This window comes from Haliotis asinina, chromosome 3 (genome assembly GCF_037392515.1).
Source record: "Haliotis asinina isolate JCU_RB_2024 chromosome 3, JCU_Hal_asi_v2, whole genome shotgun sequence".
Taxonomy (NCBI): Eukaryota; Metazoa; Mollusca; class Gastropoda; order Lepetellida; family Haliotidae; genus Haliotis; species Haliotis asinina.
The window spans coordinates 56,363,141-56,507,319 of NC_090282.1; the positions used below are offsets into that span (position 1 = coordinate 56,363,141).

The 144,179-nt window shown below is 40.1% G+C and overlaps 4 protein-coding genes across 6 annotated transcripts; 1 reads left to right on the plus strand and 3 right to left on the minus strand.

Moving 5' to 3' along the window:
* Positions 1-3,398: 3,398 nt before the first annotated feature.
* Positions 3,399-45,371, minus strand: LOC137278216 (TP53-binding protein 1-like). Of its 2 annotated transcripts, none has more exons than XM_067810431.1 (37): positions 45,108-45,371; positions 42,930-43,102; positions 41,562-41,637; positions 41,172-41,262; positions 40,648-40,709; positions 37,942-38,005; positions 36,112-36,179; positions 32,991-33,081; positions 31,671-31,756; positions 30,304-30,356; positions 29,129-29,263; positions 28,735-28,902; positions 27,997-28,033; positions 26,893-26,964; positions 26,359-26,457; positions 25,505-25,604; positions 24,931-25,043; positions 23,502-23,619; positions 22,524-22,692; positions 19,796-20,470; positions 19,457-19,679; positions 18,665-18,846; positions 17,587-17,733; positions 16,064-16,853; positions 13,229-13,280; positions 13,016-13,098; positions 12,596-12,671; positions 11,994-12,194; positions 11,220-11,344; positions 10,568-10,879; positions 8,322-8,402; positions 7,919-8,089; positions 7,723-7,814; positions 7,465-7,590; positions 6,984-7,057; positions 6,274-6,413; positions 3,399-4,418 (listed from the first exon to the last, which is right to left on the minus strand). In XM_067810431.1, the coding sequence occupies exons 2-37, from the start codon at positions 43,074-43,076 to the stop codon at positions 4,243-4,245; spliced, it is 5,475 nt and encodes a 1,824-aa protein (XP_067666532.1). In that variant the 5' UTR covers positions 43,077-43,102; positions 45,108-45,371; the 3' UTR covers positions 3,399-4,242. The 2 variants fall into 2 exon arrangements, with proteins under 2 accessions (XP_067666532.1, XP_067666531.1); XM_067810430.1 differs by having other exon boundaries at positions 3,403-4,421.
* Positions 45,372-45,548: 177 nt separating this feature from the next.
* LOC137278215 (small ribosomal subunit protein eS6-like) lies at positions 45,549-51,392 on the plus strand. Its single transcript, XM_067810429.1, has 5 exons — positions 45,549-45,624; positions 49,086-49,217; positions 49,435-49,645; positions 50,448-50,597; positions 51,125-51,392. Exons 1-5 carry the CDS (start codon positions 45,619-45,621, stop codon positions 51,379-51,381), a joined length of 756 nt encoding a protein of 251 aa, XP_067666530.1. The 5' UTR covers positions 45,549-45,618; the 3' UTR covers positions 51,382-51,392.
* A 9,647-nt stretch (positions 51,393-61,039) lies between these two features.
* LOC137278217 (tumor necrosis factor alpha-induced protein 8-like) lies at positions 61,040-100,467 on the minus strand. Of its 2 annotated transcripts, none has more exons than XM_067810432.1 (3): positions 100,356-100,467; positions 67,110-67,284; positions 61,040-65,461 (listed from the first exon to the last, which is right to left on the minus strand). In XM_067810432.1, coding segments are annotated over exons 2-3 (573 nt in total). In that variant the 5' UTR covers positions 67,111-67,284; positions 100,356-100,467; the 3' UTR covers positions 61,040-64,889. The 2 variants fall into 2 exon arrangements, with proteins under 2 accessions (XP_067666533.1, XP_067666534.1); XM_067810433.1 differs by lacking the exon at positions 100,356-100,467 and adding an exon at positions 91,559-91,641.
* A 24,266-nt stretch (positions 100,468-124,733) lies between these two features.
* On the minus strand, positions 124,734-135,798 carry LOC137278219 (isocitrate dehydrogenase [NAD] subunit alpha, mitochondrial-like). Its single transcript, XM_067810434.1, has 11 exons — positions 135,708-135,798; positions 134,002-134,046; positions 133,251-133,334; positions 132,172-132,344; positions 131,309-131,438; positions 130,527-130,660; positions 130,013-130,115; positions 128,251-128,315; positions 128,050-128,131; positions 126,702-126,854; positions 124,734-125,938 (listed from the first exon to the last, which is right to left on the minus strand). The coding sequence occupies exons 1-11, from the start codon at positions 135,753-135,755 to the stop codon at positions 125,855-125,857; spliced, it is 1,101 nt and encodes a 366-aa protein (XP_067666535.1). The 5' UTR covers positions 135,756-135,798; the 3' UTR covers positions 124,734-125,854.
* Between the last annotated feature and the right edge of the window lie 8,381 nt (positions 135,799-144,179).

The following is a 144,179-nucleotide window of genomic DNA, read 5'->3' on the forward strand; positions in this document are numbered from 1 at the left end:
GAGATAAAAAACCCCAACCTTTTTAAAGAAAAAAAACCCCTCTGGAACCGTGTTCCCTCAACGTATGCAACGCTACCTGTTCTGCTGGAGGGCTTACAGTAGTTGACAGGCATAGTACATTGTCACAAAATGTGGGAACAGTAAAACATCCACATCCGTGGCAGTCGTCCTCCTCCAGGAGAATCCTTGATCTATGGAACCTCTTCCTGGGAGTCATCCTCCCTCTGGGAGACTTCAGGACGATGCCATCCAAGCTCCTGATAGTAAAGACAAACATATTTCACATCATTGGTACTGTGTGTATTAATGCAAAATATATGCCTCCACGAGAAAAAGCTCATACATGAAACAACAAACATTGGCTTCACACATCGTACTCATAGGGGAAATCTAATTAGGGTTGTTTGGAGCGTCACGAGCGAACGCTTTAACCATTCGGTCATTCGACGATCCCCATAGATTTAAATGCAAAACATATATCGGGTCGTGAAAAACAAAATGTAATCTAAATATTAAACTGAAATATTGAAATACTTTACCAGCAGGTGACCGCGCGGTCGACCAGTACACTGACCCTCAAAGTGACCATCCGGGACTTGCTTTGTCTCGAAACTACCTACTGAAGGACGGAATGGAAGGTTAACACTAAGTTATGCCGTCTATAGATAGCATCATGCAGGGCATGCACGAAGGGGTCCCTATCTACACTACCACCTAAATCTACCAGTCAAGAGCATTCAGCATTGGGCCTACTGGGGATGCTGAAAAGATTGGGGCCACAGAATGTGCCAACCCTAAACTAGCTGGGTTGAGGTAACAACCATCCTGACTGTACAATAGGGCCCTAGCACCGAACCTGCTCCATGTACAGTCGGCAGGGGGCTACGCGGAGAGCGGATGTACTATGGAGCCACCATATTTATCTATACAGACTGAGGTTCTCATACATGCGCTTATAAACAATAAAATGTAATGCAAATGTATCATGTCACTGCTCATTTGAAAAGAAGTATGAATGATACGTCATCAAGTGTTCGCTGTTACAAATACAGTCTCTCTACTCAGTTATACCACCAAGAAAGGAATCCAGTAATATGGAAAACCAAATCAAGCAAGCAAAGCAAATTAACATACATGTGGGGAATATGTTAGACGACGGAGCTGATTCCTTGCAAACATCGAAAACCTGAAACATTTACCATAAATTACCCGATCTTGGACCAGGGCGAAACTGTAAACGTTAATAAAACCATACCATTTTACAAAACACTAAACGATGTGTCTGAGAAAGCACTTTTGAAATGTGCGTCATAGTCTTAGATGAATGCAGGAAATTTGTTTTACTTAAAATGAATAAAGACCATAGGTATTCCAATGAAGGCACTGAGGAATTAATCTCCGCGAGGATACCCATGTCAAATCTGGGGACGGAACGCATGGACGAGTTGGTATCCACATGGGTAGGAAACTATGCCACAAATTCAACTGATCTGAATCTGTGTAGCATTAGGGCTGTTTACTCCATGTGTTAACAAGTCAACAAGCCAGAACACCAGTCTACTTCACCTCGGAAATATAGAAACAAGGGCAGGTGTTGTGATGTGAAATGTTTCCAATCGCAAATATCCCACTCATGTCGAGAATGTGCATCAACTCCATGGCGGGGCGTCAATATCTCTGACATGGTTAGGTACATGCACATGTTCATGGGAAAATAATTATATTGTATACGGTTTCACTAAGCAGGGCTACGTCACTGCATAAATTATACATGCACATGGTGATACTATATACGACACCTTGCTAATGAACATGTTGCTTAAAGCTATACTGTATCGTGTCATTTTCACATTGTGTCGATACGGAAATACTTAGTTTGACTGTTAATCCTATACTTTGTTTCCCTGATGCTGTTGGAGAGATAACAATCTGTTACTGTATGACGGAAAATTATACAGAGAAAGCAATATTACTTCTATATCATGAAAATCTTGAAATGATCAAAAGTGTACGAGATAGAACAGTGGTTGATGTTATGACAACAGTAGAGTACATCACCTAAAAAGGACCCTTGTCACACGATCCTTACAGCTGTTACGTCAGACAGTGGTTACTTGGTGCTTGTTTAATAGCAGATTCCGACCGAGTTTCCACATTCTGAGTGAGGATTGTGTTGGTGGTCCTATAACGCTATATAAAGCTAGGTATACAGTGGAGTGATGTTGTGAGTTAGAGGACCTCTTGAGATTTGATTGTTGGCGCTTTCCACATCAGTACAACACACCTCAGAATTTACTCTTCTTTACGGTGGCCAGTATTCTATATGTTCTGTCTTCGTCCCAAAATCAAAACATGCTGTATTTGTACTATTTACTGTGACGTCATTCGCAGGTAAAACACTAGGCGACTGTTGATGAATCTGTACGTCAGGGCATCGGAGAGACGTAAATCTAAACCTCTTCCCGCGGTTCAGTATTCTAAACATTCATGTGCAAAATTTCCACACTCTGTTGTAAACTGTCTTTCAATACTGCGACGGTTAGTTAGTATCTATTCTGTATGTACATACACGGGCTTCGTGTCTTTGCGAGGATTAAAGATTTTTAAAATATTTTTAAATGTTTTGAGATGCTCGAAATGTTTCACAAGTAAAATACAATATGCAATCGGTTACTAGTGAAACCTAATGTAATCATAACCATGAGTGACTGGACAATCGGGCACCAGTCATCATAACACCTACCAGTTCTTTATTGTGGTGTATCTTACTGGGGACATCCAACTGTACAGCCTTCTCATGATGTGTAGCACTGTGAGGCATTTCGAGTCGTGGGGTCACCTCAGTCACATTTTTTTATAGAAAATGTTTAATCCGTGCAAAGACATGTGTAACATCGCATAGATCTGGACAGATTGCACCAAAGTAGCATGATTCATTTCTGACTGAAACATGAACAAAATGCCATAGGAGAAGTTGTAAGCCAACCTTTCAGGGGTAATACAGGCTGTCGGGGTAAAATGTGTCGATGGTTCGACAAAGCCAGGGTAAAACAGGGCTCGATGGTTCGACAGTGCTGGGGTAAAACGTGTGTGTGGTTCTGTGGTGACTCCACTGTCCTACCCTATCTGCAAACGCAGGGATGTGATAGGTGTTGCAACAAACTCTTTGAGCCCCACAACATTCCCCAGCTGACATGAGCCTCTGTTTCTCGCGAGCTCTCCTCCATGTAACGTGTGGGATTCGATGGATGGATGGCTACGTCAGGACCAAAACTATCCTGTAATGCTACCATAGCTGAGATACACACTCCAAAGTATGACCTCATTCGTGTGTCGCATCTGTCCTTACTGTGTAAACCTAAACGGTGAAACACTGTACTGGCAGCAGAACAAGATAGGACATATTAATCATTCTCACTTTATTTATGGATGCATAAAAATGATGATGCCCACTCAAGGCATGACCTTTCATGAAATACAGAACACAAATAAAAAAAAATAATTAAAAAAATCTTACGTTTCAAGACGAAAACCAAAATTACAGAAATGGCAGCAACGTATGGGGGAAACATTTTGATTTCCTGCATATCACTGACCATGTTCGTTAACTATACCTTAACATATTTACACATAAACATACAAAAATTCTGTAAATTCTATACACCATTCTACGGCATGAACAATATATGCTTGATCAGGCCTATCTGCAACTCCAATACAGACTCACAAATGTAGATGTAGAAGCAGTAGTCACAGAAAGCAAAACTGGATACAGAAGTACATGTACATCAAGTCAGCACTGTGCATAATTTATTCTATTGATATGAATATATGTTCCAAACAACAGTCCACATCAGGGCATTAAACTGGCTGTCATCTTCGGACATGAACATCCACACCAAAACATACCCATGTATTCTATTTGTCACTGTCAGGTGCTTCATGGTGCCATGCACTGCACATTCAATTCATTGCTTTCATCTGTGAAAGTAGTTTCAAATCTTAACATGCACAACTAAACCATATTTCAACCCAGCAAATTTAACACAAATCTTTCAAATTACTATCAATCAGTCATCATCTGTGTTAAAACATATTATCAACCCATGAGATTACCATTTACAGGTTGTATGTACTGAATTATAACAGTCTGTGGTCAGAATGGTCAGCCCATTCTCTAACAACATTGACATGTGGCATTCAACCACTGCACATCCTTTAGGTGGTGTGACCCCAGGTGAGTCAGCCTTCCTGGTAGTCATGCCTATACTGGGGGTGTGTTGTGTAGCCCAACAAGTGACCATTTATGAGGCACTGAATCACCCACTCCGTGGACACCAAGGGTATTTTGAGCTGCTTGGCTTGGTGGAGTACTGACGATGGGCAGTCTGCATCAGTGACAATAATATTCACCGAATCTTCTGAAACAAATGAACATATTACAACATGGCCTGAGACAAATACATTACAGCGTGGTTTGAGACAGAGACATCACAGCATGGCTAGAGATCGACACATTACTGTATGGCTGGAGATCAACACATCACAGCATGGCTACAGATCGACACATTACAGCATGGCTAGAGATCGACACATTACAGCATAGCTAGGGATTGACACATTACAGCATGGCTAGGGATCGACACAGAGTATGGCTAGAGATCGACATTACTATATGCTATATTACTGTATGGCTAGAGATCGACACATCACAGCATGGCTAGAGATTGATACATTACAACATGGCTAGAGATTGACACATTACTGTATGGCTAGAGATCAACACATTACAGCATGGCTAGAGACTGACACATTAGGGTATGGCTAGGGACCAACACACTACACTATGGCAAGAGATCAAGACATTACAGCACAACTAGAAATTGACATATTACAGCATCAACACACTACAGCATTGCTAGAGATGGACACATTACTGTGTGGCTAGAGATCAACTCATCACTGTATGTCTAGAGATCGACACATTACAGCATGGTTAGGGACAGACACATTACAGCATGGCTAGAAACAGACACATTACAGCATGACTAGAGACAGACACATTACAGCATGGCTAGAGATGGACACATTACTGCATGGCTAGAGATCGACACGTTACAGGATGGCTAGAGACGGACACATTACTGAATAACTTGATACCTACTGATCCCTAATGTTTGTATTCATTGGGATGTATGGGTGAATTGGAATGTGTAAGTTACCCACTGTTATCCCACTCCATCCATTTAATCACCTCAAATTTTAAAAGAAACTCTAAATTTCAAACATTCAGTTCAACCAGATTCAAATTCTCCATATCAAAATTACAATAGATACTCTTTTCCACCCTACGGATGTCAGTTTCCTTCCTTCTACAGAAATAAAATGCCCAATCTGTGTCCGTCATGTTCACCACAATGCACAATTAAAACACATTTCCTTGTCTGCAACAAATCATTCAGGTCAACCTAAATGATGTCTACTTTGGTCAGAATCAAGTCCTAGTGACGCATCATTTATCGAACTAATTCTGACATTGGCTGGCAAATAAGAAAATGAGCTGCAAGAAAATGGGACACACTATCTCATATAACAAAAAAGTAGTAAAAACAACAGCATTACTTATCATGAATTCAATAAAAGGAGGTCCATATAAATAAAATCCCCACATTTAGTTTCACTGACTTTCAGCAGTTCAATTCAAGAACTTCTCAACTTTGTATCAGTCCTAGAGTATGTGTGTCATTACTTGCTGAGATAGAATATCAACTTAAGTTACTTGTAAAGGTAATCGATTCATCAAGTAATAAATAACGACACTATTGTATTTATTATAAAGATGCTGATAGGCTGGTTAAATTTGACTCAAATGTTATGAAGTAAAGCGGTGTTTTCAATGATATAGGGGAGGTAACTCATTTAAAAAATCTCTTTCCGAACCTTTCATTATTCAGAAAGTTGAAATTATCTGAGTGAAAGAAAAACAATCATAACCATTATCAGGGTCTGTTACAGCTTTTTGAGAAAGGGGGTATGCACAGTTTATTTTCACTCATTTTCACGAGACTGGCAATAGTCATTTAATATACTTTCAGGACAACAGAGGAAGTGAGGGTTGTGTGCATCCCTCCACTTCCCTCTGGATCCACTTCTGTGTATAAATTTCTAATATTAAACAGATTTACTAACACTTCATCATGTAAAAACTGTTGAGAACACTTGTGCCATTTCAATCCAATTCAACAATTCTGCTATCAGTAACTCAATCCCCACCTGTTTTGTTCTTGATGGGCAATCTGTTGACCAGGTGGCACCTGGAGATCGTCAGTATTGACCGCCAAGTGTCTTGGAACTTGACATTAGTAGATGCCACCATGACCTGAAGACCTCCAAGACAGCTGCCACCAGGGTTCCTGCAGTCAGCGTCAATGGTACTTACTGCTAGGTCTCTTTCCATTTAATTGACATGTAAAAAAACTGTTAAACTGTATTCCAAGCATACAAACAATGTAAATAGTCAAGCATGGTCAAAAGATTTACTAGGTCAAGCTATACTTGGGGTTTTCACAGAAAACAATGTTTGTAGAACAACTTTACCAAGGATCAATGCCTGTTTATAATAAGTGCAGTCATCCTACTCCTGCTATGCAAACGTGCTGTCCTCCTAAGTCAGACCCTCATGCAGTTGGTTGTCAGACTGGAATAGATTTGAATTGGATCAAGCTGAACATTCAATGGGTACTGGACAATATCCTCTCTAAGTAAACGCAACACATGTACAGGACTAACAGACTGTCTTGACAATATTAGTATCTATCCCTACCAAAGGGCCTACACATACTGTCTTTACCATAGCCAACCCTACCACACTGCCTACATGTAGGGTTTTCACCAAATGTCCTGACAGTGCACATTCCTATATAAGGGCCAAGACAACATATGCAGAATGAGTCAAAAGGACACAGGGGAAGAGCATCACTCACCATTCCATCAGTTTCCGTCTCTCCAGACTGATGCCAGCCGGTAGAATGTACGCCTTGTGATCCAGCAGCCTACCCTGGTGAAACATAGCACACTTTGAAGACATGACACATTCACAGATGCTTCTGTCATCTCTGCCTACCTCTGTACATTAGTATATGATCCACTAATGGGACACAATGGATGCCTATGTCTGTACTGGGGTGTATGATCCACTGATGGGACACAAGGGATGCCTATGTCTGTACTGGAGTATGATCCACTGATGGGACACAAGGGATGCCTATGTCTGTACTGGGGTGTATGATCCACTGATGGGACACAAGGGATGCCTATGTCTGTACTGGGGTGTATGATCCACTGATGGGACACAAGGGATGCCTATGTCTGTACTGGGGTGTATGATCCACTGATGGGACACAAGGGATGCCTATGTCTGTACTGGAGTGTATGATCCACTAATGGGACACAAGGGACACCTACCTCTGTACAGGAGTGTATGATCCACTGATGGGACACGCAAGGAATGCCCGCTGCTAGACACTGAAAGTACTTGACTGTCCTCTGGAACGTGCTTGCCACAAGGTAGGCCTGGGATGCTGCTTCAATCTTCACAAAACACACAAACCACATTGTTATTATATTTTATACATTGCGCTAGGTATGTTCAAGTAAATCCTGAATAGTTCAGTGTGCTCCATCTCCATTCTATAAAACCATTCCTCAAGAGCTTGCTGTTACCTGTGCATGGTTGTACTTCTCCAGGACAATGCCACCTGCTGCCTCAATGTTTGTTCTCAGATTCTCCTTGTCAAAAGCAATGCTTGGTTCTTCTAAAACAGAAATTTGCCACACATTTCAAAAGAATTATTTATTTCAATTCCATATTTCTAACGGAATAAGCAACAGTCTTACAGACACCCAGTTGAACACCTACCATCAGTGCCACTCTCTTCAGTAGAAGTTTCCAGACTGGAGTCTTGAAGGAGTTTCTTCTCTTGCAGTTTCTGTTCTGCGCTCTTGTCCACATGAGTGAGAAGGAATACCATGCCCTGGAACAGGTAGGGAGAGCACGCCCGACCGCCCCTCTTGCTTTTGTCAAAGAGACCTGGCAGACAGTCATACATCAAGATGTTTTCAAACTTCAGTGTGGTGTCAATGTGTCACAAAGTGGAGAATCTATTTTCACACCAATATGAGCTGTTTTGTCAAATGACATTTTTATAAGATCAGTGGATAAGCCAAAGATTTTGTAACTGCGATTCTTCGTAAATTCCAGTGCATGCCAAGACTGTATGTCTTTCCCACAGAAAAAATGCACATGAACAAATACAACTCACCAACTCGGACTCTGCGGGCTCGCCCCCTACTCTCTGACGGTGAGTCTACAGCTCCTCCCATACCCGACGTGGTCGGTGTCACTACAACATCCACCAATACAGTGTCAAACATGAAAACATCCTCATCCAAACATTCCTGGTCAAATTCCAGCAGGACATGACATGCATGTGTCAATATACAGTCTGAATATTTCACTGTTTACAACCACAAATGGCACCATCCCAACTACAGGACGAAGTCTGAAAGCCGTAACCCAGTTTCAGGCTCATTCATAAGCATCAAAGTCACCTAGTCACATTGGTCCAGCACAGGTTGCAACCTAGCGTCAGGATCCCACTTCACTTCTTACAAAAAGCACTTGATTACAGTCTAGCCTATCTTCCACTATTTTGAAAGTATCACTGGAAGAAACATGCAAATTACAATATTCAGTGTTTTCTTGACGAGTATTCTCACCAGATTTTATTGGAACACTTTCTCCTGTTGGAAACCAGAATCACCATCCATCATTTGTCATAACCAGACCTGCCAGTCTCAGTAAACTTATCCTTAGTACTTTTTGCTACACTCCACTACTGAGTCTAACAAAACCTTATGGGAGGTAACCTTTGAGGTACCAAACAGCGAAAGTGCCTATTCGGCACCTTACCTTTTGAACTTTTTATCTCTTTATCTTCTTTTAACAAACGATTCAGAATGGTATGTAGCGTACGCTCGCTTCCGGGTGATGCACACGGCATACATACAACCATGACAACGGTGAGCAAACAGTCGCTATAAATAGTGTTCGGCAATATTCAATGATGTTATCTTGCAGAAACATTAGCTAATGGTAACCATGTCAACAGAAACCCCAAGGCGTATATCCGTGAAAGAATAGAATTCAAACTGCTCACCCTCGTGTACCAGTCTATCAACAATTCCAGTACAGCTTATCTCCAAGATTTGATCAACCACTATCGTCCAGAAAGACCTCTTCGTTCTAACCAACAATTCATGTTAAATGTTCCTCTCTACAATCTCAAGACTTTCGGTGCCAATTCCTTCTCTTATGCGGCAGCAACTCTCTGGAACTCCTTACCGTCTGATCTCAAAACTGCTCCATCACTAACTGTATTCAAATCAAAACTAAAAACTCACCTTTTCAAGAGATATGCATTGAATCACTAACTGCGAATATATGTATTGAACTGTTTATGTAAACTGTATATATGTTATGTGCACTGTGATGCGCTTAGAGCATGTCCCTCAGTGATGTGGATGAAGCGCAATACAAAGACCCTTATTATTATTATTTATTATCATATACTGCAGATCAAATAACTGTGTTATATGCGGATTTATGTTTGTGGAGAGATTTGTGTCAGTGACCTGAATATTTTGAAAGACCCTCCAATCAATAAATAGTAGCCGTTGTCTGATTGGTTAAATCTATTTAACCATCTCGCATTTGATTGGACTGTCACTGGTCGCTCAAAGGTTACCTGATGTGACCTTCTACTAGGTTTTGTTAGACTAAGTTTACTTAGACTGCCACACCTGCCTGTCCAACTTGCTTTCAAAATGTGGATGCTAAAAAGTGTATTTTGAGGTGTAAAAGTGTACAATCTCACAAGGAACATAATCTGGTTCCTCCTAGCATGTCTCCCAAATGTGCAGTATTAATGTCTGTAATATGTATGATACACACACTTGGCTTCTTTAATCGACCTGCTTATTCTGGGGATGGAAGTGTATTTCTTAATGAAAGTCTTATCGAAGAATAATTTTTGGATTTTCAAATCTGGGTGTATGTCAGTGGTTTGGTCATCCATGCTGTTTCCATTCGTAATCAATCAGAATATATCAGTAGGACTTGGCATTGATAAACAATAATGGAAGAGAGGACAAAGACATTTTCAATGATGGTTATTACTAAAAGTTGAACTACAGTGTGGAATGAAAGTACTTTTGAAGAATACATGGTCCCTAAACACACACAAAAAACGGACATTTTTTTGTATCAGAATACACCATGCATTCACAAAACCATCTCAAAGATAAATCCACATGAATTGATCTCAGGCAGTTTTACCACTGACTTTATTTAGGTAGAATCCACAATTAACTGGGTGGTGTTGTACAAATCGATCTGAGCATTACAGCAGTTGTAAGTCTATATCAACATACACATGAGGGAGTTACAATCACCCAGGCACTAAGATCACTTTATACCACTGCACTGTTATCACTAGAATGTCATTACCTGACCCTGCACTGTCTGGAGGTTTCTTGGCTTTGGGTGTTGGTGTGCTGGTGGCCATAGGTCCCTCCTGCAGTTTTCGCTTCTTTCCCCGGGAGGGAGGGTCTTTCTCCTTGCTGTGACTTGTAGGATCTGGAGGTGGCACCTTCTTCTCTTTCTGGGCACTTCTGCTGGCAGATCTGCCCCTCAAGGCGCTTTTAGCCACATCTGGGGCTGGACTGCCTTTGCTTTCCGTTGTCTGCACTGGTGTCTCACCCTGTGCCTCTTCCTGTGCTCCTCTCTTCCGTCTCCGTCGCTCCCCCACAATTAGGTTGTCTGAGATATAAAACAGCTCCTGGTGTCATGAGTTACCAGATCAGCATGAGTTCAGCAGTAGTGCACAGACTGAGTTATAATGCTTTTGTATCATTTCATATCCATAACTGCTAGTTTTACAAGCAGCAAAGAAGGCTTCTGGTTTAACCAAGAACAGTGGTGTAGTAAGCTCACAAATCAATAATGTTTGTTCAAGTTTAGTAACTGGTAGATACATAAACAACTGATCTACATAAAACTATCACAAACTCAATGAACACTGCATACACATTTAAAAGATCTGTATTTAAGTATGGCAGGAGATCTCTTCTGATAATCATCAAAGACAAGTGAATATTACCTAGTGACACATCCCCCAGTTTGGGATCCGTTGTTGTCCCTGGGACAGCCGGCACCCTCATCTCCTCATCACTCATCAGACAGCTGGCCTGACCCTCACTCAGGATTATCTGACTCCAGGAACACCTGAACACAAAAACCTCTACCTGGTCACAGTCATCAGACAGCTGGCCTGAACCTCACTCAGGAATATCTGACTCCAGGAACACCTGAACACAAAAACCTCTACCTGGTCACAGTCATCAGACAGCTGGCCTGACCCTCACTCAGGATTATCTGACTTCAGGAACACCTAAACACAATGATCTCTCCCAGGTCACCACATCAAACAGGGTGCAATTGTTACATTCAAGACATGCCTACATGAACTAATACATTGATTTACAATGACATGGATCCATGATGAGATTGTAATGGACTAACTTGTTCAAAAATGAACCTCTAAAGTTGGTTATAAACTGGAAACCATTACCACAAGTGTATCACAAAACACAGAAAACGGAACTCAATATCCAAGTAGTGCACGGAAATACATGTACTAATGTGGTAATTGTCAGGAACAACTTTAATGGTGACATCGAAAGTCTTGTACCAATGGTTCGTCAAGTGATGGCCATTAGAGATCAGACTGTCAATGTAGTAACACCAAACGAATGATGACATGCACAGATTGCACATGTTGAATATATAACAAGTTTAATAACCATAAGATTCATCACGAATAATAAATCCTGTCAGCAATAATTGCCATTAACACAAGTCATGTAAGCCTTACTGCTGAGTGTCGCCTCCATCCCGTGACACTTTATACTTGACTGTGTCACCTTGCTGCACATACTCCACCACCATCCCGTACTCGAAGTAGCCATCTGGTGACATCACCATCACACTCTGGCCAATCGGAATCACCTTCACCAGCAAAATGTCTTTAGCCTTTACATACATCTGGTCTCCATCATCAAAACGGATGTAGAATCTGGAGGTATGCAGTTAACTTATTATATGCTGAATCTTCAGTCCTGATTGAAATGAAGTATTACCACACAACTTTGTATGCCATTTCAAATACAACCACAAACATCTTGTATCATCTTTCTTACCTTAAAGTTCACCCATAACAGTAATCTGATTGAATGATATGCATAACAAAATCACTCAGACTTGGGCAGCATCTTTAATGTTGATCTAAGATGACCATGTGATCAGAAGATACAATTTGATTGGTTAATTTCATGTCAATAAGAGGACTTATGTTTATGTTAAGAGATGAAAGCATGTTGGCAACAGTTTCCAGAGTATAAATAGACTAGAAACATGCAGGCTTGGCTCATCACTAAAAACACAATGTTAAAATGGGGACATTATTATGGGACGCACCTTCCAGTTGTGTCAATTTTTAAAATCTTCCCGGGGTAGAAGTAATCATCCTTCCATTTAGCCATCACTGTGGATCCTGAAACAATGTCACAAAGACAACATCTTTCTTGTGCCTATTTTGCCAACATGTGAAACTTGTTCTAAAATAACACTTATATAGCTACGAGATAATGTGTAGTGGCAAATTCAAGTGGAATGTTTGGTACGAGTATACTCGTGAGAGATAGTCAATGTGTTAATGAGCAGAATGTTTGAATTTTAGCATATTGCATATGTTCGAAAAACATTTTTGTGATGTGGTACATTTGCCAAACTCTGCATCTATGATTGTGCTTCGTATGTACGTGACACAAGAGTCACACAAAACATCTGTGTAGACTTTGCTACTGTACACAGCAGACAAAACAGTGTAGAACATACCAATCTGTGCACTACTGGCATGTTCAACTGGCATTGCCTGCTCCTGCTCGACATCCGTGGTTGTCTGGAAGGGAATCTGTGGACTGGAAGAAGAGACACATAACGTCAACTGTATTTACTGTCCAAAGGGTAAAAATGAATCAAAAAAAAATTCAAAAGTAAAATGTCGAACTTATTTTCCTTTCATTGGTGCTATGCACATTTTTCACTGACCTTATATGACTGTCTCCAGAACTGCTGTTGCCTGTAGTTTTGCTCTTCTCTCCTGAAAACCAAGCATTTAGATGAGAGAATATTGTCTCACCACACATTCAGCAATGCCATGACAGGCCTAGCACTACAGTTCAGACAAACAGACAGACATACAGACAGACAGACATACTTACAAACATTTGGCATACTGAAGAAGAACGTTTTGAGTTCAAATTTGAACATGGACAATGTTTGCTCCGATTCAATGTCAAGTGGGAGACTGTTCCAGAGAAGAGTGCCTATACATCCAATGGTCACCAAGTGTTTTGTACGAGAAGAAGGTACCACTAGGTCAGACTTGTCACATGACAGCACTGTCCTAGATGGGTGATATCTGGTCAGCAGATTGATGAGGTGATCTGGTGCTTGGTTACAGAGCACTGGACAGTGAAGGTCCTGCAGGACTGACTGAATGTGGTCAAATTTCCTCTCCCTGCTGACATCTCTGGCTGTGGTGTTCTGCACTTGTAGCAGTTTCTTGATCAGGGAATAGCAGCAGTCCAAGTGGGAAATTACATGAGCCTGGATGAGTGAGATAGCCGCATGTTGGTCAAGATACCGCCTTATTAGCCCAATATTTCTGATGTGGAAATGGGCTTGTCTGCAGATGGAATACACATGAGACTCAAGACTGAGACTGCTGCCATTACCATGCCCAAGTTGGAAGCTTCTTTGCTGATTGCTACAATATGAAAAGATGGCAAATGGTGCTGTAGATGTAGATATTTTGGACTGCTGATTATCCGTACAGTCTCAATAACAATTAGTTTAAAGAAATGTGATGTCAACCATGCCTTGAAGTCTTGGATTTGTTGAAAAGTGTTGATTGCTGAAGGTTGTTCCATAGGCTTGAAGGTGAAAATACAGCTTTGTGTCATCCGCATATAGGTGCGAGCAAAGCTTGTACTGTCTCACTATGTCACCAAGTGGGGAGATGTATATTGTGAACAATACAAGACATGTATCATTATGACTTGTCATCATATTTGCATATATTTCAGTTAAGTCTACAGAGATCTCGACACGAACACATTCCAAATAAGTGTATGGTTATTACATGACAGTTTTCCCTCTGCCAGTCATATCATTCTTAGGGCTAAAAGTCCTGAGTACTGATACAGTTGTCTTGAGCTAAAAAGACTGTCATAACCCTTTAATCATATCCCACATAAAGGGACATTAACTCTAAAATAACAAAACCAAGAGTCATCAGAAGATGACTTATCCCCCCGGCCCCCACTTGATTGAAAGGACAAATCATCTCACAGTTACTCACTGTTTTTTTAAGACTAAGTTTGAATTGTTTCCATGGAATTCATGAAAATTATAAATACCATATATTTGTAATCAGCAAAGTCACAATTTCAAGATCTGTCTCATACATCTGCCAAGATCTGTTGAAAGACATGAAATGATTTTCAAGTTGTGCTCTGGGAACGAAGCCCATCCCTCCATTTTGAGATTAAGTCCGAACCGTTTCCATGGAAACCATGAAAATAATACATCACAAAAACCTTTAAAAACCAAAAGGCACCACTTTGGGGTCTGCCACACATATCTGCCAAGTTTTACTAACAAATATTAAGAAGTTTTTGAGTTCTGCTCTGGAAATGAAACACACCTCTCACTTTTGAGACTAAGTCCAAAACGTTTCCATGGAAACCAAGAAAATAATAAATCACAAGATCCTGTACATAGCAAAAGGCACCACTATAGGTTCTGATTGATATATCTACCAAGTTTTGCAGAAAAATATTGAATGGGATTTGAGTTCTGCTCCGGAAACGAAGCCCATCCCTCCATTTTGAGACTAAGTTTGAAACGTTTCCATGAAAACTGAGAAAATGATAAATCACTAAAACCTAGAAATAGCAAAAGGAACCACTTTAGGTTCCAATTGATACATCTACCAAGTTTTACAGAAAAATATTGAATGGTTTTTGAGTTCCGCTCCAGAAATGAAGCCTCTACCTGTATTTTGAGACTAAGTCCAAAACATTTCCATGGAAACCAAGAAAATGATAAATCACAAAAAACTGTAAATAGCAAAAGGCACCACTCTGGGGTCTGCCTCAGATATCTACCTGGTTTTACTGAGAGATATTTAGGAGTTTTTGAGTTCTGCTCTGGAAATGAAACACACCTCTCACTTTTGAGACTAAGTCCAAAATGTTTCCATGGAAACCAAGAAAATAATAAATCACAAGATCCTGTACATAGCAAAAGGCACCACTTAAGGTTCTGATTGATATATCTACCAAGTTTTGCAGAAAAATATTGAACGGCTTTTGGAAAAAGAAAAAAAAATATAAATGCAAAAAATATTTAAATAGCAAAAGGCACAACCATAGGCTGAGATTACTATATCTATCAAGTTTGGTCTCAAAATATTGAGCTGTTTCTGAGTTATCCGGATGGACGGATGGGGGACGGACGGATGAGGGGGGGGGGGATAATAAACTAGGCTCTGTCTATTGAAGTTTGAGCATTGGTCTGTATTCATCCCGTACCATTTTAATACGGCTGATATGGATTTTTTGCTCTGAGGCTGATATTGTTGAGATGCATTGTTTCCTGGGTGATCAATATGACCACATGGAGACAGCCAGTATTTCACTGTCTACTGCATCACACTGAGAGTAGCATATTGTGATTTATCAACATATCCACCACATTTCAGAAAAGCATATCATAATGTCATTTATATGGATATCACAACTGGGTGTCTCATGCTGTGACATGTCCAGATATGTATTTTATTGGATCATTAAAACCAGAGTGACAATCAATACATACCCCGAGCAGACCTTCTAACTCGCTGGTTCTGTGAAGGTGGTATATCAGAGTCTGTTGTCTGGAGCAAATGTAGTGGCGACTCTACCTGCTTGCGCTGCCCAACAGACCCATGGATTGAAAACCCACCACTCTCCTGTGTCCGGGGTCGCTGAGCGGAGGTGATCTCTGTTGATGAATCTTGACTGGAATCAGCAGGCCGTTTCTTCAGTGGTGGACTTGGGTGGCTACTGACCTCTGTCCGCTGCTGTCCTTGATGAAATGCCTCTCCAGCATCTTCTCTGTGGACATCAGGACTTGTGAATAGAGAGTCTGATGTACGCAGACTACCAGCACTGCTGACAACTGCACCTATGTGACTGTCTGTTTTCTCAATAACGGACGCATCTGGAGTCTTCACAGCTCTTCCTTCATCCACAACATCTGACACAGGGGTTCTGTTGGACTCTCTGGCAACAGTCAGTTTAGGAGCATCTTCGTTTCTGGAGATAGAAGGAGAGGTGATGCTAGAGAAAGTGCTGTGAGGTAATGACAGTCTGGTGGAGCTAGAAGTCAGCAGTCTCTGCAAGGAGTCTTCCCTCCTTGATAGGGGTGCCAGATCAAGACTTGTCATCCCTTTCTCAAGACTGCTGCCCTTAGAGCCTGTGCTGTTGGATCTTGAAAAGCCAGAACTGACGTCTGCAAGGTCACCTGGAGTGAGGGAGCCTGGAGTCCGAGATGGGGATACTAATGGCAACACATTTGTCTCCTCACTGTGGAACGTTGTTGTGAACGAGGGCTCACCACACTCCTCCTAAAATATCAAAGACAAAGAGATGACAAAATCATCTGAATTGTATTATACAGAAGATTATCAATGTAGAATACCAGTTACATCTGTTTGGTTCCTGTCTAGAGTCAGGTCTCAAGCATATTGCTGAGGGGCAATTAAATCAAGGCGTGGCAGGTTTGCTGGCTGGCTGGCTGTCATCATACCTGATGGCACAGACTGATGCAGGTGTAGAATCAGTGGGTTATAGGTTCCCACGACAAACAACCAAGAATGTAAGCAGAGATGACTTTTACCTCCAACCTTAACTACGAAATCAGCAGAACTGTTTTCAGGATTGAAATTGTAATAATTTTGAGCTCATGCATTTCCAATAAATATACCAAATGTTACACTACTTTGAAAATAAACTGAAAAGAAATGGCCATAAGTTGGTAGTCAATCACACTTTTAAGGGGGCAAAACAAACATCAGTAACCTGGAGTGACATCAGTGGACGACACAAGAAAGTGAAGTTTCAGCATCGTTGGTTGAGAGGTTGACATGGAGAAATCCGTTACAAATTAGGGAATGCACAGTATACGCTCAACAAACACACCATGACATAAGCTCAATTGAATTTTGTGGTCTTACACATGCTTCCAGCATTAACTCATCTTAGTCCAAAGGGGTTGTGTGAAGATACAACATAACTGTAGCAGCTTTCTTGATCTCTGCATATTCCGAACCATTCTGCAAGAAGGCCAACTTCACCCACCTCTTTCTTGACACGCCCCACCACCTTCCCTTCTCTGTTGGTGACTATACGAATGATTGTCTCAATCTCAACAGTCTTCTTCTTCCTTGTGATGATTACTGTCTCCGTCAGCTGGTCAGACATCTGGGAGTCAGACAGATCTGAAGACTGAAACAAGGACGAAAGTGATAATGAGTAATGTTACCTAACATATGAATATGGGGAAAAAAAAGATAAATACAAGAAGACAAAGTCATCAATATCCTCCACAACGGCAAATATCCTTCCTGAATATGTCTACTAATTATGATTATGTGAAATGGTTTGGTGTGTATATTGAAAAGTGGAAGGAGAGCAATGAAAGGTTTTAACGGTTCTCCTCCTGATGGGAGCAGAACCACAAATTTCATTCTATGTCAAACTTGTTGCCATGAAAAGGCCAAAATATTTTAGTCAGAATTCATAAATAACCAAAAGGCACCAGTACACCACTAGACCAAGCTAAGTGTCAAGCTTGGTGAAGAAACATAGAACGGTTTTAGAGTTCTCCTTCGGAAAAGAGCACTACCACCAATTTCAGTCAAAGTCAAACTTGTAGCCATGGAAACACCATGGGATGTTACTCGGAATTCAAAAACTATAAAAAAGCACCAGTACACCACCAGATCTATCTATGTGCCAAGTTTACTGAAGAAGTAGGGAACAGTTTTAGAGTTCTACTCCAGAAACACCAAAATTTTTTATTCAGAATTCCAAAACTACCAAAAGGCACCAGTACACCTCTAAGTAAATCTATGTATCAAGCTTGGTGAAGAAACATTGAACAGTATTAAAGTTCAGGGGCCCGTTTCACAAAACTCTCGTAAACCTGAGTTCTCGTAACTTTTCTCGTAGCATTTGTACCTGGCATACTCTGCATAGGAGGTGCAACTGCTATGAGAAACATTACGAGATTTTAGGCTTACGAGAGCTTTGTGAAACGGGGTCCTGCTCCAGAAAAGATAAACGTGCATGGATGGGCACGGGTCAGATGTGAGTAGTCCTTCAATGACTGATTACAGATTGCAAACAGCCTTTGATGATGCAGAGATAGTCTTACTGCAGCTGGTGCGGAGGAGGCTGTTGCTATTGCTGTTGCTGCTGCTGTCACTGCTGCTGTCGCTGCTGCAGCTACTGATGTCTTGCCAGGGATGTTCTGGAAAGCTACATGTCTCTCTGTTGACCTCTGACTGGGAAGGGAGTGACTCACATCAGCATCAAAACCTGTGCCTGGACTGTCTCCTATCAATATAGAACAACGTCTATCACAAAATATTTTCTTTAACTAATGGCAACAATGCTGTAAATCTACCAATGACTAATCTTCACTAAAGTATACTTACTTGAAGGTTGGTTCCACAGCTGCTGGATAGTTCCAGAAACTTGCCAGAGGATGTGTTCGGGAAAACTGATGCACAGCTACCTTCACTGAACTGAATGCACCAATTGCAAACTGATGGGTATCTGATACAAAATCTTCAGCATTCCTGGTATGTTTGCTGAATTAGCTTAAGTTACCCTTCCTAGACCTTGCAGGCAACACAACATACACTAAACCTGTTCTACATCAACCTTCAATGAACCTCCTCTACACCGACCTTCACTGAACATGCTCTAGATCTACCTTCACTGAACGTGCTCTACACCAACCTTTACTGATCCTGCTCGACATTGACCTTCACTGAACCTGGTCTACCTTCACGGAATGTGCTCTACACAAAATTCAATGAACCAGTTCTATCTTCACTAAACCTGTTCTACACTGACCTTCACTGAACTGGCTTTACACGTACCTTCACAGAGGCTGTTTCACACCTACCTGTATTGCCATGAGATTTTTAAGTGCTCTTACCTGGAGCATTTTCCTGGTTATCCGCAAGAGGAGTTTTTCTGCTCGGCAACTTCTGCATCCTGGTGACAGGTCTGCGCAACTTTTTAGGTTTTGGCTTGCTGGCAGATGCCTTAAAGTCTGAAGACACGGTACTGTCATCTTTCACAATCTTCTTAGCAGTGACTCTTTTCAAACTTCTTCCAGTTTTTTTTCTTGATGATAATGGAGTTGTTGGCAATGGGTTCTGTAAGTATAGTGTGATATGCAAGTCACTTTTAACTTTAAACAGTAATCCTCAATCCATCAGTATTTATACACACATATGATATTACAAGCTACTAACTAGCATCAGTTACCCACCCTGGTGGTGGTGGTCTGTTCCGTGGCTAGCTGCTGAGACTGAGATCCATGGAAGGTGTAGGGATCAGAGGATTTCCTCTGCAGAGAAACACTGTGGGCAGCATGAAGTGATGTCTCCATCACAGACGTCACATTAAGAGGATCACCGATACCAGAGTCCTTCAACAAGCTCACACTGGTAAGATTACCTCCCTTAGGGTCAGCCACTGAGCCTGAAGTTGAGTCCACCAGTGCTGTTTTCCAAGCCGTCTGCTTCTTGTTATCCTTGGATCTGGAACTCCTTGTGTTTGCCAAATTTGTAAATGAAACTTCTTTTGCAGACAAATCATCTTTTGAGGTGCTGGGTCTTGGAGTAGAAGCAACACAAATTTTGCTTTGGGATTGCATAGAGGCTGTAAGACCACTACTTGCAGCTGGTTGAACTATCATTGTTTTATCAGTTTGTGTAGCTTCTTTCGTCTGCACCTGATGGAGAAGTGTCCCCTGAGCATTGGTCTCCTGCCTTATGGATGCTGTAACATCACCATGATGAGTTCCATGCAGCTGTAACAAGCTTTGTTCCTGTAGTGAGCTTGACACATTATCTTCCATCATTTCTACATCCACATTCTTAGGCACTTCATAAGTCTCTGTGTTTTCATCAAATGGGTCAGGAGCAATATCTTTTCCCTGAGTCTACAAATGACAAGAGTTTAAGTTGATATATAAATGCACCATGACACTTGCAGTCATGACAGTAACATCATGATGTATTTTAGTGTACTGGCATATCTAGTATTGAAATTACTCTCAATTACTATATACGCATGACAATTGGCAGTGCAAGCAACAAACAAATATGTAATTTTCTGAATATAATTGATATTTTATACTTATCCTGTCTCATGCTTATTACGCTTATCTCCTCCCTCTATTCAAAGATAGGGGAACACTTGAAATCCCTTGAAGTTGCCTTCTAATTGAAGCCAAAGTACAATAAAACCACCCACCAGAAGTCTCCCTTTCGAGCCAATATGGTCACATGACCAGCCATGCTTGTCCCTCTCTCATAAGCCTCACACGAGAATTACTGTGAATTCAGCGTGACTGAGAGGGGCAGTTGGGAGGGCTTGATGGGTAAGTGTAAAATATCAATTTTATTCAGAAAATTACATATTTTTCCATATCCTGACTCATGTTTATTATGCTTTCAGAATCCAACGTCAACAGCAGCGGGTCAGGCGTCACTGGATTCTGTTGACTGCCATATAAGTACGTCCAGTACTCCCACTCTTCAGGAACTATTATGGAGTAGTTAGTTTGCTTTGCAGGTCCTCAGTGTAACGGCTCTCATCCATACTGAGATAGTAGCGGGAAAGGGAGGCTTCAGGTGGGTGAGTGAATTGTACATCCGCTTCAATTAGAAGGGAACTTCAAAGGATTTCAACTGTTCCACTATCTTCACAGAGAGGGAGGAGATAAGCATAATAAGCATGAGTCAGGATAAGGAAATACTACAGCTACTCTAAATGATCTAGGCTAGACAAATGATTGGGCACATACAGCATCGTTCACCATATTTATCCAATCTCTATTGCAGTCTGCCATGAAGAATACTATATGTACCAAAGACCTTGTGACTACCATCTACTACTGAAGACCTTATGACTACCATGGACTATTGAAGACCTACTGACTACCATGGACTACTGAAAACCGTTTGACTACCATGGACTACTGAAGACCTTATGACTACCCTGGACAACTGAAGGCCTAGTGACTACCATGGGCTACTGAAGACGTAGTGACTACCCTAGACTACTGAAGATGCAGTGATTAACCTTATACTGAAGACCTAATGACTACCATGGACTACTGAAAACCGTATGACTACCATGGACTACTGAAGACCTAGTGACTACCACTGACTACTGAAGACCTTATGACTACCATGGACTACTGAAGACCTAGTGACTACAATAGACCACTGAAGACCTAGTGTTTAACCTTGAATACTGAAGATCTTATGACTACCATGGACTATTGAAGATCTACTGACTACCATGGACTACTGAAAACTGTATGTCTACCATGGACTACTGAAGACCTAGTGATTAACCATGAATACTGAAGATCTTATGACTACCATGGCCTACTGAAGACCTAGTGACTACAATGGAGTACTGAAAACTATTGACTACCATGAACTACTGAAGACCTAGTGACTACCATGGACTACTGAAGACCTAGTGACTACCATGGACTACTGAAAACCATATGACTACCATGGCCTACTGAAGACCTAGTGACTACAATGGAGTACTGAAAACTATTGACTACCATGAACTACTGAAGACCTAGTGACTACCATGGAATACTGAGGACCTTATGACTACCATGGCCTATTGAAGACCTCATGACCTCAACAGACTACTAAGGATTTCCTCTGCTTCATGTTGAGTTTGTAACAAATGACTGACAGGAAACACCACGACAAGGATTCACATTTAGATTGTGACATCATCTAATACACAAGTTGTTCATTTTTAAGGTTTGTCCTTACCTGACTCTCCAACATCAAAATATGTCACTCAAAGAAGTATTCACATTGTTCACTGAAGCTCAACACTGACGGTACATCTTTAGCCACAGAAAACATCAACGTTACTCATTTTCACTTATTTCTCCACATCTTTTTTCCATCTCATTAAATGTTCATTTTAGCATCTTACACTAACAAATAGCTCACCTGTTCAAGCTTTTCCACACTGACATGCTGATCAGGCTGGGTCTCTGCATCTTCATCAATATGAGTTATCTCCCCTGTACGAGATCTCTTCTCACCTATCAGTGACTTGGTCTCACCAGGTGGTGCTGCTTTCCTCTTCCCTCTAATTTCTATGTTGAAGAAATCCTCACTGCATAATGTAAAATAAGCCGAGATAAGCATCTGCAGCTACCAAGCAGGGGTCAAATACTTACTACTCTACGAAACGTAAAGATTCACTGTAAGAGTGGTTCTCTGCTGTTTTTAGCAATATTCTGGCAATATCACTCCAGGTTACACCAGAAATGGGCTTCACACATTGTACCCATGTGGGGAATCAAACCTGTGTCTTCAGCGATGAGTGGACGCTTCAAACATCTGGCTACCCCACCACCCCAGTCAGGACCACACAATCCAGTGATTGCTTTGTACAAAAACCATAAGTTGCATGGCATCAGTTCTTACCCAGAATACCCACTGTATGTTTATACACTACTCAACATTTTCAAGGGACAATGCCTTAAATCATACTATTCTTGTCCAAGTCTGGGCAAGTCAGGCAGCTGCATGCATACAGAAAGACAGGTCAAGTGACCTGATGGAAAGCTTATATAATATGTTGTATGACATAGAACCTCAACAGCTAATTGCACAAGCATTCACATGACTTTGTATGCATAAAAGAGTTCAAGTAACGGTCTCCCAATTTCATCTCCATGTCAAATTGCTATGGAGTCGAATGTGACGTGTGTCATAGCTGTCCACCACTTCAGTGAAACTTACATGCATCAGAACACTGCAGACAAGGATCATAATCTCGGAGATACAAACTCAGGGCATTTGTCATTATAATTATTTGAAAAACATTAAACACCACCTGTATTATGTACGATCACCGGCTGAACTTGGAAAATATTTTTGTTACATACAATTTGTGTGACTACAAAATTCAGTTCCTACCTCTCCTCTGATTGATGGAGTTGTTGATCATCTCGTCTCCGCACACCAGATCGCGTCTTCTTGAACACATTCACCTCGCTCCCTTCCTCTCCTTCCTCTGACATCCGAAGGTCAGGCTCTACAGGCAATGAGTCAGTAAGATAGGCCATGAAGCAGACCAGTTTCAAGTGGGTTGTATCTTGTGTTCGGAATTGATATAAAATCTCTATACTGTGAAACACGAATACACCCGAAGATGGGTACGTGTGCACACAAGTGATTGAGTCAGTTGGGGTTTAGACTGCTTTTAGCAACATTCCAGCAATAATCATGGTGGGTGGGGGGACACTAGAAATGGGCTTTCCCAAATGTACCCATTTGGGAAATCAAACCCAGACCATTGGCATGACATGCAAACATTCTAACCACTAGGCTACCCAACAGTCCAAGTGAACTGAGAGGTAGTTCAAAAGTATTCAAGACAAGTATACTGCATTGAATTGGAAAACTACAGGCTTTAGTCACATGTTTCATTCAAATTTTATTTTCTTCACTTAGAGTCCTGTTAAGAGTATCATGTTTAGTTGATTATGAATTATTCATAGTTTTCTCACTTGTAATCACGTTAATTCCTTATTTAAGTCAAAGGTAAGTGTTAGAAATTAAGTGGAAAAGTTTTCAACTTAGTTTTATGCTGCAGTGTTTGTGTAAGTAGATCCAACCAGTTGGCTTGTGTTGTGTCAGATGGGAGTCATGAAGACAATTCCTCTTCAGTGAAACAAACACAAAGGTGTCAGTGTCAAGCGAGTTTTACACTGCCTCAAGCAATATTCCAGCAATATCATGGCAGGGAACATCAGAAATGGGTTTCACACATTGTACCAATGTGATGAATCGAACCCCAGTCTTCATCGTGATGAATGAATGCTTTAACTACTAAGTTACCCTGCAACCCCCCTATCAGTGAAAGTACTTGGACAACCACTACGTCCACAGCATAATGCTAGTACATGTAAACTGGAATAAATTTTTCAGAATGTTCAGGCTTGTCACTGTCACACATTTCTGCAATATTCATAAACATCCAAATGCTTAATTAATAACAAAATAACCAATAGTCACTACTTTGTAATGAAAACCTGTCTAATCAAATAACAAACGACTGTTGTAATTGATAGGGTTGCCTATCATTAACTAAATATCGATCGATTGTCGACACATATTGGAGACATAACTAATGGGAATGAAACGAGATATGATTTGAATGAATTATTATCAAAATGGCATCCTGATCCTGATCTAGAATCAGACAATAAATAAAGCCCTAAAACTGTATAATGTGTGACAAAATTATAACTGTTTTCGATCACATTTCTGATTATCAATTATCCTACCCATCCCTAGCAACTGGGAACAGTTACACCATGAGTGTTGTAGTGCTTCTCCTTACTCTGTATCCTGAATGTCGTCTCTTCTGTGCTCTGACTCTGTGAAGCCAGCGTCGCTATAGACAGGGAAGGGACAGGAGGTGCAGCAGCAGTAACAGCAGCAACTCCACCATCCCTGCAATACACAAACATGGTACTGTGCCCCTCAGCAAAAATGAGGCTTAAAGGGATGCAACTATATCAGTTTTTCTATTTAACAAGAACTGTTGCCATTAATTCTGCTACATATCTTGACCAGATATTACCACCACGGCTCCACATAATTTGCATCAGTCAGCTGAGGGAATGTTCATAATTGGCTTCAGGGATGGAGAATGGTGGATGGGGTGGGGGTGGTGACGATGATTTTAGGTAGTTGGGGTATCATCCATTCTCTTCTGGTGAGGTACAGTTTTACACATGTGGGTCATCATTGAGTTTGAACATGACATGCAGACTTTGTACATATATCATAAGGGGGGGCCCTTTCACATTATACATGCTTCCTCATAAAAATTATCATGAACCCCCTTCTACCCAGTCATTAATTAAGAATGGACCCAAAGTACACATTCCTCAACTTCTGAATCAACTTACGTTCGAGGTGAGCTTGACGCATATTCACCCTTATCACACTGCGGAACTTGGGTGGGATGTATCAAAGCACCATCTTTAGGCAATGTCAGATGAAAACCATCTGTGGAAAAACCACATCGCCTCTATATATTAGGAAAAAGCTTTAACAAATCACACATACAAACTTGAGAAAAGTTTCTGACATACCTCATACCCTTGATATCTCTTACATTCCTGATGTAAAAATATGCAACATGTAACAGCGGTCACGCCAAAGACTCAGCTGAAGTGAAAGGCCATTTTAGAGACACCATTGCTGATTTCACTAATGCCAGTTATACGATTTATAACTCTTATGGCTTCAAAGGAGATGAGGGAATATTAAATTTAGAATGCACAAGAACATAGCTAAGAAAATATGAAAATAAAAATCTTTCCAGAAACCTGTTGACTAATGCCTCAAACACCAGGACTACAAGAGGGCAAGACCAATTTTACCATGCTTCCAGCAATACTTCTAACTATCCTGGCAGAGAACCCACAAATTTGGGTTTCCAACGTTATTGGGAATACTTCAACCCACTAGGTTTCCCCAATGATCTTAACTTGCTGTGTTATGATGTGTTATGATGTGTTATGATATGTTATGATGTGTTACGATGTGTTATATGTTATGATATGTTATGTGTTATGATATGATGTGTTATGATGTGTTATGATATGTTATGATGTGTTATATGTTATATGTTATGATATGTTATGTGCTGTGATATGTTATGATGGGTTATGATATGTTATGATGTGTTATGAAGTGTTATGAGGTGTATTCGTCACACACAGTGCAAAAGAACAATTTATATATCCTGAATCCTCACTTGAATCAGACGATGCTGACTTCGGCATGCTGGCTCCGGTTCCATGTTTTTCTGCGATCTCGGGAGTGGAGGCAGCCTTTGCCTGACTGCTGACCTGGGCTGTAATGGACATATAAGATCATTACATCTGCTTTTAGAAATGTTTGTAAGAAATGTCTTTGAAATTGACACATCAAGTAAGATTTGTATCTAAAAACACAAGGTACAATAAAAACAACAACTTAATGACAGCATTGTTTGACACTAACCAAACAACTTTTCTAACTGACCATGTCTGTGTGCCTCATCCAAAGGCATCTACACCCATTTACATCAACATAAAGTTCAAAGTTTTAAGTAATGGAAGACAATGAATGTAGACATGTTGATATGTATCTCTTGTGTGTCAAATAATTAGAGGGTCTGTCATGAGTAGATAATATGCCTTGGGGTAGATGTAGTGTGCAGCTGCTCACAGCCTGACAGCCTGGACGTTTACACAGACCATACCCCTAGTGTATTACAGGATTATGTTTATGACTCTTCTGCAGCTACCTGTAGGTGTGTGTGAGCCTCCTTGTGACTGCGACAGATGCAATGCCAGATCTTGAGAATCAGGACAAAAGTCTGATAGACAGAACAAAACATATACTTACACAAAGCAATACCTGTCGGTAATTAAGCTGAATGAGTGAGTACGGTTTTACGCCACTTCTAGCAATATTACAGCAATTTTACTAAGTGACATAAAGTGTGTAAATTAGGAGATAAACAAAATGTGTTTGGCAATTTTTTCGGATGTTATTGAGTATTTGAAGCACAGGAATGCATTGGGAACTGACAGTGTCGGCCAACACATGTTTATCAACATTGTAAACAAAAAAGCAAACCAAAAGGTTTTACTGTCTGCACTCGTTTACATCGAGTATGGGTACAGCAGTGACGTGTCATCAGCTGGCCGTTTCATCAGCTGGTTCCTATGGTAGTATCTGGAGCCTCTCATTTGTGACGCCATTCTGATTTTACGCCACAATATGATTTAAATGACGTCACCACTGTGTACGATGCAACAAAACAATTGTTTGTGATATTTCTGTGAGTCAATACGCAACTAATACTCTTGCAGTTTCTGGGAATCAAATACCATTTGATCATGTTTTTCAACTACAGAACACAGTGACTTTTGCTTTACAATGAGAAATATCATGGTTAGGTTGTTGTTTAATAACACACTCAGCAATATTAGCTACATGGCAATGGACTAAAAATAATCGAGTCTGGACCAGACAATCCAGTGATCAACACCATGAACATTGAGTCATTGATCTATGCAATAGGTATACGATGTCAACCAAGTCAGTGAGTCCGATCACCCGATCCTGTAAGTTGCCTCTAAAGAAAAGCATGGGTTACCCCGATCATGTATCTGTATCATTAATCAACAAACAAATTGAAATTGAAAATAAGCTGGAGATAATTGTTTATGCTCATTTCAGCTTTTAACTTCAGAAACATTCCTCAAACCCATGTAAGACACAAAGGAATTTTGGACAACTACAAGGATTCCTGTGACAACTTTCAACATCTCAAGAGTCTAATACTGTCTGTACAAGTTGTTTTTGTTTGTTTGTTCACAGATTCATCTACACATTGTCATACCTCCTTGATCCTCGCTGCTCTGGCCTGCTTCTGCCACCTGCAGGGACAGTTCAAAGTAAGTGAAAGAATGACTTTATTTCTACATTGCACTTAACAATCTTCCAGCTAAATAGCAGCAGTCTGTAAATAATCGAGTCTGGACAAGATAATCCATTGATCAACATCATGAGTATCGATCTGTGTAATGAGGAACCAATGACATGTCAGCCAAGTCAGCGAGAATGAGCATCCGATCCATCCGTCACCCCTTAGGACAAGAATGGGTTACTGAAGTTATTCTGACCCATGAGACAGATTTACCCACGTACAGATGTACTCATAGTATTTTTACACCATATAAACTTAGTTCCATTTCAGGGTCTGTGTTTAACCAATATGAATGGTAAGTCGTTAGGACAGTTAAGTGTTGTTAAGTAATTGTTTAAGTGTCTTTAAAGAACTGAACCTGTTCCAAACGCCTACCATGACAAGTTCAATTTCAAATGATTGGCCAAGCTGAGCCTCTGACCTAACCCTTTGTCTCACTGAATACAGTCTCATTGCAACACACTTCAAGACAAGTTGACAACAAACCATTTAAATCAGGCGAGTTTTAATATGTTGCATGGTGTAGTATTAAAATGACACAGTGTCAGTACATAAAACCTGGGGGGCTACATACATCCCACCAAAACAGCATGTTTATTTAAAACAGATCATACTATTTTGCATCAATTTTCTAAATATATTGAAATGTACCTTCGACTGTGATGGGCCCCTGCTCTGAGTGTGCTGTGACGATCCCCTGCCATCTGATCCCCTGCCATCTGCTGGCTGTGACACTGTGTATACAAGGTGCAGTGATTCCCCTTGAGTTTCTTCGCCTGCCAGAGTCCTTATGTTAGTGTCCAGCAAAACCACCTCATCCTAAAACAGGAAATCCACAACAATCACTTACTAGAACTGTCTCCTAATCCTTCAAGAATCCATTTTGAGAAGTAATAACTTTTATAACAACTGCTACTATGTTATGCAAAGGCATATCAAGTATGAGCAAAAGTGGAAATGGTATTACAAATACATGGTCAACAGAATTTTCAGATAATACTGTGATTCTCTGATCCCTCATGGATGACAATTACGTCTAACAAACCTCTTCCTTTTCAGCTCCTGTGTCCTCCACAGTGACTATTAGGTCAGGATGTCTATCTTTTACTGTGATTGGGTCATCAGCATTGGACGGAGGTGGCAGTCTTTCACGATGTTCCCTGGAGTACCTCTTGGAATGCTGGAAAGGGAAATCAATGGTAATAGTTCTAGCTGATGAGTTTGACTCCAGTCTAAGTAAAGTTAGGCTCATTATTATTTGCTGCAGAGTACAACAAACCCTAGTAAAAGTTCACATCAGATAATCCTTGAGCGACCTATCACTGTCCAGTCAAATGCGATACGGCAGAACAGATTTAACCAATCAGACCATGACTCCTATTTACGGTTTGACAGGACTTCCACGGTCAATGGCACTGATCTCTCTGCAAACAAGACCCCACATAAAACAGATATTTGACCTACAATATATGCCTTTATGGCTTTCTGATGACATGGTTACCATTAGGTAATATTTCAGCAAGCTGACATCTTTGAATATTGACAAAAATGTTACTTTCAGCGATTGGTTACTCACTGTGGCATGCTACTAGTGCATCACCAGGAATCAATGGTACAGAAAATAGCATTCTGATCATTCGAGTACAAACCTTTTCATGAAAAAGTTCAAAACGTAAGTGAAAATGTCAGCTTTCACAATTTGGTCTTACTGGTCAAGGTTAGCTGATGTGACCTTCTAACTAGGGTTCGTTAGACACAGCATAGCAGCATAACAAATAATACTGAGCCAAAATTCACACATTTAGCAACATACAAGCAAAATCGCAGAAGGGCAGACCAGAAATGGGCTTCGCACATTGTACCAAGCTGAACGTAAGTCTTCAGCATGACGAGCAAATGACTAAGCTATCCTAACACCCCTTCTGATTAAGTACTATACATAACACACATTAATATTTACACTGACATGTCAATATTACTTGATGGCAGCAGGGAAACACTGGAGTTAGGGTCAGATAATCCAGTGACTGCTATCATAAGGATCAATGGGCTAAGGCATCAAGTCAAAACACACAAAGTGCTGCATGACAAACAGGTTGATGGGGATCCATTCTAAAACTGAATGAAATATTTTTTTAGATTTTTTTTTCAATTAGTTACACCACGTAACTGTGGACAATGTCATTGCACATCACTGTAAATTCCCATGAACAAATTTACCCTGTCTTCAGCTTCCAGTGTCCTGTCAATGTCTGGGTTGTAGGCACACTCATCTGGAGGACAAAAAGTGATGTAAGTGAGTGAGTTTAGTTTTCACACAACATTCAGCAACATTACAGGTATATGTGGTGGTCTGTAAATAGAGAGTGAGTGAGTTTCATTCTATGCCACTTTTAGCAATATTCCAGAAATATCATGGCGGGGGAGACCAGATATGGGCTTCACACATTATGAACATGTGGAGAATCAAACCCGAGATTTTGGCATGACTTGCATTTGGCCAAAAGGCTACCCCACCACTTCCGGTCTGAAAATAAATGAGTCTGGACCAGACAATCAAGTGATCAAGAGCATGAGCATTGACATACACAATTGGGATACAATGACGCGTCAAGCAAGTCAGCAAAACTGACCACCCAATCCCGTTTGTTGCCTCTTACAACAAGCATGGGCTACAGAAGTTCAATTCTAACCTGGATCTCCATGGGTGAAGTGTTGAAAGCATGACAGATGGAAACACTTGGCATCTAGTTTTGCTGATGCAGTCTTCACTTTATTCTAGTAAAATCTGTTCTGACAGTATCTACTCATCAAACATTGTTACACAAATACACCAAATTTAGATAAGTCTGAACATCACATTGGAGACAGAAGTCACTTCTTGTCAACTCAGCTACATGAGAAATAGCAAGGTTGGATCTAACAACAGTTTCAGACATCTTCTGATCACAAAATTGTTTGAAGTTCTTTTGGGGGGTATGTTTTAACTGAATCATTGGTAGATCAGGATATGGCATGTGTACAATGGATTGCTATTTCCAGCTTAGTTTACAAGGAATACACACAAAATTACTAATCTAAACTATCTGATTTCAGGTGCGGTGAAATGGGTGTTTAATGCCGTACATCAGGATATTTTGTTCATATGACGTGTATGTGCCATTGCGTGTGTATGTGTGTCTGCTTGTACTAGACCTGACTTTAGCTGTTCATATCATGCAAGGTCATTGACATACCATGCCATAGTTTAGCGGGAATACCCCACTCAGGCACATAAACAACCAGTCCTTGTTGCACCCATTAATGCCTAACGCCAGGCAGGAACCAACAAGTCCCATATGTTAAGGTATTTTGGTATCACGTCACCGGAGATTGAACCCATGATTGTCTGGACAGACGCTCTAACCAGTACACCACAGAGGCAGTCTTGGTATACAGAACAATGCTAACAGAATAGAGATAACATGTCTAGTATATTTATTGACAGAGCAGAGTTCATGATTTAATATCTGAATATTTAGTGATCATATGAGCTAGTGTCCTTGTAACAAACACTATCACAGAGTATGGGGGTGACCTTAGCTCACCTGGTTCGGCCTCCCCAGCAGTCGGTGAGCTTGGTATGATGACAGGAATGTCCCCATATGCCTCAGGTGAAGGGGCCAATACGTCTCTGGAGAGAGAAACACAGTACAGAGAAAAATTTATGTGCTGCATGAAAAGCTTGACATAGTGATGCCAGGTGCATCTCTACACATACAGAAGTTAAATCAGGACTGAAACGGTTATAATAACTCATGAATGACAAATGTTGACGTATTTCATGGATTTGTTTAATAGAGGTGTGACAATACAGAAAATTCATGATACAATACGTATCATGATATTTTGGAGCAATATGATACAGTTTGATACACACCATGATATGCTATCTTTAGCTATTTTCTTTAGAAACATGTATTTTGACATCAAGGAATAGCGTAGATTTTGGCATAACTGTCAAATTCTAGTGACAATTAACAATTTTGAGGTCAATGATACATATCATGATACGAAAAAAGAGCATTGAAATATTTATTGTCCAATAAAGTATCACAATTATCGATTCTACTATATATCATCACAGCTCCATTGTTCATGTACACAAGTACACCAAAACCAAGGCCAGTTAGGGTATGTCACAGCGTATCCAACAACTGTAAAGTCTGTATGCCATAAGTAGTAGGTCTCATTCCACATTTTCAGGATACAATTTCAGTTCTTTTTCTGCACCAGGAGCAACTAATTAAACTGCACCATCAAACAATATTGGCTGCACTGTCATGAACAATCCTATTGCTATCACTGACAGCAGACGATTGATACCCAATCATCAACTTGTTTAATAAAATAGTGTTACACAGAAGGTCATATACAGAGATGCCAACCCCAAATAGGGTTGTGTCAATGTTCAAAATTAGTAGTTTGACTATAAAATTTGTAGTCAACTAAATAAACAAAATCAAGATGGAATCTGAGAAAAATAATGAATGGTATTACGGCCACATGATTAAATTATTTCTGTCGAAACTAAATGTGTCAAATCACTAAAATTATGTTTGTTACTTGCAATCATTCCAGTTCAAATATGTCATTAAATATGTTAAATGGAAAGTACATGAAGTCCAAAAATGTATTTCATCATTGCAAATATATGTTTTTGTTTATATATCCAAATTTTAATGCATTATAATCAAATATTCATAGGATTCCTAGTGGAATCGTATTGGCGTAGTTTGAAGTTAAAATTCGTAGCGACTTTGATTAAATCGTAGAGGTTGGCATCTCTGCATATAGTATCCTCTATTTATGAGTCCTTATATTTGTCTTAAAGTAGCCAAGAATGAGTAATGGACTGAACTACTCACAGACTTTCATCCACAGTCTCCACCACTCTCACAGGTTCACAGGACAACTGCAGGCTGCTCAAATGTTCTGATGGAGTGGATACAATATGTTCTGCAATCCAACCAAGCAATTACTTTAATTATATTGTCAGGTATTATTTACATGAAATATCAACTACATTATCAGATAAAGGTGTAATGAGTGGTTTAAAATGACCGTTTCATCAATGAAACCACAAGGAAAATCCATCTCCAGTGTGCAAAATTTACACTAGTCCTATGGCTCCTTCCAGTAAAAGCTCATCAGGACCACTAGATAATAGTTTGCAGTGGTTCTAGTGACCAGTGAATTTCGTATTGATAGTTAAGTAAATCTACAAATGTTATTTTGGACCAGTGAAGTACAGACAAGACAACTAGTTATTGTCCACTCACTGGTCCTGTGGTCTAGTGGTAAATTTTGAAAGGTTTCTTTCCCTTGATCTCACAATGGACAGGTACTGACAATATCATGTCTGATATACGAGGGTATGTAAATAAGTTTTGAGCCTTGAGCATTTTTCATACCCATGTGTCACAGCCTATGGTACGACATTGAACCTTGGGGTGTAGCCGATGTCATATATAAGTTTTGGTATCCTACTCTCAGAAGTCATTGAACAGCTCACATTGACAGAAAGAGAACCACCTCACGGCAGTGAAAATGAGATAAAAACGAATATAGAGCAGTAATTAAGTTTTCAGTTCTTGAAGGAAACTCGGTGAAAAACATTGAAGAAAGGCTTTCAGCAGTTTGTGAGAAGTCTTCCCCTTCATCTGCTACCATCAAATGATCAATGAATTTGAGCATGGTAGAGAGAGTCTTGAAGATTACCCCCGTCCAGGTCGCCCAACAACAAGCACTAGTCAGGAAAACATTGACAGAGTGCATAGACTTGTGCTGGAAAATCGTCAAATCACACGCCATGAGTTAGAGGAAACCACAGGCATTTCACACAGATCCATCGAGACAAATCTTCATGAACATCTCGTCATGTCTAAGGTGTGCGTAAGATGGGTGCCAAGAATGCTTACAGATGAAATGAAGCAAACAAGGGTCACCATAAGCAACTCCATGCTAACCAGATACAACAAGAATCCAGAAGATTTTCACTTTAGGCTAGTAACCTGTGATGAAACCTGGATCCACCACTATGATCCTGAGAGCAAACAAGAATCCATAGAATGGAAACATGTCACTTCTCCCAGGACCGAAAAGTTCAAAGCCTCCAGATCAGTGCAGAAGGTAATGGCGACAGTCTTCTGGTATAGCAAAGGCATCATCCACATAGATTACTTACCAAAAGGAAGAACAATGAATGGGGAATATTACGCTAACTTGTTGAGGCAAGTGCGACAGTCAATCAAGGAGAAGCCCCGGGGCAAGATCAGACGTGGTATTCTTCTACATCAAGACAATGCTCCAGTACACACCTCTCGCGTTGCAGCCGCTGCTGTCCAGGAATGCGGGTACGAAATCTTGCCGCATCCCCCCTACTCTCCAGACCTGGCACCAAGTGATTACCATCTGTTCCCAAATCTCAAGAAACACTTGCATGGTCGTAGATTTCAGGATGACAATGCGCTTATTGCTGCTACTGAGGCTTGGTTTGAGGACCAAAATGGCGCCTTCTACAGAGATGGCATCAGCGACTGGCAGAAAAGATGGAACAAGTGTCTTGACTCACAAGGGGACTATGTGGAAAAATGAATGTGGTTCATACCAATATTTTGTGTTTTTCTATGCAAGCCTCAAAACTTATTGACATCCCCTCGTATTTCCAATATGATACATGATATGTGTTGCATCTCGCCACTAAAAGTACCAGCGCTGTACAGTTTATATGTTCAAAGGGAACCATGTGACCATTACTCTATTGTTTACACATGTATCACTGTGTATCACTTCTGAATTCATGACTAGGATCAAGATGTACAAATGATAAAGGGCAATAAAAAAAAATTGGACATATATTCCTGGCATTGACATTAATATTTGTTTATATTACAATTGTAAAAGTAACAGGTAGGTATAAAGGTGTTTGGAACATGTAAGACATTTGTGGTCAGTTGAAGCATGAGTCATTTATAAATGAATCTAATCAGGAAAATAGTTTTTCATATCCAGACTGAGGTCATCACTAAGGAGTTGCCAATCACAAACTTGGAAATCGATGTCACAGTTTCTCACATGGGTTTCAACTGGTGCCATTAAGCTGAAACACTGCTGATTGTGGCATTAAACATCAAACAACACCAATCACGTGGGTGAGTGAGTGAGTGAGTTTAGTTTTACGCCGCACTTAGCAATATTCCAGCTATATGGCAGCCATCTGTAAATAATCTGGTCTGGACAGACAGTCTAGTGATCAACAACATGAGCATCGATTTGCACATTTGGTAACTGATGACATGTGTCAACCAAGTCAGCGAGCCTGACCACCCGATCCCGTTAGTCGGCTCTTATGGCAAGCACAGGTTGCTGAAGGCCTATTCTACCCTGGGACCATCACAGGTCACCAATCACATGTATTTCTCATCAACAGTGCTGGTGTGTAAGAACCAAACTTACTTCACACATATCAAAACGGCAGAGTACTAGCCATATATACTATTTGCAAATTGACTGCCTCAGCAGCCATGGTGAAATGAGATATGAACCTCTGGCACAAATTGATATGTCATCAATGATGAGAACAAATATGTGAATTATGACATTCACCCTGATTTCCTGAAAAAGATGAATGACAGATTGTCTCATTTCCAATATGGCTGAAATAGGATGAGTAAGGGAGTTTAGTTTTACACCGTACTCAGCAATATTCTTGCTATATGGTGGCAGTCTGCAAATAATGGAACTTTGACCAGACAATCCAGTGATCAACAGCATGAGCACCAATCTGCGCAACGGGGAACCAATGACATGCATCAACCAGGTCAGTGAGTCTGAAAGCCTGATCCCATTAGTCGCCTCTTAGGACAAGCATGGTAGCCTTTTGTGGCAAGCATGGGTTGCTGAAAGCCTTTTCTATCTTCACAAGTGGCTGAAACAGAGGCACAGATCATTCATGTTTAGGTTCCAGAAATGTTCAAAACAACATACCTTGATGGTCAGTCTCCTCATCCTGAGACAGTGTCGGGGGGAACAGTTTCTGTAAGTTTTGACGACTGCTGCAACACAAGCAATATAAAGAAAATCACAATATGAAGACAGACAACACTCAGTCCCCATGACCTCACACACACACATAACAAACAATACTGTCATGCTTCTAAAAGAAACAGAACTGGCTTCATGGATAGGCTTCTGGGGTGAGTGAGTGAGTTTAGTTTTACAGCGCTTTTAGCATTATTCCAGCAATATCATGGCGGGGGACACTAGAAAATGGGCTTCACACAATGCACCCATGTGGGGACTCGAACCCGGGTCTTCGGCATAACGAGCGGACGCTTCAACCATTAGGCTACCCCACCACCCCAGAGGATTCTGGATAGGCATCAATGTATACAATATCAAGTCAAACTTTACAGTGTGACCTTTCAGATACATCTTCCAGAGTGACTGATGCTTCAATGTAGTTATGTCACGAGGCTGCCTAGTGCTCCCTAGACGGTGACAAACACAAGGACTGAGCAACTGTCCTAGTTGTCACTATTTCTGCGACCTAAACAATGGCACAATAAGAACAGTGGATGCCCATAAAAAGCCATTATCTGAAAAGAATGGTAGTTCTATTCATTCTAATAAAGTATCCCAGCAGAGTAAGCAAGCTTTTTCGGATTTTGTGACACATAGATCCAATTTCATTTTTTTTTACCAAATTCATTCTTTTTCTGTATTTCTTTCACCAAAACAAAACATGGTTATTCATGAGTGGCACAGCAGAGGTCATGAACCAGTCAAGAATTATGGGATACAATCTGGGTACTCATGTAAGAAAAACAGTAACAAGCATTGTCACATTGTGACATAATCCCCCGCCACAAATTATCAAAACAAACTTTGGGCTGAAACCTTCAAAGTGTTGCAGTGACCTTGAAAATAACTTGAAGGTCACCAAAATCGACTGGGCCCTACACCATCCATAGATGAAGCTTGGTGACAAATATGAAGAAAATCCAGTCACTGGTTCTTGAGATATCTCGCTGACAAGCTAAACATTTACCTGAACATGCTGAAATGTTCAAAGTGTCAACGTGACCTTGAAAATGATGTGAGGGTCCCCAAAATCATCTGGGCCCTATGCCAACCCTGGATAACGCTTGGTGCCAAATATGAAAAAAATCCAGCAATCAGTTGTTGAGATATCTCGCAGACAAGGGTAAAACATTTGTCCCCTTGTGACCTTGAAACGAGGTAACATCAAGGTCACCCAGGTCACCTGGTGTCTGCCTAATTCCCTAATGTAAGCTGTCACCAAATTTGAAGACAATGGGTACAACAGTCCATTAGATAATGTCGTAATAAGCGTTTAAAAAGTGGTCAAAGTGCCATAGCCCCAAATCAACTGGTGTCTGCATAATCCCCCAATGTGGGATATCACCAAATTTGATGACTTTTGGTGCAACAGTTCATGAGATATTGAGTTAACAAAATTGTGACATACCTACGGACACTGCTGAATACATACCAGTAGTCCCCGTTCCGCACTGATGCGAGGGACAAAAACATAATTCTGACAGGGCTTAGAATATTTTTATAAGTCACAGTCTGTAGTAATAAGCAACCATCATTTGGGGTTTCAACTATACAGCTGGTCTTCAAAAGATTAATGCTGGTCCATATTATTATCTACAAGCATATGCTTTACAACATTATCTGACCACCCACTCCATGCAGTCTACAGTCAACACAGGATGATGGGAATTATATGATAGAATACCAAAAGGCATAGAGGTCACAAAAATTTACTAGGGTAATCATTACTCTCACCTAGATGCCTTTCGAGCTGTAATATCTTCATCCTGGCTTTCATATATTGGGGAATCCGATCTCTCTGTAAGCAAAACATTCATCACATACAACTCAACTTCAACTGAAAGACAAAGATAACATTGCAGGGTCCTGCAATTCAGGACAGAGTTGGGCTGCTTCTCTTTAGCTTCATTAAAAATGCAAGGTTTAACTTCGATTCACAATCATGGGGGTCTCTGGGTCCCCTAATTATTAGTTTTAGGGTTGCAGGAAACACGAGTCTCCTATGAAGAAACAGTTTTGAGAACTGTATGTTTTCATAATTTCTTTACCAAATGGAATGAATCATTAAACATGTGGATTGATGGGTGAACTGATGCAGGTAACTGCTCCGGCAGTAGCCGGCACTTTCATGAGTTGGGTGAATACCCTTGGGGCTGTGGAGATGCCGAAGGGGAGCCCCATGAACTGGTAACACACTCTGTCGTAAGAGAACCGGAGGAACTGCTTAAACGACGAGTGTATCGGCACATGACGATACGCATCCTTGATGTCAATCGACATAAGCTAATCGCCAGGCTGAAGAGCAGAGATCACCAAGCGAAGTGTCTCCATCTTGAACGATGGAACTTCTATCATGCGGTTCAACCCCTTGAGGTTGAGAATGGGACCGAACCCGCGATCCTTCTTCGGAACGAGGAAGTACATGGAGTAAAATCTCGCCTGTACATGCTATATTGCGGATTTGACCAGCAAAGCCTGAACCTTGTCCCGCAGAATAACCGCCTTGGTCAGACAGGACGGCACCAAAGTGTGCCTTACGCCGACAAACTCTGATGGGTCTTTCTTCCACAGTGAAAGATGGCCAACGTGAACAGTGGCCAGCACCCAAGAATTTCGCGTTGCCTTCTCCCATTCCGGTAGGAAGAGGGAGAGGCGACCACCCACTGGGACCTGAGGCAAGAGGGCGTAAGTAGTCTCGTGCAGCACTGGAGGTGACTGAGACTGCCCCTCGGGAGCAGCCTGCAAGATTAGCAGGGCGTCGGGGGAGACCCCCTGCGCCCGCGAACAGGCTGCTGAGAGCGGGACGAAGAGGTCTGCTCCTTCCCCTTGCCCCTGGTGGGACAACGCCTCTTCCTACTCCTGCTCAGTGGCCGGACATAGGTTGCGTCCCAGAAGAAGAGCTCACTACGGGAGTGAGAAACCCGCGGTTGCTCCAGCAAGACTTTCGAGTCTTTAAAAGACGTTGCTGCCGCTGCAGCCTCCCGAATGACCTGCTGTGCCCCCGGAAACAAGCTCCCAGCCGAAAACGGAAGGTCTGCTGTGTCGCTGCCGAGTAACAAGACGTCGACAGCCACAGTTTGCACATCCCCATGACTGCGCTCATCACCGTAGATAAAGCTGATCTCAATGAGCCGGGCGTCAGGTGGGCCTGCACTTCAGACAGGTGATGTAAGTGAACTACATTCGGGGAAACGTCCCCAGAGTTCTCTCCCGCCTCCAGGGCCGACCTCTGTAATGGGAGGAGGTAAGCCGCATGGACCACTACCCTAACCTGCTGCATGGGTCTCCGACCCGGACCCCATGGACGATCTAACCACAGTGGGGAAGGAAGAGCCCAAGGCACCTTCCACTCCAGTCACCAAACGAGTACCACCCGAACCCCGATCCTGAGATGCAGGAGGAAGCTCGGACAGAACAGACTCCTCCGCTCTCATGGGGAGGGGTGGCGCAGTGACCGGAACCCCAGGAATCCTCGACGGACCCTACACCAGGACTGAGAGAGGGAACCCTCCCTCTCCAGGATTGCCGAGGCGTCCAGACCTGCGGCCAAATATCCCCAGACTTTCCATCCCCCGCCCAGGGTGACTGAGGAACTCCTGCCTGAGACCTCCAACCAACTCGTGGACCCGTGATACCCGCGACATGGACTAGTTGGTACTAGATGCAATATTTCAACACGCGGGGGCGCCGGCTTCCCACCATGGGAAAGCAACACGTGCCCACAGGAAAGTCAGGGCTAATACAAAGTCACAGACAAGTTAACTCTTGGTTTAAAAAAACATTTCGTTTTCTCTATTAACAAACAAATAAACCATACATAAAGTAGAGGAAGACTCAGACATCTTGATACAACTGTCACATGACATTTTCCGGCAGCAGAAAATGCATATATATGTACCCCAAGGACGATCTCTATGAAAAAGAATGTGTGTCCCTCTGGTTGGAGTAAAACAGATTTCTGCATCCATTCTCTTCAGTTGTTTGTACATTTGCACATAGCATAAAACCCTTCATTGGATAGCTTCAGTGAAGAGTGAGGGAGTCACACTGAGTGGGTATGATTTTACATTAGTGAGTTTTGCTTTTGGCAATATTCCAGCAATATCACATTGGGGGATTCCAGAAATGGGCTTTACACATTGTACCTATGTGGGAAATCGAACCCAGGTCCTTGACATGATGAGCGAACACTTTAACCTCTTCGCTACCCTGCCACCCTTCTTCAGTGAAGAAAATAGTGTTGTTCAGTATGTTTCAATACCAAGAATCATCAAAAGGTACCATTTCACCACAAGACAACTGTATAGCAAGTTTCTTGTTTCAATATGTAACAGGTCTGGAGCTCTGGTCTAGAAACTTAATGTAGAAATTGGCTGATTGCTCAGTGTTCTACATCCAGAGAAATAACAAAGGATCAGTTGAGCAGAATTTCTTTTTCACCTTCAACAACGTCTTCCACTTTCTTCACAGTCACATCCCCAGCACTGTCAGACTCCTCCTCACTGAAACAGTGGTGTACAATAACAGTGCATCAACATACTAATATTACAGCAAGGTATATAAGCAATTATACTGATTGTAAGTGCACCCCCTTTTAAGTTTTGCGGTGACTGTTTTCATGAAACAGACGTTAAGAGTTTATACTATCTTTAAATGAACCAGAGCTTATGTCAGTTTTGCATGAGCATTCAGTGTGGCTACAAGAACATTTTGGCGACCTTAGCTTGCCACACTGAACAACATTCCATTGGAAAAAAGGTCACAGACTAAACTATCAGTAGTTACAGAGTGGAATAGTAATGTAAGCAGCATCACCATGGCAACTGTTAGTTACCTAAGGACTCAAGTTCACTTCCAGTGCAGAAAGTAAATGTGTAAATCATGTTCTTACATATATCAAGCACATATTTCCTCTCACTATATACATGCAAAGTCCTGAGCTGATGAGACGAAATGAAACAAACCTGTGGCTGTCCTCCACTCTGTCGATGTCAGTGTGGTCAACGTCTTCATGCTGAGACATTTCACTCTCTGTAGCAGCTACCAGCACAGATGCTGCAGGTAGGCAGACAATAAACCATAATTTGTAACAGGATTTGTCAAACAGTCAAATTTCAAGGTAGTTTTAAGTAAGCAAGAGAATGAGGATTTAAGCCATCATCAACAAAACTGCAGTGACATGAAAGCATCCAGTTCTGGTCCTCTAACATGCAATAATCACCATGGTTTCTGAATCTAGAACTTGGTCGTGACACTTGGAGACATATCTACTTTAAGCAAAAAAATTCTTCGAGCTTCTAAAAAATTTAAGAATTTGGAGATCTAATTGTTGGATTCTTTGGTTAAATTTTTACCAGGCTGTTCCTGTTTTTCATCCTCAGATTTGGCAGCTTGTTCAAGTAAACTCTCTGTCTTTCTTTTGTCAGGTGTCTGCAAGTATAATGTCTACAGCTGTTAATATCATCCTTTATCAGACTAAATATAATTTGAATCAAAAATATTCAAAAACTTGCAGCAGATGACTGAATGTGTGACTGAGGATGTCACAAAACAATCAGTAAAACTACAGCTGCGTGCTGAGTTAATTGATCACTTGACCATGAGGACCAGTAAATAAACTATGGGTTGTCTGACCATTTGTGTCAAAATGAAATGTGCCTCCTCATTTTCTGAACCTCTGACAGAAATAATGGACTCACATGGAAAAGTTTGTGCAATATAAACATGTGATAACTTATGCTAATGCTTGGAGCCCTGTGGAACTAGGGCTGTGATGATATATCATAGTATCAATAATCATGAAACTTTATCGACAGATAAATATATCGATACTTTTTCGTATCATGATACGTTTCGTTGACCTCAAAATTGTTAACTGTCACTAGATATTGACAGTATGTCAATATTTACACTGTTACTTGAAATATACGTTTCTAAAGAAAAAAACTGAAGATAGCATATCATGATGTGTATCGAATTGCATCATATTGTTCCAAGATACCGCGATATGTATCACATCGTGAATTTTCTGTATTGTCACACCTCTATGTGGAACCCATGATTATTGTACAAGTTGTCTTGCTAATATATTCGTACTAGACAGTACTATGGAGACAGGTTTGGTTTGCAGTTCTGGCAATGTAACTATACTGACTAATATATAACTACCAGAGAAGTAAATCTGAGACAGAATACAAAAAAAATAATTTGAGAGAAATCATTTCGCATAAGTGGTTAGTGATGACAATTTCTGCATGGATTACAAACAACACAGAAAAAGTGAATTCATTCATAAGGATGATCAGTATATTACATTCCATTTGTTGGCACTTGCCTCTTTTGGTGAATTACAATTATATCTCATCACAATGGTTTATGAGTGATGTATTGAGGCAACTGTCAAAGTGAAAAATTCTTCTAAACAACATTATTTCCAATTCTTTGAGTGAGTGAGTAAATTTAGTTTTACGTCATACTCAAGAATATTCTAGCTATATGGTGGCAGTCTGTAAATAATGAAGTATGGATAAGATCAAAAGCATGAGCTTTTATCTACGCAACTGGGATAAATGACAAATGTCAATCAAATCAGCAAGCCCGACCAACCAATCACAGAAGTCGCCCGTCACGACAAGCATGGGTTACCGAAGACCAGTTCTAACCAAGATCTTCATAGGAAGGTAATTTTTAAATATTAAAGTCAGTTTGTGAGCCCTAGTTACTTGTGAAGTCCTGAGGGCAGGGAGAGACTGCAACATGTGCTGTTGGTCCCACTGTGAGTACTGGGTCTCTGACTGGGAAGCTAGCACTAAGAAGTTGGATGGCTGGTCCTCATTGCTGTGCTCAGAGTCTTCTATGTTCTGATCCATCTTCTCTTTACCTCAGTATATTACATCTGTAAAAATACAGTACTCATTTCATTCTGTGTGCTCTTTCATCCATCATTTCCATATAGTCTACTTCATTTTGTTCCTCAATGAATTTTGAAAGGGCTAATGCTAAATTCCATCTTTGGTTAAAACCAGTAACTAGAACTGGCTGCTAAATCATGAATTCTTCCGTTGATAGTAACAAAACATGTTGAACTTCTGCATCCTTTACCATTCTTCTTTTCAAGCCACATCTTGCTGAGTCTAAACATTAAGTAATACTTGGCATGGTCTACAATCAATCTCACACTGATGTCAATTAATTACACAGCTGCTTAATTGGGAAATGCACTAAGGAACAAGGCAGTTTTACCAAAATTACCTATTAAATTACAACATAGAGTTGTAAAATGGTTTCTGCAACATTTTTGAGAATAATATGATGTAACATACAACATATGTCATATTTGGGATTTCACATTCTTAGTAAAGTACAGATTCTGGTACTTTTTTGGTTGAGTCCCATCCGGGATTCGAACTCGCACCATCAGAGTCAGTCCCCTAATCGCCAGCACACAAAGTCAGCTGCCTAGCCCGCTCAGTCACTGTGACTTCCACAAAATGAAGTAACTTACAAGAAATGTGAAATTGTACCAACCTTTAACTGTTATAACCAAACAAACATTAAAATAATTTTTGTGGCAACATTCACAAAGCTACTAAGGATCTGCATGAAGATAGACATGTCACATATATCCATAACTGATAACCTCATGCAATCAATATTTGCACACCTACCACGTTTTGGCATGGTACCGTAAGCGGAATTAACAAGGCACATGAAAATCAACAATAAAAACCTTCATCAATCTAAAACGTTTACAAAAACAAAGGTTTCAAGCTAGGACATGTTGCTATTGTAGCAGGATGAAGCTACAGTCCACACAACAGTTTCAAGGCCAGTTTTGTGCCACGTCATCAATATTCATGGTAGTTAAAATCTGGACAAACAGTTGACACCAACAGATGATAATGGTGACAAGACAAGACAAGACAATCGTTTATTGTATTTTAGGCCACCGGCCCTTTTACAAGAGAGCTGCATACAGCGTTGTGATACATGTGTTAGGGATATACATTAGGACATGGCTAATTGTAAGTGCTCGTTATGACGAATAAATGCATACTTAACATAGAGAGCTAGGATACGTGGTGTAATATTGAAGTTCATGTCTCACAATGCTGATAAGGTTTTTGCTAGGAAATGTTCAGAATTTGTCCATTTTCATAAAAAGTTGCATTTAAACAAGTAAAGGTTCCAGTAATAATGAATGAAAACTTAAATAATATTCTACATCACGTTGGAGACTTTTACTGAATAGACACAAGTATATGTTCGTAATTCATTAATTAAAACTATTTGATTTGATCATACACAGTCATTATAACTGCTTTTACTAAGTAACTTTTCATGAAAACTTGTAAAGTTGTAAGGGTTTTTTTCTGAAATGGCTTTTTTCCATGATTAATTTTCTCAGATAACACCCCAACTTGAGGGGTCTTGACCTTTTAGCATAACAATTTACCAATGCAGACGCTAGGCAGATTGGGGCTGTCATAAATGAAAACTATTTTTCAGTGTTCAGTATCGTCTTGATGTTTCTTCTATTATTGCAGAAGCATCAAAATTAATTATGTTTGCTAGAAAATTTGGATAATAAAACTCAAGTTTGTGATTTCGAAATCGTGACAAAGGGAAAAAATGAAGACGACTTCTCATTCGCAAACACAAAATCTGACATCACAACTTTTTGTGTAGCGACCGCGAAAACCCGGAAATGATAGGTGTGCGCAAATTGATGCACGTGAATTTACGTAAGTCAAACTAACGGGACACACATTTGTGATATGGCGCAGAGATCAACTGCCTTGGTATGGTCGTTGCAAGATGTGAACCATGAGAATGTACAAGCATATGGTGTTGACAGTACTTAGATTTGACTTTTACCGTGCAGTTGATGTATTGTTTACCTTTTGGACGCTCTGTACCGTGCGTCAAGCCTCAAGCTCAAAAATTCCTGGCTACGCAAGCAGTGACGGGTGATATTTCATGAGTAAATCTATATAGCTGGACTATATATTGTGACAGAATAGTTGAGTAAAGTTTTCTTTTACGTTTGATTCGGGTTTCATGCTGTGACATGACCATTAGTCACATTGCGAAATACATATCGCTGACATGTCACTCTCACTGAAATCCTCCCCAAACTTCCCGCCACCATCATGAATAATCTCAATCTCAAGTTGCTTAGTGTTATACTTTTATCACATTTAACCGTACATTCCTAATGTTTCCCATTGTTTCTTCAGAATCAAGTATCAATGCCGTCTGCTTGAATTTAGCCTAGTTTTGGAACGTACAGCGACTGAAGATAAACAGAATTGTGAAAAATACAGAAAACGTGAGCAGAGATTATATAGATACTTCCGGTGCAACTTTCTTTTTCCGGTCGGCCATCGAGATTGGTCGTTACATCTGAGGATGAAGGTATACATACGTTGACAAAACGCTATGTCACTAGATCACAATGTTTAAAATAAACAGCACAATCGAATGACAAGGCATTATATTGTGGGGCTGAATTAAAAATAGCTCAATACTGTTAGATTTATACACTTGATGTCTGTAGATTTTACATAGCTTCTCGACTGACACATGCATGGGCCCATATTTACATCGACGTTGGTCCGTCTGTGTTATGCTCAAGAGTTTATATTTTACAAGAAGAGACTCTGAATAGTACCAGGGCCTAGTATTATGTAATTTAAGTTTATATGCATCTGCACATGTAGGTACGAATGACGGTGTTCCCTCAATCCTCTGCCTCAGCACAGTCTATGGTCATTCTCAGGATCAGTGCAGTGTTGAACGTTGCTTTCGGGGTAGAGGTGAATGGTCACTTTGTTCCCATCTGTTTTCGATGATTTCCTTAGGTTGGGAAACCAGATCTGTCTGTCCGCATTTCTCTCCCAAAATAGTTTAAATCAGTAAATCACTAAAATTTCGCTGCATGAAAAGTAAGATCAAATTAATAAGAGCACAATAAAGATTGTACTGGACATATTACTGGTTATTTCTTAATCAGAGTTTATCAAAACAGTGATAATGGGACATTTTTGTAAATAACAGAGCTACCTGTACCACTGGAGGTCTGCCATTGAATTGGTTTTCAGCAACAAATTTATTTGTACAAATTGTAGGAAGCGATTAATGGGATAGGATGGTCAAGCTTGCTCCCAATTGTGTAGATTGATCATCCTGATGTCAATATCTGAATTGTCTGCCCCAAACTCGATTATTTACTGATTACACTCATATACTGGAGTAATGCTAAGTGTGGCTTTAAGGTGTGAAAAACAACAGAAGTTTCATCATCAGTAAACAGCATGTAGTCTTGTACATGTTTAATTATTCAAGGTACTTGCTTTATGATCTATGTTGTCACTCACAAATATATTAATGTTATTTCTTGGTAATTAGTCATCAGAATTTGGTTGATTTGATAGTTTTTGTGAATATTGGTCTTCTAATATAGCTGGTCTACAAAAAGTATAGCTAGGGTTTCTAGGCATCTGTACACAAAGTTGTGGAAGATTTTTTTTCACAACATTTCTGTACAAATAGTATGTCGTGAATTTCAACTGTACCCATTTGACTACAGAAGTATGGGTAGCATAAAGCATAGTTAAAATTGACTAAGCTAAGGTTGCTCCTTGATATTTCCCAATCTGAATCTTGTTTAATATGGTTTGCTGAACTTCATTCAGTTTAAAAACATACGAAAAAACTTATGGTGGGTTGCAACGCCAATCTCTCTTCTTTCGTGTTATGTACATAATTCTGTTAATTGTTTATAAATATATAATCTAGTTGGGATTTCAACTATACTTGCATAAACAGTTTCATGAATATTGTTGCTAAAGACTACTGGCATTTGTCCCATTGAACATTCAGTTTTTGAAAATGTACAACACTGGCACATCTACTGGAGAATAGTAACCAGTTTCATATATCTTGTGAAAATACTAGGAAAAGTGAGTGAATGAATGAGTTGAGTTTTATGTCAGTGTTGGCATTATTCCAGCTGCATCAGTACATGGTGGTGGTTATTAAGTAATCGAGTGTGAACCAGACAATCCTGTCATAAACAGCATGAGTATCATTCTTTGAAATTGTGGCACAATGGCAGGTCAACCAAGCCCGCGAGCCTGGCAACCCTAATCTTTCAGACAATTCTTACAAGGGCAGTCTACTGAAGATGCTTTATTTTGAGAAGTCGATTTGTGTAGTTTGATTGATGAATTTGTGAAGGGCAATCGCTTTTTTCACTGGTAAGAGTGATTCTTTGAATAAATTTGTGAACATTAAGCCAAATCGCTTTTGACAGAGAAAATCACAGTACATATTACAATATAATACATGAAATGTTTGCCAAGGTTCATTTATGACATTACCAATTACCACATAAAGTATTTTTGACACATAGCATGCACATTTCGTGTAAACTGCACTTTACGGGTCCCCGGAAGTGTACGTCACAGGCACGCGCAGAAGCTATATTTACATGGAAGCGAGCACTAACGCTGACGCCGATTTTTTGTTTACGGGGGTGACTAACTACCGCTGTTATATGACCTTGTTTGACCTATTAAATTACCCTTAGATTATAATCGAGAATCAACTCAAGACCTTCATTCCTCAACATTATTTTAGGGTCAGTATTATGTTATGGTATTGTCAATTGCAGTGTTTATTAATTTTTTAAGATCACAATATACAATTTCCCAGTGCTAACAGAATGTATTATTATTTTTTTTTTTTGAAATCTTGTATTTCAACAGAATGGGGGGGTGGGGGGCAGGTGCCCCCCTACATTCTCTTCACATATTACGTATCATTTCTTTTCTATTCCTAATTAACAAAAAGAGGTAAGTTTTTCTGATTTCTAATATCAAAACGCTTCACTTACATTACAAGAACAAATCTCCGCTTGCATTAAATCCATCCAAATCCTGAACACCATTTTCTTTATTTTCAATTTCAATCATTTTAATGTATGCCTGTTTTTGGGGGGGTGAAACGCACAGCGGATAAACAAAAGAAATGTAACAAAAGGATCATCAGAACAACATCAATATTTTTACCTCACGATGAACTCCACAAAATAACTATCATGCAATCCTTTCGCTGTGCCATACCTGGGCAGGGACGCTTTCAACACTCTCCACATACTCTCAATTTTATTATTGCCCGCACCATTCTCTGCATTCACAAATTCCTTACTGATTTACCGTCACATGCTCATATCCCATCTCATTCAAGTTGTGGCATTCCTTGTAGCCCACTACCTTATTTGGAACATTCGACACGTGTGTCCACATTTGACCAATCAGAGTAAAAGAAACTTTGTGAGGATTTCCCTTTGATTACTAACGATTGGATTGATGTTTTGGAGCATTACTAAAATTTGTGTTTAAAACCTTCTTCTTTCAGACGAAGTGTTAGAATAAACTTTTGCCAGTAAACGCCAAAATGACCTCTAAATTTGTGTAAAATGCCTCCTAACAGAGATCAGCCGGCTCTCACGTACTTTTCTTTTATATAAGACGCACTGTGCGCGTCGCTTACTGCCAAAGGCGCGTGCACGTTACTAAAGAATACAGTTCTACTTCCGGGTGCCTGCCAAAGGCAGGGACCCTTAAACTGCAGGTGTCCCCACATTTCATGTCGTCATAAGAGGGTAATGAGTTACATTCCATCCTCACGACACTACAACATGCAAAGTTTATGTCTCAGGCTCAAGAAACACAGAGAGGCTGTATGCAGCAGGGGAATCCCAAGTAAAGCATTGTACACTGATTGTTCATAACTTATACCTTCACTGTTTCTAATGCTTGTAAACTATTTTTGTGTGTCATTTCTAACTTTCCTCCATTTCATCTTTTCAGCTGAACATAGCTTATCCAGCCACTGGCTGTCAAAAACTGATCGAAGTTGACGATGAAAAGAAACTTCGGCCCTTCTATGACAAGCGTATGTCAGCTGAAGTGTCAGCAGAAAACCTGGGTGATGAGTGGAAGGTAACCAGTGATGTGACGAAATCACTTTATTAGAATAGCAATGCTGGTCAGTCGATCTTTAGAACAGTTTTTATTGAAAATCTTCTATGTGTTCACGCAACATATTTTTGATGTTCCTAGACAATTTAAATTCATGTTGTATGTTTGCACAAAAGTAATGGAACAGGTTAAATGACATCTGAAGCTACACAGTATCTTACTGATCCGTTTGTTCCAGGGATACATTCTTCGCATCACAGGTGGCAATGACAAGCAGGGCTTCCCCATGAAACAGGGTGTCCTGACAAATGGTCGTGTGCGATTGCTGCTTTCCAAAGGCCATTCCTGCTTCCGGCCAAGGAGGGATGGTGAGCGCAAGAGGAAATCTGTCCGTGGATGTATCGTTGATGGACAGCTCTCTGTTCTCTCCATGATCATTATCAAGAAAGGTAAGAATAACTTTGCAATGTATTTGTGTAAAGGAGAAATGGTTGAAAAACTAAATTCCACTGTTGTATTAGAAGCTACCCTTTTAAAAAATATCAGTACTTATTCACTCACTGACCAATACAGGTACTCCAGTCTGGAATAGAAATGCATTTTATTGAAGATTGCCAATTGGCACCAGAGAGATAATTTTGGCCTGCCTTTGTGAAAATAAACAATTTTGAGATCTAATTGCACTTAAACCATCACTGCAATTGTCATGTCAACTTATTGTTTTAATGATCAGTAAATGTCATGCAAACCTGCAAATTGAGAGCTGGAGTCAATGATCACAATCATTGACTGCAAGAATAGTTTTGCTTCATTTGTCATGGACCCATAAGCTAACCCACAAACTGTCATCATCCAAAACACTTACTATCCAAAACAGGAATTCCAGTTACACACTCTGGGATTAAAAATTACCCTGTCCCTTGCAAGCTGTGAGTTTCATGAAATGCAAAAGTATGTTTGAAGTAATTTATTTTGGTCAGATTTGTCACACGGTGAAGTTATTTGTGATGAGTATTAGAACATAATTTTAGTATTGTGGCCAGGGTAAATTGAAACATTTTGTCTGTGTCATGTCAATATTTACCAGGCCATTTCAATATGTACCATGTAGTGGTATACACATTTAGCTCTATTTCAGTCTTTGCCAGGACACTCAACATTTCAGAAATCTGTGCCATCAGTGTTGACAGATGGTTTAGACTTATTAAGTAATCATTGTTTATGTTAAGACAAAAATTTTTTTGTGCAAAGGTGAAAAAGATATCCCTGGCCTTACTGACAAGACCATCCCCCGTCGTCTTGGACCCAAGAGAGCCAGCAAGATAAGGAAGCTGTTCAATCTGTCCAAGGAAGATGATGTGAGACAGTATGTCATTCGGAGACCTCTGCCAGAGAAAGAAGGTTGGTTCTTCTTGTTTAAATACACGTGTACATTTTTGTGAATGCATTCATGTCACAACTGCCATTGCTAGACAAAGCATTTGAAAGTGCTGTGATTGATGTGCAACTGAGAAGACAATCTACCCTTGCAATAATAGTAAAGTAGTTAAAATAGAGCATCTTGTACAAATAGCTGCGTTATGGGACTTGATGGTATTCAGATTTTCTTGGCATCTCTAATGGTAGAGTGCAACAGGGTTAAATATCTTGATTACAGTAGGTCATATCTTGTTCATATAACAGCTTATGCACAACCACTTTCCTTACTTGTTTCTACAGGCCTTTTAAACATCTGATACAGGTATTGGACTGAGCATCTACTAGTTTCAGAGGGCTAAGCTTGCTTGATACAAGTCTGTTTTGTGCTCATTGTGTATGATTTTTTACTTCATTGTGACCTGTAAGACTTTCAGAGATCAGTAGTGGTATTTTTTTGTTTCTGTGTTTAAAGACCTTTATCTGACTACCTGATATAATACTGTTACCAGGCAAGAAGGCCAAGACAAAAGCTCCTAAGATCCAGCGTTTGGTCACCCCCTTGGTGCTGCAGCACAAGAGACATCGCATGGCACTCAAGAAGAGGAGGAATGCCAAGAAACGCGAGGATGCCGCAGAGTATGCTAAACTTTTGGCTCAGAGAATGAAGGAGGCCAAGGAGCGCAAGAGGAGGAGATCCTCAAACTCAAAGAGCAGGAGTGAAAGCAAAAGCGAATCTACCAGCAAAGATGCTAAGGCCAAGAAGTAAATGACCTGTAAGATATGAAGGGGAAATAAAAAAAAATATGAAAAAACGATTGTCTGTTTACTGATCCACTTCCTCAAGTTCACTCGCAAAGTATCACTTACTCAAGTTCACTTTTAGGGGATCACATATTCAAGTTCATTTGTACAGGGTTTGTGTTTGCTGTGATTTGGACCATCATGATGTGTTTAGAAGCTGAGATGAGTTCTGATCATGGACCCTGGTACACTAAGCATAGTCATAAGGAAATTTTGTATGGCATGGGAGTTTGTGCTTTGTGGGACCTTGTTCTCATTTGTCATATTGGTACCTTCGTGGGAGCCTGTTGCAATGTTGCACCTAGAAGCATCTATTTGTGTATCTGGCACGTTTTTATTTTCATATGCAAGGGTACTAATTAATTTGCTGAGTATACACAGACTAAAAAATTACACAATTACCTATATACCCACCTATACATGTTAACCCATTCACCACCACAGGGTGACATCGGCCACATCGCAAGTCTCCGACACTGGATGCTGACAGGCAGCAGTCAGGATGAGATTGATTTTAGGAACCTACCTGACTATGAGTCTGGAAACATTAAATTGCAATTCATCACATATTATCAGCAAGCTATGATAAACTATTTTCCTCAGTGTTATTGAAAACACTATCATGCTTCGACAGCAGCTGCACAGTAAAATAGTTAAAGCACTAAGTAATGATGTTCGAGGAAATGAATAATTAAACTGAATAAACTAATACATAGTATCAAAACAAGCACTCATTAAACAGACTCGTGTTGATAAAACTAGAGGGGCCCACATTTGACAAATTTGACTTGGAGAAGGCTGTTTCTAAGTGGAAGACCAAGAAGGAGAGAAGAATTTTCTACTCGTCAAGTCAAGGATGTCCACTGCGTACATATTTCATAGATGTAGGGGTAGGTTTGCAGAAAATGCAACTATTTGCTTAAATATTTCTGAAAGTAACACAATATCAGTAATGTCACACTTCTTAGTTATTTCATTACACTGTAGTATGTGCATAATGGTATGTACACCCTGACATTGGTGTTTGGAGCAGAAGTTGAAAGGTAATGAGCATGGTGAGTCAACTGGCCCCAAAAGGCTGTTGGGTATTCTAGTGGTTAAGGCATTCACTCATCACACCGAAGACACGGGTTCGATTTCCCACATGGGTACAGTGTGTGAAGCCCATTTCTGGTGTCCACCACCGTGATATTGCTGTAACATTGCTTGAGGCGGTGTAAAACTCGCTTGACACTGACACCTTTGTGTTTGTTTCACTGAAGAGGAATTGTCTTCATGACTCCCATCTTACACAACACAAGCCAACTGGTTGGATCTACTTACACAAACACCGCAACTCGAGGTGGTGTAACCACATCACTGTTGGATTTGTCAACATAAGTCCTCGGGTATAGTGTAAATTGACTGACAACTATGTCGGACTTAGTGAAATCCAGGAAGAGTGAGGATGATGTTGCAATGGGTTAAGATCGGTTATTAACAAGGGAAATAACTCTTTAAGCCATATTTGCTTTCCTGTTACCCATGCTGATGGACTTGCACACTGTTTCTAAATTCAACAGATTAATACCTGGTGGGACAAGTGATAGGATGCAGAGCAGGATTTCATGTTTCATCACTTCCAAATGTGTGTTGATCCAAACTCAATAGGTTACATATCTGTTTCACGGTGATCGTACACCTAGAACACACCACTGCAGCATTCCAGTACATGATGGCGTTAAAGCCATTCCACGTATTGTGAAACTGAGGTATATCTGAAATTTTGAATTATAGACCTAGTGATAACATAGTCATAAACCTTCATATATTCATAATTTTATACTACCTTTAATGGTGATCGCACCTTTAATTGGTTTAAGTCCAATGTTATATTTAAGTTTCCGTGTCATGTCGTGTATAGGTAAAGAATATACATTTGTAAAGGCTATGGTAACATCTTAGATTAGTTTAAACTTGAAATAAACTGGTTTGCAGACAGTCACTCATACAGCTAAAATATTAAAATATATATTTGATGAGACATCGCAAACAAGTAAATGCAGTAAATACGTCAAGGCGGTCACCGACACCGTTCGCTGGTGTGATAACGTCATAAAATGATATTGCTGCAACATTGCTTGAGGCGGTGTAAAACTCACTTGACACAGACACCTTTGTGTTTGTTTCACTGAAGAGGAATTGTCTTCATGACTCCCATCTTACACAACACAAGCCAACTGGTTGGATCTACTTACACAAACATCGCAACTCGAGGTGGTGTAACCACATCACTGTTGGATTTGTCAACATAAGTCCTCGGGTATAGTGTAAATTGACTGACAACTATGTCGGACTTAGTGAAATCCAGGAAGAGTGAGGATGATGTTGCAATGGGTTAAGATCGGTTATTAACAAGGGAAATAACTCTTTAAGCCATATTTGCTTTCCTGTTACCCATGCTGATGGACTTGCACACTGTTTCTAAATTCAACAGATTAATACCTGGTGGGACAAGTGATAGGATGCAGAGCAGGATTTCATGTTTCATCACTTCCAAATGTGTGTTGATCCAAACTCAATAGGTTACATATCTGTTTCACGGTGATCGTACACCTAGAACACACCACTGCAGCATTCCAGTACATGATGGCGTTAAAGTCATTCCACGTATTGTGAAACTGAGGTATATCTGAAATTTTGAATTATAGACCTAGTGATAACATAGTCATAAACCTTCATATATTCATAATTTTATACTACCTTTAATGGTGATCGCACCTTTAATTGGTTTAAGTCCAATGTTATATTTAAGTTTCCGTGTCATGTCGTGTATAGGTAAAGAATATACATTTGTAAAGGCTATGGTAACATCTTAGATTAGTTTAAACTTGAAATAAACTGGTTTGCAGACAGTCACTCATACAGCTAAAATATTAAAATATATATTTGATGAGACATCGCAAACAAGTAAAAGCAGTAAATACGTCAAGGCGGTCACCGACACCGTTCGCTGGTGTGATAACGTCATAAAATGATATTGCTGCAACATTGCTTGAGGCGGTGTAAAACTCACTTGACACAGACACCTTTGTGTTTGTTTCACTGAAGAGGAATTGTCTTCATGACTCCCATCTTACACAACACAAGCCAACTGGTTGGATCTACTTACACAAACATCGCAACTCGAGGTGGTGTAACCACATCACTGTTGGATTTGTCAACATAAGTCCTCGGGTATAGTGTAAATTGACTGACAACTATGTCGGACTTAGTGAAATCCAGGAAGAGTGAGGATGATGTTGCAATGGGTTAAGATCGGTTATTAACAAGGGAAATAACTCTTTAAGCCATATTTGCTTTCCTGTTACCCATGCTGATGGACTTGCACACTGTTTCTAAATTCAACAGATTAATACCTGGTGGGACAAGTGATAGGATGCAGAGCAGGATTTCATGTTTCATCACTTCCAAATGTGTGTTGATCCAAACTCAATAGGTTACATATCTGTTTCACGGTGATCGTACACCTAGAACACACCACTGCAGCATTCCAGTACATGATGGCGTTAAAGTCATTCCACGTATTGTGAAACTGAGGTATATCTGAAATTTTGAATTATAGACCTAGTGATAACATAGTCATAAACCTTCATATATTCATAATTTTATACTACCTTTAATGGTGATCGCACCTTTAATTGGTTTAAGTCCAATGTTATATTTAAGTTTCCGTGTCATGTCGTGTATAGGTAAAGAATATACATTTGTAAAGGCTATGGTAACATCTTAGATTAGTTTAAACTTGAAATAAACTGGTTTGCAGACAGTCACTCATACAGCTAAAATATTAAAATATATATTTGATGAGACATCGCAAACAAGTAAAAGCAGTAAATACGTCAAGGCGGTCACCGACACCGTTCGCTGGTGTGATAACGTCATAAAATGCATTGAGGATCCTAGTAGTGAAGACATTCCTTGGTAATGAGAAAGATTGCTCTTGTAACTGAAAAGGTTCTGTCATTACTCATTAAAGAATCCGTCTGGCCACTGTCTTGTGTAACTCATGGAAATGGCCGATCGGTCACGTATACATCCCATTATGTTTGATGTGACGTCACTTGCTTATCCAAGTCTCAGTTGCCATTCTGATTAACTGTCATCGTCCTTTTGGGTTTCACACTCTTGAGACAGGGGGAGGGAGAGAGTGCACAGTTCATTTCGCGCGCGCGATCCGCAGCCAATATGTTTCTAAGGGATTTCGGATTCTGATTTCATTTTGAAGATCTAACGAGAAACTTCGTTTTTGCCGAAAACAATGAGGACGTTTAGGGGTTTAACTGCTGTTATTAAGATACAAGTCTGGCCATACCTTAATGTGGGCATTTCGTAAGTAAGTGTGAGGAAATAAACAACTGATCCGCGCAGCGTATGGGTGCGTGTAAATATGACACCCATTCCGATAGTGTTGCAACATCAAGACTGAAAAATACCTAGCTAAATCACTACCAATGTCATCGTTATTGTAAAAGGCCATCACTATGAAAACTCATTTTCTGATTCTCCCAGTGTTATGCCAAAGTCAACCCAACACTTAAGTATACTGGACAAAAAAAACCTGGGGATATTGGTATTTTTAGAATTGACATTCCATCAGTGTGTCAGTGAACAAATAGACCATTATTCAGAATTTCAAAATTCACATACATTCCTAACTACTTTTGTCCAGTATATTTTGTTTGTCTGGGCTCAGCGGAAAAAAGACGCAGGGATGGTACAACTATGAGCTGATGGTACTTGTCCTTGTTTATCCTTCTATTTGAACTGAGCTCAATACACCATGCTAACATATAGTAAAGGCGGACCGTTCTCTTCAAGAACATCGGGTGTTTCCTTTTCAAAAGTGTGAAATGGGACCTCATTCACACATTTTAGTTTACACAGTGTCTATATCCTTCACTTTGAAACGACTACACAAATATTTTGGTTGTTTCTTGAACATGTTCTCTGAGATCGTTCATGTAAATGCGTACTGATTTTCTAGAGATATACATCAGTGTTGATTACTCACCCGTTGAAAATATCAATGTTTGTAATTTCAAAAGGTTATTACATATTGTGTAGTAGCATCCCGTGATGCCGTACGTATGGCGTAAAATGTTTTACATTTGTGACGTAACAATGCCTCTGTCACAATAGTATTAGACCTTGCTTGACTCGCAGAAAGTGGAGTGTCACCACACTCGTTGAATTCTTGGGAAAGAAGTGCTTTGCTAATGTTGGGTGAGTAATAAATAAAATACTAAACTATGTCCCGCGTAACACCATATTTATGAATCTCTTGAGTGGTATCGGTATCTAATACGCCTTCGCTCATTAGATACCAAACCATTCACTCGTTTTATAAATATGGTATTACACGGGGCATATTATAGTTTAGTATTCTCTATTTATTCTAGGTTGTCAAATTCCAAAATGCACACATGATCTCATGAATAACGAAACCAAGCCGAAATCTCACGGACAGTGCAGGTGGAACTGGATATGATAAAGAATTCCTTTTCTTTAAGCTTGCACTCTGACACATATTTTGTGTGTTCCTGGTTATCGTGTTTCAGCTAACCATGCATGAAAACTTTGACACTACCCAATTCACACGACTCTAAGCTTTCCATATTCCACATCCCCCATTAAACCCAATGAAGCTAAAACTTTGCAGGATGATTCCATTTATTCAATTTTTCTTTTGTTTATTTTTGCTTGTGTGAGTTGTACTGGAAGCTGCCATGATATACTAGTAGCTTGCACGGGGTTGAGTGTATAGTGTTGAACAACATATTGTATTATGATTCTTATTTTACAGGTAAGAGAGACTTCAGCTGTATTCAGAGATTTGTGGCTACGTGTTAGTTATACGTTCATTTGGGGTTGTCTTGAAGTGTACTTCTGAGTACATTGTCAATATTAGATATACCATTCTGTACCTCGTTTCACAGTGTGTTTTCTTTATTGGCCACTTCATTATGAAACTGGAACATGTTGCCAGTGTCACTGAAAAATCACGAAAATATGAGATATTTTAGCTACTCATTGATAAAAATTTACGATTCATTCAATTTTGAAAAAAAGTTGATCATGACCCGTTAGACTGCCACTAATGGTGTCTGAATAAGTACAATTTGGATCGTAAGAAATAAAACGTTTGAATTGAAAAGGTGTCCCAGTGGGATGAGAGATTCGGAATCTGATGAAATCTAGACTTGTTTCATTTACCGCTTTAGCATCATTGCAGGAAGGGTTAGGCAATAAGACAATAATGTTGTTCAAGGACTGTGAGACAAATGACCCGTCTCGATCTTCAGCAGACTTATAAATGTGTAAGGACACCCATACTGACTCATTGTTCTCTGACATGCAGACAATAGCGTCTCTGGGTGGTGGATCCCGTTGGTGAAGTAAGTAAGTATACTTGTTGCAGACTGATAGAACATTCCAGTGAGGTCAGCTTCCGGTTTACAACGGGAAGCAGGAAGTGCTGCCCCTCTGTGCTGATCTTTGACCTGCAGCACTTCACCGGGATATAGCAGTGTGTGTATTGACTGTTCAATTGTTCATTATGTACTTAGCTTGGATATTTATCCAGTTACAAAGAACCAGGATATTAGCTGCTCCGAGATAACGGTCTGGAACAGCTGCACATCTTGTATATGCTGATCAAAGCTGTGGTTATGATGGAATGCGCTTGAGGGGTGATATCAACCATGCAACCACCGTTAGGGACGTCGTAACAATGAGATTATGTAACAATACCGTACACACACTGTTCTACGAAACTGACTATTACTCCAGAAACCCAACTCCTCGAAACTGGGCAAAATTCCTCAAGAAACCCAAGTTGCTTTAAAATGTCAGCAGTGAATTTGAACATAGTAGTCCGAGGATGGGTGAGTGAGGTTGCAGGATCTATTCTGCGGTTGATAGTGTGAACGGCGTGTTCTCCCATAACTACTACACACATGTATACATGTTCTGTACGTTACATTTTCGACAATTTTTATGGCAAACAGATATTCCTGTGCTACGAGTGTTTAAAATTTATTAGTCTCGCGGACACTATTGGTGAACAGAATGCTGTTTTACCTGCATTCATGAATAACGTAAGTCTATATCGAGCTTATTCGTGTTCTTACGTTTATTTGTTGAACATGAAAAACGGACTTGCCGTAAGTGACGTGTATCAATGAGGTATAGGTTTATAACATTAGCTCCTTCTAATAATGTGTATGTATAATTATTTACAAAATTATATTTAAACATGTTAGTTAGATGACTGTTTCATATAAACAGGCTTAAGAATAAACAAAAGATGAGTGTTCTGGCATGAAGGCCTAACAACTTTGCGTTTCTGAAAATCCTTTCGACAGGACACCATATGACACGACGTGCGTCAATGTCTTCTGCAAACTGATATGACACAATTACGTTGTCGATTTGGTATGTAAACAACGTTCAAACATTGGCAGCTGATTATCATACTTACACTTTTATGGTCTTTGATATCGTATTGGACATTGATATGTATCCTTAAATGTGATGTGATTTATTGACTGTGATAACATTGAATTACATGTCATTTGTTTACTTGTTTCCGCAGTGCTCAGCAGTGTTGCCGCAACACGAATGCAGCCTGCAAATGGCCGACGTGTTCCTGCGAATCTGGTTACTGACTTGAGTATATAGAGTACGTATTAACCGACGCATCTGGGATACGAACAGCAGTGGCCATTGATCCCAATATGATCCGTAAAAATGTATATGCAAGTTATCAGCAGATACGCCATCAACACAATTGTAATTAGCAGGCAGGAATGATTGTATCTAATTGTGTTAAGTCATTTTACCGTCTCCTGTCAAAAAATGTCAAATGATTTCGGTAAGCGTTTGACATCACCACCGGTGACTTCCCTTTACAAAATGGCGTGTTCACTGACGGAGGGAGGTTACGGGATGTTTAGAGGAAGATCCTTGATTCAGGAAACGTACTTCGTACATCATCCGAAACTGTCTTTCGCCCCGACACCGCTTGGGTTAAATTAAAACATATCGCTACTATATAATTGCACACACCTTTGCATTGAAAACCATTGTGATGACCAATGTCACAATGACACCATTCACATGTCAGCGCTGATCTCATTTCAAATTACACCTGTATATCGACCGTTAACACTCATGACTGTGGATATTACTTTTAACGGTTGAGAAGGTTAGAAAACACTTCTGAGGGCTCGTCTTCTGTCTTCAGGCTAAAATACATCAATCTTGGGTGATAAATGTAATGATATCTTCCTCGCAAAACCTGGGATATTTTTATGTCTATTATAAACACATCTTGGTACCTCTAAATGACAGATATACGGGTGAGAATATCTCTCTCAATCTTTGTACTTGATTTTGATTTGGTCATAGCATAGCGTGTAACTACAATTTCAGATAAATTTTCTATTTACAACAGTGTGAGCTATAGTAAGCCTCAGAAAGTAAATATGCTGTGTCAAAATGATTATTTACGGTGTGCCTAAATTATCTGCAAGGGTCATTAATGGTAATTATAAACCAAAAGTCACTCTGTGTGTTCTGTAATCTAATTGGTTGAAACACATGATCAAATGGTATTTGATTCCCGGAAAGTGCAAGACTGTTCGCTACTATGGACATCACTGTTGTTTTGTCATTCCACTTAAAAGCAAGAAATGAAGGACAAGATGGTATATAATTTGTACATATTCGTCCACACCAATGCTTGCCAACGAAAGTCTTGAGCAGTCGTGGGCAATGTGAATGCCCCACACTGTAGCATAACAGACCACCAGCCAAGCCAGTGAGTCTGACCAACTGATCCACTTTGGTCTGACTACCGGGAATCTATTCTGAAAATCTCCCTAGGTGTCACATAAATAAGTATGAACTCTTTGAGCCTTCCTACATTTTAGATGGAAACCATAAACTTCCATCACGCTGTCAAAACACAAAGTCCATCCCTTTAACAGTGCAACAGCACAGAGCTAACCTGGCTATGAATTAAAAGTGCATTTATAACCTTGACAAGCATTTTGAGAGAAGTCCCCGGAACACGATAAACATGTAAGGAGAGTGTGGTCTCTATATTGTGTGAAAGAAAAATATTTTGATCAAATTCAGGTGGATACATTTGTGGGAACAGCAAGTGATGTTTCAGCTTCAGTAAAACACTTTAAGCCAGACAGCAGACAAACAGGCCATGACTAGAGGATCACTTCTTTCAGGTGAGCTGTAACTCTACATGACTAGCTTGAAATGATTCCTTGAACTGAAGTCACAATAGCAGACAAGTATGCTACATCCATAATTTGAGGAGTATGTTAGCAGTGTAAAATATGGAGCCAACTTTTTCTACCATGACAATAACACTATACACGACCTGTCACATGTATCTGCAACAAGTGCGCAATGTCATCACCAAATCTTAAGTTTTGGGCTGAAGAACATCACAAGGCTGTCTGTACAGATGGTTGATGTTTCCTTAGAAACATAGAATCTGTGAACAATCTTTCAAAAACAAAAATCTAAAGTTGAAATAGTAAACAAGAAAAAAGATTGAGAATATTTCAAAAGCTTTATTATGTACAATTGTATATACAGTTGGCCCAGAGCAGATCTAAGGAAGCACAAGACCACCACAGAGGTCAGTCCTTGGGGATCTGTATCTACAGCTGATGTAACTAGCTACATACGTAAGTAACACAATCAGTCATGAGCACTTGGAAATATCCACCTTGGGGTTTTCAGATTCATGAGCACAGTTTGATCTTCAGCACAACATATTCTGGATGCTGGGGTTATGTACAAAAACAGGATGTTCTGACAAGCAGGAAGCAACATGCAGTCATGATTTCACGCAAGCAGGCTGGTTACTGTTTGTTCCACTGATAATTACAATTTTGAAATAACATAAGTTATTACCCTGGATTTCACTGCCATGTTCATCACAAAACTCCATGTTCAGACTTTGATGCAATAAACATGTAAGACTTGTTCGAAAGTATATTCTAATTAGCAATGTGGAAACATCAGTAAAGAGATGAACATTGTAATTGGTTGATGCAGAGATCAAGGTGCTTAATTCAAGCATTCAAGCTATATCTACTGCAAAAAGGAACAAAACGTTGGCAGTACAGAAAGCAGTCAAATCCTGAAGTATCACTCTCACTCTTGACAAAACAATATGAATGTATAACATCAACAACCCAATCCCTTGCTGGAATAACCGTAGCTAAGAGGTGGTACACACTGTCCAAGAAAGATGCCATTCCACATATCAGTTTCACATGTTGCACAAGAAAACTTGTGTAATATCTGGTCATGATCTGGAGGAAGTGAGTTTAGTTGTACACTTTGAAAGTAGGCTGACTACAGTGAAAGTGTAACAGACACTGACTGGGAGCACTTCAGGCAAACGGAGAGCAGAATATATTTACAAACATGAGAAAGGACACCCATATAGAATTACACATGTACATTAAACAACATAACAAATAGGCATGTGTCTCAGAACAACAGGGTTCAATACATGTATATGAAATTTCTCCACTTTTCCACAAGCAAAACCAGAAGTATCTGTACTCCAAAATCTGTCACTTCATCCAGCACTAGTTACCTAAACATATTGCTGATAATAAAGAAACTCACAAAAGAAAAAAAAAATATGCAGAATTGAAAATGTTTTAGTATCCTAAGCCTGTACCAGAACTGTCTTAAAGTAAGCGCATGTGACAAATCAGATAAACTTTCTGTGAGCACTTGGTCCTCACTCACACAATCTCAATCAACAAACATTTCCATATCGCTTCCACAAACCCTGCATATACAGGTATAACACCATACACTGAATTCTAACATTTGCAAAACCAATGTGCAAATACACTTGTCAACATAAGGATTGTGTTAATATTATGAAATCAAAATGTTATAGAAGTGGATTACATTATGACTAATTTTTAAAGACATAGAATTCACGTTACCATAAAAATCTTGCATACAAAATATGATGAGTGTCCTCCGGTTCTCACAATATTTTCAATATGCGGCACTAATATTTAATCATTTCCAACATTGCTATTTTGATCTGGTTTCATCTCATTAAGAAATATGTCACCAGCATATCATTTTGCTAGAACATTGCTTGTACATTTCAAGTAACCTCAAGTGTTATCACCAGCTGGGCCCACTCGCACTACGAATATCTTAAACCTATGTTGGAGAGTGGGAGTTACAATCATTGTTTCACTAAGACTGCTGTGTGCAAGTGAGTGCAGGTCCCTTTTCATCTTGTGATGCCTTCAGACCTCTACTCACATTGTCTACAATTCTAACAACTCTTAGAAAACATGAGAGCTCTGGTGAGTATTCTACAAAAGTTGTATTGAGTACTTCATATAAAATCACAGTTAACAAGCCTTAAATAATCTTGGGACCTGCTTCCTTCAAATGATCTTACTGCCAAATCAATGAACACTTACAGAATCACATTGTGCCGTAGGGCACAGTTGCTTCATCACTGACGCCAGGGAACAACATGGCAAGCTCCCTTTGTGCTGGACAGTTAGAAGTGTATATCACTAACTGGAAATGTACAAATGATAATGACAGTTTTGAGGCATCAGCATTTTGATGTCAAAGCATGAATTTACATACCCGCTTTGTTTGTTACAGGTGCTCTCTAGCTTACACTGAATGGCATATATTCTGAACTACTGTACCAGAAATTCAATGCTGCCCCATACACTTATGAAGAAAATGAATGATATGTGTTGCATAGCTATAAATCTGTATATGCTCTTCAAGTCAGCTTAACTGTGTGGCATCATACCTGCACTGAGTATGACAGATACAACCTGTAGCTTTACACTACACAGAAATGAGTGGATGAGCGCTAATGTGGATGGGTGAAATTGTTCAAAATTTTTAAACTGATTTCACTTGTGAAATACATTATTGTTAATGTGATGACAGTGGTTTTGATACATAGTTTCAATATAACATGATTCTTCCAACTGTACAGTCTTAGTGGATGATGTTCACAAAGGAACCAGTACCATATACTGATGACTGGACAATGCAAGTGACTCCAGGGCCTAGACTTTCAAAGTTCTATAAGAACAATTTGACCAGGGTACATTTGTGGAATATGCCAAGCAATGACACCCTCCTCTCAAGTCTGGAAATGAGACGTGCGTGACTGACAGGCCCGGGACAAACCCCATCCTCCAACTGATGCCCTTTAAACTGCTGTAGAAATACCATTCCAAGCTCTCACACAGAATAAACGCATAGCAGAAAAGACCTGACAGCATACTCTCATGGCCTCACTACATAAATAGGCTGCCTGTCCATAACAAATGTCCAAATTGGCTGCTATTGTACCTGCTACGTTTTGCATCACAGCAACCTTTGGCTTGACTAGGGAAGACAGGGTATAGTCCAATAGATGACAGACAGTTCTACTGGCAGTCACACATGTCAAAAAAAATTAGTCCAATAATGTGATATATTTCAGTTATCAATGTGCCTGGTAATGTGTTTGGAGCACCAACATTAATAATTCAACTTGCATGTCCCTCCCAGCACAACGAAGAATTAGTTACATAGTTGGATTCTTAATGAAAAATGGAAATAAATTTAGTGAAATCTTAGTTGCATGAATCTGATATCCATTTAATAGAAAAATACCATCTAAAAATATATATGGTCCCAATCTCTTGATGAAATAACCTGATTAACTGTGACAGGCATTAACTCAGTTTACAGGACACCAATATACAACCAGTTACAGGTGTTTAAGCCTTACAAAGCACTAGACACCACAATGACCTATCAGTTGTTCCAAGATTCTTGTAGGGGTTCTAGTAATTACTTATTTCTTCCAGTGTAAGGCACCAATTGTTTTGATAAGTCACTGTTGAACACACTGGTAAAATATGTCTTATTTGTCATATGTCTTTCCATGGTTTGACACAATCCAAAACAAGAAAGGAGCATATCAACTGTACACATGAATTTTGTACAGTACATCAAGACACCAAATAAAAAATAACTTGCTTTGCCAAGGAAAGCAAGGATACTGCCAAACTGTGGGTAGAACAATAGGAGAATGTCCAGTCAACTAAAGGATAACACTAAGCTGATACATGACAACATCTACTTGGTTTACAACTCATGGGAAGGTCAAGGGTGTGAAAACAATTACCCCATTCTGATGGAAAATTACTAATTTAAAATTTAATATTGTTGAGAAGTGTGACCCAAAAGAACAGTATAAATTGAGGGTTAATCTTTCAGTAAATTGAAAGAGACTCCCTGCCCACTATTCTATGTGACCTATCCCTGAAAGAAAGCTGTCCACAGAGTGGTATCCTTGCCTCCTCACTACTATTAAATTCAGCCTGTGTAAGACTATAGGTTGCCATCATCCATCATCTTGTGCATGTCTTTAACTATAGCATCAAAGGTTTCTGTGTATTTACTGTCTGACTGGAAAACAGCATTCAGTAGGTCAGGCTGAGCAAAGAAGTTAAACACAATGTCCACCCTAGTCTTGGACTTGTCAGTAAGATGCCGAGCTATGAGCTTTTGGAGCAAGGCCTTACACTCCTCCAACGTCTTGCACAGATAACTCACATCAAACGTGAAATCCACTTCATGGAAACTGATAACTGTCATGGCCAATGAATGAAACTTGGTCTTGAAGCTTTCAACAACCTTCAGGTCCTCTGCGTTGAACTGATCATTACGAAACAAAATCCCAACTTTGACAACTGTTTTGATAATGTATTTCATTATTTTTTCTGCTTCTTTCTTCGTGCTGGCATAATCTTTGATGATTCTATGTGTGTTGTCCAGCACTCGTCCCGTTGTTTCATCAATGAAGACCTTGGCGATGGACTTGCTAGACATTTTCCCGAGGAGATTTTTCTGTACCCGTAGTCCCATTCCACGGGAGTCAAACCCTGCCCCTGGCTCTGCCACTGAAACATCAGAGCACATCACAATGAGCACATACATAGAATGATAAATAGCTTTCAACATGAATTAACACCTAACAAGTCTATCTTTCAAACAGTTGTACTTAACTTAGAAGCTGCTGCTTTGAGGTAGCTTGGGCAAGAATGCATGTAACTTCTAAAGGAAGACTGAGTCATGAAACTATGTTATCAACAGTGTTTTCACCCAAATAATCATGTGTCTTGACACCTTTGAAGTCCACCAAATGAAACTGTCAAGGGGGTTGTGGGGTAAGCTAATGGTAAAAGAGTTTGTCTGTCCTGCGGAAGACCTGTTTGTTGATTCCTCACATGGGTGCAAGAAGTGAAGCCCTTTTCTGCTGTCATCCCGTTAGTCATCTCTTATGACAAGCTGGAGATACTGAAGGTCAATTCTCACCCAGTGCCTAGATTTTCGAAGCTCTCTTAGCGCTTAGCGCTTAGTGCCATTCATTAACATTGACTTAGCGCTAAGAGAGCTTCAAAAATCTCTGCCCAGATCTTCAAAGGTTCAAAGCCAACTAACATATATACTTAAGTGGGTTTGGTTCTTTACCATATCATGGGACATCATGGGACCACAATGAGCATGACTGAACATATTTGGAGAATTCTTCCACAAATTATCCTTATGAATCATGCCCAAAGTGAAAAGGGCACACACTGGTTCAGCCACTAGGTACCTTCTGGCACCACTCACACTATCTACAGTCGACTCTTCCAGCTTCTCTTACATCACACTGCGTGCACACTTGACTTCTACAGATGTGAACTTCACACATGATCAGCCATTGATCTGCGGGCTACTGTTCTTTGAAAATAGTTGTTTTGCTAAAGATAAGGGCTGGTACTAACTATCACATAGTGAGTGTTGCTGATAGCTGGTCAGATACCTTGATCCAAAGCAGTATTTGAAACATGTTCATATTTAACAAGATGTATGTCCCTTGGAGTTTCCTGATGTTGTTACATTTTGCTGTTTGCCAATGGTAATTGTAGATAAATATGGAAAAATACAATTTTCTTTTTCAAACTGTCACATGTCACTATAATATCAGTTTGAATTTGTAATTGGACATCAAAACATTTCAGTGTTACAGGTATTTGAAGTTATTAATAGCCTCATACTCATCAACATATTGGCCAAGCTATGCTTTTGACTTTTGTCAAATAATACAGTAAATAGCAGGTTCAATGAGTTTAGTTTTACCCCACTTTTAGTAAAATATTTCAGCAATTTCACAGCAGGGACACCAGAAAATGTAATTAATGGGCTTCACACATTGCACATGTGGTGAATCGACCTCTGGTCTTCTGTGCGACGAGTGAACACTTTAACCACTAGGTTACCCTACCACCCTCTGATTCATCAAGAATCACTCATTGTGTCACTCATTGTGTCAACTCAAAAAGCACATACAAGTAATTGTCAAAAAATAAACACATATTTTTTCATACCCTGAAAACTTGTCAACAGCCACTGTTTATAGTTGCATTTAGGAGGTTTTTTCAATATGTGCAATTTGTTAACACATTGAAATGACCAATATTACTACAGGTACCATCACCATCACATACTACAACCATGCCATGACAGTGGTAAAGAGATGTTGAAATGAATCCCAATACTTACTGCTGTGTGGCCTCTGTGTATATCGTCAGAGTGTCTGTAACACTACAGGGTAGTGAGCTATCATGCGTAGAGTGCAGGATGTTGAGGTTGGCTGGGGGTGAGTGCCGCTGTGGCAGCCACTCGGTCAGGATGCTTGAGTAGCTTCTGCTGCTGCTGCTGTTGCTGCTGCACACACCTGGAACAAGTCCAGCATGGATATCACTCTCAGGTACCACACACCTGGAACAAGTCCAGCACGGATATCACACTCACGCATCACACACATGGAACAAGTCCAGCATGGATATCACTCTCTCTGTCTCAGGCACCACACACATGGAGCAAGTCCAGCATGGATATCACACTCACGCACCACACACTTGGAACAAGTCCACCATGGCTATCACTCTCCATGTCTCAGGCACTACACACTGGGAACATGTCCACCATGGCTATCACTCTCAGGCATCACACACCTTGAACATGTGGATATCACTCTCAGGCACCACACATGGAACATCTCCACCATGGCTATCACTCTAAGGCACCACACATGGAACATCTCCACCATGGCTATCACTCTCAGGCACCACACACCTTGAACATGTGGCTATCACTCTCCGGCACAACACTTGGAACATAGCCACCATGGCTATCACTCTAAGGCACCACACACCTCGAACATGTCCACCATGGCTATCACTTTCAGGCACCACACACCTCGAACATACCCACCATGGCTATCACTCTCAGGCACCACACACCTCGAACATGTCCACCATGGCTATCACTCTCAGGCACCACACTTGGAACATGTCCACCATGGCTATCACTCTCAGGCACCACACACCTGGAACATGTCCACCATGGCTATCACTCTCCGGCACTACACACCTGGAACATGTCCACTATGGATATCACTCTCAGGTACATAACTGGAAGATGTCCACCATGTATAACATTTTTAAGAAACACACATCGGGAATATATTCACCAGACGTAAATTTCTCATGCAGGGCGCAACCATGCATACCATGAAAATTTGAGGAACATAATTCTTTTCAAATAGCCACAGCCGACAAGTAAAAAACATGTGCAAAAACAATATCAATTCATTTAAGAGGTGTGATCAGGTGAAAATATCACTATGGATGGACAGACAGTCTGAAAATTACATATCCCAGGTATTATATACTCGGGGACAAAAATTAGGAGAGAACAAATAATAATGAATGTAATGCATAGTCACAATGAAGGTCTCAACAATTACAATGTGTCGACTTCCCATAACAGATAGGATAAGACATTCTCATCCATTATGCATTCCTAACAACAAAGATTAAAGATCCATTGACGCAGATGTTCCACAAGCAAGCTATCAACTGTAGAATCCTGAATCAGTGGGATGATGACATGTATGCTACCTTAACAAAGGATCCATACCATAGTGTGTCACCAATCAGCAGGACAGATCATATCTGTGCCAGGCTGTTTCATGTGAATGATATTGATAACACACACATAATCAGTTTTGTTAGTGTGCAGCTATTGGAGACAACCATCCAGTTTTCATTATTTTAGATGTTCAAAAGGACATCAAGGTAGTCTGAAGTGACATGAACAGAATGAACTATATGTACTCTCTAAATGGTTAGTTGGTAATAAAATATAATATAATACAGTCGAACCCCATTTATCCAGACATTTTGTTTCACTCGAAAATCATCGGGATAGTGAGACGTCCAGTTAACTGGATCAAACAAGCAAAATGTGAAAATTTAGTGAAAGCAAAAAATGTTCATGTACGTATATTAATAAATCAACAGTCAATAGTAATAACAGTGAATCACCAACATAAAAGTGTACCGATAATACATGGAAGGCAGTACGCAGGTTACCATTTGTCAGGTTGTCTCGGATGTAATCATGTAGCGTGTGAAGCTTCAGATGGTAAGTTAGATGAAAAATGTAAATTGATGACAAGTATTTCCCCATTGCATATTCTTTTTTTAAATGTTAAATGCCCTAAAAATATATGACATCGCATCAAACTTATGCTATTTGCAGAAAGTAAACTTCCGGACGGGCTGGGATAGAACAATTGAGTTTGAGTGTATACACAAATAAAGGTGTTTGAAATCACACAATACCTATGAAATAAAACAAAAATTATTCCAATATGTGGCAGTCATTATTATCAGTTGGACAGTTGCCTAGCACAGTGGTTTAAGTGCTTGCACAGGTTCAAATCTCCTCATGGGTACAATGTGTGAAGCTCATTTCTGGTGTCCCTCTCCATGGGATATTGATGGAATATTGCAGTGTAACACCCTTATCACTCAGTATTGCCAGTCTTGCATATGTGAAATGTTTTCAGGATGTTTTTTTTTCCCTTTTTCCAAATTAATTGAATTAATTAATGACAGCCTATTTAAAGTAGATAATAGCTGAGACATGTACTTGATGATGTTTCCTATGATAAGGTAAACATCACTTGTCTGCCATCATGCTGTAAACCTGAAATATACACCACCTCTGTGTTACTGGGACCCAGACCAGCTGGTATTGATTAGCTGATGTATGTATGTCCACATGGCCCAGTCATAGGGGGAGGGGGCTTGGGGTGGGGGAGATAAGTGATGTATGGCATATTCTGTCAATCAGTGTCGGGTCAATACCCAACACATAAAGCAGTCAGAAGTAGCCTACTTAACTATGTTAACAGAATTGTCTTATTAACACCACAATGTGCAACTTTTCACTGGGAAAGCCAGAAATGAGTTTTATAAATGGTTTTTACTGGCTTCCCAGCAGGATTTCTGGTTTTATATACATAGCAAATCGTGCCAAGCAAATTGTTCTACATTGAACTGCTGGATCACCTGTGTCTTTCTTCAACTGTTTCCCTGACCTTGCACACAGTTTTATCACATATTTGGGCGAGTTTAGTGAGTAAGTTTAGAGTTACATCGCACTCAGCAATATTCCAGCTATATGGCAGCTCACATATTAGGTAAAGACAGTGGATCAAAACAGTATCAGGGTATTATTGACACAGAAATGTGCACTCAGTAAGCTCATAATGTCTGGAATCATTGCAGAAATCTCATGTGAGATCTCATGGAAGATGGAAATTAATTATTGGGGGACTTGTGGACATTAATTTTTTGTGTTCGCTTTGTCAAATCTAGGGTATCTAGGAAAATCAACAAACAAGGCATCAACCCAGATGATCAGAAATTGTGGAATTCACAAACAGGAACAAATGTCAGTAGAATGAACATGATGAGAGAAGCTGTCACATGTTGTTAGCCTTCACCCTTCACCTTACTAATGCCTTGTGGCACATTATATAGATGTTGCAGTTGATCAGATGATTCAAGCCTTAAAGGGGCACTGATGCAGAGTGAATAATGTTTCTCGCAAAAGGTCTAATTACGCAACCAAACTGCAAATTGGTCAGCGCCCGCTCCCTCGACCGTGATGGACACAGTCAGGAGGCCGGATGCCCATCATATGCCATTACTTAAAAATATCCATGGTATTCCTTGTCATAACAAAATATCCCAGCAGTGTATTTTTTTCGGATGCTTGGATGGTATAGTGACTGATCCAATTTGATCCTATTTCTGTGTTTTAAACCTCAATATTTAAACATGTTATGTGAAAATATGATGTCTACAGGCACGTAGCAAGCCATTTGTTTCAGTCCGAAAGATTGCAAAGCTTTATATTTAGGTAGTTTTGAGTGTTGGTTCAGCTGTGATAGCAAATATCATACGTAAATTTTGGTAGCTATGGTAGCAACCCAGGTTTATTATTTATGATAATAAAAACACATAGTTGATTTATTTGAATTCGTAAACTAAAAACGATGACTTTGCCTTTGGTAGAGAAATCAGAAAATCTTCTTATGTAAAAACCCCCAACTTACTACACCTATTTACCAAAGTACACAGCAAATGCCTGTATGTATTCCTTATGTAACGAAGTTTCGTTGGTATCCTCAAAACAGTTTCGGCCCATAAGTGTTTTCAGGATACATGCGACACAGAGATTACATCTTCCTTGCTGTAACTCGCGTTTGATGGTGTAAACCTACACGGTATTTGTCATCATTCTCTGGATGGTCAGTTAATGAATTTATAACAGGAATAATTAGTAGTAACAACTCTCAGGTTACTCAACAAAGGTTCCCATTTGGCATTTCTCCTGTCTGGAGTAAATACTCAACAGTATAAATTAAGGTCTGTAATGGCAAATGTATTGTATGTTATGTAATATGTGCATGTAAGTGATGCAAGAGGGTTTATCAGCTGAGTTACAAAAACAAACATAGATCAAAGGATTAACCGATAACACACTGATTGATTAATTACTTTTATCTTCTACAGCGGATTTGTCAAAAGGCAGTGTGTATAGATGTACTAATCTATACTGACTACATCCTCTCGTAAAGTGCGAGTGTAAAAAAACATCCTCCCTTCAAAGAATTAACCACCATTGCGTTCATTGATTGATTGCTCATTATATTTTAACTATATTACTTAGAATGGCGGGCATCATACAATTTGTTGCCAGATGTGCTATCTTGGGTGACCAATGAGAGGTTTATTGGGTTTTCACCAATGTGAAAGACGTGAAACGATGTGTTGCTTTTTCGTAAATTAGACTGTTGTAAGACACACGACACAGAGCAGGATTATTTACCAGCTGCAGATGAATTGAATATCGTTCTTTTATGTGGATATTGATGGATACATTCCTGAACAAGGTAGTAGCCTGACATTGTTGCTATAAAATTAGTCTGTTTTACATTTGTTATTTGCATTTTGTTGTGATTTATTTGTTGTAGCATTCAGTAGAATCTATATGACAGAAAACACACACTAGATCGCGTATGTGTGTGAAATAGGATCCACATTGGCAATCTATAAGTAGTATAGGGAATGACAGTTCTGGACCACTTTCAAGAAATGTCTCTACAAAGCCTTATTTAGTAAATAAGGCTTTGGTTGGGCCATTAGCTCTTGCTACTATTACCCCTACTACTTAACGTGTGTTGGAGGTAACACTGTGCCGTACGGTACGATCAATAATTCTTCTCTTACAAACCCCCTACCCGGCCCATCCCTCAAGTAGTACAAGTTAGGTTCGTCGGCTTTCATATCCACTTTATCTATGTTGTAAGTTTTGATTGACCATATAGGATCGGTGGCCCGCTTACGGCTATCACCCTCGTGTTCCCCTGGCTGGTATAGATACATTACCCCTACTACTTAACGTCTGTGCCTATGTCACGTTTATATCGATGAAACAGTTTAACGTGAACCGCCTACGATCTCTTTGGTGTTCATAATAAAGGCTTGTTGGGCTTTTTGTATCCCCTGTTCTATGTACTTTTTTTTCTCGTCCTCGCTGATAGCAGACTTACGAGACTTGGACCGAATATCTTGTTTCATTCCGTTATATTTTTTGAGTTCAGATAGGATTGAACGAAACTCCTCTTCTGAGATCTTACTGTCAGAGAGTGCCGTGGAAATTCGCTCACTCACTGTGTTCAGCTTTGCTTCGGCCAGAACCCTGATCTCGTCGTGTTTCAATGCCTTACGATTAAGTCTGCGTGATACTAACTTAAGCGCCAACCCTGCCAACCCTGCCACCCCAGCTGTTATTTCAATACCTAGCACTATAGGTGCAGCCACGATGGTAGCCAACAACCCAACGCCTGCCGCCCCTAGCCCCATGCTGGTTGCCATAAGGGTAGTGTCAGCCCCGTCCACGATATTGAAAGCTCTCTTGTACTTTTTACATAGTGCTTTCCGCGTGTCACGGTCTTGTTCTAGTTGGCGTTTCACATCACATAACTGCCTCAAGCGGAACCCATCTACGGTTTCCAGTGTCTTCGCTACTTCCTCTACGACTGGGTACAGACCCATCCTATAATATATATTTTGAAAGATATTTTAATTGGGTTTCAGTTAAAAGTCTATCAATGAATTTGAAGTCTACAAGATCTAGACTCCCAGTCAGGGTAATAGGTGAGAGGCTAATAGACTTTTCTGTTGTAATAAAAACCCCAAGGAGGCTTATTAAGTGGTTTATAGGACCCGTGGTATCCCGTTGTATAACAATACGACAATATTCGCCTTTGTGTATGCTAAACCAGTGTATTAACACCCCGGGTAAAATTTGGTGTACTATTGGGGGGTCTCCATTGTCTGAATACTCAAAGAAGACTTCTATGATGAGTGTGAAAGGGGGGAATATTATTTCAGGATTACTAAATGTTAATTTATTTTCGAATGAAGACGTTAACCTATTTTTGTTAGTTCTTCTTAATCCCCTCTCCGGAATAAAATCCCCGGGCCAGATACCGTTGTTCCTAATCTTAGAGATACGCCCCAATTCGGTTAATGTGATATAAGGTGAGGTGAGTGTTAAGTTGATCAGCCATTTGGGCTCTTTAAAATCTGATAACGACATCCGTCTGTACACGTTGTCTTTGAATTGTAGGATGTATAATTCATCTTCCTCACCAGGCTGATCGAATCCCTCCGTATCTCCTAGGTCGTTAAGCGTAGTGTTGGGACGATGACTGGTCATTATTATACTATTACGATATAATTTCCAACTGGTTTTTTGATAATAATTCAGGGGTGAACTTCATACCCATGAAGTGTATGTTGTCAGGCAGGAAGATCTTGGTTAGTGATATCTTGTTTTCCACGATCACGTTGACCCCCTCCAGACTGGTGTCGGCTCCAACACCCACCCGCACGTAAACGTTGCAAACTTGATACTGGTGTCGTTTCACCCACCCGAGTTTGATCCCCTTCACGATCTCGACATCATTCCCCGATGGTTCCCATAGGTAGACTTTGATGATCAGTGTTGAGTTTGCTGGTAGACTCTCTAGTATCTTGACCACGCCTTCGAATTCAGACACCAACTGCAATGTCACGTTTTGTATGGTCAGTTTACTAGATAGCATGTGGGCTGCTATAGTGTTGACTGGGCTGACGACTACGCTACGTCTCTGAGTTGGGACGTAAGCCACGAGCAGGGTTCCATTGTTCACGACTTTGTTTAGGTGGTTGTCTTTGTTATCCGTGAACACGTAGGGAGAGACGAGTCTAATATTGAGAAACCAGTCGTTATCGGGTAACAACACCCACTTGTCATCTTCGGTGAAGACGAGCATATATGGCTTGTTTCGGGCGACGGTAGTGCTCTCAACATCGTCTAAGTCGAACAGTTTACCCCCGAACGATGGGTATATTATCCAATTATTATTACCGGTGTTGACAAGGGCGTACTTAGTGTTGACTGTTGCTCTTGTGGTATCTACTATATCACTTAGGGTTCCACCGGAGGGGATTTCAACGCGTTTGTAAATGTTGTTTTTCAGTTGCAAGGCGTACGATTTACCATCTACTCCGGGAGCGTCGAAACCGCGCGTGTCTCAGAGGTCGGAGAGCCCGATATTGACGCATTTTTTCACTCCGGGCCCTTGTGCGCTGGTCATTTTACATGAAGCGTTAAGCTGAGGTATCCTATATTTACAGGATTATGATTTATATCTAACACCGATATTGTCAGCTCAGGTATGTTGCCCTGGGTTAATCTCTTATACTGCCGTGGTGAAAACGACTCGGTTCTACCGTCGTTGTATTTCTCAGTTTTCACCGGCACTGCTCTCAGTATAGTGGAAGGGTGACCTCCTTGAATGTTGTACGTTGTGCTCACCTGACCGAGATGAATGTACAGCTCTCGGTACGGTACTAGGTCGGGTAACTTCATGCCTGTGACGGTTGTTGTTGGTTTTATCTCGTCAGGAGACATACCGAGTATCCTCGCTAATGGTCGGCCGAGCCTCAAGGAGGTTCTTCCGTTGTTGATTAACACCACTGTGCCGTTTGAGTCGTTCATCTTGAGTTCGGCTCCCAGGGGTTTGAAGACCTCGTTGTTTAGAGAGCACACGCTGTAGTAGCCGTCAGTTATCTGACTGCGAGTTCCACTGACGAACAGCTTATTGTTGCTGGCGTTGATGTTAGTCCATTGTGGTAGGTAGGTGATATCGCAGAGTGCGACTTCGAGTTGACCTGACGTGTTATCGATCGCGTGCGTCAGCTGAACGGCCTCACCGCTCGTTATTCCTGGAAGTGTTATGTACATATTATAATATATAATTTATATATTATAATATGGATTTAGCACACTTGAAAATCGTGGTGAATGCAGATGGTACGGGGTTTAAAACAACCTTTATTAATATCTTTGAAAACTATATCGTGTCCGTTAATAACGCGCAGGCGGTGGTAAACTGGAATCAAAACCCAATGCAGTTTTGGCAGAACCAACTCAACTTTGCTGTGTGGTGTGCGACGACAGGGTCGGGTGTGACACCAGACTACGGTATAGACGAACTGAGTAAGGCGGTTATTTTGTTTCATATTTATTATCAAACGAGACGAATATTGAAGGAAATAAGTGCTCCTCTTCCCCAAGATAAAGCGTGGAGTATGACGAATAACCCCTATGATAAACGCGCTTATGAACGTGTTTGTGGGGAGTTTGAGATTCCAACGAATAAAGACTTTCGCCTTCCTGGTGTGAACCATGGTCTCGGTATAGTTCTCGTGTACTTCTACAGGTCCGGAACATATTATGCCGGTTCTAAAGATGGTTCATACAACCCAAACCGTCATACATTTACAGGCCCCACAACGAATGAAAAGATCCATGTCAGCTGTATAAAGCAAACCAATCCTGATGCAGCCACAGCCTGGACTAAAATGATCTCAAAAACATCGAAAGAATTCACTCGTGCTGGTACAATACGCTTGAACGACTCGATTCGAACGTACGTGTGGGCGCTGTTGGGTGCGCAGTCGATGACGCGTTCCAACATCCTAGGTAAGGGAACTGCTTACGACGCTCAGAAACAGTTCGTTTCCAACGTTGAGGATGCTATCAATTCTCCAGTTGATCTCCCGCGGGCCATCGACCGTTACCAAAACGTGTTAGAATACGCCAGATCGAAAGTCAATTACGTGTTCGGCGTGGGGCTGTACATGGCTCCGAGTGATATGCAACTGAGAGTAAAAAAAGTGGTGGGTTATAACAACAAAATAGTCATAGCCACGGCGGGCCAAAAGTTGGGTATCAACCCTGATATTAACACCCCCTATATCCCACACATCCCACCACGTGAAACGGGTATAGTTGCGCCGCCCCCGGAGCCTAAAGTTCATGTGCCCCCCACACACCCTCATATGTATGTGGGGGTACCCCCCTATCAGCAGCATATTGATAATAAAACAGCCCTAGTGGTTGGTGGGGTAACTTTGGGACTTATTTGGTTAAAGATTTCTTAGCCGCTACGTACACCAGACCCGCCACGGCGACGATGGCTGCCCACATGTTTTGACTGAGCCACATGGCAGTTTTAGCCAGAGCGCCCAACAACCACGAGACGATGCTACCCAGGATGCCGGGAAGGGCTTCGGCGGCTTTACCAGCCAGTTTAGCTAGGCCTTCCCCGAGTTTTTTTATCCAGTCTTTAATACCACCACCTGTGGGAGTTCCCCCGCCGCCAGGTGTGGGGGGTGTGGGGGTTCCTCCCACCAGTGACACCACCAGGGTTGATATGATGAAACCCAATGCAGTCAGAATGCTAGCGATGGTGATCCCTTGCTCCCGGAACAATATCCGAATCCTGTCTGCTAACGTGGTGTCTCGGTGGAGGACTTGATTGATGGTTTCCCGTATACGGCTGACCTGGGATCGAAGCTTTTCTTTGAAGGAGGATGCTGTCTCCAGCCAGACCTTCTTTTCCTCTTCCAAATCACGTATTCGTTTCTCGATGGGGGCTTTCAGAGCCTCGTCCTCAGTTTCACCGAGTTTTTTCCTTTCATAGGCGATGTGGTCGTCTATCTCACTCATTTTGGCCGTGCTTTTCCAGAGATGACCACGAATGGTTTGCATTAACAGGTCCAACCCCCGCAGTTCCCTAAAGGTATTTTTGAGCCCCGGGAAGGGCTCGTTCTCGTAGTCGGCCAACACCTTTTTAATATCATAAGTCATGTTTTGATCCGATGGGGCGTCCCTGATGCCTTCCAGACTTTGAACTAACTCCGGAGGAATCTTAGGTCGCGCGCCACCGTAATATTCTAAGCCTAGTTTATCGCGGATAAAGTCAATCCCATATTTTCTGGCCAATGTTGATAAGGCAAGCGGTTTTCCCGTGCTTTTATTCACGAGATCGGCATCCGGGTGAGCCTTCAAACGCAGCGTTTTATTGATGAGGGTAAACTTGGAATGTTCCCTTCCCGGCTGCTTGATGTTGTCTCTAGTTTCAATTGCGTTGTAATAATCGTCGACGGCGCCCTTAATGAGTTCGGCCCTTTGCTTTGATAATGAGGTCTCAACTGCGTCGACAGCCGGCTGTAGGCCCGTACTGAATGAGGTCTCCTGGTCATCATCGAATGCCTGGGCACTATCGCCCGACATCTCCGTCATATCTATGTCTTCATCCATTAGTATTAAAAATATATTTCATTTATATAACAATGTACGGTAGAAAATTAGATCCTTTCAGAAGATTGAGAGAGCCATTAGGCGCCAGAGCCGTGCGACAGTCGGTGACTATCACCAACAATCCCAGCAAGATAGACCAGAATCAAACTCTGCTGGTTAGATTTCCAAACCTTGGTGAGAATGACCTCATTGTACCAGGCACTGTTCGACTGGCGTTCAATATCACGTTGACCTCCGACAACGACAAACGCGAGCTAGTGCGGAACGTGGGTCGAGCTATCATCAAGAAAACGACAGTCAAGATCAGCGGTAACGAGGTGCTGAGTATCGACGACAGCGACGTGTTTCACTGCTACGGGGATCTCTGGAAAAGCGAGGGAGAACGAGTCAATGATGTGTACCAGGGCATCAGCAAATCAACCCGGTCGCGCATAGGGTATGCCTTCACGCCAGACCAGCTAGACAAGCTATCGGACGGTGAAAAGGCCATCGCTCGAGCATACGGGAATCGATTCTGTGTGCCGCTCGACTTCGAGTTGCTCATGGGACACGCGCCGTTTTACCAGGCCGCGCTGGGTGATAGGCTCGAATACGAGCTCACGTTTAACGACTATAGCAAAGTAGTGCGTACGCCGAACGGTGATGAGGCCAGTTATGCCATAGACAACATCTCTCTGGAGTTCGACATGGTCACTAGCCCGGAGCTGGCCAGGCAGGTTCGAAGCCAGTACTCTGGGAAGATGGCTATCCTGTACGATCGCGTACTGAGGCATAGATCAGTCGTGCGAGATAAGAGCGACACTGTGTGGAATATCAACCTGAACGTGCCGGCGCGATCGATGAAAGGTATCCTGGTCGTCCCAGTGGAGGATTACGAGCCATTCCGGAGGGACAGCGAGAAGTTTTTCAACCCCGAGATTGAAAAGGTGGAAGTGACCATCGAGGGCGTGCCCAACCAGCTGTTCAGTCATGGTATGAGACCACACCAGCAGTGGGATGAGATAAAAAAGCTACCAGGGACAGTGGGGGGAGCCCCACATTATATAACAAAGGACCTGGACCTCGGCTCCGTGCAGATCAGTGAATACCTGACCACCAAGTACGCCCTATGGTTGGACATGCGATCCACGGATGATGATAAACTGCACGGTAGCGGGAGCCGTATAGATAATGGCAGCGAAGGGATAACCATCCAGATTACTAAGAAGGCTCAACCCGCTGGTAAGTTGAAATTATATCTGTACGTTATTATGGACGCGCAACTTAATATAGACAATGGGAGATTCGTGCAAGCCATCTACTGATGGGGGGTAACCCCCCACACCCCCCAACAATAAACTACCCCACCTCCCCACTGACCCACACTGCGCCATAGTGTGCGGGCAGACTGGCTGTGGGAAGACCGTTTTCGTGTTGGATATGTTGGAGGGGTACTACAAGGATGTGTTCGATAACATCGTTATCATGTGCCCTACTCTGAGCATGAATAAAACGTACGCGCGACCTTGGGTGATGACGGACCCGGACGTACACAAAATCGACCCTGGAACACGCCTGCAGGACTGGTTGAAAGCTCTTCACGAGAAATTTAAAGGGGAACCGACGCTGTTTATACTGGACGACTGCAGCGCTAATCGCGAGATAACAAAAAAGAGAGACATGCTATCGTACCTGGCCTTCTCCGGCCGGCATGCAAATCACAGCGTCTGGGTGCTAACGCAGAAGTTCAACTCTGTGTTGAAAGACCTCAGGGAGCAGACGCGATGGGTGGCCTTATTTCACTGCAAGGACAGGGATTCGTTCGAGGAGTGTTTGAGAGAGAACGATGTGATGAGCAAATTAGAACGGGAACGGGTGAAGAAACAGCTCGCTGAAACTAAACACGCTAAGCTCGTGCTCAAGACCGACCAACCAGTAGCATATATAGTATGCTAAGCAAAGCTAAGCAAAGCTAAGCAAAGCTAAGCAAAGCTAAGCAAAAGCTAAGCAAATGCTAAGTATAGCTATGATATTTGAAGTGTTTGTCGTGTGCAACTTAACCTTCATTTCTCTGTGTTTTGTCTGCATCGGGTATTATATAGTTAAAACTAAATCTTACTTGTTATATTATAAGATGGAGTGTGAGGAATTGCTCGAACAATTGTCGTTGGAGGGTTCCCCCACTGGGGGTGTGGGGGATTCCCCCAAGCGAGAGAAACTGGTGGCGTTGGCTGTTGGCGGCAAAGCCAAACATTACTTTGGAGACTACACTCCTGATAAAATTCACAAAATGTCAGCCGAAGAAATCGATAAGCTGTACGCTAGATACGAGTCCCGGCTCGGAGCAGAAATGACAAAGACAATAGGATCGGCTATGACCCAGATATACACCGGTATTGTATCACACTTCCTTCCCATTCCACCAGAGCGCCGACTTTACCTGTGGGAGGACCTCGAGAAAGACCCTTTTATCGAACACGCCGTGAGTTCTATCAGCTGCGGGCTGTACCACAAATATGGTATGTTGTTGGCTCCAGTGACGGCGGCGATTATCACGGCAAAACATTGTCAATTTGAGAGAAAGAATAATAATAATAGTATAGATGGATGCTGCACAGGAAACCCCAGTGGAGGTACCCCCAACAGTGATGGAGGAGACCCCACCCCCAACAGTGAGGGAAGTGACCCCTTCAGTGGAGGTACCCCCAACAGTAACCAGACAGAAGAATCCTAAGAGAGTAGCTGCCGGTAAAAAACGGTGGTGTAACCAACATAAAGTGGCCAACCCAACCCGACTGTTGTTGGCTGTAGGCGTAACTGCTGCCGTGGTTATAACATGGTTATACGTGGGGGTACCCTCCAACAGTGAGGGAAACCCTGGGGGTGTGGGGGGTACCCCCACGCCGCCGGCAGGCCCCACTGTCGACCCGCATATCATGTTATAATTTAAAATATTTTTATATATACATAATGTCTGAGGGGAAAACGTTCGTCAACGACGCATACCACGCCACAGTGGTCGCCAGTCTAGCAGTAGGGTACGCTCAGTTGACTAAAATGGTGCTTAAACAACCAACTATCAAGCTAGATTTCAACCTGCAGGATATGGGTATGCTCATAATGAACCTTGGTATGGCGATGGCCACAAAAGACATCCTAGTAAAACAAGGAATAATACCTGATAATATAATGAAATAAATATAGGGATGGCCACGATAGCTATGATGGTCGGTGGGGCGTTAGTGAATGCCCTGGCATTTTCCGGGAGTAATTTCCTCTTCTCGAAACTACGAGATGACCACGCGGCTGAAATACAGGAAGAAAGGAAGCGGCACGATCTCGCTACTGAGAAATTACAAAGAGCACAGGCCGAGTACGCTAAAAAACGTCTCCAGAGGATCGATTTTATTAACGAACAACTCCAGCGTGAAAACCATGCCGTTCAAACATTCAACGATGTCGATGAAGCAATGAAAGAATACTACCTACTAACTGGTAAACAATTGGAACCGCTCAATAAACCCACACTCGCTCAGTACTACACACCATCCAAGGGACAAATGAATCGTGAACGGGGCTTCATAGTGTTGGGTATAGCAGCTACTGTGTTGGTTGCGAAGCAATTAAATTAAAATACCTATATAAGTAAACATGAGACCCGCTCCATACCGATGCGAATACATACTTATGGGGAAGACCGAGGCCTGTGGTAGGAAATGCAGGAATCAGGGGTTCTGTTGTTTCCATATGGGAAGTCCTAACTACACGTGTTCTGTGTGTGGTATCGGGGTTAAAGGACACTACTGTCTATGTAAAGCTCACGGAGCGAACGTAGTCAGACATCAACTCATCTACGAGAATAAAAAGGGCTACATAAAAGAACGTAGGCGACTGCTCAAGATAGACTCCAGTGCGTGAAAGGGTTATCTCCCTTTACTGTGAACCAATGAGACATTGGTTCTCTTAGGTGTAAACACTATGGCTACTGTACGCGAGCTGAAGAGGGTCGCAAAACAGAGAGGTGTGATCGGGTATTCTCGAATGCGGAGGTCAGCATTGTTGAGATTACTAGGTTTAGAAGCCCCTCCTACGGTAACACAATTAAAAGCTCAAGCAAAACAGCTTGGATACACGGGTTATTCAAACCTGGGGAGAGCCGGGTTAACCGCATTGTTATCACATGCCCCCGTAGCACGTCCCACTGTAAAACAATTGAAAGCCGAGGCACACGATTTGGGTTTAGGTGGGTATTCTCGTATGAGAAAACCACAGCTTTTAGAATTATTACGACAGAATAGAGCTATTGACCTACAGTTCGTGCGCACTGAGCGCGCTGTAGGCAACTATTTGAGAGGTTGGCGCATGCACGTTGATAGAAACATAGACATTACAGATATCAAGCCTCTGATAGCTGATAAGGTCAACCAGGAACTAAATAACCTAGGAAGTATCAAGTTTCAGATCACAGTGAAAATGTCGCTGGATAAGCAGGTTGGGGGCCCCACAGGGGCCACTGAGTATGTTCAGCCTTACTTCCGAGGTCAACAAGAGGTCGCCACACATACAGAGACCATTGATACATCAATCGATACCAGTTTTCAGCAGATACGAGAATACCTAGAACGCTACACACACTTGGGGTCCGGGTGGGCTGTAGATAAAATCGATAATGTCTATCTAGACATAGCTAACTACGTGCCGTTCAGAGGCGGGTCATACCTAGCCTTGCCTCCCTACTATAGGAACAAACATGCCATAGTAAACGTTAAGAATAGAGGAAACGATTGCCTGAGGTTAGCTATCAGGTCAGCCTTATTTCCAGCTGGCACTCATTCAGATAGGCTTTCTAGCTATCCCCAAGACGATGGGCTCAACTGGGATGGTATAGATGAACCCACCCCCATATCCCAGATCACTAAAGTAGAAAAACAGAATAATCTGGCTATAAATGTCTTTGGGCACGAAGGTAACACAACAATAGTACACAGGGTCAGCCCGGTGAAGGATCGCCAAGTTATCAATATATTCATGATCCAACGAGGTGAAAAGTATCACTACACGTGGATAAAACATCTCAGCCGGTTGTTGCACGACCAGTCGAAACACGATGGGGAAAAACACTTTTGTGTACGATGCCTACACGGTTTCAGTCGAGCTGATTTATTAGAATCCCACCGGGATGATTGTCAAGGTGTGGGGCAGACGGCCATACGAGTCGACATGCCTAAGGAAGGTGATAATATCCTAAAATTCAGTAACCACAAGAACCAAATGTCTGTGCCTTATATCATATACGCCGACTTCGAAGCCTTGGTTGTGGGTGGGGATTCCCCCACACCCCCCAGTGGTAGCTTCACCCACAAGACACAAGAGCATAAAGCCTGTTCGTTTGGATACATTGTCGTCCGTTGTGACGGGGAAACGAAAGCTCCGGTAGTATATAGGGGCCCTGACGCGGCTGAAAGGTTTCTAAAGTGTTTGCAGGAGGAAGAAAAAATTATTAGGAATGCATTGTATAGAATCGCTCCCATGCGTCTGACCCAAGACGACAAGTTAGCTCACGCTAGTAGCACTAACTGTCACGTGTGTGACTCACCACTTAACGGTGATTCGGTGAGAGATCACTGCCACATAACTGGTAAGTATAGAGGCGCCGCTCACAACGCGTGCAACCTCAAGCTTAAAATCAACCCTAAGACAATAAACATCCCCGTTGTCTTTCACAACTTGAGAGGGTACGACTCACACTTGATCATGCAGGCCATCGCGAAAATCGATGGTAATATAACGTGCATCCCCAACAACATGGAGAGATACATCTCCTTCAGCTTAAACGGACTTAGGTTCATTGACTCGTTTCAGTTCCTCCTGTCGTCACTCGACAGTCTGGTCAAGGCCAACAATACCTTCCCTATCACCGATCGATACACAAACGCCGAGACTAGACCCCTGCTTATGAGGAAGGGTGTGTACCCCTATGAGTACATGGATAGTTGGGTCAAGTTCACCGAGACCAGACTACCTCCTATTGACTGCTTTTATAGCAAGCTGAATGAGGCGTCCGTCTCAAGAGATGATTACTCGCACGCGACTAACGTATGGAATAAACTGGGTTGTAAGAACCTGGGTGATTATCACGACCTGTACTTGAGGACAGATGTACTGCTGTTAGCCGACGTGTTTGAAACGTTTAGGCGGACGTGTTTCAAGCAGTATAAACTCGACCCCGCATGGTATTACACCAGCCCAGGTCTGTCGTGGGACGCCTTGCTTAAAAAGACCGGAGTTAATTTGGAATTGCTCACAGATTACGACATGCACCTATTCATTGAGAAAGGCTTGCGAGGTGGGATTTCCATGGCATCCAAACGATACGCGAAAGCAAATAATCAATACGTGAAAGGTTACGATCCTAACAAACCAACCAATCACATTCTCTACCTCGACGCAAACAACCTGTACGGCTGGGCCATGAGCCAGTATCTACCTACAGGGGGATTCGAATGGGTACCCCACGTTGATGTTATGGGGGTTGCACCAGATTCGAACAAAGGTTATATCCTCGAGGTTGACTTAGAGTATACCAAGGAATTACACACATCACACAACAGCTACCCCCTGGCCCCCGAACGTATGAGGGTTAACCCAGACTGGATGTCTGAGTACCAACATAACTTGTCAGGTGGGCGTGTGACAGACGTTGAAAAACTCGTGCCTAACTTAATGAATAAGACCAAGTACATCGTTCACTATCGCAACCTACAGCTGTACCTGTCGTTGGGTATGAGGCTGACCAAAATACACAGGGTGCTCATGTTCGACCAGAGCCCATGGATGGAGCCCTACATCAGAATGAACACAGACCTACGAAAAAAAGCCACCAGTGATTTTGAGAAAAATCTCTACAAGCTCATGAACAACTCGGTGTTTGGTAAGACTATGGAGAACCTGAGGAAACGCGTGACCGTGAAGCTGGTTCGGTCGAGTGAGGAAGACAAGCTCAGGAGATTGATAGCCAGTCCGGCATTCAACCGTAGTAAGATATTCACAGACAACCTGGTTGCCCTACACATGAAGAAAAGCCACATAAAATTCAACCGGCCTGTTTACGTGGGGATGAGCATCCTCGATTTATCCAAACACCTGATGTACGACTTTTACTACAACGAGCTCAAGAAACAGTACGGCGACAGGTGTGAAGTGCTGTACACTGACACTGATTCCCTGCTGATGGAGATTCGAACCGAGGACGTGTACGAGGACATGAAAAAACGCCTCGATTTATACGACACCAGCGACTACCCTAAGACCCATGCCATACACAGTACGGTAAATAAAAAGGTCCTAGGTAAGATGAAGGACGAGTGTGCTGGCACGCCCATAGCTGAGTACATAGGTTTGAGACCTAAGATGTACTCCATACTGAAAGCCGACAATAGTGAGATCCGGAAGGCTAAGGGGGTTAAGAAGTATGTGGTGAAACAACACATCAAACACGCCAGATTCAAGGAAGCCCTGTTTAAGACCCGTACCTTTAGACATAAAATGAACACACTTAGAAGTGATGGGCATAAGATATACGGACTGACTATAAACAAGACGTCCCTGTCGCCTATGGACACGAAACGTTGGATAGCTATTGATGGGATAAACACATACGCGTATGGACATGAAAAAATTTGAGGCTATTTACTACAGCCCGCGTGGGTACTGGAAAGGAGCTAGCGCAGTAGATAAACTAGCTAAAATAGCGCGAGTACCCCCGGAGGAAGCCAAAGCGTGGCTTGAAAAACAAGCCCTGTGGCAGATCTATTTGCCGGCACCACTCTACGTGCCTAGAAGGAGGTTCGGTATTAACATACCTAATAGCGTTCACCAGGCAGACCTACTGTTCCTACCCCACGACAAGAGGTACAAGTATGCCTTAACCGTAGTGGACGTAGCCAGTCGTTACAAGGAAGCCGAACCCTTGACCACGAAAGATTCGGCCCAGGTAGCCAGAGGATTCGAACGCATATACAAACGCAGCCCGCTGACGTGGCCAACAGAGCTGCAAGTTGACCCCGGACGGGAGTTCATGGGTGCCGTGTCACAACTGCTAGCCAAACACGATACAAAGGTCAGGCGTGGCACGGCCGGAGCCCATCGCAGCCAAGCCATAGTTGAGAGATTTAATAGGACTTTGGCTGAGCGCTTGTTCGGCTATCAGTATGCTAGGGAGATGGCCACCCCTGGAAAACGATCGACTGAATGGGTCACGAGGTTACCCAAGGTGGTGTCGGCAATCAACCATGAAGTCACCCGTCTCACCGGTAAGAAACCGGCAGACGCTATCAAACTAAAATCAATAGTTGCAGAGTCGGCCGCTCCATTGCATGGGAAGGAGAAACAGATACCAGATAGGGCCCTAGTGAGGTATCTATACCAGCCGGGGGAACACGAGGGTGATAGCCGTAAGCGAGCCACCGATCCTATATGGTCAGTCAAAACTTACAACATAGATAAAGTGGATATGAAAGCCGAAGAACTTAACTTGTACTACTTGAGGGATGGGCCGGGTAGGGGGTTTGTAAGAGAAGAATTATTGATCGTACCGTACGGCACAGTGTTACCTCCAACACACGTTAAGTAGTAGGGGTAATAGTAGCAAGAGCTAATGGCCCAACCAAAGCCTTATTTACTAAATAAGGCTTTGTAGAGACATTTCTTGAAAGTGGTCCAGAACTGTCATTCCCTATACTACTCTATACAATGAATAAATGTTGCTATCATGTTAGAAATTTACTATTCTAAGTATAAGCAGACCGTGTGTTCTTTTATTAATTTTCAAAATCAGACATATGACAATAAACTAATTAGGGTTATGAGACAAAATATAGAGATGTACATTGGCTTCATTATTTTCCCGTCCTAATAGTTTTTTACCATTTCTACCACTGGCAGATGATTAACCTTCAAAGTGTTTCATTTGTTTTCATAATACATTTGTAATGAAGTAAAAATGACTTCACCTTAGTTGATCTGTCTATAATTAAACTCTCAAATGCGCATACGGACTGCGCTGCACAGGTCACTAACCAGTCACGAATTCTGGGATATCATCTGGCTACTCACAGGAGAAAAACAATAACAAAAGTTTACACCAGTCCACGGAAATCACTCCGCATCAGTGCCCCTTTAATCCACTTACTTGAGGGGACTTGCAGACAGATAATCGGTAAAAGAATGTTGGTGTCGCAGGTTAAATACCAGTTGTACTTGTGATGGTTAACTCCTACATACGGTAATATTAGATGAAATACATCAAAACTAATACAAACATTTTGTACCTTAGTAAATTTGACATCTAAACTAATAAACTGGACAAAGTAAGTGAGGGATATTGGTATTTAGTGATTATTATCTTATCAGTGTTTCAATGAATATATCTCTAAAAATCATTTCAAAATTTACATATATCCCTAACTAATTTTGTCCAGTATATATCAAGTCTATGTCATTATCAAAACTCAAAACTTTCCAAATGTAAAAATTACATCTTAAGGTGTTCTGGGTGAAACCTGGAATAACCCTGACACTGTCAGCATAAACATGTTTCCCAACCCATGAATTCAGATACTTGTGTTTACAGATATCTCCAACATCGGTTTATTTGGCTTATGAATCATTTCATGCAAACAGGCTTCTGACACGGAAAGGGGAGGTTATTTCAGGGGAAGATTCAAGGCGTACATGCAGACAGTCTTGTTCTCACCCAGTTCATATAAAGAGCAATTTGTTCAAGTTTCAAAATCTTCACAGAAGCCACATGGAGAGATTGGAATGGTAAATACTGGCATCAGTGTGCCATGTTGATAGATGGTTGAGTTCCTGGAGGCGGCTAACAGCCTTGGTTAATACCTTCACAAACTACAGGCTTCACCTACCATGTTTCGAGAGATATCTTCATGACTCAAAAGACTTCTACAGATAGCATCAATCCATCTTTATTTACTCAATACACTAACAGGTTAGTCATACGTTAGTTCTACGTGGGGTTTATGAAACCTACATTAATCTAGGTTAAAATGAGTGAGTTTAGTTTTACTCTTTTGATATTCCAGCAATATCACAGCAGGAACACCAGAAATGGGCTGCACACACTGTACCCATGTGAGGAATCAAATAAAGGTCTTTGGCATGACAAGCAAATGTTTTAACCATGAGGCTACCCCATTGTCCCTCTTGATTAAAGACAATAACACAGCACTATACTTACTCTGAAATTGTACTCAACACTTTTCTTATATTATACCATGAGAGCCCTAACCACTATTGCTCTCTCCATTGCTTGCCCATATTTTCAGGATAAATGATGATTCCAAAAGCATAAAAAAATATAAAAGCAGTAACTTCATATTCACATCTAGAAATCTGCAAGATTGAATGTACTGGTCTGGAACATTGCTGAAATGTACAATGACTACATTTAGTTTACATAATGTTCCAGCTGTTCACCTAATGCCATATAATTAGATCATCTGTTTTACAAAACACGGAAAAATCCCTTTGATTAGACCACATAAGATGTCATCATACACAGATGAAAAACATACATGACACAGTTGGGCACCTTGGGTAGCTTCCTCCCACAGGTAATTCCATTGAAGATGTGTAGAATGCAAAGGCTGCATTACATAACAGGCAACAGTGGCCATTACAGTGTTTGTCAATGAAGCTACAGCAGCAATGATTCTGAAACTCAGAACCTCTTGAACAAATTGAGAGGTTATCCCTGATAAGAATAAGGTCGCAAGTGTCACTTTCACTGGTTAAGTTGATTCTGTGACAATAGTTACTATTCACAAATCACAGATAACAAAGAAATATGGCCCATGCTTTAAAGTACTGAGCTGAAATCTTTGCCAACATTTAAAACATGTCTGCAAACTCGTACAATATATATTGTGTGTCTACCATCTGCACGTGTACCAAACTATGGGGCTGGGATGATACACACTGTCACGATATGATACGCATCACAATATTTGACCTTTCACATACATGTAAACACTACTGTCATAAACAAACAAGTAACCCTATCATACTTGCGTATTTTTCTCATAGTAAGGAAATTAACATGTCTAAGATAATACAATGTACTGGTTTTTTTTAAAAAAAATTCATGTATTGTTTTGTATCGATACACCAGTCGCCAGTATGATAGCTGTATCAAACTTATTTGTATCGCGATGTATCATTGAATCGTTCTGGTGAACTGTTTTTCTGATGGAAGAAATGTTTCTGTATCAAAAATTGGTGAAACGTAAACGTAGTATTACAAAATAATGTTAGTAAACTGTAAAATATCACAATCCTTCGATGAAATAAACCGAAAATATTTATTATGATAGAGGGATATTGTGATTTTGCTCAACATTGAAGAATCGTTTAGGTTTTACTGTACGTAGGTCAGGGTTTTTTTTCTCTTTTGGGAAAACTGGGATTTCAATATGTCAAAAAGCAAAATAACATCACAAGTGTTCGCATCAAATTTCACAAGAACTTGATATCAAGACATTTCAAAGCAAAACAATTTCAATTTCATATTATCATCATTTTTAACAGATACCATCCAAAGTATACAATGATTACACAAATATACTTCTCATTATCAAGATATTCAGTTTTCATGAAATACATACACCTGTTGCTGTTTTTCATTCCACCAATGCTGATCTCGAGGTGTTCAAAAGTGATGATTGCTGCGTATCCACTTTTATCTGGCACAGACAAATGCTCTAACAACTGTCCTCCTGCACCGTAAAGCAATACAAATGTAGACTTGTAAACGTGTCACTTAGATCTCGATGCAGATGCCCTTATGTGCTACAATCACAGCTGTTATGACATAAGGCAAGGATATTTCTGTACACACGTTAACACCTTCACAGTCTGTGCAACACTGAACTTTGACACACTCATAAATGTTCAACATGTACTCCTAATGGATGAGCCAACTCATAAACCTACTCCAAAAAGGAACAGAAATACAGAATCATTTCATGTTTTCCTTTCATCACATCCAACCAATCAACCAGCTAAAGATAAAATGTGAACATGGCAGGGTGCAAAAACATCTATGACTCATGTCCTAGCTGGAACTTTTTTTCAAATAATATCACAGGAATTGAACTAACAAAGATTTACCTGTACAAAACACATGACAAGCAAGTAAAGATCAAAGGATTATAGATTTCGACAATAAGACCAGCAAGGAAATTTGGAAATGGGAGAAGTATCTCACATGTACCCTTAGAGAAAAGGAATGGAAGACCATGCATTATATACCCTTCAGAACACACAAACAGTAAGCACAATGGTTTCAACGCAGCATCATATACTAAATAAAACCCATGAACCACCTCCTACATAAAATGAAACATACGAACAATAATAAATGTGACATATGCAAAGCGGACCTGTTTTGCAAATGTACAAAAGCTATATCTGGAGAGAACTAGAAGAATGGATTGAAGAAAAAACAGGAATAGAACTAGATTTCACCAAACATATCCTGTTTGGCTATTATGAAAAGTGAAATGGCGTTGCAAATCTGATTATAAATACCAATAAACTCAGTATTTTTAAATGTAAACTCTCAAAATGATCACCACATTTCCAATACATCAAAAGAGACATAACCAATACATATCATACAGGCAAATATGTCTGATCCTTAACACCAAATTCAAAATACTGGTCAATATGTGAGCATCTATTTACCTGAACAATACATTTTCTGTAAAAGCCATAACCATTAGTTACTGAACTGGCATATCAATTTCATTTAGATACCATGTGAATTGAACTATGAACTGTCCATTTTTTGTAAAACATGCATTGGTGAAAAAACAATAAAGTGATTAAAAAAAACCAATATCTCAGTTGACTTTGAGTTACCACCAACAGATAAGAAAAGCATGATGAAGTATTGGTGGGCTTGTCCTTATGACTGACAAAACCTTGACCACTGACCTCAGTAACCTACAGGAAGTCATCCATGACATGTACATGGTGTGTGACTGATTCACCAAGTGTGCAAGTTACGTTCCTCCTCTTCCCCTGTCTGAGGTACACGTGTTCTGACAAGTTATCAGCTAAGCGTTCTACTGATTAGGAAGCAGGGCCATCCATGTCTTTGATTCCTTGATCCACAGTTGTGCTTGTCCCTGAAACTACCTCATGTCGTCCTCACACAACATCTGGAAACACTTAGTAGTAACTAGTTTTTCCACAACCAGCTCCAGTTACTGTATGAACAGTTTACTTCTTACTGCAGACACAGTAATGGGAAAGAAGACATTAAACAATCATGATAATTACTTACACAAATTAAGGCATTTACTTGCAAGTTGCATTACACAACCATGTTTGTTATATTGTAAGATAATAAGTTGAATTTGGAAGATGATACAACTTCTTCACAAGACCTTATCATACAAAGTGGATGAGATACAGTGTTATAATATCTATGTAGTTCTGAAGGCTGGTTGTCGATTCCTCAATGAAATATACAAATAAAGAAAAAAGATGAAAGTGAAAGTATGTCACCTGAATTTCAACCTGCCAACAACATGTAGAAACCTGACTATTTCAACTGAGCCATTAACAAAATCATTAAGAATCCATGTTAACAGTGACTTTAACTATTGCAAAAGTTGAGTCAGGGCAAGTTAACCAGTTGATTGATGATGAAGGCTCCAGGATCCCCGCCCTGCCACAACAAACACACAGCAGTCAGAGGCAACTACATGCAGCTGCAGTTGGGACAACTGCTCAAAACAAACTACATTTCATGACACAATCAGGGCAATATGCAAATTACCTCCCAAGCTGTTCACCTAATAATTCCCTAATAAGTCTCCACAGTACACAATGAAAAGATGTACATGTGTATGCATACTTACATCAAGACAATCAGGAGTTGAAAACTGATTTCATCTTAAAGACCCAGTCACCCCATCCTTATTTGCCAGCTAGGCCCCTTGTGCACTGTGATGGGAGGAGAGCTTGTGTTGACAGCATCGTCCACAGCCTCCATGCACACGTTATGGAAAACAGCTGGCAAGAGCGCCTCAGGGCCTCTAACAGTTGTCACTTTACAAATGTTTTTACTAGCTCAAAATGTAAATTTACAGCATGTCATGAGTAGGATTTATAGCAGACTAACTGTCCTTATAATCCAATATTTCATGCTACATCCTGTACAGATTCAGGGACATACTACACATGAAAGTTGGTGTCCTGTACACACCAGTTGTGACTGGATGCAAGAGACCTCCAAAGTCATACATAGTACATACCATGGTAACTGCCTTGATTGTCCAGTGGATACAAGACACCGGCACAGAAATATTAACATACATTGTTATTTGCACTTGTGACAAGTTATACTGAAACATAAGTCACAATAAAAAAATTGAACAAATACTTGGCAGGCTGTACATGAAATGTTAGCAGTTAGAGGAACTCTAGATCTGTGTAAACCACTCCACCAGAGAGATAGATATGTCGCAGCACTTGTAAGAGGCAATGAATGTCTGGGAATAAATATTCTTTGGATCAAAACATGGATCACATTCAAACTCTCAAACTTTCTATATGAAAAATGTGCTCTAAATCTGCAGTCATATTTGGTGTGTAAATACAGTTTCCCTCACATGTTTGAGTTGTTATTACAAAGGTTGATCATGTCAAAGGAAGTTTCCTAGTATTCAATGAAACAGTGATTCCCTTGGCTACTAAAGGCTGGGGCAGAGGAAACAGAGTGTTATCTGCTTCCTAAACTTCATAGATCCTGGTGTTTTACAAACTGATCAGCCATGTAGGTATTACACCTGTGAATTAGAGTTGGGAATTCATATAAATCTCATAATTGATGATTGGTTCATTACAACCGATTAATCATCAAAAATAATTGATTAGCATCATTTTTCAAATTTTCCTGGTTATGTTTGTTAATGCAAAAAATAATAACGAATAAAGCATGTGGGTCTTTTGGATGACCAGTATGGTAGGAACATATATTTCCTGGAGTCTTTAAGATAGACTTGGAACAAGCTTGTGGTGCTAGTTAAATGTAACAGACAAAACCAACCTGATGAAAAATATTGTTACTGCAAACAAGCGGTCCAAACTTCTTTTGTTTTCGATTAAGAGAAAACATGATCAATTGCTTGGTCATTTTGTCATTGCTACCAATCTTCAATTACTTCCATTAATCGGACCAACCACTACAGTGCATACTGTGAGTATTCAGACACTACTTGAATTACACCCCCATGAAGCAAATGGGAAAACAAGGAAGTAGTATGTATACAGTTAATCCTGGTTACATGATTCTTACCTCAAACATGGTACACACGATCCATTTGTGTTCACAGATTCAGGTCACAAAGTCTACCGCTAAGCTGTGAACATAATCAGCTGCAGTTGACAACCAGATCAATCTGATCTCCACGACTGCTAAATAGATATATTATCCTCTCGAGGATGAAAAAGTCCTATGAAAACAGAAAAAGTCTCTTTAGGTGAACAGGCTGAACCCTCCCATAACAACTGTTTCACATCTCACAGCGGAAAGACTTGCCCAAGACTCAAGTTTCCCATGAAAAGATCTCTGTCTTTCATTCATTCATGTCGACATTCATGGGTTCTCAACACTATGATGTTGTGATATCAACAGAGACCATTGTCTCTCATACAGACTCCAGATGATATGATAAAACATTCACATCCATCTTTTTCACATCCCCCTTCTCAGCTCCAACAGGCAATGCTCATCTGTTTCTCGGCTTGAGGAGATATTAAGTGACTACATGGTTCCATAATAACATGCAACAGGGATCCATCTCTCAATAACCTGTTTATTTTCATATAATGTTGTAAGCCCTAGGCATAATTACTTTATCTACACAAGGTAATCAGGCTAAACATACTACCCAGTAAAAGTTTAGAATCACTTGTATAAATGCAGCCACTTACCTCAAGCAACTGTTCTACACAGGATTTTGCCAAATATTCCATTCTGTTTAAAGGTATTGTTTACACACGAATTGATGTATTGTCAAACAAATTTATAATGTTGAAAAGATTGTCATGAGTACAATAAATAATGAAATTGAAATTTTTGAATTCTTGACAAAAATATTGTTTTTTCCACCATTTAGGACAATTTGTACAGTTTGACTCACAAACCAAGTACTTCCACATGTTCCTGTGCCTAAGTGTTATTGTTTATCAGCAACTTGCACTGAAACCCCTGCAGGACTGAAACCATTCTAGTTCTACTTAGCGGCTCTTATTGAAACAAAGTGCATTCAAAACCTGGGAGGGAGTCTTACAGTGGCATTGGCTGGCTCAGACATGTTCAGTTTTCGTTTATGTCTTACACCATATCTTTTGGATTCACTTTTGTCTCTTGAGACCAAAACCCAAAACAGAAACATCTCATTGTGTAAAACTTGTTGATCACAATACTGTATTCACTATTACAAGTACTTGAGATGTAGATCTGTATCAGGGCATAGATTTCATCAGCAGAGCCTTGGGCATGTCTCATAAGCTATAAGACTGAAGAGCCATAATTGCTACACATGATAAGACGTCTCACTATCACTTTATCACTGTTATGCATTATGTAAATAAATGGCCTTGTACAGTGCTAGGTAGGAGAGAAGGCTGTTCAATAGTCCCTAAAAACAATCATATCTGCACAAGAAAACCAATGAGTGATAGCACGACCAACATTTCATTCACTATCAAGGTTCAGGTGATCTTAAAAACATTATTCAAACACGTAACAATTTTATTGAAACAACTGTCATCAGATCTCATGGACTACCACCATCAAGATCACACTTCATACCATCTTTTTTCCCAGTATCAACCATAAACCTATCCTTGACAGCTTTTTAATTCACATTTGACGTGTTACAATAGAAAAGAAGCTAATCATTTTCGCTTTCTACTATCATTTCAGAATATACTTTAGAAGACAAACAGACAATGTTGCTGAACAGAGAGTTGATATTGAAGTTGTGAATCAAACTACTGTTTTCTGTGAGATAAACAGTATGACATCCAAACATTTTCTTTAACTTTCCCAAGCTAATGTTGTTCCAATAAATCATCCCCTAACATGCTGATGTGTAACAGATGCCTGCAGCACTATTGCAGGTATTTCTGCATCTAAGTGAAACATTACGGAGCATGTTATGCTAATTGAGACATTGCAGACTCAGCAGAGAACAAATGGGCACAAAGATTAGCCCGGGACAACTTGGCCCTGGAACTATCCATCAGCTGTAATCCATCAGTATCTACATGATTTAGCCAATATCTTGTGTTGATCATAAACACCAATTTCTCCCTATCTTACAAAAACACTACCGTAACATGGAAGTGCCAAATTGATGGTAATTCTTCAAAAACGACAAACCAAAAACGTCTTGATGATCCACATTTCCCATGACTAGAACCATTAGGAAAGTATCTGAAAACTTGGCTTCCATTAACACACTACCTTCTGTATACATGAACATGATGTGAGTTGAAAAGAAACAGCAGATTTCGCCCAGTCTGATGTAAACTGTCAGTTGTTAAATTAAAAACAAGAGTGTTTAACACAAACATCTTGAACTCATCGCTGAATTGGTGAAGCCAAGTTATCAAGGACAGTTGAGGGTGATCCTGTTTGATACTATCTGAATAATACTGTCAAAATAAATTCTGTGAACAGACTTAACATTCTGCAGCATCCATGACTGGGTTCTCTTCAACTGCATGCCTTTCCTTCACAGACAAAATAATCACTAATTAAGGAGGACAAAATAATCACTGATGAAGAAAATCCTGAGCCAAAGAAATTCTGTCTGTCCTGGTCTGTCATCATACAACTACAAAAACATACTTTTGGTCTCTCCTTTGAGTGGCACTAGATATTGGCCAGATCAACAAAGTCACATTCTTGTGAGATAAAAACTTGTTTATTAGAATTTCTGTGACTTTTCTCCTTATTGCCAAAGGCCTGGGTTCTATTTACCCTTAAACAACAAAACCCATCTATGAGTAAAAATTTCTGTGACACTAAATCTCATTTAGCCATGTCATACCTGGCCATATCATTGTACAGGTACAGGCACACTTCAGTTAGCAAGTCACATTATGAAAACCTGGGAAGTGTTCCTTCTATAAAATACATAAAGGATGAGAGGAGAGTCTCTGTTGTACCCACAGACATTCCATGAAAATAGAAACAGGTTATCAACCTGACATGAAATTACTGTCTGTAAAACAATATCTGATTCATGTACACAATCACATTCTTGTGAGTTAAAAACTAGTTTATCAGAATTTCTGTGAGATTTCAGTGTAGCCTCTGACATCTTCATCAAGTCAGTCACTTGATTGACAAATATGTTAGTTTTACATGAAAGGGTCCCCTGAACTGTACCAGTTATAAATTTGTTTTTTAAGAACAAGGAGTTGGTTTGTGGTTCTATATACCTTCATACCTTTACTGTGCCACATATCAGTCATCTACCATGATCTTGTAGTAGGGTGGTCCAGTGACTGAGCCAAGAGTATGGGTCATAACCATGACTCTTAGCACTAGCTGTCCTACGTCTCCAGCTCTGTACATCCCACTAGCTTTTACATCACATATTCTATTGTCACACTCTTCTACATGTAATCCTGTGTCCTCAAATAGTTACTGTATTTCCCAATTAACTTCTTACTGTATTCGCATCATCCGAATAAGGAAGCCATAAAGATGTCCTTATCTATCTCAGTAAATATGTGACACCATACTGACTAAGGGAGATGGGCACTCAAAGTTGTCATAACTTGTGCACAGTCCTTTTCTTTTTCTTGAGAATTAAATATGTTCAAATTAATAATAATACCAACAATGATTTATCCTTGTACTGAAATGATAATTAATGGCCACTAAAAAAAACATAGGCATGCAGCATAGGTCTCCGTCAGCATCAGTCAGTATGAGTTCCTGTGCAACAAATAGGTACAGTAGTGAGTTTAGGCAATATTCCAGCAATATCACAACAGGGGATACCAGAAATGAGCTTTAAACATTCTGCCCATGTTGGGAATCACACCTGGGTGCTGTGCACGACAAGTGAAAGATAGCAAAATGTCAACTTCAGTGCCAATATTGTCAAATGAAGTCACCTAACCACGGGAGATAACTATGCTCAGTAAGTCATCAGAGATGTGAATTAACAAGAACTGGTTACTTAACTGATCAGTGATGAAATGAAATGTACACTCATTTAAATTGGCTGGCCCTAAGGTCCAGAATACCACTCATGTTACACAAATTAGGTCAGGCTTGCACTCACTTAGCCCAGGCTTGCACGAAATTGCTCATTAACACTGATGTAGAGTCCTTTTTTCGCCAGCAATATCTCAGTCACATCACTGAGGTGACATCAAGAATTGGTGTGACCAGTCATACCATATAGGAAATTATATCTTCAATATGATGTGTTCACAAGGCTACCATAAATTTATAGCAGTAGTGGAAAGGTGTCTCAGTAAAATTACATGTACATTGATCATCTCTATGAAGACCAGATCTTATTTCAAAAGAGACCATTCATGACCAAATTCATTTCCAATTAATGTCCAGCTTCTACAAACAGGATGTTTCAAAACCATTTTAAAACACAATAGGAACTGAGTGTTTCACATGATAGGAGGACTACAGAACATGACTTACATTTCTACCCCACTTACAGAGCCTATGCACCCAGAACAGCCTGGGTTCAGCCAGTACACAATAATCAGTTTGGTGTGCACATCCCATCACTAGCATACATGGGAATCTAGTTATCAGCAACATGAGAATAATGGCTGTTTAGGAGAAATTATCAAGTGACATACTTAAACTCAGGCTGTTAACTAGGTCATCTCCTGAAACAGGAAATTCATCGGGGAAGCTGGAAGATCTCTGTGTACAAAGAGGCCATGAAAACATGACAAAATTAGCTGCTGTATCTGATGCTTGTGTCGATGTGACAAGGCATCCTGATGTATTCAGTGGAGCAAAACTGTGACTAGGTATGGATACTAAGTGTGTATCAAGAAAGATATCGGCTAGAATGACACATTCACCTCATCATTCACTCATATGACATTAATATTCAAGTAACTCGTATTAAACAACTCATAGCAAAAAGAATAAAATAGTATGAAAAGGCGCCCTGAGACTTCTTTCTTGTCTTGAAGCTGTGGAAATCTAGACTTGCCACATTTTCTAGACTTGCAAGGGCTTTCTTGGATGTATTAACTTCAGGGGCAGTATGAGACTAGGTCTCCATGAAATAAAAGGCATATCCACTAGTTCAGCGCCACCTTTCTACAAATTCCAAAACAGGAGGCTTCTTATCACTGTCTGATCACTTCAAGGTATTGATCACTGGCTAAATAGCTGGGTCTCTCTGAGCCATTAGATAGAGCTATTAACATTCCAGTTTCACTGTACAGTGTTTCAAGCTACCCAAGGCCAAGCTTATATTTACCCTGAAAAAAACATCTATGATTAAAACCTTCTGTGACACTAACTCTCATTTAGCCATGTCATACCTGGCCATATCAATGTAAAGGTAAAGGCACACTTCAGTTAACAAGTCACATTATGAAACTCTGGAAATTGATCCTTCCTATAACATACATCAAGGATGAGAGGAGAGTCTCTGTTGTACCCACAGATATTCCATGAAAATAGAAACAGGTTATCAACCTGGAATAAAATTACTGTCTGTAAAACTATATCTGGTTCATGTACACATGGAATCTAGGGGACCTGTAGACTTTCTGTTAGAAATTCATATTGTGTGCAGATAGCACAAACTAAGTGAGTGAGTGAGTTTAGTTGTAAGCTGCTTTTAGATATATGACAAATTGACGCAATCAATGACAAAAATGTGGGGTTCTACAATAGGGGGTTCAACTGCTACCTGTCTTTATTTTGAGTGAGTGAGTGAGTGAAATGAGTATGGTTTACCAGCTTTCAGCCATATTCCAGCAGTATTAGGACTTCAATGTACACCAAAAATGGGCTTTACACATTGTACCCATGCATGGAATCAAACCTGGGTCTTCAATGTGACAACCAAACACCAATATCACAAGGCTTCCCTACACTGAATTAAGCTGTCCATATGTACAACAGGCACTGATCCTTGCAGTCATGTACATGTCATTATCTTGTGTACTCTGGGATGCTCATATACACAATTCACACACTTTACTACACTCTTTGATGCCACAGTGAAGCAGCTCTAATACTCATTAACTGATATCAGTCTTGACAGTCCAGGCAATGTAATTATTTTCTTCAAAACTAAACTGATTTCACCAATATGTAGTTTCTCCCCTTTAAACTTTCCCAAAGCAGCCATGTTAATGAAACTGACCTAGGATGGGCGAGGGGTCGCCCTGGAACACTATATTCTTGAAATATACAATATAGTTTTATATAAGGTTCATTTGAGTTTCACCCCTTAATTCACAAGATCTTGATGCCCCATTATTCATTGTACATAAACATGGTCACTCTTTGAAAAGAATCAATGAAACACTTGCAATCATTCTTATATTTTCCTCAGTGTCACAAAACAAAACAATTAACATATTTATTTGTTGAAAGACTACCATGCTTAACAGCTCTTGAAAATAAACACTCAGGGAGGAAAGGCTATATATAGTGCATAACAAACTTCCATCCATTAATACTTACCATGCTTACTTGACAAATTTCCTCAACTTGAGCACTTAACAGAGTTGAGCGAAATCTTTCAGCTTCAGCATAAAAAAACAAGTCATCTTTCTTTTCTTTGTACAAGTGGTCTTGCTTAATATAATCATATTAATAAAATTTGATTCATGATATGGGTGTGAGGGTAGTAATTGGACACTGTAATCTACACAGTAAACACATCATTATTACAACAGCACATTGCATTACGGTTCATGAAGTCATTTTATATGAGCCCTGGATAATCTTAGGAGCCATTTCCAGTGGAGGTGTCCCTTAAAAATAGGATATAGGATCTGGCGTTTGGGCTATGTTAAAAATGTGAGTAGGAATAGCATAAAATAATTCTGATCATCACGTCTCATTATACTTGTGTAATCTATCACTTATTGACGTCACAAGTATGTCTTGTGACAACAGTCACTCAACCAAATTACATTACAATGTAACAGTTTGAGGCTTTCGCAACATCTTAAACACATTGCTGACCTGATGATATCGTTATCAAAGAGCCAGCCGATATTCAAATTGTAACACAATCGATACAAATACCCACATGTTGTCTACAGGCTGGAGGTGGGAGTGATCGTCGTCACACACCATGTAACATGGGATAAGTTCAATAACGCTTGACTAGGCTGTGCTTAACAAGTCCGTAATAAACTTACATCCGGAAATAAAGAAACATTTAACGACACTACGCAAATGGTATTTCCTTACAGAAACAGCGTGAAGTAATTGTACAAATGCTTGCCATTCACGTCGTAAGATTGTCGCTGACAGAAATATCGGCGACAGACCACAGCCTTCAGTGGCCACTCTCAAACTCTCTCGTACACGTCCCACAATCGACATTCCCGTTTTTCACATTCAATATACACTACTTGAAAGTCTTTAAAATATAGACAACGCTTTATACTTACTTTTTTGTCATGAATAATCCAAGATCTATAGGAAAGTTATCTTAACTTTTAATGCGGTTGTGTCACCAACTCGCTTCAACTCTTGACGAAGTTTCCGCAGTTCGAAGTTAGCAGGAGGTGACGTCACGCGGACGAGTTCATTGTAGGTCAGGGGGTAAACGTTGCAGCTTCGTAGCGCATGGATTTGTGTGGTCAAAGCACGCAAATGAGATGCACGAAACATGGAAAGACGCTTTTATTTTAACTGCAAATCACGAAGCATACACATTAAAATGCCTGCCTCCTGGATAAAGACTTAATCCATGAATAATAATGACACATTGAGGCAATCAACGAGAAAAATGTGGGCTTCTGCAATCGGGGATGCAACTACTACATGTCTGTATAGTAAGTGAGTGAGTATGGTTTTACGTCCCTTTTAGCAATATCACGACAGCAGACCCCCGAAACGGGCTTCACACATGGTACACATGTACAGAATAGGACCCGGTCTTTGGCGTGACAAGCGAACGCCTCAACCACTATGCTATCCCGCCGCCTCGTACATACATATATACATATTGAAATGCAACAACCCCCTATTGCTCACAATATCCCAAACAGCAACGGTCTGAAGAGTTTTAGGGGTGGATAAAGCGTTCGCTGGTTACTCCAGGGTTCGATTCCCCACATGGCACAGTGTGTAAGGCCAATGGGTATCTACGCGGCGCAAACCCCAGCTCATTCATTTAAAAACTATTGATACAGGAATATACTGGGGCTCATGTTTCAACGTTCACATGCCAGATTAGGTGATGGAAATGGCGAACAATCGTCGCATTCTCATTAACAATCACCAAAACTGACTCTCAATCATGTCGCATCCTTCTGTCCGTCTATAAGCGCAGATGAGAACATTGGGGACACTCGCTGAAACTCACTTTGAACACCTCTAATTGCCCAACATGTAAATCGATGGAAACGACTAATAAACATCCAATTCCCCAAGAAGGAATGTGACCATGTTACTGAGTGTTAATTAACTTTACGTCGAGACAATAAATCATTACCGGCGTCGAAATGCGCAAGTTTGACCGTCCAGAAGTCCTTCGGTGACACCAGACATTTTGTATATTGTGACAGTAATGAGCAGGGCTATTCTCCTTCTGTCACAGAACAAGTTTAAACATTACAACACTCTCCTAACACTTACACTCTACCCTACAATGATATTGGTAGTTGAAGAACAGCAAGGGCCATAATTGACAAAAGCACCGCTTATCATTACTATCCGATGGATAGATGTCGATGTTTTCGAGATAATATATGTCAGCGCAGAGGGACGATACTGCAATGTTCAAACAGTAATGGTCAAGTCTAAATGTAAGGCTCAATTTGAAAAATAGATCGTATGTGGTGAATTTACATACATGTGTGGAACATGTTATCTGTTCTCCCTTGTAAATTTAGACCATCAGAAATATCGGACTGTCGGACGAACCACGTTTCATACACTGCTGACACGCAAGCACATGATTTTTGTCCCATAATTAACACAATGCCTTATTAAAAAACCCAATAAATCATAATGTAAAGTGCCTCAAAAAAGGACCTGCCCAATCGTCTTCATAACATTCAGTTCCAATCTCGCAACAATTTTCTGTCAGACATTCTATAAAGAGTAGCAATCTTGCAACAGTTTTCTGTCAGACATTCCATAAAGAGCAGCTGAAATAGGTGTAAGATATATTCACATATTTTCTAGGAATTTTTATTGTTATGTTTGTGACATAGTTATTTGTCTCCTCTGTAATATGTTTGGATTAAATGATGTTTTCCTAACAACCTGGTTCAACTACTAAACTTTTGGGAGAAATATTTACAAAGAAGGTCATTTTTATATCTTATGTTGTAAATGTTACTATTGTTGCTGTGACAAAGTAGACTAGTGGTTAAATCGTTCGCGCGTTATGCCGAAGACCCGTGTTCTTCCCCCCACATAGGTACAGTGTGTGAAGCCATTTCTGGTGCCCCTCGCCGTGATATTGCTGGGATATTGGTAAAAGCGACGTAAACCCATACTCACTCACTCACTTACTATTGTTACTGGGTTCGAAATGAAACCTGTACGGTATATTCTTGTGTGTGCACTCGTGACTTTCCATTTATTGCATGCCACGAGAAGAAAGTGTCTTTTGATCCCGGGGAAATAATTATTTCATGAATGAAATTTCAGTGATTTGTCACACTTGTTACAAGAAATCATCTGAGTTGTCATGTAACAGTAAGGACACATATTTGGTCACTGGGACTATATTGACAGATGAAATAGATAGTATTCTGAGAGAAATTTAACAGGATAATGCAAAATACTGAACAATAATGAATCCAAAGGTTTTGCTTGAATGGTTTATGAAATGCAAAAATGAATTCCAGAACACAGGTTTTGATATGGTAAGTGGAACTAGTAGAGACACGACATTATGGCCGACAGTCCAATGGTAGTCTCTGCTTTGACTGACACTGATCTCAATACAGTTTCGATTATGCATTCAAACAAATATTTATGTTTTGTTTCTAGTAAGTTTTAATTATTTACTTTCAACACTAGCGGAAGCACTCTTGGGTTGGACTGTCACGTGACTTTAGATACTTGTAAGAGTATAGGAACATTGAGTTCTAAGGGTGTTTGGTATGCGAAATCCACAAGTTAACCAAGGAGACAGGTTATTTTAATTATTGTTTATTCAGATGACATGGCGTATTTGTTTTATTTGTGTAAAACATGGAATTTTTGCTGTCATGTTAAACTTAAAAAAATTACTTCATATGACATATTGTCACTACTGTTATCGATCTACTACACATTTAATTTTTTATTTGTTTGTCATTTTTCTGTTCTTATCTGATAAATAAGCATGCAATCTTATGCCATTAGTAGTATATAAGTAGTGTTTTACGAAATTTAGGCTATATTCATTGTGTGAAATAGCGTCTTCTCGGCGGCCCGCTGCTTGCTAGTTACATGGTGGGCTTACAACTTTATTTCATATTTTTATATATTTTACCATGTCATTGACTACGGGTGATATTTTGAAAATAGTTTACAATTGTGGTATCTTGACGACGTCTGTATGTATTGTTCACGATCACATTGTGCTTTGTAAATTTGCTTTTGCATATGTTTAAGTTTATCTCACTCTACGTAATTCTTTGATTACAGTATTTCAACAACTTACCTCAGTTTCCTTTTTTAATACAGGTCTGGTTGCAGGTCTGGTTCACAGGGCCAGCAACATTTCTCAGTTAATAGCCCCGAGGGCTTCCTGTTTTGTTTTCAGTTCCATACACTGCTGTATTATAATGTGTCAAGATTCCAGTTGCTGCCTTAACTCTATACCATGTTATTTTCTAATTTGTAAACCCTAAGCAAGGAGAACACATACTCCGAAGCTGATAGGTACCAAGTGACTTACAAATTTTGAAACTGCAAATGGGTTGTCGTCAGAAATGATTATACTAATTTGTCGTAAGATATGACAAGCGGGATCAGGCGGTCCCGACCGCTGACTAATTGATGCATGTCATCATGTCCTATTTGCGTGGATCGATACTCAAGACGTCAATCACTGGACTGCCTGATCCTCACTCGATACTTCTACAGACCCTCGGTATATTGACTAATGCTGAGAGGGGCGGTAAACAACAAACAAAGCATAGAGAGCAGGACTGCACGTTATTACCGGTATACCGGTATATCGCAATACGCTTTTCAAACGATAACTCTTGCTAGTTTTTTTTTCCTTAGAACCGGTATGCTGGGTAAAGAACATGTAAAGGTTTATTGCAATTATCTTTATGTTTTGAATTGAGATTTCACTCACAACACATGTTTTCCTTCGTTAGTTAACGACACAACGCTATGTTGTAATGCTGTTAATTGATTTAACATACAGAATCCTTGACAATGCAACCTAATTTTGAGATTGCTGTTATCAGAGCCATAACATATATGTTTAGGGACTTAGAATTTAGAAAACGGGATCGGCATGCACAATTACTTTCACCAGAGACACTATAATAGAGGGGATATGGTTTCTGGTTTCACTCACGGTCAAACGCCTAAGTTTCCCATATATCGCAATAAGGGCACCTGAGTCGCAATATATCGCAATACAATTTATTTGCCAGTACACAACTCTAACAGAGAATGAAAACATGCCTCAGATCGTAAGCAGTGTAGCGTTGATTTCAAGAACAAAAAAGGAGGCGATCGATGTACTAAATTTCCAGAGAGCTCGATCAGCACCAAGGCATGCAGGAAGCTGCTAAGAATTAGCGTCCTTGACGGTATATCCACAGAGACACAAGTCATGTAAACACATTAAGATAATGATTTTCAAGTATTGCCTAACACGGGCTAAAACAAGAAGATTGTTGCTTGTTTGTCATGAACTCATAATAACATGTGAGAGACTGTGTATAAATAGCTGCCGCTCCAGGACTGAGTTGAAAGCATGCATGTCCACATTGGTATTCTGGGGTGACGGACATTCGGCAGGAGAAGCATCAACCAGTTCCTTACAACAGAGTTATTTAATTAGCTATTCTATCACATTTATATAATTAGTCGACAGACGTTCAAATTTTAACAAGTCAGGGTTCGTTCGATTAGACTGCTTTGTTGGTAGAGTGAGTGAGTTTGGTTTTACGCCACACTCAGCAATATTCCAGCTATATGGCAGCGGTCTGTGAATAATCTGGACCAACCAAGTCAGCGAGCCTTACCACCCGTTTCCGTTAGTCCCCTTTTATGACAAGCATTTAGTCGCCGTTTATGGCTTATGACAATCATGGGTTGCTGAAGGCAAATGAACCAATTTACATAGAAAATGAGCAACAGTCAGATGGAAATCTAGCCTTGTTTTACTTAGGGCTTTAGCATTGCGTCGAAGACAACTGGGCAGAAGGGAATATAATGTGGTTCAGAGCCAGGAGAAAGGTTACCAACACAATCAAGCAAGTCCTGCAAGACGAGTACATGGAAGAAAATTTCTTCTTGATTGTATAACACGATGTTCATGAGCCTTCTTCAGGTGATTGACGAAAGAAATCAGAAACATCGTGTTATAAAGAAGAAGTTGCCATCCATGTACTCGACTTGACGACGTAGACATTCACATTAATTTGTCTCAGATTTAATGTATTTTAATATTTTGAACAAATAACGCAGCAAAACGAATTAGTTTCTCACTGGTAGTAATTATAACTGCATATAATAGCTATATATATATATACAAGTGACATATACGAATGTAAGTGGCCCTTTCCGTACACTTTGCGACAAAAATCAAACATAACCGTGCGACCTCTATGAACTCGTGACCTCAAACGTTTTGTTAAGACTGAATACTGTTTACAAACACAGAAACGACACAACAAGTGAGAACAATAAAAGTCGTCCAAATTTCCCTGGGCGTGCTGAGTGACAAGAAAATACTCAGCTGAACACTTAGTCCTTAAACCAATGTGGGGCCCCTGCCTGAACAAATAGCCTGATAAGAACTGGACCTATTGTGAAGCATGAGTGCAATGCATGACTGCTAGTTTGCACGGGAACTCCGGTAGAGGAATTATTCCTTCATAACATCGTAACAGTATACCTTACCGTGTGGGGAATCTTTTCAGGAATTCCGATTAGATTCGTTATCCGATGACATACAAGAACAAACTTATTGGACTCGGTGATTGTTGTCATATCGTGAAGTATGTGTTGCGTGACGGCTCTGTTTGGTCTTGAGAGAATATGTCAATTATCGTCCTGCCGAGAAACTCGGGACTTAATGTTTATTCACATGTATACTTAGAGGTCTTTGTTTACCTTTAGAGTTTTTTCTGACACCATATAAGTTGTCTCCACCATCTGAATACAGGTTCTACATGAACTGTGTAATGTACTTATCATGCATTCTATGAAACATATTCGACGCTGTCAGAAAACAATTTATTGGTACAGGTATCTCTATGTAAGCCTGTTTCATAAGTCTTGCTATAGCCCACCGAGAGCGCTATGATTTAGAGAGAAGCTGTTTTTCCCTGTTTATAAAATGTTACCGGTTGATTCTCAAGCGAAAACAAAGAAAGGAATCAGTCCGTAAAAGAACTATATAATAAAGAAAAGTGCTGTAATTAAGAACTATATTCTAAAATTAGCTTTGCTCACAAATCAGTACAAGGTACTTCGCCATGGAAGTACAAAACAGCGACAGGTGGACATGCGTATGGTTTGATTGCATGTTTTAATATCAGAAAAGAACCAAGTTGATTTCAACACTTGTCACAGATTTGAAGAAAAACGGGCGCGAGATATATTTTCCTCTCGATCTGTCCGCTGAGGTGCAGGACGAATTGTCCAAACTGAGAGCAAATAACCTCTCAAGTTTTCTGTGAAAACTACATGCGGAATGCTGGACTTCCATTTCAAAACATATAGGCGACATTTAAGAAGAAGGCATTTATAAAGAATTCGGCATTTCTATCGGCACCACTCAAGCTTCCTTCTGGTGAACTATATAAATACGACTCGGATATACTGCAGGGTTGGTCAGACCAAGACTTAGCGGAGAGGTTATTGAACATAGGCTGAATAAAAAAAGGTAAATGTTTCTCGAGCACATTTATTTCAAAAGTGACGCGGGCGGTAGGACTTTTCGTTAAGTATTTCCTACAAAAAAGGTGACGAGGGAGGAACACAATTTCATTTTTCTCTCTCAGAAATATAGTTTGGAATGTTTAGCACGTGTTAATGAGTTGTAGATTTAGTCACACTCATTCTTACAGACACTCATTCTTACAGTGGACAAATGGACGATCGAGACAAGTCAAAATTATTGTGTTTAAACTGCAATAAGAATTGTTACGCGCACAAATAAAAGTGACGAGCCGATGCCAGAGAAACATTTCACTATATTTTTACATAGCCTTATACTTGATTGTATGTTTGCTCTGATATGCTCAATAATGTCCCTGCAGCCACTGAACTACAATAAATGGGGCAGACGAACCTGCATGACTCACCAGTTTCAAGCGTAGGCTAAAGATTCCGAATTACTGTCCACGTGGCTATACTAGTAAATGACAAAGGGGATGACGATATAATAGCGAACACTCCCTTAAACATTCATGTGAAGTATTGTTCTAGTGTTGCTGTCTCACTGGGTAACATATTATATGAAGTACAACTGAGCATCCCCATTCCGCGAGGAGATTCGTATTCTCTATTCAGTAAAGACTTGTATACTGTATACAGGATAGAATATGGTCATAAATTATACATTTACAAATGTACAAAGAACAAAGCATTTTGACACTTACATGCTCTACTGAATGTATTTACATTATTCTGCAGTACTCCCGTAAGACAGGTTTGTCAATAATAGTAAAATGTAATTACCCCCCATCTCCCCTACCCCGTGTGTTCTCACCGACCACCGCTGGTTGGCCAGTTTTCCGCTAGCATGTGTCGCAGTAATAGTTGATAGTCATCCACAAACACTTTCACGAAGTAGTGTTAGTATGAATTAATAATTGTAATTTCACACGATAAGTCTCCCCAGACTCGTTGCTATTTGGAACCAGTTTTGAGGAACGTATCTAAAGGCTATATGGATCTAACATGATGAGTCGATTTGAATTAAATCAAAATATTAATTAGTTCGAATAAAAAAAGAAAGAAACCTAAAATAGACTCTGTCTGCTCAGTTCAAATCATATAAACACAAAAGACTTAGTTAGCACACCCTGATCTGTCTCACGACTGAATGAGCCCCTGGGACATGACTGGTCGCCGTGTGCAACGACCCACTTGGAAGCTGCTTTACACGAGGAATGGTGCTGGCTGTCATTCAGTCACCTCAAAGTGGTATTGGCCTTAAATCTCAAAAACGCGTAAAATGATATTTTCAACGTTCACACTAACCATTGAATTCAACAAAAAACATTTTAGTGCTTGTACAGACATGGTTTTGTATGAAACTTATTATTATTATTTTTTTTTCAAAGGGCAAATATCATCCTGAAGCGAACAAGGATTCAATTCATTTTGCCATTTATTATGCGTCAAGGGATCATACGGGTCATGTACTCATGTAAAACTCATGTAATGAATGAATACTTTAGTGAAACTTAATTCCGCCACTATACTATAAGATATTTGGTGTCCCCCGCTGTGATACTGTGGGAATATAGCTTAAAGCAACGTAAAACTAAACTCACCCACATTCTTACCATAAGACAGGGGCGGCGGGGTAGCCAAGTGGTTAAAGTGTTCGCTCGTCACACCGAAGTCCCTGTTTCGATTCCCCTCATGGGTAGATTGTGTGAATCCCATTTCCGGTGTTCTCCGCCTTGATATTGCTGGAATATTGCTAAAGGCACTCACTCACTCACTCACTATAAGACTGCTTTATAAACACTAACGCCTCCTTTCTGCCAATGACGCCCTCAAGCCAGAAATACAACCTGTTACTGATATAAAGCACAAAAGAAGTCAATAAGGCATAGAAGACTGCAATCTAACAACAAAACAGCATATCTGACAATAATCCAAACAAACGAGAGTTATCTCCCCTAGCGACCACTGTCACGTGACATATTCAGGTGACTTGTGTACACGTCTTGTGCAATCGTTGAGGCGATATATTTCACAGGGTGAGAAATACAATACGCTTTTGAACTAATGTCTGTAAATATCTATTGATCTGGTGCAGCTGTTTAATCCAAACATGCACAGCTAACACATCAATGTTACTAAGGCGCGGCAAGTACACGCAGACCAGGGATTATGTATCTACTGTATGTATAAACTGGCTTTAGCATATGGGTAACGACCCTCTGTCGTGTACATCGTAGGTCCATATGTGGTTGGGGTTCGAAGTAATCCTACCAACAAAATTTAAGTAAGATAATTAGTCAGTGAGGTATTATCATTCTCAGTCAAGGAAGCAATGAGAGAACCAGTTCAATGACAGTTATTTTTGTCAAGTGGCTTTCATTTCCCTGGACATAAACTGGCGGACAGAAAGGTGAGGGAGTAAGGTGGTCCAGTGGTCCAGCAATATCAAGCGGGGAAGACCAGAATGGGCTTCACATATTCTACCCACGTGGGGACTGACACCTTTGTCTTCACCGTTATGAACAGATCGTTTTAACAACTAGGCTACACCACCGCCTCAACGGGCAAGGGAAAATAAACATGTCTGATGGTGAAACATCCTGAAAGAACTGATTTTATGTGAAAAATACATTACCCCGTGGAAGTGGCGGTGGCTGAGCAGGTTATTATGCGGCTGACTTAGTGAGCTGAAGCTGAAGGTGTGGGTTGGAATCTGTGATGGGACTCAAGACAACAAAAGACCTAGAATCTGTACTTTACTGAGAATGTGTAATCCCAATTTAAACGTAGATTGGTTTTATGATGGTGATTTATTTTGACTTTCAGATCAAATCCAGATTTCAAACGATACTTTCTTTTGCCCGGAAGCGTGTGTAATTTTAATAACAGGCTTTCTCATAACTGTGTAGTTTAGAGATGACAAGAAGAAAACGAGTTAGGTTCCATTTACTGAATTATTCCATTTTTTGTAATGGAAGGATCTGTAACGCTAATATAATCACACACCCAAACCTCTTTTGGAGGCCCACGATGTATTTCTACCAGTGGTCTGCATTACTTCAAACAAGAAATGTGTCAACACGTGCTTGTTTTTATCCCTCGTTATTTTGTGAAAAAAACAAGGTGTGATTTTAAACACAGTTGTAAGTGATCGTATTTCCATTTTCTGTCGTTATCTTCGTGTTTAATATGTACTGCCCAAAACAAATGTGACGTCACATATGTCACGGATATTACACCTCTATATGAACATACAAATAAACATAGGCTGTTCTCTAATGGAATGTAATTATTATGACAATAACTGCAAACAGTGATAAGAACCACGAGTATGTAACCATAGCAACGCCACTCTTTGAAAAAAGAGTGCTGGACGACAAAACTTAAAGAGCCGTTTTCCCCCAGAAACCTATGAAACAGGCGCTTTGGGATCTCACTCCTGGGCAATGAGATAATGTGCACAGCATCAGTGGAGCAAAAACTAGAACAACCGAAAGAGTGAGTGAGTGAGTGAGTTTAGTTTTACGCCACACTCAGCAATATTCCAGCTATATGGCGGTGGTCTGTAAAATAATCGAGTCTGAACCAGACAATCCAGTGATCAACAACATGAGCATCGATCTGCGCAATTGGGAACCGATGACATGTGTCAACCAAGTCAGCAAGCCTGACCACCCGATCCCGTTAGTCGCCTCTTACGACAAGCATAGTCGCCTGTACAACCGAAAGAAGTTTATCTGACCTTTTTTTATTGCAAAACTGAGTTGCCTTGTTTATTGCAAACACCATGAATGTTGCGTCTTTAAAGCACTGTCGGAAATAGGAAAAAACCCTTTTTTAAACATATTTTTACAGTTTATGTAGTTGGTGTGTGAAAGTGTGAAACATCTACTAAGCAAAGCTCGGCCTAGCTATAGTTCCAGTGGTAGAGAGATGGGAAACTTGAAAAAGGACTTTACTGAGGAGAGATTAGTGCAGAATTAAGGAGGTAGGAGGGGTCGTCTAAAAGGAAAAACCAGGACGGTTGTAGCAGACGATTATTTGGGTCGGGCAGGGGGATAGAGATATCAGCTAATATATATACGTTAATCCCTTAGGGGAATTAAACTATGGAAGCACATGGCATGTCATAACAATGATATCCAGTCCTGTCGATCTTGAGACATATTCAACACACGAAAAAAACACAAAGTATCTCTGAGATGGCACCTTGTGGCAACAGGCAGCGCATGCATTTCATGCCAGGTGAGGTCACGGGTCCATCATCATACCTGGCTGAGCGACCCCATTGCCATCTATAGTCCGATCTGTTGTTTTCGGCGACTGGTCATATTTTTTCCCGATTCTGCGAGTAAACTTACGTTTCTTGGGATCCTCTTACACATCTCACTGAATATGCCCATTTAGGCCGAATTGAGTTAGTTCGGCATATGTTATTTGCAGTTGGGTAAATTTTAGGGATAGAGAGAAACAACCTGGAAACAGTTTCATTTTCTATTTCCGACAGTGCATTAGTGCCTCGTTGTGGTGAGGAACATGTATCGACTAGTGTATTATATAAGCGATTAAAGGCAGTGACAGTTTCTTAATAATGGGCAGGTGTTATTGTCAGATTCGAATTCAGGATTCAGCGCAATTCAGATTCAAATTCCAGATTTAAAGGAATTAGTTCTGATTGCTAACTGGTCAGCGCGATACTAACGGTGGTATTACACATGTATCCACTTCGACCTTCTCTCGGCCCAGTTCTAATTCATTGTTTGCACGTAAGTTCCTGATGGTCATTTAACAAAATAGTATGAAACCTCCCTTATACAAACACGCAGGATTGGTGGCGACACCATGTTTTCCATCAATATTATCTTTAGTTGCACGGTGAGGGATCTGGATGTGCACCGCCCTTATCTGTCAAGACAAGTTTGTTGTTTTACAGGAACATAATCTGAGGCTGGTATCACCCATAGTATGTCGGCAATCTGAGCATCAACAGAAAGTCATTGAAAGACGATACAGCCCGTCAACTTAACCCTTTGAGATGAAGCGGTGGAACAGCAGGGCACTGAAACTGCTTACGTGTATAGCCACGCGTGCTGCACCAAGAAAAAACCCCAAAACAAACAAAAAAGCAAAAGACTAATCACACCTTTACCCTTTTCGAAATCGGAAATCTGGGGGGTCTGTCTTTGTCCATGACCCAGTTCCCCAAACCGATCGAAGCGTTACAATTGTATTGGATTGCATAACGTTTCTCAGTGCTTTTCTTTAGAATAACAGACGCAAAGGAGAGATTATCTTTGGCCTGCACTTAAATGCATTTGAATCAGGATATTGCTGTTTCAGCAATTTTTAGTCGATTCAGCGGAATATCATATGAACGGAATCCACATGAACTCACATGCAGTCGACAGTGAAATACAAGGTTCCCGTTTGCATATGGATGGCCAAGTGGAAAGTTTTGCACGATAAGGGTTTCAGCACTGTCTGATTGAGCCATGTGAGAATTTGTCTTTCGACAATGGGAAGTACAAGGAAAAGCACAAATAAACTGTGTTCTTTATGATAGGTTCACCCTCCGGGACTATGGGACATGCTATATCGTCACTAGGATGCCTGTCAATGTTGTATATATACTTACAATCTATCTGTTGTGATTGCCTGTATTGTATGTGGTGTCTTGGGTGTCTCAGTCTGTTATGCAAATGTACTTCTGCTGTCGGACACGTTAAGGTCCCGGGGAGAATAAGCCTTAAGCAACCCATGTTTGCCATAAAAGGCGACTATGCTTGTCGTAAGAGTCGACTAACGGGATCGGGTGGTCAGGCCCGCTGACTTGGTTGACACATGTTATCGGTTCCCAATTGCGCAGATCAATGCTCATGTTGTTGATCACTGGATTGTCTGGTCCAAACTCGCTTATTTACAGACCACCGCCATATAGCTGGAATATTGCTGAGTGCGGCGTAAAACTAAACTAACTCCCTCACTACTTCTACAGTCGCTTCTATCCCGTTAACAATGAGTGTCACTGTAACAGAATTCTTCTTCTTCAAATAGCTCCTAACAGTGATACAACAGATCAGCACTGAAAGGCATTAAAACGCATGGGTAACATGTTCCTTTGCGTGTACGTATACGTGTGCGTGGGCGCGGGCGCGAGTGTGTGCATATGCAGGAGCCTATCAGCATATGCATGTCACATTTTACTTCCTCCAGTACATGTATGACAGCCCAACTCTGTTAACTAAGACCGACTATTCAACCACAACAACCCTAACTAATTTCTAGCGGTATATAATTGTCCACAGGACGTTCGACACCTCCAGAAACACCTCCAAAGTCCCCAAGCACATTTGCAGCAGTTCAGAGCAATGCAATTTAGAGAAAATCAACTTAAAGGCGCAAGTCAGCCTCAACGATAATTTTCCTTGGAGAGAAAACATGTCAATAGTAATTCAAATGTCGATATTCGAGCCCTACATGTCCTGGTTATATTGTCTTCAGTCCTCCATCGATCTGACACCAGTACCTCAAACAAAGCTGTGTGCAATTACAATATGAGTGAGTATGGTTTTACGCCGTTTTAGCTACACGGCGGGTCCGGGACACCAGAAATGGGCTTCACACACTATGGTGAGTGAGTGAATTTAGCTTTACGCCACACTCAGCAACATTCCAGCTATACGGCGGCGATCTGTAAATAATCGAGTCTGGGCCAGACAATCCAGTGATCAACAACATGAGCATCGATCTGCGCAATTGGGTACCGATGACATGTGTCAACCAAGTCAGCGGGCCTGACCACCCGATCCCTTTAGTCGCCTCTTACGACAAGCATAGTCGCCTTTTATGGCACGCATGTGTTGCTGAAGGCCTATTCTACTCCGGGACCTTCACAGGTCCACACACTGTAACCATGTTGGTAATCTATCCTGGGTTTTCAGCGTGACAAACCAACGTGTTAACCACTGTAGGCTACTCCACTGCTTCATAAGGATATGATTGAATAAAGGCTAGAATTTTCAAAATATACCAGAGAAATATGCATTCTTCGTCACCCGTGTGTTACAAACGCATGACAAATCTGAAGACTTGTGGTACAAACTTTTTCCAATAATTAGGTTCTTTTTGTTCCACTGGTTTATTGCATTGAGCGACGTTTCAGTGGTGATTCCTACACTGTTATCAAGTTTGCAGTGACTAGAAACATCGATCCACAATGAAACGTTGCTTTCTGCTATAAGCAAAATGTTGCTATACGTAAATAAAGTAAGCTTTGTGGATATATTGCGTTAACTCGCAATAGTGTTTGGTTTATACTGACTTACTGATTATGATATCTCAGATCTAGAGATAAGGTAAAGATTCGGAGCTACATTTTATCAGGGATAATCTACAGCAGGGATAGGTCACTCGCTGCTTTCTTTACCATTTGTACTAATTAACGTCTGCCTCGCCATGCTCCAAGGCACATATGGACTTGGTTCGTTCCCAGGGCAACTTCAGTTCTGTTTAACAGACCTTCAGCTAGTTTATTGTACCAGTCGGAATTTTACAATGAATGAATGAATTATAGTAAGAATTAAGAGCAAGGATATAAGGGAATGAATGAAAGAAATAGAGATAAAGAATAAAAGAAAAACTTATTTCAGGTATCTTATTGCAAGTGGGTAATGGATATTAACGAAATGATAAGTGGCACTGCCACACTCACCTCACAAACAGAAAATTTAAAACTATCACAAAGTGAATTTAATCAGCTGCTGAAAATAAACCGGGCTCGATCAATCTTAAATACTAAGCTCCCGCCATATTGGCTACACTGGTCACGTGACGAACTGAGGCATACGTTCAGGGGCGTTTCGGGGAGTTTCCTCTCCCTCTGTATATAGTCTCCCTGATTTTATACAACATAATTATGTGTTGTTAACATGATTTGTTTCTCTTAATAGGACGGGATGTCGTTATGGACACAAGCCACAAGCATTTAGTAAATCAGCATGTTTGTCACACAAATACAGCTACCGGAATTATATATTTGTGCATTAATATTTATAAATGTATATATCTATATATAAAATAATATTGAATATCGACTGGCAGCTTATACCTATGCACGGGGTATATATCTTTAACACATTCTGGGCTGCTTGGGGATCTCAGCAGTTTACAACAAAGAAGTTCTTCCTTAGCTGGAATCCAGTGGAGGGTTTTGAAGCACACCCCCGCAATCTCTCTGGATCCACCTATGCAAACTATATCGTTCTGTGTGTATAGGTATTTGATTAATATAGCATGCAAATAAACAATTGCTTTTGACCTGATCATAGTCAGAAATAATCTTCACCCGACATAACTACCGAAGCTGATGATGTTTTGCCTATCCTCCCTAGCTTTTTCGGTTTTCTTCGAGAATTGCAGATTATGGAGATCGACTTTTATATAAGATTTGGAGCAAAAATTTTATACAACATATGTGTTATTGGTCTCATTTGTTTCTCTTAATATACACACAGGAACGTTTCTATCCGTCGTGGAGAATCCCTATATGTGCGATTTCGGCATGAATACGGTGATGTAATACTAGCACGAGTGAATGGGCGTGGAGATTTACACATCTTAACAAAAACATTATAAAACATCACCTAAATCAGAAAGCCAAATAAACTACACACATGCTCTTCGTACTTTCGATAAAATCACGCATAGAAATTACGACATTACCCTGGTCAGAAATCCATCCTTTTCTCATTCATCTCTCTGTTCAATTCCAGTGTTTTTTAAAATTCTTTTAGAAAACAATGACTCAAATTGTCTTCTGGGACACATTGAAACTGCCGCATGTTTACCGTTGTCTCCTGCACATTGAAATCAGAGTTGTAGAGAAAGGCTGTGATTACGAAAAAACGTCAGCAATGGGGAGATGACTTAAGACAAACACACGACCCCATCAAAGAACAATGGCAGGACCATATTGCGACCCCCTTGCTTTACCCTCAATTGTTTTCTTGTACCAGAGGACAATGTTGTCGCCTGCAAATTTGTTCTTCGTGTCGAGGCATTTGCCGCAGGCAAAACAGAAATCTCTCCATCAACTATATCTGTAAACAAACTGGTCACAAAATCGAAGCTGTTTTCTTGGAATCTCTAAACGCTCACTTGTATGTGATGGAGAGCTTAAGACGTTCGTGGCTATATACAAATAACGTGTAGGAATACTAATATTACTTGCACACGAGATGTTTGATAGAACTGCTTTCATGTAATTCATAAATTATGTTATGGTGTCAGGTCTATTCAACATCTGGTCGAAGTACCAGCTAAAGCTAAAACTCGTCCTATATTAATTTTCGTGAAATTGTACAAATCGAAACTGTTTTCATAGTTACTCGTCATATATTTCCTACAATTATGAACTGAGCACCCGCCAGTGCATACCAAAACTTTGCCACTAAGTACAGCTTATACTTTTGACATACTATAGCCTATATCGCCTTTAACGTCACTTAATACGCCCGCACTCAAGCAACATTACGTCATATCCATGTATATATACACCTGACATCTACATATCTGCATGGTTAAGTCTGTGGTATGTGCAGTATGCATATCTATCTATATTATTATATGGAATGTGAACACGGGTGATTAACCTTGACTCTACTCTGGTCATAACAGATGACGTTGTCAGGCGCTTCATCTCTACCGGTCGTCTGCTGTCAAACTTTCTTTACTAACATATCCGTTCCTGTCAGTGCAGAAGATGGATTCATTTGTGTAACATCATAATCGATGTGTCTGTTCCGAAAGGATCCTTTCTCGTCTCTACTAGATTTTACAGCCACATCGAAAAGTAATCTCTGCATGGCATCTGCTTTGCTTGTTTTACAGCGCACTTCGCAGTTTTCTGGCTGTAAGGTGCCGGTAGAATTATCTTCAGAGGCTTTTTCATGTAAGAGGCAACTAAGAGCGGACAGATGGGTGATCAGGGCCACTGACTACGTTTACACATCGTATGCCAAGTTTGGATATCGCTGCATGTCGATGAGTGGATTGTCTTGTCCAGATTTTGCTATTTACAGACCACCCACATATTACTGAGGATGGCATTAAATAACAGCACGACACACACACACACACACACACACACACAAGAACGTGCACTGGCAATATACCTATGTATGTATACACATTGTGACGATGAGGATGCTGATGATATCAATCACTCATTGACCTGTTTTAGACAATATCATATAAACATAACTGTGCCAAAACCATTAAAGAAAAGCTTTGTGCTAGTAGTTGAAAAGGCTGTGTATATTATACATGTGCATATTACACTTATAGTATTCCCAGAAATTATTGAGAATCATGTTGCGTCATGTAACTCATTACGTTTATTAACTTCTGGCGTTTTACTTACATAAACATGTTAAAACATCATCGTTTTACAGTCTCAGTCTTGTTTTAGTACTTTGTTAGACCTCCTCGCTCAGCAATGCATGCCTGAATACGCCTAGGCACACTACCCATCAAAGTTTGTAGGTAATCGTGTGACAGGGTATCCCAATATTGGACCACCTCGGCCTTCATATCTTCAATATTTCTCAGTCCTTTTTGGTTTATTCTGTCCTTCATGACTCCCCACACATTCTCAATTGGGTTTAGGTCTGCGCTGTAACTGGGCCAGTCTAAAACTTGAACATTTTCGCCCGACAACCACTGTTTTGTGTAGCGCAGTGTGTTTTGGGTCATTATCATGCTGGAAAATCCAATCATCTTCATACAATGTTTGTGCTGTCGGAAGAAGGTGACCATTTAGAATGTCAACGTATCTTTCTTTTGTCAAGTTTCCCGTGAAAACACACAATGGCGTCACTCCGCGAGCCGATATGCCATCCCACATGTGAAACTTCGGGCTATGTTTTGGTCGCTGGTATATAGGTTTGACAGTATCTTTGGTCCAAATTTTCACACAATTAGGGAAAAGCCAAACAGAACCTTCATCCGAAAAGAAAACATTATCCCAATCTTGATTTTCATGAGCCCGACACCAGTTTAAACGTTTTTCCTTTTGTGCATCTTTCATCAACGGCGAGGGAATTCCACTTTTTTTCACCCAAGTAAGTCTCTGTAATTCCTGCCTAACTGTTTCATTGCATACCTGAGGACTTCCTCTGCTAATCATTTCATTACTGATGTTCTCAACACTTTTCAATTTGCCCCTACTCACAATCTGCCCAAGTCTTCGGCGATCCACAACACTGAATTTCCTAGGCCGACCTGCCCCTGCTTTGTGCTCTATCCCGGTTCCTGTTTGAATATTCTTCAAAGTTCTGTATACTGTAGACAGAGGAATACCATGTCTACAAGCTAACACTTTAGCATCAGCCTCACCCCTTTCAAAATCATCTAGAATGAGCTTTCTTTTCTCTTTTGCTGTAAATTCTCCCATGTCAACACAGGAAGCCGTCTGCTCAGACAAGGGAGATAACTCTTGACGTAATGAGCTGCCTTCTTAGCCTTCAAGAGTTGTCTCCCTTATTTAGTATGCTTAGTTCATAGTGAAAGCCCCTTTTCCAATCTTAGCATCATTAGAAAAAAAACAAAGATTTTCTCAATAATTTCTGGGAACACTGTACATTAGAATGTGGAAACGTGGAGAACATTTAACCTGATTGAACTCCTCAGTTGGTTTGGGACTGTAAGGCTAGTCTTGCACCAGTTCACCTGGTTATGTCCTAGGATAGGACTTGAACTTGGTGCATGGAATCAAGTGATAAACATCATGAGCATAGATCTATGCAAAAGGGATACCATGACATGTGTCAACCAAGTCAGCGGGCCTGACCACCCGATCCCTTTAGTCGCCTCTTACGACAAGCATAGTCGCCTTTTATGGCACGCATGTGTTGCTGAAGGCCTATTCTACTCCGGGACCTTCACAGGTCCACACACTGTAACCATGTTGGTAATCTATCCTGGGTTTTCAGCGTGACAAACCAACGTGTTAACCACTGTAGGCTACTCCACTGCTTCATAAGGATATGATTGAATAAAGGCTAGAATTTTCAAAATATACCAGAGAAATATGCATTCTTCGTCACCCGTGTGTTACAAACGCATGACAAATCTGAAGACTTGTGGTACAAACTTTTTCCAATAATTAGGTTCTTTTTGTTCCACTGGTTTATTGCATTGAGCGACGTTTCAGTGGTGATTCCTACACTGTTATCAAGTTTGCAGTGACTAGAAACATCGATCCACAATGAAACGTTGCTTTCTGCTATAAGCAAAATGTTGCTATACGTAAATAAAGTAAGCTTTGTGGATATATTGCGTTAACTCGCAATAGTGTTTGGTTTATACTGACTTACTGATTATGATATCTCAGATCTAGAGATAAGGTAAAGATTCGGAGCTACATTTTATCAGGGATAATCTACAGCAGGGATAGGTCACTCGCTGCTTTCTTTACCATTTGTACTAATTAACGTCTGCCTCGCCATGCTCCAAGGCACATATGGACTTGGTTCGTTCCCAGGGCAACTTCAGTTCTGTTTAACAGACCTTCAGCTAGTTTATTGTACCAGTCGGAATTTTACAATGAATGAATGAATTATAGTAAGAATTAAGAGCAAGGATATAAGGGAATGAATGAAAGAAATAGAGATAAAGAATAAAAGAAAAACTTATTTCAGGTATCTTATTGCAAGTGGGTAATGGATATTAACGAAATGATAAGTGGCACTGCCACACTCACCTCACAAACAGAAAATTTAAAACTATCACAAAGTGAATTTAATCAGCTGCTGAAAATAAACCGGGCTCGATCAATCTTAAATACTAAGCTCCCGCCATATTGGCTACACTGGTCACGTGACGAACTGAGGCATACGTTCAGGGGCGTTTCGGGGAGTTTCCTCTCCCTCTGTATATAGTCTCCCTGATTTTATACAACATAATTATGTGTTGTTAACATGATTTGTTTCTCTTAATAGGACGGGATGTCGTTATGGACACAAGCCACAAGCATTTAGTAAATCAGCATGTTTGTCACACAAATACAGCTACCGGAATTATATATTTGTGCATTAATATTTATAAATGTATATATCTATATATAAAATAATATTGAATATCGACTGGCAGCTTATACCTATGCACGGGGTATATATCTTTAACACATTCTGGGCTGCTTGGGGATCTCAGCAGTTTACAACAAAGAAGTTCTTCCTTAGCTGGAATCCAGTGGAGGGTTTTGAAGCACACCCCCGCAATCTCTCTGGATCCACCTATGCAAACTATATCGTTCTGTGTGTATAGGTATTTGATTAATATAGCATGCAAATAAACAATTGCTTTTGACCTGATCATAGTCAGAAATAATCTTCACCCGACATAACTACCGAAGCTGATGATGTTTTGCCTATCCTCCCTAGCTTTTTCGGTTTTCTTCGAGAATTGCAGATTATGGAGATCGACTTTTATATAAGATTTGGAGCAAAAATTTTATACAACATATGTGTTATTGGTCTCATTTGTTTCTCTTAATATACACACAGGAACGTTTCTATCCGTCGTGGAGAATCCCTATATGTGCGATTTCGGCATGAATACGGTGATGTAATACTAGCACGAGTGAATGGGCGTGGAGATTTACACATCTTAACAAAAACATTATAAAACATCACCTAAATCAGAAAGCCAAATAAACTACACACATGCTCTTCGTACTTTCGATAAAATCACGCATAGAAATTACGACATTACCCTGGTCAGAAATCCATCCTTTTCTCATTCATCTCTCTGTTCAATTCCAGTGTTTTTTAAAATTCTTTTAGAAAACAATGACTCAAATTGTCTTCTGGGACACATTGAAACTGCCGCATGTTTACCGTTGTCTCCTGCACATTGAAATCAGAGTTGTAGAGAAAGGCTGTGATTACGAAAAAACGTCAGCAATGGGGAGATGACTTAAGACAAACACACGACCCCATCAAAGAACAATGGCAGGACCATATTGCGACCCCCTTGCTTTACCCTCAATTGTTTTCTTGTACCAGAGGACAATGTTGTCGCCTGCAAATTTGTTCTTCGTGTCGAGGCATTTGCCGCAGGCAAAACAGAAATCTCTCCATCAACTATATCTGTAAACAAACTGGTCACAAAATCGAAGCTGTTTTCTTGGAATCTCTAAACGCTCACTTGTATGTGATGGAGAGCTTAAGACGTTCGTGGCTATATACAAATAACGTGTAGGAATACTAATATTACTTGCACACGAGATGTTTGATAGAACTGCTTTCATGTAATTCATAAATTATGTTATGGTGTCAGGTCTATTCAACATCTGGTCGAAGTACCAGCTAAAGCTAAAACTCGTCCTATATTAATTTTCGTGAAATTGTACAAATCGAAACTGTTTTCATAGTTACTCGTCATATATTTCCTACAATTATGAACTGAGCACCCGCCAGTGCATACCAAAACTTTGCCACTAAGTACAGCTTATACTTTTGACATACTATAGCCTATATCGCCTTTAACGTCACTTAATACGCCCGCACTCAAGCAACATTACGTCATATCCATGTATATATACACCTGACATCTACATATCTGCATGGTTAAGTCTGTGGTATGTGCAGTATGCATATCTATCTATATTATTATATGGAATGTGAACACGGGTGATTAACCTTGACTCTACTCTGGTCATAACAGATGACGTTGTCAGGCGCTTCATCTCTACCGGTCGTCTGCTGTCAAACTTTCTTTACTAACATATCCGTTCCTGTCAGTGCAGAAGATGGATTCATTTGTGTAACATCATAATCGATGTGTCTGTTCCGAAAGGATCCTTTCTCGTCTCTACTAGATTTTACAGCCACATCGAAAAGTAATCTCTGCATGGCATCTGCTTTGCTTGTTTTACAGCGCACTTCGCAGTTTTCTGGCTGTAAGGTGCCGGTAGAATTATCTTCAGAGGCTTTTTCATGTAAGAGGCAACTAAGAGCGGACAGATGGGTGATCAGGGCCACTGACTACGTTTACACATCGTATGCCAAGTTTGGATATCGCTGCATGTCGATGAGTGGATTGTCTTGTCCAGATTTTGCTATTTACAGACCACCCACATATTACTGAGGATGGCATTAAATAACAGCACGACACACACACACACACACACACACACACAAGAACGTGCACTGGCAATATACCTATGTATGTATACACATTGTGACGATGAGGATGCTGATGATATCAATCACTCATTGACCTGTTTTAGACAATATCATATAAACATAACTGTGCCAAAACCATTAAAGAAAAGCTTTGTGCTAGTAGTTGAAAAGGCTGTGTATATTATACATGTGCATATTACACTTATAGTATTCCCAGAAATTATTGAGAATCATGTTGCGTCATGTAACTCATTACGTTTATTAACTTCTGGCGTTTTACTTACATAAACATGTTAAAACATCATCGTTTTACAGTCTCAGTCTTGTTTTAGTACTTTGTTAGACCTCCTCGCTCAGCAATGCATGCCTGAATACGCCTAGGCACACTACCCATCAAAGTTTGTAGGTAATCGTGTGACAGGGTATCCCAATATTGGACCACCTCGGCCTTCATATCTTCAATATTTCTCAGTCCTTTTTGGTTTATTCTGTCCTTCATGACTCCCCACACATTCTCAATTGGGTTTAGGTCTGCGCTGTAACTGGGCCAGTCTAAAACTTGAACATTTTCGCCCGACAACCACTGTTTTGTGTAGCGCAGTGTGTTTTGGGTCATTATCATGCTGGAAAATCCAATCATCTTCATACAATGTTTGTGCTGTCGGAAGAAGGTGACCATTTAGAATGTCAACGTATCTTTCTTTTGTCAAGTTTCCCGTGAAAACACACAATGGCGTCACTCCGCGAGCCGATATGCCATCCCACATGTGAAACTTCGGGCTATGTTTTGGTCGCTGGTATATAGGTTTGACAGTATCTTTGGTCCAAATTTTCACACAATTAGGGAAAAGCCAAACAGAACCTTCATCCGAAAAGAAAACATTATCCCAATCTTGATTTTCATGAGCCCGACACCAGTTTAAACGTTTTTCCTTTTGTGCATCTTTCATCAACGGCGAGGGAATTCCACTTTTTTTCACCCAAGTAAGTCTCTGTAATTCCTGCCTAACTGTTTCATTGCATACCTGAGGACTTCCTCTGCTAATCATTTCATTACTGATGTTCTCAACACTTTTCAATTTGCCCCTACTCACAATCTGCCCAAGTCTTCGGCGATCCACAACACTGAATTTCCTAGGCCGACCTGCCCCTGCTTTGTGCTCTATCCCGGTTCCTGTTTGAATATTCTTCAAAGTTCTGTATACTGTAGACAGAGGAATACCATGTCTACAAGCTAACACTTTAGCATCAGCCTCACCCCTTTCAAAATCATCTAGAATGAGCTTTCTTTTCTCTTTTGCTGTAAATTCTCCCATGTCAACACAGGAAGCCGTCTGCTCAGACAAGGGAGATAACTCTTGACGTAATGAGCTGCCTTCTTAGCCTTCAAGAGTTGTCTCCCTTATTTAGTATGCTTAGTTCATAGTGAAAGCCCCTTTTCCAATCTTAGCATCATTAGAAAAAAAAACAAAGATTTTCTCAATAATTTCTGGGAACACTGTACATTAGAATGTGGAAACGTGGAGAACATTTAACCTGATTGAACTCCTCAGTTGGTTTGGGACTGTAAGGCTAGTCTTGCACCAGTTCACCTGGTTATGTCCTAGGATAGGACTTGAACTTGGTGCATGGAATCAAGTGATAAACATCATGAGCATAGATCTATGCAAAAGGGATACCATGGCATGTGTCAACCAAGTCAGCGAGCCTCCCACCCCCAATCTGTTTAGTTTAGCTGTCTCTTATGACAAGCAAGGGTTGCTGAAAATTAATTCTACCTTGGATTTTAACAGATCAGAAATACTGTAAAGTGCAAAACAAAATTCTCATGCAAGATAACAGCTATCGGTGTATATGGGACTACAATATAACCAAATCTGTGCTATGGGCAGTGTCAAATTGTCAACTGTTATCATGGCCAGCTGTTGGACTTCCACAATGAAAACAAATACAAAGCATGTGGATGAGCATGGTCGTATTTGTCAATGATACATAACTCATCTACTGCGGTGATGGACATGTTGTAATAACAAATGCTGCTGGAAATAAACCACTGTGACTGGTCACTCTATTTGTAAGGGCACAAATAAATGAACAAATGTTTCTTTCATGTGAAGTATATTGATAAGAAATTGTTTGGGGTCACTGCAATAAACTACTTCATGGTAGTGTTCCTTGTTTATTCTCAGATTTTCTCCAACAGTGCTATTCAAAGCTAGTTATGAAAACTGGAAAATATTAAATGAATGCTTGAATTTTCCTGTATTCCTTAATTTGTTTCCCTGAGTATATATCTAATTAACCTCTGCAGTCTTGTGTACACCCAGAAGTCCAGAAAGCTCCATACTTTCACACAAAGGTGAAGATATGGATTTAGCTGTAGTGGCTGGATTGGCTGGTTCCCACCTGTCACACTTGTGTTACACACACAAACAGATATATATCTATATCTATCTGTTTTGTGTGTGTAAACACTTGCCTGCATTACTGCACTTTTACAATCCTACCCAGCCTGTTTTCACAAACAAACCACTACAAAGCTCATGACAATTCATTTTATTGTTAACAATATTATGCTAATATACATCTACGCTTGATCAGTTGAAGATATATAACAACTATACACACAACATAAAGGTCAAACACAACTGTAATGGGACAGTTGCTTCAGTAATCTCATGGTTCTATACTCTAGCATGGCACACTCACTACACAAGGGGCTGTTGACAAATCACAAACTGGATGTTTATCTGTGCTCAATCCACATGTGCCAGAGAAAAACCAGCATACGAATTATAAGTTCATGCATCTTTGTGGATCCGTGCAACAGCCTCTCTCTCAGTAAATTACACATCTATGCCCAGTATCTGAAATATGCTGGAGTTGAGATAAGGCAGTTCTACACTGTAGCCGTAACAAAATCTGGCTACATCATGATATGGTCAACATGATCCAAGGAACACACAATTCAGAGCAGAACAACCTATGTCACATATTACAGAAGTATCAGCTGAAGCTGAGAGAAAGAGAGCTTGGATTGTTCCAGTCTGCAGTGAAAAGTTCAACAAATTGTCTAAGAATGATTTTCTGAGTTTGTTCCAAAATATGTTCTTATGAAGACAAGCATTTTCCCAACCTCTATCAGCCTGTTATCCTGTGGCTGATGGAGGTAAAAAAGGAAATACCATTTGAAATAAACCTTCACAAATATGATAGAAGTATATTGATTTCCATATATACTCATTCAACACTGCCACAATAACAAGGTGTGTATTGCAGAAAAGAAAATGCCCCAAATCGTATATAAACATATAATGTTCAAATTGCAAACATACTGTGTATTAAATAACACTCATAAAGTTTGTAAATTTTGAATTATCATTTTCATGTCTAACACACATGGCCACCTGACATACATATGTATATGAAGGATCTCAATTCCCATCAGACAGATTACACCTTTAACAAATGCCACATAGGAAACGCTCACAGGTGTCGATGACATTACAAGATTTTGAACCATACACATCTGTAAGTGTAACTTTCAATTTCAAAGCAAAATGAAAAAAAAATGTATATATAAAATAAATAACAAAGAAAAGTTAAACAAGGGAAAATTGAGATTGTAATTTGTGCTGTACATGAGCTTCCAAAGCCTGATCTTATGATGAGCTCTCCACCCTGCGACAGATTTCTTTTGTGAAGTCAGAGCATGTGGCATTTCCACCTAAGTCTCCTGTCAGCACCTTGGGGACAAAACAAACATGTTATTTAGTATAGTAAGGTATAGTACACCACTGAATTGACAAGTAACATACATGACATCAATCTACGTCCCAAACACTTGAGTCCACCTGTACAAAGCTGTACTTTCACTGAATTTTCAGCATATCTAAATCTTTGTATATGGTGTAGTGCATAATTTTCATGATGTTTCAAGATAAAATGAAACTTGTGACATAAAATAAACGAGAAGTTGTCATCCATAATACTTGTCTGTTACTTGAATTACAACTTGTAAATGTCTCTCAAGAACCTCAAAAAGAAACTTAACAAATCATAGGTTTCGGACAGATGACAAACGGGACAGACTGTAATATGAACTAGGCATGCACTTTATGTTATCATGGATTATACACTCACATCAACTGGAAATTTTATATGAATGATAATGCACTTGAAGAAAAAAACTGTCTCCCTAAGAAAATACTAAATACCTCCTCAATGTGATTACTGAATTAGTGAACACTATTTGATGGCGTATGCTGACACGTATACAACAGCTAGAGTGAAACAGCCTGTGGGGGACACATATGTATGAACAACACAATGATAGTCATTAAGTTATCACTAACTTGTCAGCTTAACATTGATGATAGGGGTTTCGGTTTTCATATTTTAAACAGAATAAAAACAGCATAATCCCTAATCAGATGCACACATTAACTTTTACGGAAAAGAGTGTGTTGATAAATCTTAAACCTATGGAATACTGTGACATTGACATACCCTTCCTTCACTGATGACCTCAAGAGCAGCCTTCTCTATCCTACGAGCATGTTCTCCAAGGCCCATGTGTCGCAACATCATCACTGCGCTGAGTAGCAGGGCTGTGGGGTTGGCCTTGTCCTCCCCAGCAATGTCTGGAGCTGTGCCGTGAACCTGCCATTACGATTAACACAGAGTCTTTAGACATAGGAACTGTTTCACGTCATGACGAAACATTCATTTGGAAAAGGAAAAGGATAGCATGATCTGACCGATCAAGCCCCCCCAGAACCCAGAAAAATAACACATGCAGAGCAATCGTCCTTGGTCTCCTTCCTGTGGTTGGTTGGCTGGTTTGTTGTTTGTGCCGCATACAGCAATATTCCAGCTATTTTGCAGCACTCCGTAAATAATCGAGACTTCACCAGACAATGTAGTGATCATCAGCATGAACATGGATCTACTCAGGATATGATGACATGTGTCAACCGATCCCGGTAGTTGCCTCTTACAACAAGCATGGGTTACTGAGGATCAGTTCTAACCTGGATCTTCACGGTAACCAAATATATAAGGAGTGAAAAAATAGGGGATCACATGAAAAGACAAGTGTTCCCTCATGTTTTTTTCCCGGTTTCTTTTCAAGCATTGTGGACAAGACAAGACTTTGTATTGCATGGCTTGTGAAGAAACCAGTTAAAAAAAATAATAAAGGAACACTTGTCTTTTCATGTGATCCCTCACTTTTTTCCTTCAGCTCATAATACTAAAGATATTTTACAACATTACTACAGGTATATAACCTCAGTAGGTCAATAGACTTGTGATTTTCAATAAATTATACAGAATCATATTAAACCAATCAATTCATTAATTTTCAATATCTGGCTGTATGAGAATATTTTGCATATTTTGTTCTGTGCAGCTAAATCAGCAAATTAAGGGGACTGAGTATTTTTGATGGCCACTTTATTGCATTTATTGCATAGAGTGATGCTTTGGTGTACATTCTTGCACAATAACAAACTATATGATCCTTTGCAATAAAAAAAAAAGTTGTTATTTATACATAGATAATCTCACCCAAGTGTCTACTGATATCAAACATATCAATACGAGTTGATAAAGTAACAAATAAACAAGGCTTGCAGAGGATAATTTCATCAATATCAACGAGTGTTGATAATCATAACAAGTGATAAGTCCTGTGGAACAATCTTGGATGATAAAGTCATATGTCTCGTTATTGACACATCATGTTCTCGAATGGAGATCAAACAATTAATAACATAATGATTATTGAAACTACCATACCCTAATGTAAATTTTTCAGTTTGAAAATTGATAACTGATGATAACACAAACTCACTGATTCAAAAATAGCTCCCTCTGATCCAATGTTTCCACTTGGTGTGACTCCAAGGCCACCGATAAGGCCTGCACACAAGTCACTGGAAGTATAATGAGAGTTTTCATGTAAAAAGACATATATTTCATCTCATTTCAGAGTCCTTTATTATAATCTTTGCTGTCTATTGCATTGATTGGATGGATTGAAATCTCTCCTTACCTCAAAATATCACCATACAAATTTGGCATAACCAGGACATCAAATTGTGTTGGATCCTGGACCATCTGTAATGAAGAGGATCATAGTATGATGAAATCTTTTGCTATAAGATACCATTGTCAGTGTTCATGATGAATAAGAGAGACCTGATGGATTTTCAAACTTGTCAACTTTGTCAGAGTTCCACCCGTAACCCATCTCCCCCAAACCAAAATTATGAACTGTCATGCATATAACATACTAAAATATACAGTCAGTAAAGTTTACAAGGTCTACAAAACAATACATGGGTCTCAATAGCAGCTGGTCTTGTATTCAGCTTCAGGAATCAAATGGGAGTCAGTATTCTTCATCGCAATATGCAAGCTATTATATCTTACACGTTACAAATGAAACTTGCAATGTACCACTACTGACCACCCTAACAAATCAAGCAAATTTATGAACACATCTGTCTCACAACTGTACCTACACATATTTGGATAGGTGCAATGCAAAATCAGTGAGATGTGCGTGCATTCGTTGAGGAAAGTTGCCCTTTGATGCATCACCACCTGTTCTCAGTCAGGTTGGAACATGCACTGGTGGTGGGATTTTGAAATAATTAAAAAAAATATGAACTCGAATTTCTTGTTTTACTTGTACATTGTATACACTTACATTGAAAGTCTTCTGAATGGTTCACTGTACTATGGGTATAACACGGGTCAGATGTAAAGGAGAAAACAAGCCTCCAAGGTTTTTATAGACAATGTAACCAGAGGTCTTACATTGTCTACCAAAACTGAGAAGTGTTTTCTTTAACATATATGAGCCTGAAGTGAGCTTCTCATTATATATTAGGTCATCTCTTGTTTTCCCAGAATAACCGCATTTGAGGTTTTTGTTTTGGAGGGACAGGTTTTACTTTTCGCTAGAAAGTTCGCTTCCCAGGTTTTACTATTCGTTAGTAAGACCTCTTCCCAGGTTTTACTTTTCCTAACTTTATATGAACATCAACATTGAAATGATACAATGTGAAATCAATTGAATAATATCCTTTGAGATTACGCTCAAAGTACAAATGTTTCCCTTGGCGAGATTGGAACTGCAACTCTCAGATTCATAGGCAGATGCTCTACTGCCGATGAAGGAGGTGGGGTTAAATTATCTACTTATACTTCGTGTCATTAAATTGATTTTACGTGTGTCTCAGTTATTGTTATGCAGCTTCATTAAATGATCATCTACATTGAAACTATCCATCACTGATGGTATTTCCTTCCCCTGGAAGGCAGGCTTTCACCTATACATATACCATCATGATGGATAATCGCAGCATATTTTACATAAGCAGCATGTATCTGATTCAGTTTTACCAGTCTAACTGTATTACATGTTCCAGAGTGAGAAAGGACAGAGGAAAAACATAGAACAACCATTATTATATACGAGTAAGTGAGTGAATGAGTGAGTGAGTGAAGTTCTACGCCACACTCAGCAAATATTCCACCTATATGGCGGCAGTCTGTAAATAATCAAGTCTGGACCTGACAATTCAGTGGTCAACAACATAAGCATCGATCTGTGGCAATCAAGTCAGCGAGCCTGACCACCAGATCCAGTTGGTCTCCTCGTATGACAAGCACACTTGGCTTTTATGGCAAGCATGGGTTGCTGAAGGCCTATATCTACCCCGGGACCTTCATGGGTCCATTATTATACATGCTTGTGGACGACAATATCTGTGATTCCTAAAACACTGAGAAACTGAAACACATACATTAAGGCAAACTGTATCCAAGTACATTTCAGAAAACTTGATATCTCTGTTTTTCTCTGCTACCTCTCGACAGCATTTCAAAAACAAACCATCTGACATTCTCCTGAAAAAAAGAAGGAAATTAGGAGTTGAATCATCACTATTCAGCTTGTCCATTAGCTTGATTTTCAAAAATCAAACTATATTACTTTCGTAATTCAAATAAACTTTATACATGTATGTATTTATTCACTAACATCTACTGTAATACCCCAAATTTGATAAAACTAAACCTATTCACTACTTCATTCTACTTTGTAACCCTTTTCATTAAATATAGTGACTGAAATATTACATCAAGATGCTCAACTCCCCCTCCCCACCACCCATGCTCATATGTTTACCCTAACCACAACTCAACTTCTGCTGATCCAAAATGTTCTGACTCCACTTTCAAGACAAACATTTCTTATGTTCAAATGCATGATTGCTGTAATTCCGATAAAAATCATAATATAAATTTGCATCAACTTACATGATGTTGGCTTTGTGGACTGCTGTGACCGTGCTGCGATCATTTTCGCGGGCAAACTTGAAGGCATACTCAGCCACCCTCTTGGACGCTTGTTCTGTGATAAGTTTGATGCTCTGTACAACTCCATCAACAATCTAATAAAAAAAACAAACCAAACCAAAACATAAAAACATCACTGTAATTAACATTGCTAATGTCAAGAACATCAACAATTGATCAAATCAGTTCCTTCTCAAAGCACACAACCCTTTCAAGTACACAACTGAATGTAATAAGGGAGACAACTCCTTAGATTTTGAACATGTATACATTGCAAACAGGACAAAGCTGTCAGGTCAAAACAGGAATGGGATAATTCATGACCATCCCTGGTACATTTATAATGCCTCACAAAGCTATCAGTAGGCTACCTGATGTGCACAGAATATTTCAGTTAATGCAACAATTTAATCCTTTGCCTGTTTGTCATCATGTCACCTTTTTTCCACTTGTAAACATGTCACATGAAACAATATTATATTTTCTACATAAAACTTACTGAAATCATTGTATCATAAACATATTGTGAGATTTTTTGTGTAACATGATGTTTATTCTTGACTGCACTACAGAGATACGATGTATGGACCGGACTGTAACCAGTGTGTTGCCCAAGTCCTGCATGCATCCAATACCCTTACAGATACCACTATCCGTACATTTTATTCACAGTGTGAATCTTCACAAACATGTGAGTTATAAGGAGAAAATGAAAGGAAGTAGAAAGCTACTCAATCACTTACAACATGCTCAATGCCACTGTACTCTCCCTCAGTGTTTTCTCTGATGGTCACAATGTCGACATCATCATAGGGTGTCTTGAACCCCTCAATAGAGCGACACGGTCTCACATTAGCATACAGACTGAAGGCTCTGAAACAAAGTCAATTACTGAATAGGCAACCATCACTTAAATCAAAGGAACTGCTTACAAGTATGAACCTGGGATTAAAAATTGCAAGTGGAAATAATGAGAACCCCATAACCAAAAAAATTTGATGGCATTATTGTAAATAGAAAGAACTAATTAAAACAATGGCTTACAAAAATACAAATCAACCAAATTGGGGAGAGTGAGGGAGTGAGACTTTAAACCCTTTTCGTTATATACCTGCAATATCACAATAGGGGACACTAGAATTGTGCATCACAGATAGTGCCCAAGTGCGGAATCAAACCTGGATCTTCAGCATGACAAGTGGACAGTATAATAACCAATAGGTTTCTCCACTGTCCCAACAAATTTGGAATGAAGTTGAAATCAAAAACTGTTCTTATGACACATGTTTACTGAAGTAATCTATTTGATGATAAGCAAAAAATGATCATCTACATGTATATGGTGGATGCATGCAAATAAAGTATAAAATATTTGTTTCATTTCAATATATTCCAGAAGACATCTGAACTGGACATGGGTAGATTGGGGCAGTTGTGAAAGACAGAACAAACTATGCCTATAACCATCAGACGATGTGTGATACATGTTTAGGTCTATTTTGACAAACAGTTGTGAGACTGACATTAAGACATGTATAGGTCATATGGAACACTGATGAATTCAGGTAAATGTCATACACTGTTAAGAAGCATTAGCCTAACTTACTTCCGAAGTGCCAAGTTAAGTGACTGGTGCCCCTTTCCAATGGGTGTAGCAAGTGGTCCTTTGAGTCCAACCTTCGTTTTGCCCATTGATTCGAAGATCTTTTGGGGAAGGTGGAACCTGCCATCAGGTCCCTTCACTGGCGTAACATCTACCTCCTCCCAGTCTACTGGGGCCTATCAAGAATGAAAAGAAAGTGAAGCAGACTGTCACGTTAGCAATACAAGCTAAACATATATCCTGAGCGGGCTATTAAAGATTAAAGGAGGTTTAAATACAGCTGTAACCACGGCCCATTTACACAGAGCAATCTTAGTTGAGGATGAAAACTTTTATGGATAGACAACTTCTTTCTTGCATTGGATGCGACCTTTTGGTGTAGATTCTCATCCTCATTGTACCAACTTCTAAAATCCCACATTAGAATCTTAGTTACAGTCAATCGTAGGCCCCTACAATCAAATTTACAATCACTATACAATTGTCCTAATCCACCTGCACGGATTGCAATCTTAAATAAAATCAAACTCTTAAACCTTGGAGGTAGAAATTACTCAAACTCAACTCTTGTCTACAGTTGTCTGCAAGTGTGCATAGGATGCTGCACAAATAAAACGTGGAACTAGTTACTGCATGCAACACAACACCGCCCTAAATTGCATCTTGCATGCTAAAAAACCCTCAAAACAACTTGACCCGAGCTTACTGAACTGTGAATCTGGGGGTCACTAGGTAATAATGTTTGGGGGTGGGGTGGGTGATTCAAGGCTTGTGAAACGTGACACACATAACCTGGTTTATAAGAACTCTAGCCAAAGTTTTATGTTAAAGTGAAGAATTTTAAACTCATAGTCCAACTTTGCGTGTTTAGCTAGACAGAATAAAAATGTTAGTAACATGAATAAGTGTAGAAAAAAATACAGATGTTAAAAAAACCCATAATTATATGGGGCTGATTTTAGCATCGATATTCCAGGTTTTGATTTATGATATAGCTGGTATTTTGCTGTCTGTGGTGATGAACATTCAATGTAATTATGGATATAGAGGTGAGATCATATACTGACTGTTCAAGGACTTACCCCTGATGAAGCAAAGATTTGCTTCACAGAATCAGAGATTTCTGGTCCTATGCCATCTCCTGGGATGAGTGTCACAGTTTGAACCTTGCAATAAATTGAACTCTGGTTATAACAATGGAAACAATGCATCAGCACTTACAAGCAATCTCTAATGTACAAGAGTAATATCTCTTGATATGAAATATATAAACACATTATGTTCAAGGCTTAATGCTCTGAGGCTTGCTTGGGAGATCTACAATTATTTCAGTGAGTGTTGATATATTGCATATCAATGATACAAACGAGGAATTCTACTTACCATCCAGAATCATTCTTTTCATAAATCACAGAGAATAATGAATAAAACAGTGTCTTGTGTGACATACATATGTGCCCCAAAAATAAATCTTGCATGTGAACCTACCTCATCTTCTGCTATTATTCATGAAACTAATGAATAATTTGTGCACATAATCAAATCAATAGTGGTAACCTGACGGATAAATCAGTGACAGCTGTTGCGGATTATCCCTAGTTAAAGGCCGACTCTGCTTGACATTCAGACTCATTTACACAGTCTATTTGTCCCTACTGAACCAAACATTGTTCAAACTGTTCTAATGATTCAAAAGAGCTAAGACTGTATTAACTCAAGAGAAGTTAAAGCTTACACAAAAATGCTACCACTACTGCTGATGTAAAGATAGGAGATTCATACATTATAATTATTAATCATAAATTAAATGGTAGAAAGGAAATTCACACATACCTGGCTGGAAAAATGTTTCAACCCAGTGGTGTTTTGAAATATGCTCTGCAAACAAAGATACATTGTTATCAGTGGCGTAGCTGTGTCATAGCCATTGATATATAAAGATAGTGCCATTTAAACATGTACACATCCCTAAACAAAGCATAATTCATTCTACCAAATAAATTCCTGAGGCCTGTAATTGTACCTGACATTGACTGATTACTTACTTGAATGATTCTCTCTATTCACGACATCCAAAGGACTTACTGTATACAAACTTAGAGAAAATGGGGCTGTAGAAATGGTAACAACACACACAAGCACAAAGTAACCATGGTTTCAGTATTTCACTGAACTTTACTAATACATATGTCATACAATGTTTTCATGTTCTTCAAGCTGCTTCCAGAGCTTCAGAAAAGAGGTACATGTAATCAGTTTGAAAAATGCTATATTAACCTACAACCAATATGCCCTTCGTAAATAATTTTCGTTTATACTACTGACATACAATCTGCAGCTTTATCCACTGGTCTGAAGCTTAACTTAACACCACCTTCTTATGGTCCATTAGGGATCAGGCAGTCCATATGCCAAGATTACTACATGCTGAAAATAATCCCAACCTACAAGTTCAGGGTGTGAGTGGTTTCTGGGCTCTTTGAATCTGGATATCCACTTCTTTGACATCAAGCACATCTTATTTTTCAACCTTAATTCCACACTCCATGAAGTTAACATTGTAGGGATATTGTAAATATTTACAATGTTTGATGAAAACGTAATTGTTGAACCCTTTCTAAACATGTCATCATGTTTTTAATACAACACCTGTATGCAGAGATTTGAAGAGTGAAATTGTAGAAATGAGTTCTGTATCTGAACTGCTTGTTTGTGAGGTATTTTAGGCCACTATCGGCATCACCTCAGTGCCCTAATAAAGACCAGGGCCATTAGGAAATGATGAAACCCACAAACATGAACTTGGAGCTAACAAATGATAAATCACTCGTACAAGAAGCAACATCCTGATTAAAAATTTGTGCTAACATGTACAGTCATGTGACTGACAACCCTTTCCATTCAATTTTACCATATAAATTCGACAGAGTGAATAAACATGAATTTGTTCCGAAAATGCAACTCAAAGAAATATTTCCTTTCAGAAATACGTAAACTGTAAACCAGGATATTTAATCATGTTTTCAACAGGCTATATATTACTCCCAAGGACAGTGGAAATGCAGGCAATTGAATGATTGATTTGACTTCATTACTTTGAAATATGTGAGTATGAACATGTACAATGTTGGAGTTATCTTAAACAACATGGAATATCAGAATATTTAGAAAAGGCTTTTACTTTTCACATTAGATCTAATAGTGTATACCTCAACCTGTTGATTTGAGTCACTTGTGGCGTAATTTTTGGCTGCAGATGTTTAAGTGATTCTGCTACATGAGAAAAGTGAAACAAAACTCTACGTCGATTCATGTACTGAACTTCTGACTCCCCAAACCGGTTATAACATCTGACCATCCACGTGAGATACATGTGCTTGTTGACATTGCGTCGTCTGCAAGAAAACCATTTCAAGATCACTGACATTGTGGATACGACGGAGATATTAAAACGCAGTAAAGAGACATTAGACCCGTCAATATAATGCTCTTTGTTCCCATGTTCTTCTTCTTAAACAAAAATTCACAAAAAAACTTACAGTGGATGGCTTAGCACAGAAGAGCGACCGTAACACTTTGCCGGCCATTATGTTGACCTTGACGACCTTGGGAAGATTGTGACGTCATATCCTTTTGTGGACTTCCGCCGATATTATACGTCCGCTTTTTCCCATTGTTGTCAAAGCTAAGTAGAGTACTTTCTCTTGATCAAAGGACCACCAATACGTTAAGGCTATTTTGTGTGTCTTAGTGTGTACGTGCGCGCGAGCGTGTGTGTATACATCAGCTACTAAGGATCAGAATCACCCCATACCTATGGCTATAAATGTTACTACGCATACGATATTAGTTACACAGTAGTGATGACTGTCACTGAGCTCGGATGGTGTTCATTTGTATTCTAGGATTGTTTTATTTACTCCCACAACCGCGGCAGACATTCACTTGTAGCATGTACAATGTTCATGAAACATTTAATATTACTTTTTTAGTTATCATGTCAGGCCCCAAATGACGCGATGGTTTCCATGGATACAAACTAACCATGGTAATATCACCATGGTTATTCGCCTCATTCAAAAGTATGAGTAAGGTTTCGTGTTTCGTGGAGGGGATAAATTATGAAAGGTTTCTAATCCATTCGTAACTACTCGTCTCTTTCCGTGGTTTCTAATCATGACGCTTTCTACACTTCCATGTTCTACTTTCCGAAAGTTCCCGGGACAGACTTTGGGACAGACATGAGTGAGCGACAGGAACAACAACCGCGGTTGTATAATAACATTTGTGATTATTATAGCTGACATTTAAAATATGCAGTTCACATCACGCTGAGAGCAAATGATACAAATGGGACTCTTGAAGCGCCGTAAAATTCATACCACGTAGGACACGAGTTAACTCCCTTGTGCTCTTCCATCAGCCAGAACTGTTGTTTTGAGGGATGATACTTTGATTCCTCACACCAAAGTATTCGTCATAAGACAATACGTTGTACTACAGACACGACAGAGTCATAGAACTGAGATATGCACAAGTTATCTTGTGTTATAATATATCAAACTATCTGGTAAACTGTCTGTGAACAATGATTGCAATAAAGGACGTGAATGTTCTTTACTTTCGACATTTAGAATGGCGGACTGCATTTCGGGTAATTGTGGCAGACATCTTTCTCAGTCCATACGTACTGTAATGAGAGAGTAAAATAAAACCCACATATGAAATTTGCACTTTCGGTTCATTCATATGTTGAAAGAAACGTCATGGTGGAGTGGAGTGCACCGCCTTCTATAGCCTGACGAAAAGCACTGTAACCTGTTAGTTATTACAATACATTTATACAATTTTAGTGTCATGATATACATTTTAACCAACGTCATCTTCTTTTGCCATAAACTAAACTCGCTCACTCACTCATCTGTAGCTGCCAAAGAATTGCGAATCTCAGAATGAGTGAGTGAGTTGGGGAGTAAGTACTGCCCCTACGTATGTCAAATGTGGCTTGGCTTTGGCTTTCAATGAAACGTCCGCTATAGTGCCAACATCTCACTGTGCCAGTAAGCCAATATGCCAGTATGCTAATATGGAAGTGTAGGCTAATGATGTCACTCATGTTGATCCCCTAAGTCGCAGAAGTCCTTGTCAGTATCATGGTGACATCTTGGATGGACTACTGCAATAGCTTGCCGCATGGAGTCCATCAAAAGCAGCTTGACTTTTTGAGAAAGTTCTGTGAAACCGTCGCCCTCTTGACATTGTACCATACTCAGTCCCTTCCACTACTTTAACACGTGCTCGGGTACCACATGGCTCCACCTATACCGAACTTGACTCTTCCCCCAACCTTCTCCCCAGCTGTCTTGCTAATTTACACTGGCGCAGACTAAAGGGCACCTGATCTTTACTTTGTGTCTTCACCTTGAAAGATCTCTGAGTTCAGAAGACCCTCTAATAAAATATGTGTCTAGCGCAGTAGGCTAGGGTCCCCTTTCACAAAGCACTAAGGTGATCATTAGTCACTAGGGTAACCTTAGTGCAGTGTTAAAGAATGGGTGTTAAGGTTAACCTTAGCAGAAGTTGCTTCGTGAAAGAGGTCCTGGTATCTGCGCATGGCCTTCCATTAGCCGACGCCTCATCAAATACAGTGCCGAGTAATTGCTAAACAAACGATATCCAGTCTCGACATACGTACTGGAATGCTGTAGAGATGATGCACACAATGACCAAATGAAATGCTGACTGTCTGCAAGTTATATGCTTTCAAAATACAGTGCGATACGCTTGGATTTGGGTTTATTTTGAACACGAAAAATGAGTGTAGTTCCTTCTACAAATACATTGTCGCTGTTAAGGTTAGTTTGCTAAAAGACCCTCAAACAACTTTAAATACCAAGCCAAGATAGGTAAATATAATGATGAATTCTTTAAGTGAACACATAATTTCATCTATTCAAAAGTTGATTCGGGTTTGTTTAATTATCTCAAAGCAAAAATGAAATACATCCAAGACTGATTGCTTAGCCAAAGGTAACGCTTGAAACGTTTTTACTGAACGTTTGCCAAACAAGGGGATGTACTTTAAGTGTGTTTCATCACACCAGAGAATCAGAAATTGTTAAAACAATAATATTGACTTAAGTTGATTCCCAGCATATAAGTACAGAACGATCACGTGTGATTGGGTGCAAGTGTACAATTCGGGCATCTATCTACTTTGAAAGATACATACTTAAATTATTTTCTTAGTGTTCCCGTCTACCACTGTCCCAAACCATCCCGTTAGACATTTGCATAACAGCTAAGCTTCCAGTACTAACAAAATAGATTTTGTTTTACTGAAATAAACTTCTGTAGAGCCTGTATTTGATCCTTTTGGGAAACCAGTTAAAGTATGGCTGTTATTTACCCGACCACTGCCAAATTGGCACCTTAACGCGAACAGATGCAAAGAATTGAGGAATGGTTGAGGATCCAGCTGGTGCAATTAATAAGACAAAGTATTGTAAAGAGACTTAACAAAAATAGCAGCAGCTACACGAATCAGAAAAATAGTATTTGCGTGTAGTGCTGATTGTAACAGGTTTAGATATACCAGTTTGAAAATTCTAGACTGAGGTTATCATTTTGTGATAATCATTTACCTTTGCTTGATAAGTACTCACAAACATATGTATCAGCACAGCAAATAATTTCCAACGTCTCAAAATTTATTCAGACATTATGTCAGCGTTGATTGAGGCAACATATGCAGTCACCATGGTACCTCTGAGACCTCCTTGGACGGCTCTTTTAGTATGGTGTGAATAATACAAGAGACGAAAAAGGAAAGCACACCAACCAGATTACCATTACAAGTTCAAAGACAATAGGTACCAAGATATGCGTAAAACAAATAGATTTGAGATAAGCTACATTGCGTCCAATACTCTGTGTTGGTTTATCACGACACTTACATGATCAAAAGCAATATTCTCAGTAATGAAGAGTTTCACACTTGGTCGGCAACATCAACGACTGGAACACGTGAACCGATTTAAGATAACAGGTAAATAAGCATCATTGATACAAGGTCTTTACACCAAGGCTGGGACACCTTGTGAATGGCAACTGTTGGTTGACTGTTGACTGGCACCCACTGTGTATGTGTAGGCACAAGGACCAGGTCTTTTTCTACGTCTATCGGATTTCTTTTAGCTAGCAATTTGCCTTTGAACGCAGATTTACCAGTGTTTGATACTGCAGGTGTGAAATATCTCCTCTCCCTCGTGGGAGTAGAGTATGTGGGTGAGGAGGCTTAACCCTTATCTGCTGGGGGTCGCTTCAATTGCGGTTAATCAAATGATACAATCCTATGTACAGATCCACACAGTGAACATGTCAGCGCGTACATATGGTGCACACGTAGTTAGTCTTGACCTGGCCAGGGATTTGGTATTGTACAGATATTTTTGATGCATATATGAATTGTAAATTAAGATATGACAAACGCTACATGATTTTGTTGTCAAATGAATCCTTGAAGCCTGTAAATCGCTCAGAAAGCCTGTCTCTCTACTGCATATTCACCATATGAAATGAAATTAGGGAATATTCTCCATCACTTGTCTATTAACTGTTCAGTTTATATTTTTATGTTTTAAGTAGAATTTTATGATTCTTGGAATTATTTATTAAATATTTTGACAATGTGCCATGACTATTTTATACAAATATATGTATGTCTATGGATTACAGTGTTGTCATCCAAAGTGTCTCATAAACCAAAAAGTGGCTATTTGTTCAGTATATTTTATGTCTTTCAAATATGCTTTTGCAATGTGTACTTAATTTGTAAAACTACGGTGAACAACAGTTGTGTAGGCGTAATGATTATATAGACGTATGGGAACACTCCGGTACTGGGCCTTGGCGGTGCAGTGGTTAAACCCCCAACGTGACCCCTGGGGCCAAATCCCGAGGGGCAAAATGATACGCATATTGACATCTCTAACTGTCGTGGATTACAGTGTATCGCCTCCGAATCACGTGGATTCAAACCAGCCGCGACTGTAAATAAAATACGATTAAGATCTTAGCATTGGTGTAATGTTTGGCACCCCATTGCAGCAGGTTAAAACTAAAGCAACGTTCCTCAAGTGTGTCGTAGGTGTCACACTTGACATAATCAGTTAAGATGAGCATGTTGGTTTTAAGCATCCCCACCTACCTCTCTAAAAAGGTAATAAGAAATAAACATAAATACAGAATTTAAATAAATAAATAAATAAATAACGACTTAAAAACTTTAATTTTCATGATTTCGACTTTTTAATCTCGTAATAGCGACTATTAAATCCTTTCAGTGTCCTTGCAATGTCCTACTGCACATGCCATTAGTGTCCTTACATTTTATACATCCTGATAGCTAGTTCACTGTGCCATACACTAAAGCGTTCTCAAATTTTATACGTCATCATAGGCTAGCTCACAGTACCACGAACAATCCTTAGCGTCCTTACATTTTACACATCACCATAGGTTGTCCACAGTATGACACACTAACCTAAGTGTCCCAGTTACATTATACATCACCACCGCTATTTAGGACACCCATGTTACCGTGTGGTAATGTGACTAGCGACATGGTGACTAAATAAAGTAGGGACACTGTTCTTAGTGTCTTGTACTTTGAACTAGCTATGGAGATGCGAAAAATAAAAAATATAAGGACATTATTACGTGATTAAAAAGTCGTTATAACGTGTTTTCAAGTCTTTATTACGATATTGGTACGCAAGTGTCCTCCCCCCCACCCCCCACCCCCCACGGGAGCTTCGTAGAAAAACGTTTCATCTTAAAACTGAAAATTGATTTAATCTTTGACTTTAAAGATTAAAGTCTGCGAAGAAGAAATGACGCAAAAGAGAGAGAGAGACAAGATATTGTTAAAGAAGTTGTATGCCTGTGTTTTCCGGTCATACATATTTTTTAAAGTTTAAACGTTTGCATTCACACGTAAAAATATTACAACTCGTGTAATACGTTTTAAGTATAAACTGGTAATATCTTACACTGAGACAACAGGAATGTGTATTTAATCCTCACACAATCAGGAAGCCAAGTGCAATGTTAAACGTTCAGCCGCAATGGCAGATTACCTTACGTCGGCTGGCTTGAGTTTCCTGGCGGCAGACATTATCAACATAACAAAACAGAATGGTCAATTCCCAGCCAAAGGCGAGATACCTAACATGACCAAAGTAGCAGGGCAGGGCACGACCCGCATCGGTCCATATCATGACCCGCGTTGTAAGGGTAGCAAGAAGTGTGGCATTGAGAACGATGTTGTATACATCTGAACTCGCGGCTTCCCTCGTTCCTGGAATCCTTCCCTTTGAAGAATCTGCACAAATGGCGCCAAGACGTAAAATAATCCACTTTTCCTGTAAACCTAAATAGATTTTCTTATGTAAGCTTTTTTTAGCTGTTATTTGTATTTGCTGAGCTCAAGAAGACAGGTCTCACTGAAGTGCATGCACATATTACTTAAAATATATCATCGTTTGAATCATGTACAAACCTTTTTAGGAATTATCGTTTTGAGGGAAAATATAAGACAATCTATATGGATGCATAGTTCCTGATTTAAGTGCATGTGTACGTATCGAATCCAAAGTAAACGTGTGAACTGTTTAGTAGATTCCCTTTACACAATGAAGTTCCTTCTAAACACATCCTTGCCAGTTAACTACAGGAACATCGATGAACTTTTCCTAATTAAGGGCATGTCTTGTGAAAACATCCCGTATGCTCAGACATTATGCTCTCAGTACCGAAGGAAAGACGTTGACAAATATTTGTCACCGAGACCCACCCAACCATTTCTAAGTTGATACTGTCAACCAGCGTTGGTGCTGAGCCTTTAATTACAACCCACGTATACATGCATGCTTTGTTGAAAGGGTGGTACGCATTGTATATGCAGGCTACACGGATGGGAAGTAACAATGTTTATGCATGTCAGTACAAATCAGTGCAGTCTGTGTTGAAGAAATGCCGTCCCTTGGAAGCAGTTTTGCATTGGGACACTTTAACAACTGTTTTCCAGCATTCTAACTAGCTTTGTGGTCATTGTTTCCCCGGAAAAGATAAACGCCTATAGTATTAACTGTACAACTAACCTTTTGGCTTTGGCAAAAGTGGATATTCCATTTACACATTCTATAAAGATAAAAAGCGAAATTTGAAGAAAACGCGTTTACGCTGGAAATACGTGTTCACGAGATTCCATTCTGGACAAATTTAGGATCATTTCAAACAAAAAAAGAAAACATACAAAACAATTTGGGTGTCGCGAGACTTTAGGCTCATCTTCGGATTCCATTTCTGGAACATTTTCAAATCCTTTTTGTTCTATTTTATGTGTTAGCCATGTCCGTGAGGAAATGTTTGTATTTGGTATTAAGCGTCTTTTGTAAATTATAACACATAGAGTGAAGATTGTTTGTCCACCACTTAACACTGACCACATGGGACCATTGTGGGGCATCACTGATGAAGCTCGTGTTATGGTTTGGCAACAATTCAAAAAGGCTTATGAGCTATGCAGGCTTGACGGAACAATGAAGAACATCAACAAATAATTTCACAATGTCATCTTGTGGAACTTATTACTTTTATTTAGAGGACATTACTCATACAAAAGTCCAGTTTATTACATTATTCGCGGATTGATACGACATGCGGGGATCTATGTTTCCCTTAGTTCTGTAACAAAGAACCAACTGGTACAACTCACATTCCAGTTATGTTGACCTAGGCTTCATCGGTTTAATTCAAAATAAAGGTTTTGGTGTTTGAAGGTTCCACCAAATCCATGGGCGGATTGGCTCGTTTACATTTTTCAAGACAATTTGTCATATCATACTTAGACTAAGTCCATAGGCGTGGACGTGTTTGACCACGTCATCCTGTTGAGATTAACACTAATTTCTAATTTATTCCACACCCTTGATTCCAGCTGATAATATGGCGACCTTGAATTGTTGTGGATGGCGTCATGTACGATAGTCTGTGATACGGTGACATGCACTTTACCTTTGAAAGACTGTGTAGAGTTTCTTCCGCAGTTGTCGAGCCAAATACAACGTTCATTTACGACTGTCTGCCATCCAGTCATATCACATTCACTAGATTCTTAAAAACCTAGACATTCTATTCTATTCCATATTCGTTTTTGTGACCGAATGGATTCACACTGAGATATGATCTAAATATCTGTCTATATACATGTATTTCGGCTCAAGATTAGTAGGTTCCATAAGCATGAGATAGACATGTTGATAGATAGCAATGCCATTATTTTGACGAAGACAGTCAATTGGAGTTATCTTATAGCAGTCTGGTTTTATACAAAGGATTTACCAGTCGCATATGCATTACCTTTGACTAATTAATATAAATGACAAAAAGTGTCACTTCAGATCCTTTAAATGGCCCATGCCAGTAATTTCCTATGCATGATAACAAGAGGCAAAATGAATGACATGATATGTGTCCGTAAACAAGTGATCAGCTTGACAAAATGCCAGGCAGGTGCATGGTTCAAAGATATTTAAACAATTAGGTCACTGCATGTATCAGTATTCTGTTACAGTAGTACGCCTGTAAATCTAGAGGTGAGCAGCATGGTGTTTACAGGCACGTTGGGGACCACTGGTCAAAACCGGCTGAAATCAATACTGGTCAAGCTGGGTATTTGCTGCCAAGGTTTCACACTCAGGTACAAATCACCATCACAAAGTCATACGGCTTGACCATGACCAACAACATCACCAACCATGGCACACATTTCCAGACACGTTTTTGACATTGATACTTTAAAGAGGGCTCTTATCCTTCGCTCGAAATGGAAACTAAGGGACGCTTTAAAGATTTGATCCTGTGGTCTTTGTCTTGTCCTTCATGGAAATGGGTAATTTCATATCGCCCATTATGGCTATTGACCTTGGAGGTATGTCTAAAACATT

Excerpts from the sequence above, each read along its gene's own strand:
- LOC137278216 (XM_067810430.1), bottom strand. The coding sequence starts at position 43,076 with ATGGATCAGAACATAGAAGACTCTGAGCACAGCAATGAGGACCAGCCA. Across the intron at positions 8,090-8,321 it reads AGCCCGCAGAGTCCGAGTTG|GTCTCTTTGACAAAAGCAAG; the intron begins GTGAGTTGTATT and ends ACTGTCTGCCAG. Across the intron at positions 6,414-6,983 it reads AGACGGAAACTGATGGAATG|GAACCCTGGTGGCAGCTGTC; the intron begins GTGAGTGATGCT and ends CGCTGACTGCAG.
- LOC137278215 (XM_067810429.1), top strand. Across the intron at positions 49,218-49,434 it reads ACCTGGGTGATGAGTGGAAG|GGATACATTCTTCGCATCAC; the intron begins GTAACCAGTGAT and ends CGTTTGTTCCAG. Across the intron at positions 49,646-50,447 it reads CATGATCATTATCAAGAAAG|GTGAAAAAGATATCCCTGGC; the intron begins GTAAGAATAACT and ends TTTTGTGCAAAG.
- LOC137278219 (XM_067810434.1), bottom strand. The coding sequence starts at position 135,755 with ATGGCCGGCAAAGTGTTACGGTCGCTCTTCTGTGCTAAGCCATCCACT. Across the intron at positions 134,047-135,707 it reads TCTGTGCTAAGCCATCCACT|AGCATATTTCAAAACACCAC; the intron begins GTAAGTTTTTTT and ends CTTTGTTTGCAG. Across the intron at positions 130,116-130,526 it reads GTCCACAAAGCCAACATCAT|GAGAATGTCAGATGGTTTGT; the intron begins GTAAGTTGATGC and ends TCTTTTTTTCAG.